Source organism: Schistocerca americana, chromosome 3 (genome assembly GCF_021461395.2).
Source record: "Schistocerca americana isolate TAMUIC-IGC-003095 chromosome 3, iqSchAmer2.1, whole genome shotgun sequence".
In the NCBI taxonomy this organism is placed as follows: Eukaryota; Metazoa; Arthropoda; class Insecta; order Orthoptera; family Acrididae; genus Schistocerca; species Schistocerca americana.
Genome location: NC_060121.1, coordinates 243,515,986 through 243,660,164, shown reverse-complemented (window position 1 = coordinate 243,660,164; position 144,179 = coordinate 243,515,986). Strand labels below are relative to the sequence as shown.

Below are 144,179 nucleotides of genomic sequence, written 5' to 3'. Positions count from 1 at the left end.
CAACCCCTCATCATGGGGCACAGGCAAATGCACTGAAGATACATTTGGATACTTTATTTTATGTCTAGTTTTGCTTGAATGTTCCGAAGTATTTGTAAGAATGAAGTAACAGTCTGAATACTGGCCTCTAGGCTCACACCACACCATCGGAACAACGAATGGCATGGCTCGGCGTTTTCCTTCAAGTTGGTTAAGATTGCAGTACAGGTTATTTAGGCAGTTGAGGTGCAAAAATTTCATCTTTATCATCAAATACAATTTGTATGCCTTCTTAACTAAATCAGTGATTGGTTTTCTTTGGTCTTTTGGAGTGAATTTCCCACATACATAACAAAAGCTGTAGGGGGGAGTTAGACATCAACGAGATTTACTAGTTGTCATTTTTCTTAGTGTATGTTTTAAACACAAAAAGTTTGCACTATCTTTCACAGGAAACACTCACTGAGGATCTTTCACACCGCTGTATTACCACACCAACCATTTACTGGCGATCTGTGGATCTTCTAGATCTCCTCTGCAAATCAAAAACAAAAAAAATATCATGTCAGAAGAACAGCAAAATGCGAAATACTGATACGAAAAATAAAAGACCTCTAAAAACTCAAAAATTGTACGTGCTAAAACATTTTGAAAGGTATATTCGGATTCTACACACCAAAATACATACTAGTTGATGTACCACATCCCAGATGCAAAATGGCTGTTGACTAGTATTATAAGTAATCTACTATCCTCCAAGTGGCATATGCCATCATCGCATCAAAATCGATGTCGTTTTTCCCGGTGAACGAATTTCTTTTTCTAGCAGTGTACAATAAGATTTTCATTATAACGTCTACAGATAAACAAAATATGTTCTACGGGAGCATACACAACACTGTTGTTTTTATTTACTAACGTGTTTCACCAGCTTGTGCAAGGTACCATAAGTAATTTTCATTCTTCTATCCTTTTCGTGTATCCTTGTGTTCTTCTATTGGTAACAGATGCACAGGGCACACAGTATAGGTCTCCAACTGATAGGTAACATTTACACATTTCGCTACACGTAACCTTTCCTGGAAACCTGTACTGAGTGCATCTACTACCTGCAGAAGAACACAGGGATACATGAAAAAGGACAGAAAAACAAAAGTAAGTGATAAATGTCTACTATATATTTGTAAATAGTCTGATTACTTAAATGAGCTGCTAAGAATCACTACAGATCTCCTAACAAACATGTAAACTAGCTGTTTCTGGCCACACGTTGCGGTGCTTCAGTCTGGGTAAATGGAAAATAAAGAAAACAGGAAGCACACGTTTCTAATGTGTATGGGCACTGGATATACGTCATAATCTCCTCCCCCTCTGTGGTTGTCCATCTTCTCTTCCCCCTGTCTTTGTCCACCAAATCGTCCTTTCTCTTCTCTGTCCACCCTCCACTCACTTCTCTCTCCATCTCCTCATGCCCCTTCTCTCCCCCTCTCTCTGTCGATCATCCCTCCCCCTTACTACGTCCATCTTCTCCTCACCTCCTCTATCCACCTCCTCATCTCCTCCTGCCCCCTCTCTCTGTCCATCTTCTCCTTTGCACTTCCTACGTCCATTTCCACTCACCCCTGTCCCCATCTCGTTTTCCCCCTCCCCTCCTTTAACCTTGAGTTTTGCTTATTGTTACTGCAAAATCAAATTCTGTAGTAGTATTCTAATCATAAGCCAATAAGCCATAAATACAACTTTCTTGTTTGCTAACAACGTTTCACTATTGTATATTTTATGTGTTTATTTATACAGGGTGAACAAAAAGTCAGTATAAATTTGAAAACTGAATAAATCACGGAATGATGTAGATAGAGAGGTACAAATTGACACACATGCTTGAAATGACATGGGGTTTTATTAGAACCAAAAACATACAAAAGTTCAAAAAATGTCCGACAGATGGCGCTTCATTTGATCAGAATAGCAATAATGAGCATAACAAAGTAAGACAAAGCAAAGATGATGTTCTTTACAGGAAATGCTCAATATGTCCACCATCATTCCTCAACAATAGCTGTAGTCGAGGAATAATGTTGTGAACAGCACTGTAAAGCATGTCCGGAGTTATGGCGAGGCATTGACGTCGGATGTTGTCTTTCAGCAACCCTAGAGATGTTGGTGGATCACGATACACTTGCAACTTCAGGTAGCCCCAAAGCCAATAATCGCACGGACTGAGATCTGGGGACCTGGGAGGCCAAATGACGAAAGTGGCGGCTGAGCACACGATCATCACCACACGACGCGCGCAAGAGATCTTTCACGCGTCTAGCAGTATGGGGTGAAGCGCAATCCTGTATAAACATCGTACGTTCCAGCAGGTGATTATCAGCCAGGCTGGGGATGATGCGATTCTGTAACATATCGGCGTACCTCTCACCCGTCACGGTAGCAGTTTTGCTGTCCAGCGCCTTCTGTCGGACATTTTGTGAACTTTGTTTTTTTTTTTTTTTGTTCTGATAAAACCCCATGTCATTCATGTGTGTCCATTTTTACCTCTCTATCTACATTATTCCGTGGCATATTAAGTTTTCAAATTTATACTGACTTTTAGATCACACGGTATATAATATATATTAAAAATGTATCTTCTCTGTCCGTCCGAATGTTCATTAGAGTATTGCGTAAAAGCTGAAAGTAAACCGCTCAAGAAATTTTCGAGATTGTTGTTAATTACGGTTTCCTTTATATATTACGTATTTACTTCTATATATAAAAAAATAAATATATAGAAAAACGCGAATATTCCAATGCTACGTTGTGTAAAAATTTCGAAGCAATCGGTGAATAACTTTCTCATACTTACAGTACGCTGCCACATAGAAGGAACACACGGCCCGTGGTCAGAGAAACCGCCATTGGTTAGCTCCATTTAATGTGGCAACTATACACTTCCGGACACATGTTCGTAGGACCTTTCTTCCTCCATTTCCGGTTAGGAGTTCGTCCCTGCAGTTTATCGGTTTTACTAATGTTCACCCTGTATATAATACACAAAGGAGATACGTTGTTAACAAAAATTTCGTGTTTGATTTGTTCAAAACCTTAAACATCCGAAAGTTCTACACCGATTCCTTTGAAATTTTGTCACAACGTTTCATTCCAATACGTGCATGTTATGTACCTATTATAGCGCCAAATGGTTTATAAAATTTATTATGTATGCAATACATATTTATATAGCATATAGTGTTCCTGTAGGTATATAGAAACATGCGTGTACTAAGCGATTGCTTTGAAATTTTGTCACAACGTTGCATTCGGATACGTGTGTCTTATGTACCTAATAGAGCGGCAAACTATATATATATATATGGTGTCCCAGCTATCTTGTCCACCCAAAATATCTCTGGAACGATAACAGCTATTGGAAAACGACTTTCACCAGTATCAATGTAGGGCTGCGGCCCATGAATGTACATATTTGGAAACATTCTAGAACGATAGCATATGTGTTTTTTAACACAAACTTATGTTGTGTAATCACACCTCCATACTTATCAAGAGGTCCGAAACGAATAACACGGCCTGCTGCCATCAACTCTCATAAGCACATAATGATTTCCCTCTTGCACGTTTTACGTATCTACGTACACAATATGAACCAGTACCGATCGGTGTACACCCGTCAGGTTGTCTTATTTATCCTGCACACCCAAAATAAGGTTTATCTAATGCGTTATATGACCCATTGTGCCTGTCGCGCAGGGCCTGGCTGTACCTAGTCAAGTGTCCAACGTAGTTCCCACTACTGCCACAGTTACCACTTCGCCTTGTTTATGATTTGCGACCCATGCAAACTCCTGTACTCCACCACCCTCCGAGCATCCCATTTGTTGTTGCTTTGGTGTGCAGTACACCGCTTGCCAGTGTCGTCGTGCATCAGAGTAATCTAGTGACGGCACGGAGGTAGTACACATTCTGAATAAACGTTGCGTTGTGGAACTTATACTGTACAGTATAATGTACACACATGAAGATATGGTAGAAATGCTGCTGATCTATGGAGAATGTACGTTGACGGGAAATACGTTATGAGATTGCTTGTTTGTTGATAGTACTGTTAGCGAACATTATGATTATTAAGTTAATATGTCTGTTTTCTACCCTACTCTACATACCTGTACTGTACCCTGTTGTAGGTGGACGAAATGCTGTTCAGGCAGAACGACTGTACAGAAGACGATTCCCTGACAAGCCATCGCCTTCGCGCCGGATGTTTGGATGTTTGGTCGTCTCACATCTCGTCTACGTGAAACGGGGAGCTTAAATCCAAGACCTCGACATCGGGCTAGAACACGCACAGATGAACGTGCTGAAGTTGCTGTGCTCGCTACCATAGCTGTGAATCCTCAAATCAGCACACGTCAAATTGAACGTGAAGTTCAAAATGGTTCAAATGGCTCTGAGCACTATGGGACTCAACATCTTAGGTCATAAGTCCCCTAGAACTTAGAACTACTTAAACTTAACTAACCTAAGGACATCACACACACCCATGCCCGAGGCAGGATTCGAACCTGCGACCGTAGCAGTCCCGCGGTTCCGGACTGCAGCGCCAGAACCGCTAGACCACCGCGGCCGGCGAACGTGAAGTCGGTGTGTCGAAATCAAGTGCACAGCGTATTCTTAAACCTCATAAATTTCATCCTTACCATGTTTGGCTTAAATGGCTCTGAGCACTATGGGACTCAACTGCTGTGGTCATAAGTCCCCTAGAACTTAGAACTACTTAAACCTAACTAACCTAAGGACAGCACACAACACCCAGCCATCACGAGGCAGAGAAAATCCCTGACCCCGCCGGGAATCGAACCCGGGAAGCCGGGCGTGGGAAGCGAGAACGCTACCGCACGACCACGAGATGCGGGCCCTTACCATGTTCATTTACACCAGGATCTTCATGGAAATGACTTCCGCAATAGGGTAACATTTTGTCGGTGGGCTCAGCAGAAACTTCTGACTAATCCAGATTTTTTTGCAGATGTTCTCTTTACCGACGAGGCATCATTCTGCAACAAAGGAATTGTCAATATGAGGAATATGCATTATTGGTCCGCAGACAATCCAAAATGGCTCCGTCAGGTAGAGCACCATGTCCGTGGAAAGTTAATGTTTGGTGTGGGATTATTGGAGATACCATTATCGGACCTTTCTTTATAAATGGCATCCAAAATGGCAGACAATACTCCAGATTTATACGACACAATCTTCCTGTTCTCTTGGACACCGTACCTCTGAACCGGAGAATGGTCATGTGGTATCAGCATGACGGATGCCCTGCACATAACGCCTTACGAGCACAATGACTTCTGAACAGTAAGTTCCCTGGTAGGTGGATTGGACGAGGTGGCCCAGCTAGGTGGCCTGCCCGATCTCCGGACCTTACACCGCTGGATTATTTTCTTTGGGGAGCAGTGAAGAATGCTGTTTACCAACATGAACCAACAACACCAGAGGACATGAAGCAACGCATTATTGATGCTTGTACAGCCATCAAAGAGGAAACAGTACCTCGAAGTAGGGCATCCTTCATCCGCAGAGTGACCCTATGTATGCAAGCCAATGGGCATCACTTTGAGCATGAGATGTGAACGCTATGTTTAGTATGTAGTGCTGGTATCACAGTGGAAGTTTCTACAAAGGGCCATTTTACCCAGTGATGTTAAGAAACATTTGGCTGCAACAATTTGTCATTTAACGCATTAGATAAACATAACATTGATAATTATGTGATAATAAAACTAATTGGTTAAACATGTTTACATTCATCTTCTATGTCCTACCTGAACGTCCCAAATCAAAACATTTTTACCTAAACCACGGTAAAACTTTTAGTCCACTTGCTCGTTTCACTAAAACCATCAACATGAATTTTACTATTACGAGTGAATGATTAACTGTCACTTGCGCTAGATCGACAGTAAAGAAAAGTTTTAACGTTGAACGGCATTACCTTTTTAGAAACGGATTTACGATAAGCGAAGTTAACTTTGTGACTAACGTTGCGGTACACAGATATGTTACAGAACCGCATCACCCCTAGCCTATGGGATAAATACCTGCTGGAATGTACGACGTTAATGCAGGATGGCAGCAGACCGTATTATTCGTTTCGGACCTCTTGATAAGTATGGAAGTGTGATTACACATGTCAATCACATCGCGATTACGGGCAGCATGGGGTTCACGCCTGAGCCTCAGGACGTGCGCTAGCAGCGCATGTCAGGTGTTTCAAGCGTCAACTTCGCGTCTTAATATCTCGGGATGTAATGGGAATATTGCGATGCAATCAACGCCATTGTGTATGTGCTTTGTCGTGCTATGGATTGCTGAAGAAAAAATATAGGAGGTCCATTTAAAAAAAAACATAAGTTTGTGTTAAAAAAACACATATGCTTTCGTTTTAGAATGTTTCCAAATATGTACATTCATGGGCCGCAGCCCTACATTGATACCGGTGGAAGTCGTTTTCCAATAGCTGTTATTGTTCCAGAGATATTTTGGGTGGACAAGATAGCTGGGACACCCTATATATATATATATATATATATATATATAGGGTGATTAACTGATAGGGTGATATATATATATATATATATATATATATATATATATATATATATATATATATATATATATACTGTATGGCATTCTAGTAGATATATAGAAACACGCGCGTATTCGAATGAAATGCTGCGACAAAATTTCAAAGCAATCGCTGAACAATTTTCGGAGATTTATGATTTTATAGATATGGACATTTATATTTTTATTTACGTAGCTTAAATAAATTTCTTTATGTTATAGACAACTGAAGATGCCTTGCATGAATAAGAGAAACATGTTTGGTTAGAAACGCCTCCTACCTAAAAGATAAAAATGATTGAAATACAAATGAGGAAGAATGGCTTCAAATATTGTTGTTGTTGTGGTCTTCAGTCCAGAGACTGGTTTGACGCAGCTCTCCATGCTACTCTATCCTGTACAAGCTTCCTCATCTCCCAGTACCTACTGCAACCTACATCCTTCTGAATCTGTTTAGTGTATTCATCTCTTGGTCTCTCTCTACGATTTTTACCCTCCACGCTGCCCTCCAGTACTAAATTGGAGATCCCTTGATGCCTCAGAATTGTGCCCTACCAACCGATCCCTTCTTCTAGTCAAGTTATGCCACAAATTTCTCTTCTCTCCAATTCTTGTCAATACCTTCTCATTAGTTATGTGATCTACCCATCTAATCGTCAGCATTCTTCTGTAGCACCACATTTCGAAAACTTCTATTCTCTTCTTGTCTAAACTATTTATCGTCCACGTTTCACTTCCATACATGGCTACACTCCATACAAATACTTTCAGAAACGGCTTCCTGACACTTAAATCTATACTCGATGTTAACAAATTTCTCTTCTTCAGAAACGCTTTCCTTGCCATTGCCAGTCTACATTTTATATCCTCTCTACTTCGACCATCATTAGTTATTTTGCTTCCCAAAGAGCAAAACTCGTTTACTACTTTAAGCGTCTCATTTCCTAATCTAATTCCCGCAGCATCACCCGATTTAATTCGACTACATTTTATTATCCTCGTTTTACTTTTGTTGATGTTTATCTTATATCCTCCTTTCAAGACACTGTCCATTCCGTTCAGCTGCTGTCTCTGACAGAATTACAATGTCATCAGCGAACCTCAAAGTTTTTATTTCTTCTCCGTGGATTTTAATTGCTACTCCGAATTTTTCTTTTGTTTCCCTTACTGCTTGTTCGTCAAATATTAATAATATTAATTTTTGCTTGTGTTAAGGTACAATTTCTCCTGTCTCATTTTTTGCTATTCATTATGAAACACCCTGTATAAATTATGTGACACACCCACCTTGGAATCTAATTCTACAGCTTTCTTCCTCTTTTTTATGGTCATGGTATTGATCCGTGTTTAACGAAAACTGCCCTTCATGTTTCTGAATGTAAATTCCGTAGACATATCCCGATGACGAAATGTTGCATCAGTTGTGTAAGTCCATACTCCGGAGACGCTTTTGTGTTGTTTTTTTCAGATGTGGACCGTATCGGTATCGGCGAGCTGACGAGGGATTCCGAGTACGAGCAACTTCGCCAGGGCCTTGATTGGTCTTCTCACCAGTCACGCTGACTCGTCTCCGCGCCAGTCATGCTGAGTCGTCTCCTCCGTATCGAATGTTTGCTTACGGCACGTAAGCACCTAGCGACAAAGTCGCGCGACTTTGTATTCGGACGGTCGCAAGACATATATCGCGACAGTCGCTACTCTACACACTACCCCAAAATCGAGAGGTGTCAGATCTGGCGACTGTGCTGGCCATGGAACTGGTCCACCTCTACCAATCTATCGACTGGGATATGCGACGTTGTGTGCCGGAGCCCCGTCGTGTTGGAGCCAAATGTCCATCCGAACATTTAGTGGCACACCATTCAACAGGGTAGGCAAAACATCTCTAACAAATGCGACGTAGATCGATCCCGTTCGTCTGCTTGGCAGTTTCGCACTTCCACACATTCGGAATCAGTTGCACTACAGATATCTGAACGCAATATCTCTAGAAACTGTACTCTGCGCGTTTAATTTGTGCCTTACTAATTTAATATTATTAAAAAGAAAAGAAGAAATGTAGACGTTACTGGAGGAGAAATGTATTTTAGGGAAATATTACTGTTGTTATGAATCTTCTCGAAAAATTACAACTATATAGAAGATAGTGTGGGTTTCAGAACAGTTTTGAGAAAGAGCCCTGCCGATTACTAAAATCTACAGATTGTTGGGGAGAAGATTCCGAAAGATTCCGCTGTATTTAGGTAAACCGTTCCACACTTGGTCAGACTTGTCTAGCGCCAGCCTGATATGTGTACATTTAGAATTTCAAAACGAGCGGTCTCATGTATCATCCCAGAAAAAGAAACTGCACTGTTTTTATTCACAACATATACAAAAAAGAAAATCTTTAAAGAAAATGTGACTTTATAAGTGTGGAAGCGCTGTAACAAATATCTCTGAAAAGACCGGGCGCAAATGCCCGATTGGGGGAGGGGGGGGGGGGGTGTCTAAGTCCTCCGTTCGTATTTCAACTAGGAACATAGGGTACAAAGTTTTTGGTTTAGCTTGAACCGGTGGCCATTTGTAATGCCATCCAAATACCTGTCCTACTGTAGCTATGTTACAGTACATTAAGCAGAGTTTGAACGACGAACCGGAGCTGGCACCCAGGCAAATTGTGCGAAACCGCTACGGTCGCAGGTTCGAATCCTGCCTCGGGCATGGATGTGTGTGATGTGCTTAGGTTAGTTAGGTTTAAGTAGCTCTAAGTTCTAGGGACTGATGACCTCAGATGTTGAGTCCCATAGTGCTCAGAGCCATTTGAACCATTTGCAATGAGACTGAGGGTTCAAATTTGCTCCACTAGTGTATCGCACCTTGGATGAAGTCAAAACAATTTTTTTTATCCTATAATCTTGATCCACTGTCGAGATACCAAGGTTTTGCGTTTCTCTGGGAGGTTTTTGAAGTGCACCACATCTATACTTCAAACTTGCACGAATAGGTTCGAACTTTGAACGTGGGTAGGGAAACGAATGAAGTCAACGCGAAATTTTTTTATCCCGTAATCTTTATCCGTTGTCGAGATACGATGGTTTCAGATGGAGATGAATATAGCACGAAAAATCGTTCTACATTTATTGAACGCAAGGAAACGGTTTACAGTAAAACAGATAAAAAAATGCGTTCTTTCGATAAAATTCAACCCTCGCTTTCGCAACTCTAGCTTCATTCGGATATTACGAGCAAAAAACACTTTTTTGTGTTTCTTTTACGCATGCCATTTCTATGTTTCCAACTTGTGTGTATCGATTCAACTTTTGTAGAAAGGTAACAAATACATGTAATTAATGGCTATCATGCCGTTTTGTGAAATCTTTATCCGTTGCCATGATGTGAGCAACGTGAGTCAAAAGACAATAAACGTATACCCGATCAGTCGTAATTCGAGTGAACGAAAATTTACATCGGTTGCCGAGCTATGACAGTTTAATGTCAAAATTATTGCAGAGTAAAAGTTGGGAATCAGAATAATAAATACTCTTATCGTAGCACAAAAAGGCTAATATTTCCTGGGCAGAGACAGGGATATAAAAGAAGGGAACCAGCTTTCCGACTTATCTGGCAGCTTCAAACACATTTAAGCAAAACCACCTTTTGTATTCGCTCTTTTTGCGTGTTAATCCGACTTCCCCAGTGCAGTGAGCTCTTTAGACCCACCCCCTGTAAGATGTACGATGAGAGGTGTAAGAACAAACAGACACAAATTTACGTTGATAAGCCGAAACATTATGACCCTGCCCACATCGACGTTTGATGCCTCCTCGCGACGTTACTGGCCCGTGACACGGGAACAAAAATATGTAAGCAGATCAAAGATATGGGCTGTAAATGCAGAAATACAATGAGAAAAACGACTTTGATAAGGAACAGATTATTATTACGCAGAGCCTGTGAACGAATATCTCGAAAACGGCGAAGATGATCGAACGTTCACGTGCTACTGTTGTGAGTAGGTACGGAAAGAGGTCGGGTAAATCCGGGATTGCGCACATTTTCAAAGTCGCTTATATGAAGTCCCTCAGTGCACTTAAAATAAATTTTTTTTGTATCACTAAACACACGAGTTTTCCCTGACATATTGTTTTTCGATTTTTTCGATGTAACTCTTAAACATAATATTTGACCATGGAAACATCGTTACATTGCGGTGTTCATCCCTTACACTATGGGCTATGTATCACATCTTACAAAACCGTAAAACTAACCTCTTTTTTAAGTCGAAATCTATATATACAGGGTGGTCCACTGATCATGACCGGGCCAAATATCTCACGAAATAAGCGTCAAACGAAAAAACTACAAAGAACGTAACTTGTCTAGCTTGAAGCGGGAAACCAGATGGCGCTATGGTTGGCCCGCTAGATGGCGCTGCCATAGGTCAAACAGATATCAACTGCGTTTTTTAAAATAGGAACCCCCATTATTTATTACATATTCATGTACTACGTAAAGAAATATGAATGTTTTAGTTAGACCACTTTTTTCGCTTTGTGATAGATGGCGCTGTAATAGTCACAAACACATGGCTCACAATTTTGGACGAACAGTTGGTAACAGGTAGGTTTTTTAAATTAAAACACAGAACGCAGGAACGTTTAAACATTTTATTTCGGTTGTTCCAATGTGATACATGTACCTTTGTGAACTTATCATTTCTGAGAACGCATGCTGTTACAGCGTGATTACCTGTACATACCACATTAATGCAATAAATGCTCAAAATGATGTCCGTCAACCTCAATGCATTTGGCAATACGTGTAACAACATTCCTCTCAACAGCGAGTAGTTCGCCTTCCATAATGTTCGCACATGGCCGGGCTCTTGTGGCCGTGCGGTTCTAGGCGCTACAGTCTGGAACCGCGTGCCCGCTACGGTCGCAGGTTCGAATCCTGCCTCGGGCATGGATGTGTGTGCTGTCCTTAGGTTGGTTAGGTTTAAATAGTTCTAAGTTCTAGGGGACTGATGACCACAATGTTAAGTCCCATAGTGCTCAGAGCCATTTGAACCATTTTGTTCGTACATGCATTGATAATGCGCTGACGCATGTTGTCAGGCGTTGTCGGTGGATCCCGATGGCAAATATCCTTCAACTTTCCCCACTGAAAGAAATCCGTGGACGTCAGATCCGGTGAAAGTGCAGGCCATGGTATCGTGCTTCGACGACCAATCCACCTGTCATGAAATATGCTATTCAATACCGCTTCAACCGCAAGCGAGCTCTCCATCATGTTGGAAGTAAAACTTTGAACATAGCTGCTAAGGTTCAGTGACCGTGTCAGAATTATATTGTAACAAATAAGCCCTCGGTCACAAATGTTAAATCAAAAATTGACCTGGTTTCGACGCTACTATGAGCGTCGTCTTCAGAATTAGACTAACTGTACTAAAACATTAGGTATGTAGTACATTAATAAAATTAAAGTTTGTACTGACTCGAAAAGATGCAGTACTTACAAGTCACATATTAAAAAAAATCTCAGCCGGAAAGGCGACGTCATGAACACTTGTCAGATGGCGAGCCGCTAAGGGCTGCTCATACTGTGGACAAGGGTTGCAACAAGACATGTTGGAAGTACATCGCCATTCTGTCATGCAGTGAAACATCTTGTAGTAACATCGGTAGAACATTACATAGAAAATCAGCATACATTGCACCACTTAGATTGCCATCGATAAAATGGGGCCAATTATCCTCAGTCCCATAATGCCGCACCTTACATTAACCCGCCAAGGTCGCTGATATTCCACTTGTCGCAGCCATCGTGGATTTTCCGTTGCCCAATAGTTGTTGGTGAATGACGCTTCGTCGCTAAATAGAACGCGTGCAAACAATCTGCATCGGCCCGTAATTTCTCTTGAGCCCAGTGGCAGAGCTGTACACGACGTTCAAAGTCTTCGCCATGCAATTCCTGGTGCATAGAAATATGATACGGGTGCAAACGATGTTGATGTAGCATTCTCAACACCGACGTTTTTGAGATTCCAGATTCTCGTGCAATTTGTCTGCTACTGATGTGCGGATTAGCCGCGACAGCAGCTAAAACACCTACTATGGCATCATCGTTTGTTGCAGGTCGTGGGTGACGTTTTACATGTGGCTGAACACCTCCTGTTTCCTTAAATAACGTAACTATGCGGCGAACGGTCCGGACACTTGGATGATGACATCCAGGATACCCAGCATCATACATAGCACACGCCCGTTGGGCATTTTGATCACAATAACCATACATCAACACGATATCGACCTTTTCCGCAATTGGTAAACGGTACATTGTAACACGGGTAATGTATCACGAAGCAAATACTGTCCGCACTGGCGGAATGTTACGTGATACCACGTAGTTATACGTTTGTGACTATTACAGCGCCATCTATCACAAAGTGAAAAAAGTGGTCCAACTAAAACATTCACATTTCTTTACGTACTACACGAATATGTAATAAAATATGTGGGTTCCTATTTTAAAAAAAAGAACGCAGTTGATACCCGTATGACCTATGGCAGCGCCATCTAGCGGGACAACCATAGCGCCATCTGGTTTTCCCCTTCAAGCTTGACGAGTTTCGTTCTTTGTAGTTATTTCGTTTCATGCTTATTTCGTGAGATATTTGGCCCGGTCACGGTCAATGGACCACCCTGTATATATACTTATAAAAACATTTCTGATTATAAATATGTTGTGGAGTGAAGAGAAAACAATGAAGTGTTGATAATAGTTTTTTTAATGATATCGTATTTCTATATTTATGTAGTTCACTGATGTAGACAATAAGTTTAGTTACTGATAGTTGAAAACGTTAAAACTAAGACATATAATCCGCTTATTTTTAGTCAACACACTCAAAAATTCCTAGTGAAATATTAAATCAAAAACGGAAGTAATATTTACAAACTTTATTTACGTGTTTTACTCCAAAAACGTGATTTTAATTATAAATTGCGTATTCTTATTTTGTCAGTATCCAGCGAACAAATTTTAAGTAATTGGATAATATGCAATACCTATTCGGTAATACTGAATAATATTGCCCATTAATCTTTATGAAACTGTGTGAACATCTTAAAAACGCATGCTAAGTCATTTGAATGAAAATGCAAACACAACTGAAATGTTATCACTTATTTAAAACTGTTATTTGATATGTGCAGCAAGTATCCCGATAAATCGCACAAATCTAAGGGCTGTCAACTCGACTAAATGCCTAGGAATTACAATTACGAACAACTTAAATTGGAAAGAGCACATAGATAATATTGTGGGGAAGGCGAAACAAAGACTGCGCTTTGTTGGCAGGACACTTAGAAGGTGCGACAAGCCCACTAAAGAGACAGCCTACATTACAGTTGTCCGTCCTCTGCTGGAATATTGCTGGGCGGTGTGGGATCCTTACCAGGTAGGATTGGCGGAAGACATCTAAAAAGTGCATAGAAGGGCAGCTCGTTTCGTGTTATCGCACAGTAGGTGTGAGAGTGTCACTGATATGATACGCGAGTCACTGAAACAAAGGCGGTTTTCTTTGTGTCGAGATCTATTTACGAAATTTCAATCACCAACTTTCTCTTCCGAATGCGAAAATATTTTGTTGAGACCCACCCACGTAGGGAGAAATAATCATCATAATAAAATAAGAGAAATCAGAGCTCGAACGGAAAGATTTAGGTGTTCCTTTTTCGCACGCGCCATTCGAGAGTGGAATGGTAGAGAAATAGTATGAAAATGGTTCGATGAACCCTCTGCCAGGCACTTAAGTGTGAATTGCAGAGTAACCATGTAGATGTAGCTGTAGATGTATCCCTAACGAAAAGATGTACGGCGTATGTACCGTATTTTATTGTGACATGTTTCCCGCACCTTATAAATTCATGGTCTTGATAGCTAAGATGGCTGTACTACAATCAAAAGACTCCCAACGGAACTTACTGTTCATACAACTACTCTAACATTTGGATATATTTGAGTATTTAGCACAGACTAAGAACTAATCGAGACGCCGAAAAGGTCCTGACGGGATATTTATAGACGTATCTCAGTTACTCCTTCAGGGTATATATAAAACGTACTCGATCTTATAGTATACATTTTCATTATGGCCTGGCCTCCACTGAGCAATCGCAGTGCCAAAACGCACACACTGTATCGCAATAGCTGAAACCACGAGGCGTGCGCAGTCTACACCATATGCGGCGCCCCTCCCAGATTTACCCTAGAAGGACCACTTGGACGTCCACAACTCTTCACAGAACGTGAGGTTCTGAGGCTTGTCTGCTCGGTAAAGTAGGACAGATGGCGAACTGTGGCATCTCTGCCGAAAGAACAAAATGCTGGTGCACCCAAGAGCGTTTCGGAGCACACTGTTCATCACACATTGTAGAACATGGATCTCCGCAGCAGACCACCCAAACGTGTTCACATGCTGACCCAACGACATCGTCAACTACTATTGCAGTGAGCACGGAACCGTCGGGAATCGACCGTCGATCAATAGAAGCATGTCGCTCTTTGGATGACTCTCATTTTTGGTAGACTAGGTTGATGGTCGTCTTCACAAAAGCCTTCATCGAAGTGAACGGCGGCTCGAAACGTGCAGCGCGCCACGGACGCAGACTGGTGGGAGCAGTATTATGCTACGGGAGACTTTGTCCTACGCTCGTATGGGGACCTGTGATAGAAATCGAAGACACGCTGACAGCCGCGAACCACCTACATCCCTTTACGGTTAATGTCTTCCGCGATTGCGATGTCATCTTTCAGCAGTATAATTGGCCTTGGTTTCGAGCCAAAACCGTGCTACAGTGGTTTGAGCAGCATTATAGTGAACTCACCTTGATGTCTCGGCGACAAAATTCGACTGATATAAATCCTAGGGAAGCCGACTGGAGTGGTCGAGCGGTTCTAGGCGCTACAGTCTGGAACCGCGCGACCGCTACTGTCGCAGGTTCGTATCCTGCCTCGGGCATGGATGTGTGTGATGTCCTTAGGTTAGTAAGGTTTAAGTAGTTCTAAGTTCTAGGGGACTGATGACCTCAGAAGTTAAGTCCCATGGTGCTCAGAGCCATTTGAACCATTTTTTGAAGCCATCTGGGTCGCTATCGGGCGCCATCACCGTGTACGCAAATCGGCGGCCCGAAATTTACGCGAATTACATGACCTGTGCGTAGACATCCAATGCCACATACCTCCACAAATCTATCAACAAACTGTCGGATCTCTGATACACAGAATCAGTGGTGCAGTTCGTTCCATAGACGGACAAACAAGCTATTAAGCATGTGATCACAAAGTTTTGGCACATCACTGTATATGTTTCTAGAGAGTGGGATGCATCTACAATAGGAAGTACCAGTGAGTGGGAGTGCATCTGCAACAGTAAAATAACAAGCGAATATGTCAAGATGTGTTTGAAGCCGCCAGATAGGTCTAAAAGATAGTTCCTACATCCGTAACACTACCCAGGATATATTCACTTTTTCGTGCTACGACTTTCATTCTGGTTACGTTTACTACTTAAATTTGTCCAACAATACCTGTACAGTTTGGTTATGGGTGCTCGCTGAATTTTGTTGCAACTGAGAGGAGTACTTTTCGTCGGGAGTATGGCGCCCCCACATCTCGAAGCATTCTGCAGCGTGCTGCAAAATATGTCAATTCAAGCTTTTGATATTGGTCACAATAAAGTGACTGAACCGTGTACGAGGGCGGTTCAGAAAGTAACCTCAGATTGGTCACAGTGCGGGTTGTGGGGGAAGTAGCGACGCCATCTGTGCGTTCACGCACTCAACAGGTCAGTCGGCATCAAGCCGTGGTCGAGTGAATGTCGTACCTGCGCTAGTTTAGTTTTTGTGGCAGTTTGAAATGTGTGCTGCAATAGAAAACCCCGCCAAATGTGAAGTGCGTACTGTCATAAGGTTTTTCACAGCCAAAGGATATTCTGCAGCAGCTATTCATCGTGAGCTTTGTGCCGTGTACGGACCAAGAGTTATGAGTGAAGGAGTTGTCCGTGAATGGTTACGTTTATTTAAAAGTGAACGAGAAAACGTTCATGATGAAGAGAGGAGTGGTAGACCATCATTGGTGACTGACGAACTCGTTCAGACAGTTGATGCAAAAGTTCGTGAAAATCGACGTTTCTCAATGTCGGAGTTGTCTACTGGTTTTCCACAGATTTCTAAGACTCTCTTGTACGAGATAGTGACAGCAAGATTGGGTTACCGTAAGTTCTGTGCACGATGGGTGCCCAAAATTCTTACCGACCACCACAAAACTCAAAGAATGGCCTCTGCATTAGACTTTCTGTCACGTTATGAGGACGAAGGAGAACCATTGTTAAACAGAATCGTGACCGTGACGAAACCTGGATTAAGTACGTGAACCCTGAGACAAAAGAACAATCAAAGATGTGGGCACATTCAAATTCGCCTACCAAACCAAGAAAAGCCTCGCAAGATTTTTCTGCCAGAAAACTGATGGCAACGGTGTTTTGGGATGCCAAAGGGGTGTTGTTGGTTGAATTCATGGAACGTGGTACGACCATTAATCAAGACGTGTACTGTGAAACAATAAAAAAGTTACGACGGGCTATACAGAACAAACGCCGTGGTATGCTGACTTCCGGTATCGTTTTTTTGCACGATAACGCCCATCCTCACTCTGCTCGCAGAACAACGGCCCTTCTTGAGTCCTTCAAGTGGGACGTTATCAACCATCCACCTTACAGCCCAGACCTGGCGCCAAGTGAATATCACCTATTCATGCATTTGAAGAAATGGCTCGGGTCACAGCGGTTTGATGACGACGAAGAGCTCAAAGATGCGGTCACAGGCTGGCTCCAGGCACAAGCAGGTGATTTTTATGCAGAAGGAATTTCAAAGATTGTGAAGAGATACGATAAGTGCCTCAATCGCTATGGAGACTATGTAGAAAAATAGTGCAAAGATGTAGTTGTAAGATGTATATATTAAAATATTTTTATTTAACTTGGTGCAATTTTTTAAATCAACCGGAGGTTACTTTCTGAATGGCCCTCGTATATTCTGGTACATGATTCCTGTTCAAAAATGGTTCAAATGGCTCTGAGCACTATGGGACTTAACATCTGCGGTCATCAGTCCCCTAGAACTTAGAACTACTTAAACCTAACTAACCTAAGGACATCACACACATCCATGCCCAAGGCAGGATTCGAACCAGTGACCGTAGCGGTCACGCGGTTCCAGACTGAAGCGCCTAGAACCGCACGGCCACACCGGCCGGCCATGGTTCCTGTAACCCTATTTTCCGCAAAAATAAAAAAGGGGACTTGACGCACAATAAACAAGTAGCTTGGGAGAGCATCTCTCGTATATGGCTGTTGTGTCCCCCCGCATTCCTACAATGTGGCTGTTCACTTGTCTACTTAAATGGAACATAGCCGTATCACTGATCCCTAAGTGTGAAAGAAGTTGTGGTCTTCTGTCCCTACGCCCAGAGTAAATTCGCGAAAGTCTAGAAGACACTATTTATTACCATCATTAAGGAATTAGAGCAACTGAATTCTGTATGGTTTTAAACAGAAACTTCACCGTAAAACCTATGTCGGCGATTGCTGCGCAAACAAGTTCTCCAGGTACGCGTAGCCATCATTAGCACGCAAACGCAGGGGTTACACTCGTCTGGTGTGAGAAATTCCCTGGGGGGAGGGGTGGGGGGGGGGGGGGGTGTCCAGGGCCCATCGTGGGCCGAACCGCACAATAACCCTGGGTTCGGTGTGGGGCGGCGGATGGGTGAAGTGGACTGCGGTAGTCGTCGTGGGGTTGTGGACCACTGCGGCTGGGGCGGGGACGGAGCCTCTCCGTCGTTTATGGATCCCGGGTTAACATACAATACAATGGGACGTAAAGTACATATGAATGTTTTGTTGGTGAAAGGCAAATGAAATATTTTATTCTGAACGTAATTGTAAGATGTATCCCAAGGTTGAATCTGCATGCAACTAAAAGATGTGCGATACTGCAGTGCCTATGTTGTTGAGAAGTACGGTGTAATATTCCTTCAGACATGCATGCATGTTCGACAGAATAGGCAGTGCGGCGACTACAGCCGTAATGAAATACATGAAATGTATTCGTGGATGCGAATATGGACGACCATCTGCTGACACGCATGCATGTCCCAAGGAATATTGCATCGAAATTCTGAACAACACGGGCACCGCAGTATCGTATTTATCCACCGACACGAGACAAGTGACTCTCAATAAAAATGTCTCCCCTGTATGGGAATGTACGTAATGGATGTACGAGTGCAAATTGTAGACACATGATTGACGAAATGTGGGAGTCTGGATGTGGCAGCAAGCGTGCTTGGTTAGCATAGTGGTAAAAAAGAAAAAGGTAAGGCGACGGCTCAATATAAGCGGGAATCAGGGTTCGAGCCCCGGTCCAGCACAAATTTTCATTGTCTTCATTCCATTATACAGCTGATGGTTGTCCATATTCACAACTGCGAATACACTTTATGTAAAATCGATTTAAGACAACACAAACACCCAGTCCTCAAGTGAAAAAAATCTCCGACCCGGTCGGGAATCGAACCCCGTGATCTAGAGGCAGCGATACTAAACAGTTGACACAAGCTGCGAGCTGTGAAATCGGATGTTTCTCTTGAAAAACAACTAAATAAACAAGATTTCGTACTCCTATGAACAAGTTAAAACGTGTCCACTGTTTTTATCTTCATTCGTGTAGAAGATAGCATCTTTTAAATCTGATGAGTCTTTCTGAAACTCTTTGTGTTTCTGCAAAGATTTTTGTAAAGAACTTTAGGAGATTGACAGAATATTTCCTTCACTAGCGTCGCGGTCAGTCGTAGAGAGTGGAATTATTTTCTCCTATTGTGCTTTGGCATTGGAAACTAGTTTCTGTGATGCACTATGAAGACTATGGCGGACTCTAGTCCTAGAAGTTAGGTAATGGCACATCCACAACAGTGGTCGATTTTATTCGCCCCTCCGGATTGTCAAAACACAGCTTAATTTGAGTGTTGTTTCTTAATTAACTGCCATCATAAGCAATGCTTTTGTTTGATAAATTAAAGATAATATTGATTGCGGTTTTTCATTGTTTGATGGAGAAACGAGAAGACTGATTTATATAACATTTGAATAATTATTTAAATTAATTCCATTAGATATTCCTTTTCTCTGTTATATCCATGGGGTCATGATACTGTGAGTGGTCATGACGTCACAAACGTGAAAACGACGTCCGCCATATTCGTAGCCCCAAACATTAGCTTCCGGTGGAAGTGTTTTGATAAAAAGTGCCAGCTTGCATCATTTACAGGTTGTAAGTAGGCTGGTTAGGTTTTTATGTGGGTAACGCCACGTAGCGCTCTGTATGAAAATCACTGACTGTGCTGTGTGCAGTCTGTGGCTGGTTGGCATTGTTGGAATATTTGCTATTGTAGTGTTGGGCAGTTGGATGTGAACAGCGCATAGCGTTGCGCAGTTGGAGGTGAACCGCCAGCACTGGTGGATGTGGGGAGAGAGATGGCAGAGTTTTGAGAGCGGACGATCTGGACGCGTGTCCGTCAGAAAAAGTAAATTTGTAAGCCTTGATGTCATGAACCGATATATATATTATGACTTTTGAAATCTATTAAGGTAAATACATTGTTTGTTCTCCATCAAAATCTTTCATTTGCTTAACTATGTCTATCAGTAGTTAGTGCCTTCAGTAGTTAGAATCTTTTATTTAGCTGGCAGTATTAGCGCTCGCTGTATTGAAGTAGTTTATGTAACGAAGATTTTTGTGAGGTAAGTGATTCATGAAAGGTATAGGTTATTGTTAGTCAGGGCCATTCTTTTGTAGGGATTATTGAAATTCAGATTGCGTTCCGCTAAAAAAAAAAATATTGTGTGTCAGTTTACTGTTGATCAGAATAAGTAAAGAGAGAAATGTCTGAGTACTTTCAGTTTTGCTCAGCTATTTGAAAATCAAATTACGTAAGACGTTTACCAGCATTGTCATTTATAATTTTTCGAGGGGGACGTTTCAATGTGTCCTAGTCGTCCTGATTATAGTCTGAACTGTTAAGAAACATTTCATTCGTAAATGGACTCGTTCATGCGACATTTCCTTTTACGTACATGTATTTTATTTGTGATACTGGCAGTGCCTGTGTTAAGAAGAACTATACAACGTTCCAACTGAGAATAAATTTCATGAATTTTAGTTGAGAATGCTGTGCTACGAAAGCAGCCTTTTCACATCACATACTTCGCTTCTTGCTTATTCGAAACGTGTAACAATAAGAAAGTTACATTAACGAGGGCAAATTCTTCATATTACTAGATCAAATATACCTTTAAGACCAGAAAAACGTCTGAAATGTTAGAACAAGAAGCAATTGTAAACAGTAGTCTGCTAAAGTTCAGCGGCTTCGAATACACCGGCGCCGCTTCAAAGCAATGTACAGCTTACGTCTGTAGCGCCACCTCCCCTTATTACACCTCCTTGGTTAAATCCTTCGTTACGACAGCTCAGAGATACTTTTAAAGGTCTTTTTTTATTTTATTTTAACTTACTTTATTTGGTCTTCCGTGATGCTGCATCTGTAACATAGCACAACAAAAGTTATAATTATAAAAGATATTTATAACATTCTTATGCAAACACACTCACGTAAATTTCAGAATTAATTTGCGAGGATTACAAATACCTTAAAACATACATTGCAAACATACATCGATAATATTCAGGTTACAAGTATTTAACGAAAATATTCGTTTAATACAGAGAGAAAACAGAAAAAGAAGTATTCTCACAGGTCAACAGTATTAATTCCGAGTCTGAATCTGTAAATCATTTTTTGAAATAAAAGTAATGGAGAATGTGCAAAAAATTGGTATGCTTGTTGTCAGAAGACTCTGATTGTTAACAAGTAAGAGAGACATAACTTTATATCGGATAAATTCGTTGTTATGTCAACTCTGAGATATTATTATAGCTCTCAACAGTTTCCAACGCCACACAGATACCCTTTCTCATTCCTTCAATAATTTGTTAGTTATAAATCCTCGTTAACAATCCAAATAGTATTAATTGCCTATACATGTTTTTCTTTTATAGTAAATAAGATTGTAAACATTACCAAAAGAATATTTTCTTACTTCATATGGTCACAGTTATCTTTACACTACACCTGGATATGGAACTCTGATCTGTGAAAAAAGAACATCCACATGGCTGCTGTTCCCTGTGCATCGCATCAACTGCTATGTTGTAGTTGGGCAAAACGTTTAGACTGATCTGTAGGTGATTAAGGATTGTTTACTCTTTTCACATCATAGGTCTTATTCCATGATCCATACATCTAAATTCCCTGATCATTCTGCAATTCACTCCTAACTGGCGGGCAGAGGGTTCATCGAACGACCTTCAAGCTATCTCTCTGTTGTTCCGCTCTCGAACAGCGAACGGGAAAAACGAACACTTAAATCTTTTCGTACAAGCTCTGATTTCTCTTGTTTAATAATGATGATCATTCCCCCCTACCTTGATAGTCACCAGTAAAATATTTTCGCATTCATAGGAGATCGTTGGTGATTCAAATTTCGTGAAAAGATCCTGTTGCAACGAAAAATGTCTTTTTTTAATGATTGACAAGCCAGCTCGAGACTCATATCCGTGACACTCTCTCCCCTATTTCGTTATAATATAAAACGAGCTGCGCTTCTTTGAACTTCTTCGATGTCCTCCGTCAATCTTATCTAATAAAAATACCACACCGCGCAGCAATACCCCAGAAGAGGGTGGACAAGAGTAGTGTTAGCAGTCTCTTTAGTAGACCTGTTGCATCTTCTAAGTGTTCTGCCAATAAAACGCTGCCTTTGCTTGGCTTTCCCCACAACATTATCCACTGATCGTTCCGATTTAACTTATTCCTAGGTTTAATCACGAAGTATTTAACTGAATTGACAACCTTTACATTTGATTGATTTATCATACAGCCGAAATTTAATGGATTCGTTTTAGTACTCATGTGGATGATAGCACACTATTCATTATTTAGATTCAATTGCCACTTTTCGCACCATACAGATATCATTTTGAATTGGTTTTGATCTTCTCATGACTTTACTAGATGGTAAATGACAGCATCATCTGAGGCATTCTAAGAAGGCTGGTCGGATAGTCTCCAAACTCGTTTCTATGGATTAGGAGAGGGGGGCATATAAGTTGAATAACTGTTTCGAATGCTATGAAGTTTACAATATCTCTTGTGGTTTTGTTCCAGCAAATGGTAACAGAAAATTTAGTGCTCCAGAAATATTTCATGTGCTTGGTACCTTTACTATGTACATCAGGACCTTCCATGGCGTGAAAAACCACACACGTACTGGATGTGCAGGCCGCGTGCAGGCAGAGCTCAGCCTGTCTCGGCTTTGCTTGGTCCTTCTAGGAACAAATGGTTCAAATGGCTCTGAGCACTATGGGACTTAACTACTGAGGTCATCAGTCCCCTAGAACTTAGAACTACTTAAACCTAACTAACCTAAGGACATCACACACATCCATGCCCGAGGCAGGATTCGAACCTGCGACCGTAGCGGTCACGCGGTTCCAAACTGACGCGCTTAGAACCGCACGGCCACACCGGCCGGCCTTCTAGGAACAACCCGGTGCAATGGTACATTTCATTTAGTATTGTGATGTGACACTTTTCTGTCTGTTTTTGGGCATATGTGTCGCCACACACTACATCATCATCATACATAACAGGATGACAGACAATTCCTAGAAATTAGTGAGAAACCTGCAGTAAAAATGAATTCTGTGTTCAAGATTCCAGGAAGGTATACCTACGAGATGCAGATGCAGATGCAGAAATGTGAAACATCCTATGGCAGCGTTTGAGAGTAACAGGTAATATGGGAGCTGTTCCAACTTTTTGACTCACCCGTTATTTACATTCATCCCCCTATACACAGCTGTTGGGATACAGTGGAGGACCAAGAATCGTAAGTAATAAAAAAGTAATTATAAACATGAGAACTACTTATGATCCCATTAAACAAAGTCGAAGAAAAGCCAAATTTGTTGTTGTGATGACCGATATTGCTATGAATAAAGCGAAACGAGTTTGGTTCAAATATGAGGACAGTTTAATATGTAACACACCACTTTTTTGCTGCCATTAATACATAAAGTTCGAGTGTAATGGACCATCATTTACATTTGTAGTTATATCTCCAGACTGAACTAATACTTAGCTATCAAATATACTTTATCATAAACTTCAACTATTTACCAAGAAGTATTTGTATTTCTCTCGACAAAATTTAAAAAACCTTATCATCGAAAAATAATTTTAAAACTGTTCCACTTGAAGTCAGGAAATATGGAATAGAGGTATAAACATAGAGATAGCCGTCCAAATTTGATAAAATTATTATTTTATGTACACAAAATACAACTCTGATATTGTTCTTAATTTAAAAACTTAAAAGAATTACTTATAAGTAATAGAAAAAACAGTTTGATTCGATAACAATTCTGTTAAGTTTATTAACTTCAACACAGAATTCTGAAACAATTATCGGTATACGTAGTAGAGGTGACTCGTTTTGCGTTCATGTATTTGCATAAATCGCAAATTTAATCTTCGTTCTCAGGAGCTGCACAGTCAAGATGGTTTTTATGGAAAACCCCATATTCGGTATTGCCAAACAGGCCATCTTGAACTTGCCACCACAGTACAAAAGAACCAACTACATCTATAGATAAAAATCGAGCAATACATGACGATCTACAACTCTTTTACTTAATAAACTCCACAGTTTTAATCTTTAGTGTACACTTTCAATAACTACTGCATACTTTTTAAAACTTACCTCCAGAAATTTTATCAAACTATGAAAACAGTTTCTTCTGTGGTGTAACTTATGCGATGTTTGGAGAGGAACTGGATTCACCACAGAACATCACGGGAACATTTTAAAATAGATCACGCGTCTCTTGCTTGGGAACACCACTCGACGGATGAGAAATCGTGGTATTCCGATTGCTCGATTGTTCCATAATATCTGAAGATCATCTACAGGAAAACGTCCTTTTAGGTGCTTCAAATTTGATGTTTCTTTTGCATGTGCGTGGAGTTTCAAACAATTCCGGTAGATGGCAGAGCCGTTGTGAACCGTCAAAATGGCGTCTAAGCAAGACACTCGTTATAAGTAATGGCACAGGTCCGTTCACCAGCTTTGGAAGAAGGTGTGGCGTGTGTGACGCATTCAGGACGTTGCTGACAATGTGGGCTGAAGTCTGTTAAGTTACCTTTAACACAGTGAGAGGGAGAAAGTATCCAAGTATGCTTAGCAAAAATGATTTTGGAATGGTGAGAAGAAATAGTACACTTGGTACGAAGTGAATAAGTGTGTAAATACTTACAGAATCAATTTACGAACAATTTAGCTCCCAGTAGTTCACCCTTATTTGAAGAGGTGTCTTACAGTGGCTTTATGTCTTTGCAAATCAATAACTAAACCCTGCCACTCTACATGGCAGTCATTTCCAGCAACTCCCAGTTTCTTATTTCTACTGTTTGCTATCACAGAAGTGTGCTCCGAAAATACACACTTAAATACTTTAACCACAGTGCGAGGCAAGTTTGAACCAGGGATTGTTTCCCTGCACATTCTGATACTCGTCATTACAGTTAAAGACAAACTCGAGAAAGCTTATTCTTCTCTAACAGGCAGAAAAATCAAGGTAGTAACTGTTGCTGGATACTTATCGGAAACTCAGTTGGTCTTCCTCAAATGTGTTGAGACTGCTCAGTTTCTATTCCATCAGCATCAAATTGTTACTCAACAGTGACTGCTCCCAACGACTCAGTTATTGTACTTCTTATAGCTGCTTCCTGTTGATTACTGCTTTCTCTCCACCATTCACTGCTTCGTTCGCGGTATCGACTCCTCCTAATCCATGGTACCGACTGACTTGGCCCTGTATGCTAGTTGCTTACATGCTATTCTTAAGGGACTTTTCTGATGAGTTTTTCTCGCAGCCTTGCTTCCCTCTAACTCTTCCGAAGGTTTTCTCAGTGATTGAAATATACACAGCACATTCCAGAAGGTTGTCGAACATTCTGGCTGCTGTCCTCGTCCAATTATTACAACACAGCTGCTTCCCGTCAACAAGTCTGACTTCATACAGAGCGCTGGCCCACTTTTTGATTTCCTGTCTTAAATATTACTCTTGATAAAGTTTCTCTCCTTTCCTTGAAGCCATGCTACTTCGATTCGATTGCTGTGACAACGTGTTGTAAATGAATTGTTGGTTGCGGAAAAAAAAATCAGTGGTGAACACCCATAAACGTACGTGTTCAGTACATGGTAATGTTGCAACTGCTAGCAGCACTGTTGGATGATGCTTAAAGAGAGTTAAAGCATCAGGTAATGCAGAAACTGAGCTCCACGATCGGCCACTTTCGGGATGTCCTGTCGCAGACACTTCTCTAGAAATGTCGATTCGCACGGGTGATGACTCAGGAATACACTACAATCCGTACGTATCGCTTACATAGGGATCGCGAGGATGAGATTAGAATAATTATAGAAAGTACAGAGGCATTCGAACAATCGTTCGGGCCGGCCGCTGTGACCGAGCGGTTCTAGGCGCTTCAGTCCGGAACCGCGCTGCTGCTACCATCGCAGGTTCGAATCCTGCCTCGTGCATTGGTGTGTGTGATGTCCTTAGGTTAGTTAGGTTTAAGTAGTTCTAAGTCTAGGGGACTGATGACCTCATATGTTAAGTCCCATAGTGCTTAGAGCCATTTGAACCATTTTTGAACAATCGTTCTTCCCGCGCTCCATACGTGAATGGATCGGGAAGAAACCCTAATAACTTGCACAATAGGACGTACTCTCTGCCAACTCACGGTGGTTATCAGAGAATAGACTTTGATGTAGATGTAGATGCCATTATTCGTGTAGACCCGGACACCACTACTCGTCAGTTGGCTCCACAGCTATAGGTGAGCATTTGAATTGCACGCTATGACTGAGATTCTGGGGCGTTCGAAGATGTGCTCAAGAGGATTCCACGAATGCTCATAAGAGACTACAAAAGTTAAAGAATACCCATTTCACAAGAACTGTTGGAGTACCTTGAGGCCAAAAGTGGCCTTTGTTTCACGTATTGTTATAGACAGGGCCGTACGAGGATAAGGCGAGAAAGGCCCCCACCAAAGGCTCAAGAAAAGACGGGCTGTAAGAACTGACCGGAAACAACAAACAAAGAAAGACGGTTTAAGAACTAACCGGGAGAAGTACGTGAGTTCTCCTTCGCCTCGTGTGACTATTTTATACTTCAGAGAAAAAGCTTTTCTCTGCGACTGTAAACCCATGTTTTTTTTTGTCTGTGAAACTTCGTCACAGTAGCGTCATAAATAAACGAGTATTATCGAACGGCTGTCTGTCACTAATATCGTTACGGTAATGTGGAAACAGTACACCCGGTTCGCACAGATGCTGCCTACACAACTCCATCCTGTTCAACAATCGAGTTTGTGCTGCTACTTTACTAGGGGATTGTTAGTTCACAGAGTTATGCGAGCTGGGAATGGAACCAATATGCGTTTGGCCAGTTTTGCCAAAACAGCTTTTTTAGAACTAACTCTGGCTTATTTTTAATACAGTTTAGCTGGCAAATAAGTGATTTATCTGGCGTCCGAAAGTATAGCCTTTTCTCTAGTTATTTTCTTGACTATAGAAAAGAATTAAAATCCATGTTTATTAGGCCGGCCGGTGTGGTCGTGAGGTTCTAGGAGCTTCAGTCTGGAACCGCGTGACCGCTACGGTCGCAGATTCGAATCCTGCCTCGGGCATGGATGTATGTGATGTCCTTAGGTTAGATAGGTTTAAGTAGTTCTAAGTTCGAGGGGACTGATGACCACAGATGTTAAGTCCCATTGTGCTCAGAGCCATTTGAACCACGTTTATTAAAGAAAAATTATTTGCCTTGAACTGAGAAACAGACTTTAATATCCCATGAAAATGTATTACTAGACTGAATTAAAAAGCACAACAAAACAAAGTAAAGCTCTGTCGGTGTGCCTTCCGGGCTTGTCAGCATACATATACGCAGCTGAGAGTTTTACTGGAGACGCTGTTGCAGCGTAGGTGACACCAGCAAAGAATCACAACTTCACAATAATGAAGAAAGCTGTTCTAAGTATAGCAGCCTTTGATTTAAGCAGCATCAATCCAATACCATACGGTTCACCGGCGCGATAAACAATGAGCCGACTACTGAACTGAGGAGAGGGAAGGCGAACTTCTATTCAGTGCAGTAGTTTGCTAAGTGTAAAAAATAATGTAAAATAGCAGTGCAGATATTGTGAAGTTCGTCCAGTATGTACTTATCACAAACATAATTTCTATTTCTATTGTGAGGAAAAGAAAGTTATCCGAAAGAAAGTGACATGAAGACGCTCATTGAAATACATTTTTGTCTCAAAACAGCGAAGTTTTAAAAATGGACTGATCATTTATATGCGTCTCATAGAAATATCTGCTGCTCGGTACGCCTTACAATACAGCATCTTATTTCGGAACCATTGTTTGACCATGATGTAATCTAACTGAAACCTTCCAGTATCTCCCGGCCTTTCCCAGATTAACTCCTCCTGTTGTGATTCTTGAACACAGTATTCGCTATTACTAGCTGAAATTTATTACAGAACTCAGTTAGCCTTTCTCCTCTCTCATTATTAGCACCAAGCCCACATTCTGCCGTACCCCCTTCTTCTACTACTTCCCTTACAACAGCATTCCAGTCCTCCATGCCATGACTATTAAATTTTCACCTCTCTTTACGTACTGCATTACATATGCATATATCCACATATACTTTCACTCTCTCTTCATCTTCAGCTCACGACGTCGGCATGTGCACCTGAACTATCGTTGTGGTTGTTTATTAGCTGTCGATTCTCATGACAACAACCCAATCACTGAACTGTTCACAGTAACACACCCTCTGACCTACCTACCTACCTACCTATTAATAACGAATCTTACTCCCGTTATACCATTTTCTGCTGTTATTGACGTTACCGCATACTCATCTGACCAGAAATCCTTCTTTCTTTCCACTTCATTGACCCCCACTGTATGTAGACGGAGCCTTTGCATTTCCATTTTACGATTTCCTAGCTTCCGTACCACGTTCAAGCTTCTGGCATTCCACGCTCCGGAACGTAGAGCGTTATCCTTTCGTTGGTTATTCAGTCTTTTTCTCATGTTCACCTCCGCCTTGGCAGCCCCTCCCGGAGGTCCCGAATGGGGTTTATTCCGGAATCTTTTGCCGATGGAGAGTATCATCATGACACTTCTCCAGTTTCAGACCACATGTCCTGCAGACACACATTATGTATCTTTAATGCAGTGATTTCCATTGCCTTCTGCACCCTCATGCCGCTGATCATTGCTGATTCTTCCCACACCAATGTCAAGAGAGTGCCCTGAACCTCTGTCCGCTTCTCCGCTTCCTCTGACAAAGCCATAGGCAGGGATAGGACGACTTCTTATGCCGGAAGTCTTCGGCTGCCAATGCTGATTATCTCGAACCCGGGACCAAGGACGTTTTAATATTAATAAAAGACGCTACCCCTAGACAACGGGCGCATTAAACTGATCAGAAGACTGATGGCTCGAAAACATCACAGAAATGAAAGTTGTTACATCTGTATTCGAAGTACACATGAAACCAGAAATCATTTCTCTAGCGAGATACACAAGGCACGCCTCCAAATTTTTATTCTTTTGTACCTTCCAGACGCTTTATATTTTTAAATATCTGTACATCTCTCCGGCTATTAAAGTCATTAAAATGAAACATCGTAAGCGCATTTAAAATATGATGCAAAATCCTGTGGAACAGTTGTTTCCTGAAGTTTTTTTAAACTGAATTACATACCTGATGTGAGTAACTGTAAGAAATTTTTGAAGAACTCGATTCCAAAGAAAAATAAAGTTCATCAGCGTTGATTATATTTTGGCTTGTGTGTGTACAAGTATTTGAGCCAACTGTTCTTCAAAAACTTGTACCTCACTGCATTTTCATATACATCCCGCCCCAACTTAAATGTCTTAAACAGTATAATTATCGCAAAAATAAAACTGCACAACTAGATATCTTGTTTTATTTCAGCTTTTTTGTGGCCTTTTTATGTGGCCACATTTAGCATATTTCGTTTTGGAGAGTTGACAACAATGCATTTGGCCGAAGGTTCCCCATTTCCTCTCATTGAGGACTGTAACGAGGTTGTTAGAACTAGAATGCTGCGGTAGTTTGTAGGGGGAGGGGGCATCTAGAGTTGGGGTTATGGAGTAGTTTTAATATTTTGGAAGACGAATGGAGACTTGTAAGTAGCCATAAAAAATTTCCAGCTCCGACCCTGTTAAAAACCTGCATAAAACCGACTTTTAAATCATATTATTGACAGAAAAACCTGTGACTATATTTTTTCCTTTCCCTGAGAGCTAGATGAGAAGGGGCGGGGAGGTGCCCCCCCCCCTCCGTTGCCCCCCTCCCCCTCCGTTGCGCCCCACCCCACCCCCAGGTGCTTCAGAATAACTGATAACTGAATAAGTGACACAGAAAACAGATCTCATATATATCACACCATTTAATTTGATTTTTTGGCTTTAATTTCCTGTCAGAGTACGCATTGAGTGACAACTCTGTATCTTATTTTGAAAAATACGCAGTTGATTTTAGTGCTAATTATAGCAAGGGTATTGACACATTGGAGCTATTCAACGAAATAGTTTTTGTCAAGTTCCAGATGAAAGAGCCGATGAAGAACATTGACATAACCTCCCATTTCGATATTTTGGATGATTTTTTTTCAAAACGTGATTTAAGAGATGTTTATCCAAACAGTGAAAAAAGTTTGAATATATTTATGGCAATGTCAGTGAATGCAGGTACCTTGTGAATGCAGTTTCAGCAAATTACTGTATGCGCGTAAGTGGACTACCAGATTTAGCTCTCTTGTTCAAAGAATACGACACAGCTGGTAAACTGGACATCAGTGACATAATCAATGTGTTTTCTTCGCCCAAATCAAGAAAATTCAAAGTAAGATAATACTAATAAAAATTCCTGGAAATTGATATTTTGTCAATTTTTAATTACGACGTTTTCTTTTATTTCTAATGTGTTATAATTTATGAGGAACAAATGAAATCCATTTTTTGTTAAACATTACACCGAAATCAATGCTCAGTATCTGCCGTAATCAATATAAGCAGACTATGTTTTACGTTTAATGTTTTTAGAAAATTTACGCATTTAATTTATGTACTGTACGACAGATTAAATTTGTTGTGGACAATACTTACACAAATATTTAAACTTCCACGAAAGTTATTAGCATTCTTTCCGATGGCAACAATGTATAATGTGCTTAAGTATGTGCAAGGTGGTACAATTTTATTTTATAGCATCTTCTTTCATTAAAAGAAATGAAAGTGTCTCACTATATCTTTAATTTTTCTGTTGGGGACAGTGAGACAGTGTGTCAAACCCTAACGAACATCATAAGAATAGAAATTTATCTCAAATGAAAGAGCAGAATGTCGTTGTTTTGCCCCTTGCTATGTTGGTAGTAACAGTTTCATATATTTTTTGTGAATGTAGGTAATATCAGGAACTAGAGGCATCACAGATTTATTGTCTAGTTTCAAACTTTCCTGGAGCTGTGACATGGAATCGTCAAAATCTTTACCCGTTATCCTTGCACAGATCTATTGCATCTGTTGAGAGGTGACTCTCGTGATTACGCATGAGTAATAAAGAAGGATTTGCTTTTGAACAGGCAGAAAATTTGATGACGTGGTGAGTGATGTACACAAAATAATCTGAGTACTTCCATCCTCCTTTGGTGCAAGATCTAATGTGCCAGCAAGTGTACCTCATATCATATGCTCTTTGAAATCCAAATGAGGAAATATCATTGAGGTGGGGGGACGGGGTGAGGGGAAGTACGTCGTTACCACGAACATTTATGCTGTAACATGTCATAATGTTCCGCACACTGCACTGGTAACTTTGTTAACTTGTTTCACAGTCTCTAAGGCCATAACTACCTGCTGTGCCGCAGAAAGATACCATGGCTAAATGCAAAATTTCCTCAAAGTTTTCAGCCAGAGCCAAATCAGGCCAGACCAGCACGCCATGTAGCAGCCAGAAAACAAATGGGCAGAGAGCCGATTGCAAATAATATGCCACACCTCGGAAGTTATTGCTTCACTTCGTCATTCTCACAGCACAATTTGATGCCGCAAGAATGAGTAGACTCTTGAACACTTCCTTTGTGATAATCGTATACGTTTTCTGATGTATGAAGCAGTTTTTGCCCCTCCCATCCAAACTTTCTGGAGTGATTTACACCACACCAGCTGTCATCAACGTAAAGACTTAGTCCATCCAGTGTTTTCGCAAGTCTTATTTCCCACAAGAAATCGTCCCTTTTTCCACCTAGTTGGTTATTTTCCATCAGTCCAAGTTTCTAGTTGATCTGTTTGTATCTGAAGCCCAATTTTCAAATAGCACGTCAAAAGGTTGTTTCATTCATATCAGGAAAGTCTTCCACTTCAATCTTCAACTTTTCCAATATGGCTGCTGGTGCTGAAACTGCTTTTCCACATAGAAGTCGTGGATTTTCCTACACTGTAACTGAATGTAATATCGGCTTTGCAAGCCTGGATCAGTCCATCTGAGTCAATAACGTGTTGTCTTGCTGAGGATTACCACATGTGTCCTCGTTTTCCAGGCTCACCAGCATTCTTCGCCACACCTCAGTGTCCCAACAGTGGCTTTCAGTGGTTCAGCTTGGTACTTTTCTGTCATGTCACCTGTCTGATAGGTGTTCCACAGGAACACCAGACGGCCCAGGCCATTCCAGGTAAATACAGCCCACACCATTATGGAACCACCATCAGCTTGCACAGTGCGCTGTTGACAACTTGGGTCCATGGCTTCATGGGGTCTGTGCCATACTCGAACCCTACCACCAGCCCTCACCAACTGAAATCGGGACTCATCTGACCAGGCCACGGTTTTCCAGTGGTCTAGGATTCAGCCAATATGGAGAGGCGCTGCAGGCGATGTCGCGCTGCTAGTAAAGGCACACGCGTCTGTCATCTGCTGCCACAGGCTGCTGCCATACGGCCCGCATTGATGTCTGCAGTTATTCCATGCAGTGTTGCTTGTCTGTTAGCACTGACAGTCTACGCAAACGCCGTTGCTCTCGGTCGTTAAGTGAAGGCCGCCGGCCACTGCCGAAATGTGGTATTCGCGGCACACTCTTGACATCGTGGATCTCGGAATATTGAGTTCGCTAACGATTTCCGACATAAAATGTCCGATGCTGTTAGCTCCAACTGCCGTTCTGCGTTCATAGTCTGTTTATCCCTGTCGTGCGGCCATAATCATGTCGGAAGCCTTTTCACATGAATCACCTCATACAAATGACAGCTTCACCGCCGGCCGGTGTGGCCGAGTGGTTCTAGGCGCGACAGTCTAGAACCGCGGGATCGCTACGGTTGCAGGTTCGAATCCTGCCTCGGGCATGGATGTGTGTGATGTCCTTAGGTTAGTTAGGTTTAAGTAGTTCTAAGTTCTAGGGGACTGATGACTTCAGATGTTAAGTCCCATAGTCCTCAGAGCCATTTGAACCATTTGAACAGCTTCACCAATGCATTGCCCTTTTACAGATTGTGTACGCAACATTGTCGCCATCTGTATACTTCCATATCGCCATCCCATGGATTTTGTCACCTTAGTGAACAATTTGTAATCCATTTATAACCCGTCAGTTCCTTTTTAATTCATTAATCTTGTGGTTTAACGGTACCTATTTACGCAATGGTTTTTGATTCTTGATGTGTCTATGGATGTATTATCAAAAGCAGCACTGCTGATTTCCATAACCCTTGATGTAAATAATTTCTAATGATGTGTGCAGTTGTCACCTCAATGTATGATGGGGACTACGTAGAAAAACCGAGCGGGGTGGCGCAGTGGTTAGACACTGGACTCGCATTCGGGAGGACGACGGTTCAATCCCGCGTCCGGCCATCCTGATTTAGGTTTTCCGTGATTTCCCTAAATCACTCTAGGCAAATGCCGGGATGGTTCCTCTGAAAGGGCACGGCCGACTTCCTTCCCAATCCTTCCCTAATCCGATGAGACCGATGACCACGCTGTCTGGTCTCCTTCCCCAAACCAACCAACCAACCAACCTACGTAGAAAAATAGTACTTGTAAGAGAAATGTTGACTCGTATGATCTCAAATTCTAACTCTTAAAAATACACATGATCTTAGAAAAAAAAAATTGTGGAGCATTATGTAATGAACGATCCTCGTAAGAGTTACACAGTCGCAAAAGTCGGCATGACTCCCATATTGCTTATAAACTGTTGAAGAAAGGCCTCAGAAAGCAAGAAGACAGTATTAATAAGTAGTAAGAAGCGTCGCAGATCGTGGGTCCCGCATACGAGGTCCTGCGGCTATCGGAAGCGGCGGGCTTTATCGTAACGGGCGCGAGCAGGGACAGGTGTCGTCTGGGAGCGGAGCCTCCTATCTGTGCTGAGATGACGGCGCATTTCTCCACAATAAATACGCTGCATGACGCTGCACTTGGCCCAGACACGGCTGGACTCCAACGCACGACGCAGCTCTTGCAGTCAGGTAAGAATTTTGTTCGTCTTGGTATATCTAAAATTTTTCATAAAATTTGGCTGACACAACGTCCGCAACTGAGCATCGTGGATTCAGGCAATAAACCGCTCCAGTTGGAACTAGTTTTTTTTGGTTCAATCACGACCGGTTTCGGGCAGTTATAAACCCATCTTCAGGTGAACAAGAACCACGAGGCGCATCGCCGAACACTAGACGCGAGACTGCGGGCGGTGACAGCTGCACGTGAAGCCGAGATACGGTTATCTCGGTTTCAAATGGTTCAAATGGCTCTGAGCACTATGGGACTCAACATCTGAGGTCATCAGTCCCCTAGAACTTAGAACTACTTAAACCTAACCATCCTAAGGACATCACACACATCCATGCCCGAGGCAGGATTCGAACCTGCGACCGTAACGCGGTTCCAGATTGAAGCACCTAGAACCGCTCGGTCACCGCGGCCGACTATCTCGGTTTCACGTGCAGCTGTCACCTTCCCGCAGTTTGGTGTCTAGTGTGCGGTGGCCACGCGAGTCACGTTCTTGTTCACCTGAAGATGGGTTTATAACTACCCGAAACAACTGAAGCGGTTTATTATCTCAATATAAAATTTTTCTTTTGTGATCGGAGGGGAGGTCACGGTTCTTACGTAGTTATTGGAATATTTTGGATCAACAATGTATACTGAAGAGACAAAGAAACTGTTGCACTTGCCTAATATGGTGTAGAGCCCCCGCGAGCACGCGGAAGTGCCGCAACGCGACGTGGCGTGGACTCGACTAATATTTGAAGTAGTGCTGGAGTGAACTGACACCATGAATCCTGCAGGATTGTCCATATATCTGTAAGAGTACGAGGGGGTGGAGATCTCTTCCGTAGAGAGGCATCCCAAATATGCTCAATAATATTCATGTCTGGGGAGTTTGGTGGCCAACGGAAGTGTTTAAACTCACAGGAGTGTTCCTAGAGCCACTCTATAGTAATTCTGGACGTGTGGGGTTTATACTGTCCTGCTGGAATTGCCCAAGTCCGTCGGAATGCACAATAGACATGAAAGGAAGCAGGTGATCAGACAGGATGCTTACGTACGTGTCACCTGTCAGAATCGTATCTAGACGTATCATGGGTCTCATATCACTCAAACTGCACGCGCCCCAAACGATTACAGGGCCTCCAACAGCTTGAACAGTCCGCTGCTGACATGCAGGGTCCTTGTATACATGAGGTTGTCTCCATACCCGTACACGTCCATCCGCTCGATACAATTTTGAAACGAGACTCGTCAGAGCAAACAACATGTGTCCAGTCATCGTCCAACGTCGGTGTTGACGGGCCCAGCGGAGACGTAAGGCTTTGTGTCGTGTAGTCATCAAGGGTATACGAGTAGGCCTTCGGGTATGAAGTTTAAACTGACTTAAATATTGATAACCCTCTATTGAAGCAGCAGCAACCGATCTAACAACTGCTACAGTCTCCTGTCTTATATAGGCGTTGCCGATCGCAGCGCCGTATTCTGCCGGTTTAGACATCCCTGTATTTGAATACGCATGCCTATAGCAGTTTCTTTGGCGCTTCAGTGTATAATTACCAAGGCACTGAAGCCTTCGGTAGCACGAAAACTGACTCTACAGAAGGCTCCTGCTCTACCACAGTCTTTATTGACATCACGTTGGTGTTGTCTTGAGCGTTAAATGTAAATGTTGTGTGACTAGGGCCTCCCGTCGGGTAGACCGTTCGCTGGGTGCAAGTCTTTCGATTTGACGCCACTTCAGGGACTTGCGCGTCGATGGGGACGAAATGATGATGATTAGGACAACACAACACCCAGTCCCTGAGCGGAGAAATTCTCCGACCCAGCCGGGAATCAAACTCGGGCCCTTAGGACTGACATTCTGTCGCGCTGACCACTCAGCTACCTGGGGCGGACGTCTTGAGCATTGAACGTACGGCACGTCTTGTGCGTTACTCATTGTGATTCTGCGATTTCGTCAGATTTATTGAGAAAATTATTCAAACGGTTGTATGGTCCGTGTACACTGGTGTGCAAAAATTAAGACGGAAAGCAGCTTTCGTGTGACGTGTCACTGCCAAGTAACACAGCTAGGTGAAACTAGGATCTTATATAAAGAACTGCTACAGTAATAAGCAGGAGGTAATTGAAAGAAATACGCAATGAGACGAATAAAACTGGCACTCTTATTCAAAGACGGTAATGCACTAAAGCCCCCACAATTCAAGATGGTCCCCTGGACAAAGCGCGGGACGTGGTTCTTAATTATGTTTGTGATCAGCACGGATGGCAGTTCATACTCTGCAACGTGCCCCATGCTTGCAGCAAAGTTGGTAAGGACTTCTTGCGATAGGGCGTTCCATTCCTTCATCAACACGGTTGACAACTATTCGATGGTCGTTGCTGCAAGTCGAGGTGCTGCAGAACGTCTCCCCAACCCAATGTATCTTCATCTACATCCATAGTCAGCAACCCACCTGATGGTGTGTGCCGGAGGGTATTTTGAGTACCTCTATCGGTTCTCCCTTCTATTCCAGTCTCGTATTGTTCGTGGAAAGAAAGATTGTCGGTATGCCTCTGTGTGGGCTCTAATCTCTCTGATTTTATCCTCATGGTCTCTTCACGAGACATACGTAGGAGGGAGCAATATACTGCTTGACTCCTCGGTGAAGGTATGTTCTCGAAACTTCAATAAAAGCCCGTACCGAGCTACTGAGCGTCTCTCCTGCAGAGTTTTCCACTGGAGTTTGTCTATCATCTCCGTAACGCTTTCGCGATTACTAAATGATCCTGTAACGATGCGCGCTGCCCTCCATTGGATCTTCTCTATCTCCTCTATCAACCCTATCTGGTACGGATCCAACACTGCTGAGCAATATTCAAGCAGTGGGCGAACAAGTGTACTGTAGCCTACTTCCTTTGTTTTCGGATTGCATGTCCTTAGGATTCTTCCAATGAATCTCAGTCTGGCATCTGCTTTACCGACGGTCATCTTTATATGATCATACCATTTCAAATCACTCTTAATGCATCCTCCCAGATAATTTATGGAATTAACTGCTTCCAGTTGCTGACCTGCTATGTTGTAGGTAAATGATAAAGGATCTTTCTTTCTATGTATTCGCAGCACATTACACTTGTCTACATTGAGATTCAATTGCCATTCCCTGCACCATGCGTCAATTCGTTGCAAATCCTCCTGCATTTCAGTACAATTTTCCATTGTTGCAACCTCTCGATATACTACAGCATCATCCACAAAAATCCTCAGTGAACTTCCGATGTTATCCACAAGGTAATTTATGTATATTGTGAATAGCAACGGTCCTACGACACTCCCCTGCGGCACACCTGAAATCACTCTTACTTCGGAAGACTTCTCTCCATTGAGAGTGGCATGCTGCGTTCTGTTATCTAGGAACTCTTCAATCACACAATTGGCCTGATAGTCCATATGCTCTTACTTTGTTCATTAAACGACTGTGGGGAACTGTATCGAACACCTTGCGGAAGTCAAGAAACATGGCATCCACCTGGGAACCCGTGTCTATGGCCCTCTGAGTCCCGTAGACGAATAGCGCGAGCTGGGTTTCACACGATCTTTTTTGAAACCCATGCTGATTCCTACAGAGTAGATTTATAGTCTCCAGAAAAGTCATTATACTCGAACATTATACGTGTTCCAAAATTCTACAACTGATCAACGTTAGAGATATAGGTCAAATTGATGATAGGATTTAAGTTGGAAGAACGGGCAGGCCACTCCATTCGCCAAATACTCCCTTTCTCTAAGACCTTCTCTACCTTCACAGTTCCAGCAGTCGCACTTTGTCATCTATAAAAAAGAAGTCAGTGCCGAATGCACCCCTGAAAGGACGCACATGGGGAAGGCGTACAGTGACACAATAACCTTGGTCAGTGAGTGTGCCCTGTTCAAAGGTTTGGGAATCAGTATGTCCATGCAACATCGTGCATCCGCACACTGTAATACCTGGACCACCAAAAACATTATGTTCGAAAACGTTCCTGGCTGCATTACGTGTTTCCACATCTCGCCATATGAGAGTACGTCCAACATTGTCGAGCATGATCGTTTTGGTGGACCAGGTGTTAGGGCTTGGACAGACATTATGTTCCATGGGCGTACTGCCCTCCAAACATATGAACACGGTACATTCACCGTTAACGTTATTGTAACTTTGTACTTCATTCCCATGTACGTCTTTTGAGAGGTGCATTCTACCCTGACTCCATTGTAGGGTTCCGTACCACAGTCGCTAAAAACGGAACCTATCTACATCTACATGGATACTCTGCAAATCTCGCCGGCCGGAGTGGCCGAGCGGTTCTAGGCGCTACAGTCTGGAGCCGCGCGACCGCTACGGTCGCAGGTTCGAATCCTGCCTCGGGCATGGACGTGTGTGATGCCCTTAGGTTACTTAGGTTTAAGTAGTTCTAAGTTCTAGGGGACTGATGACCTCAGAAGTTAAGTCCCATAGTGCTTCTAAACATTCTGCGTGGTGTCTGTTTGTTCTATATCGTGTCTCCCTACCACTTTCACGCAACGACGCTCTGAGCGTGTTTTTTTAGGGAATTGACTAGTTTGAACCTGGGACCTGTTGCTGGTAACGAGACGCCAGACCACACATGACATGTAGAATTCAGAAGAGTTCAGTGAGACTAGCGATGATATAACCAAATACTTAATGATTTCAGCGTCAGCTCCGCTGCACTCCCTGTAAAGGAATCTTAATACTAACTAAATTTAGTGGAAGGGGTTCAAGGCTTTCCTATTTTTAGTTAGCTGGTAAAATAACGACGAAAAAGCAGTTAAGTTTACCACTGGAAATTTTATTCTTCTCACAAAACATCGTTTATAAATTGCACCATTGATAAAAGGAAATGTTTTAATACAGGATGGTAAAAACCAACTGCGTTCAACAAAAATGTGAACGAATATTCCCTGAATGGGTTTCCAAGTTCTACAATGGATCAAAGGATGACCTATGCCATATCACATCTATAATCTAGGCTTAAATTAAGTTTCACAAGAGAGAAAACTATCAAAATGGTCTACAGTGACCCTCAATTATCTTTAATTACTTATCTAACTTGTCGTAAATTACAGTGGCTGATGTGGCTTCTCAATAACTAAATAACAGAAAAATCATCGAGTTTCAGATTTTTACTTCAAGTGGCAAATGTGAACTCCATGAGCTTTAATTGACAATCGACACTAGTATTACGCAAAAAGGGGATGTAACAGATGAGACTTCTGCAGTTCTGAGTGAAGCCTTATTCGCTCAAAAATGCGGCATCGCATGCGTTCATTATCTTGTCGGTGTTCGTCAGGGGGCGGCGGACAGCACAGCTCCGCTCACCTCGCCGTCTCCGATGCAACTCTTTCCTAACTTCTCCTTCCTACAATTTAGCGAAGTTGGTTTAAAAAAAAACTATCTGGCTGTGTTTTCATCTGACCAATCAGGGTCTCAATGTTAACCTTAAGCTCCGCCTACAAAAATTCTGTCTATCCAATGAGAAACGTTATGCTTTTCGTGGTGGGGCAATGTTTTTAAAGTTTGCAACGTAACAGAGACGCGAAAAAGTCTCACGCTAAAACTTGCAGCTGGTGTGGTCCTTTTAGCGTTACCGTAAGATCTATACTGTTCTTCTGGAGGGCTCTAGCTTTTAACATGGGCTGGGGGGTGGTCCTAACGTAACAGAGGCGCGAAAAAGGTCTCACGCTAAAACTTGCGGGTGGTGTAACCCTTTTTGTGTTATCGTAAGATCTATACTGTTCTTCTGGAGGGCTCTAGCTTTTAACATGGGCTGGGGGGTGGTCTTGACGTAACAGAGAGGCGAAAAAGTCTCACGCTAAGAAACTTGCGGGTGGTGTGGTCCTAGCAGTTAGCTGGCGACGTGGGTGTCCGTCCGTCCCTTATCGTAGGGCCTTCTCGCTTAACACGGTTCTGCTTTCGCCTTCTGTTCTCGTTTCTCCCCTCGGAACTGCGTCTGTCTCACGGTGGGAAGGTATGACATGCATTTAGGCATTCTTGTGTTAGTCTGTGGTATTCCATTTGCTCACTCGTTACTCGTATTACTTTGGTTAACTTAATGCCACGATTTATTCGGAGCTATGTGACATACTACTGGATTTGCTTGTCATGTCAGGATTTTCATGGAAGGTGTTGGATTTGCCTGACACCTTACATGCTCAGAGCCATTTTTTTTGCAAATCTCATTTAAGTGCCTGGCAGAGAGTTCATCGAACCACCTTCACAACAATTGTCTATTACCCCAATGTCGTACAGGGCACGGAAAAAACGAACACCTATATTAAACGATAATTAATTGAAACCCTCAGCTGCCGACAGGTGGGGACAGAAGACGCTCTATCCATGTATTAGGGACATTACGTATGTAGATTGTGGACAGTTAGAAATGTGGGTCTCGCGGGAAGCATGCAAGGGATAAGTCCCTGCAGTCGCGCTATTCATCTGTGTCTTCGGTGGCTCAGATGGAGCCGGCACGGTAGCTCAGCGTGTTCTGTCAGAGGGTTTAGCTACCCTCTGTAATAAAAAAACTGAGTGAACGGATCAACGAACAACCTGAATGACGGTCGTTGGACGTCCGTCACGAACAAAGCCAACGAACAATATAGAACAGATTGAGATTTTTAAAAAAATGGATAGAGTGTTCGCCATGTAAGCAGGAGGCCCCGGTTTCGAGTCCTGGTCGGAGCACACATCACACAACTTCAGCTGTCCCCATCGAGGTGTATCAACAACACCTGTCGGCAGCTGAGGGTTTCAGTTAATTATCATTTATTCTAGAGAAGCTGCACGGTCATCAGTGGTAGCTGTTCTTTCGAGAACAGTTACTATCTTCATATATAGTTGAACACCTATATCTGATTTCCCTTATGTTATTATGATGATCCTTTCTCTCTATGAAGGTCGGCGTCAACAAAATATTTTCACTTTCGGAGGAGAAAGTTCGTGATTGAAATTTCGTGAGATGATTCTACGGCAACGAAAAACGCCTTTGTTTTAATGATGTTCACGGGAAATCCTATATAATTTCAGTGACACAATCTACCCTATTTCGCGATAATACAAAATGTGCTGCCATTCTTTGATCTTTCTCGATGTACTCCCTCAGTTCTATCTGGTAAAGATCCCTCATCGCGGAGCAGTATTCTAAAAGAGGATGGACAAGCGTAGTGTAGGCAGTCTCTTTAGTAGAACTGTTATATTTTCTAAGTGTCCTGCCAATAAAACGCGTCTTTGGTTAGCCGTCCCCAAAACATTTTTATGTTTCCTTCCAATTTAAGTTGTTTATACTGGTAATTCCAAGGTATTTAGTTGAATTTACGGCATTAAGATATGACTGATTTATCGCGTAACCGAAGTTTAATGGCTTCTCTTTAGCACTCATGTGGATGACCTCACACTTTTCGTTGTTTAGGGTCAATTTCCAATATTTTCACCATTCAGATGTCTTTGTTAAATCCGTTTGCAATTTGTGTTGATCTTCTGATGACTTTACTAATCGACTAACGACAGCATCACCTGCAAACAACGTAAACTGGCTGCACAGATTGTCTCCTAAATGGCTAATATAGATAAGGAGAAGCAAAGGACCTATAACACTCCCTTGGGGAACGCCAGAAATCACTTCTATTCTACTGGATGACTGTCCGCCAATTACTACGGACTGTGACCTCTCTCATAGGAAATCACGAATCCAGTCACATAACTGAGACGAAATTCCATAACCATACAATTTCACAACAAGCGGCTTGTGTGGTACAGTGTCAAAAGCCTTCCGGAAATCCAGAAATACGGAATCAATCTGGAATCCACAACACTTCATGCGACTAATGAGCTAGTTGTGTTTCACAAGAAAGATGTTTTCTAAATCCGGGTTGACTGCGTGTTAACAGACCGTTTTCTTCGAGGTAATTCATAATGTTCGAAACAATTTATGTTTCAAAATCCTGCTGCATATCGACATTAATGATACGGGCCTGTAACATAGTGGATTACTCCTCCTACCTTTCTTGAATATTTGGTGTGACCTGTTCAACTTTCCAGTCTTCGGGTATGGCTCTTTCGTCGAACGAACGGTTGTATATGATTGTTAAGTATGGAGCTACTGTATCAGCATACTCTAAAAGAAACCTGCCTGGTATACGGTCTGGACCGGAAGACTTGCTTTTGTTGTGATTTAAGTTGATTCACTACTCTGAGGATATCTGTTTCTACGTAACTTATGATGGTAGCTGTTTTCGATTAGAATTCTGGAATATTTACTTGGTTTTCTTTGGTGAAGAAATTTCGGAAGGCTGCGTTTAGTACCTCGCCTACAGTATTTCCATTGCTGTCGCGCAGAGAAGGCATAGTGTGTGTCTTGCCGCTAGCATACTTAACATACGACAATAATCTCTTTGGATTTTCTGTCAGGTTTCGTTGTCGTAACTATTAGAAGCATCTCGCGTTGAAGTCCGCGCTAAAGTTCGAGCTTCTGTAATAGATCGACAATTTGGAGACTTTGTGTCCGTTTAAATTTAAAATATACAGGGTGATTCAAAAAGAATACCAGAACTTTAAAAATGTGTATTTAATGAAAGAAACATAATATAACCTTCTGTTATAGATCATTACAAAGAGTATTTAAAAAGGTTTTTTTTCACTCAAAAACAAGTTCAGAGATGTTCAATATGGCCCCCTCCAGACACTCGAGCAATATCAACCCGATACTCCAACTCGTTCCACACTCTCTGTAGCATATCAGGCGTAACAGTTTGGATAGCTGCTGTTATTTCTCGTTTCAAATCATCAATGGTGGCTGGGAGAGGTGGTCGAAACACCATATCCTTAACATACCCCCATAAGAAAAAATCGCAGGGGGTAAGATCAGGGCTTCTTGGAGGCCAGTGATGAAGTGCTCTGTCACGGGCTGCCTGGCGGCCGATCCATCGCCTCGGGTTTCAGACGATAAGGTTTCATAACTAACCTTTTTCGTAGAACTCTCCATACAGTTGATTGTGGAATTTGCAGCTCTCTGCTAGCTCTGCGAGTCGATTTTCCTGGGCTGCGAACAAATGCTTGCTGGATGCGTGCTACATTTTCATCACTCGTTCTCGGCCGTCCAGAACTTTTCCCTTTGCACAAACACCCATTCTCTGTAAACTGTTTATACCAACGTTTAATACACCACCTATCAGGAGGTTTAACACCATACTTCGTTCGAAATGCACGCTGAACAACTGTCGTCGATTCACTTCTGCGGTCGCCATCTTAGCATCAACTGACGCTGACGCCTAGTCAACAGCGCCTCAAGCGAACAAATGTACAACTAAATGAAACTTTATAGCTCCCTTAATTCGCCGACAGATAGTACTTAGCTCTGCCTTTTGTCGTTGCAGAGTTTTAAATTCCTAAAGTTGTGGTATTCTTTTTGAATCACCCTGTATATACTCGCAAACTCACTCATTAAAACCTATAGGGTACTACCAGTTGTCCTAGAATTATGGAAGTTGGAAAAAGAAAGGTTTCAAAGTACAAATAGAGTAAAAAATAAGGAAACTGTTAATTTGTAGTTATATTACACACAACTATTTCTTTTGTTGTTTCTTTTTCGACTTCAGTCTTAAAATTAAAACATCCTCGAAATTTTTGGAACGGCTGGGACCGATAGCTCGCAAGTACCAGTGTGGATAACAGGCAAAAATAGTCGAGATTCTCGACTCCTGGGACTGATGAACTGTCAGTATACGTAATTAAGTTTGTACGGAGCCCTCAGAGGCGGACATGCCGCCGTCTTCACCCCCCCCCCCCCCCCCCCCCATACACCTTCTCTAGTACGCCGATTACGCCGCCTTCCTTGCCCTCGCCCCCACCCTGCAACGCTCCCAGCGCCTTCTCCAATCCCATCTTGACCGGTTCACGACCTGGTGCAACCAGTGGCTGCTCAAGGTCAATCCTCAGGCAATCATTGTAGGCAAAAGCACCCCTTCCTTCCGTCTCCTTGATTTTTATATCACTATCTACGGCCGTCCTATGAACCTCACCCCCACCCTCAAATACCTTGGCGTCACCCTTGACTGTCGCCTTTCCTGGACCACCCATCTCCGGACAATCCAAGCCAAGGCACACTCCCGACTCCGCCTCCCGAAACACCTCTCTGGCTGCTCAGGGGTTTTGACCCCTCCACTGTCCTCCACACTTATAAACCCCTCATCCGCCGCATCCTCTGTTATGCCCATACCGCGTGGATGTCCGCCCCTTCTACCTACTACAAGTCCCTTCAAATCCTGGAACGCCATGTACTCCACCTCGCCTATCGCATTTGTCTCCCATCCCCCACACGGCTCCTCTACGACTTAATTCCTATCCTACACCTCCTCCTCTTCCTTGAACGGATATGGATCCTTTACACCTCCCGTATACTTGAACCCACTCACCCGCTTGTCTCTCCCGTCCTTTCCCACCCCAATCCGTTGCCGCACCTGTACTCCTGCATCCCACCCGCTCTCCATCTTACCACCCCCCATACCCTTGCCCAAGGTGGCTTCCGCCAACTCCCCCTCGTCCCCTCCATCTACCCCTCCTACCAGATTTGATCCTCTCCTTCCTCCTCATGAGTTTTTGCTCCAGTACTCCTTCTTTACCTTCTCTCCCTCCTAACTTATTCTCTCCGTCTCCTCCCCCCCCCCCCCCTGGGCTTCCACAGTCAGCCCTACCCTCTCCCCTCTGCCTCACTTCCTCTCTCCCACTGGCGTCCTCCCCACCTCCCTCCTACCCTCCCCTATTCCCTGTGGCAGCCCCCTCTCCCTTTTCTTCGTGCAATAGCGTGTGCAGTTCGTTGAAGATCATCGTCAATGTTTTCTGTGCAGTGTTTCTCCATTCCAGTGCAATTGTGTCTCTTCAGTGTCCTCCACCGTTCGACAGTGTACTCATTCTGCCTTCATGTACAGTTGCACTTGCTTATGCAATTCAGTGTCTTCTGTTCGAACGTCTTCGTAATTATCATTATGTGTTGTCACTTGTTTTTTCATATTCATATTTTCTGTATATCTGCCTACATGTTATCTGTTCTATGGGTTTCTGTGGACGAAGTGCGGCGTAGATAGGCCGCTCCCGGGCTACCTTTTGTACAAGGTTTTAAAATAACAATAAAGAACAGAAGAGTCCTCAGAGTGAGCCCTACTCGCACCTGGCCAACATTTATGGTGACAATGTGCGACTGGATCTAGCTGTGTTGGTGGAGGATGTAGTGTTGGCAGAAGAGCCAATACTGTGTTGCTAGAGGAGGCCGAAATGCATGCGTTTAATTACACGCTGACTGGCGTGAGGTCTGGAACAGTTAAGGGAATTAATAGTAGCAAATAAAGTACGTAGTTGATATAATACTTAACTTTAATCCACAATTGGTGTACATCGCTCTTGACGGTACATGTTATAATGTCAATATCAAATGCTATGGCGCCTTGCTAGGTCGTAGCAAATGACGTAGCTGAAGGCTATGCTAACTATCGTCTCGGCAAATGAGAACGTAGTTGTCAGTGATCCATCTCTGGCTAAGTCGGCTGTACAACTGGGGCGACTGCTAGTAAGTCTCTCTAGACCTGCCGTGTGGTGGCGCTCGGTCTGCAATCACTGACAGTGGCGACAAGCGGGTCCGACGTATACTAACGGACCGCGGCCGATTTAAAGGCTACCACCTAGCAAGTGTGGTGTCTGGCGGTGACACCACAGAGGATGTTTGGAAGGAGAGAGGTTTCGGTGAATGGACTGGCGTGTTCGTTCCCCCGACTTAAATTCCATCCAGCGCTTGTGGATATGTTGGGGAGACATTATATGAGAATGTAGGCTTTCGTGGCCAATCTCGATCTTCTTGGGATGACAGCCGAGTCAGTACGTCATTCTACGGTAACGTTTCAGCAAGTTTCTTCAACGTGAAGATGGCAAATAACAAACTCGCTGAAACGTTGCCGGAGAACGACGCACCGACTCGGCTGTCACCCCAAGAAGATTTTATAATTGGGAAGACGTATTGCAGCAAGTCTACATGCACCAGCGACCATCGAACAATTGTCAGCCGCTCCCGTAGTGGAATGCAACGCCCTGCCAAACAAATACCTCACCAAGCTTGTGGCGAGCATGGGAGCAAATTGCAAAACATACACTGCCGTCCGTGGCGATCACACACCCCGTTAAGAACAATGTCGAGCCTTTTGTTGCGGCGACCATTTTGAATTGCAGTGTCTTCAGTGTAATTATTGTCTCTGAGTGGAAGTGTCATTTCTGTTTGTCTCACTGCGTGTTTCTTTCAGTCACCTTCTGTACTGCACTGTACTGTAATAGTTGCTTCTAGGTATGCTTCAACTTTCATTCAGCTAAAGTGACATCAGTGAGTCAAGCTCCATCTTTCACCTTTAATAGCAGGTTACGTACACTACTGGACATTAAAATTGCTACACCACGAAGATGACGTGCTACAAAGGCAAAATTTAACCGATTGGAAGAAGATGCTGTGATAAGCAAATGATTGGCTTTTCAGAGCATTCAGACAAGGTTGGCACCGGTGGCGACACCTACAACGTGCTGACATGAGGAAAGTTTCAACCGATTTCTCATACACAAACAGCAGTTGACCGGCGTTGCCTGGTGAAACGTTGTTGTGATGCCTCGTGTAACGAGGAGAAATGCGTACCATCATGTATCCGACTTTGATAAAGGTCGGATTGTAGCCTATCGCGATTGTGGTTTATCGTATCGCGACATTGCTGCACGCATTGGTCGAGATCCAATAACTGTTAGCAGAATGTGGAATCGGTGGGTTCAGGAGGGTAATGCGGAACGCCGTGCTGGATCCCAACGGACTCGTATCACTAGCAGTCGAGATGACAGGCATTTTATCCACATGGCTGTAACGGATCGTGCAGCCACGTCTCGATCCCTGAGTCAACAGATGGGACGTTTGCAAGACAACAACCAACTGCACGAACAGTTCGACGACGTTTGCAGCAGCATGGACTCGTGTATTCGTCATCATCATACTGGTGTCTCACCCGGCGTGATGATATGGCGTGCAATTGGTTACACGTCTCGGTCACCTTTTGTTCGCATTGACGGCACTTTGAACAGTGGACGTTACATTTCAGATGTGTTATGACCCGTGGCTCTACCTTTCATTTGATCCCTGCGAAACCCTACATTTCAGCAGGATAATGCACGACCGCATGTTGCAGGTCCTGTACGGGCCTTTCTGGATACAGAAAATGTTCGACAGCTGCCCTGGTCAGCACATTCTCCAGATCTCTCACCAATTGAAAACGTCTGGTCAATGGTGGCCGAGCAAGTGGCTCGTCACAATATGCCAGTCACTGCTCTTGATGCACTGTGTTATCGTGTTGAAGCTGCATGGGCAGCTGTACACGTACACGCCATCCAAGCTCTGTTTGACACAATGCCCAGGCGTATCAAGGCCGTTATTACGGCCAGAGGTGGTTGTTCTGGGTTCTGATTTCTCAGGATCTATGCACACAAATTGCGTGAAAATGTAATCCAATGAATACCTGTTTAGCATCTGCATTTCTTCTTGGTGTAGGAATTTTAATGATCAGTAGTGTATTTAGCATTTCCTGTATTTCCTTAGAAGGATATATTGCTTACATTTCGTGCGTATTTTTGTATTTAAGACGTTTAATCTTGCGTTTTGTAACTACATATTCAGGCAGTCTGTAGCTCAATTGTCATTTCTTCTGAATAGCCAGTTACACAGTTCATTAAATTATCGGTGTCAATTGCTGACATGTCAGGAAGGTAAAATGTTGCATATATACGATGGTCGCCCACAAAGTAAGTTCCGTTTCTATTTCTATCCGTGTCAGTGCTACGATCATAGTTCCGAGCATGCGCGGCAGTTACTCTGACTCAAGGAGAAGACATGTACGCCATTTTCAGTTCGCTGCTGCCGACGTGTGCTTTGTAGTGATTCTTTATAATGTCAGCCGTAATTGAAAATGTCGCCGCGTGTGAAATCAGATCTGTGATTCGATTTGTAAATGCAAAGAAAGTTAAACCAAAGGAAATTCATCTTCAAATCTGCGAGGTTTACGTACAAAATGCTATGAGTGATTCAATGGTTAGATGATGGGTCAGACTGTTCAATGAAGGACGTGATCAAGTGCACGATAAGAACGAAGTGGACACTCGTCTGTGGTTACTGATGAACCGGTTCACACAATTGAAGAGAAGATTAAGCACAACCGTAAGTTTGCACTTAGTGCCCTTGCTATGGAAGTTTCGCAAATCTCATGATCACTAATTCATGAAATTGTTACTGAAAAACTGAAATTTCGAGAACTTTGCTCACGTTGGGTACCCAAAATTCTTACTGAACAACACAAAAAAACAACAGATGGCAGTGCACTTCAGTTTTTGACACGCTACAATGAAGAAGGCGATGGTTTTCTTTCTTGGACAGTCACGGGGGATGAAAGTAGGGTATCGTACGACATCCCTGAAACAGAACGGCAATCAATGGCACATTTCATCCCCCAACGAAGGTTAAGCCAAAGCAAATCTTGATACCGCGAAAAGTCATGTGCACCGTTTTTTGGAGCAGAAAAGGCATTTTGCTGATTGATTTCTTTCCACGAGGGCAAACAATCGATGCACATAGTTACTGCGAGACCATTAAGAAATTGCGCCGCGCGGCGGCATTTTCAATTACGGCTGACATTATAAAGAAGCACTACAAAGCACACGTCGGCAGCAGCGATCTGAAAATGGCGTACATGTCTTCTCCTTGAATCAGAGTAACTGCTGCGCATACGCGGAACTGCGATCGTAGCGCTGTCGCTGATAGAAACGGAACTTACTTTGTGGACGACCCTCGTAGGTACCTGTCAGTTTTTGTAGGTTACTTCTTCACAGTCTTGCTAACATTGGTAGGATGTGAGCATGTTGCATGCGGACGCTGGGGGAGCTGGCCGTAATTCGCGAACAGTTGAATGTAATTTTGCCTACGGTAAGCCGCCTTCAGGCTACTGTCTCGGGATGTAGCGGTGGCCGAGAATCCAGTGCGTCGCATGGGACACCTCAAGTGTCACTTGTTTCTTCCACCGGCTCTGCTGCTGAGGCGTCTTATAGTGTACCCGACTCGGTGGATCCACCCTCACAGCAAGGTGAGGCAGGTGGTAACTAGAGATGGGCGAACTCGTTCATTCTTGGGAACTAATTCACTGGTGATCGCTCTTTTTTTGGAACCATTCATTTTTACTCGTTCACCGTTCATTTGTGCTTGGTATATCGTTCTTATGAAAAACTGAAAATTAGTAGCATAGGGACTGAAGATGGAAGGCACCAAGAAGAGGCACTTGCCTCCCCTCTGGAGTATAGAGCTTTTATTCGTAACCGTATTCTCACACACTTGTAATTTTCGGGATTCTGCAAAACCTTTCGTTTAGCCAACTGTAGCGTTATGTGGCTGATCCGCTGTGAAATAAATATGGTGGCGCACGAGAAACCGGCCCCGAGTACAGACTGCTCGCCATTTACGCACGATTTGTTGACCGCTACGAGCAGAATATATACACATGTAATAATTAGCAGCGAAGAAATAACAAATAAGCTAATGCAAACGACAACTTCGAAACAATAGATGACGACTGGTGGGCAACAATGAGCAGTCTAGTACTTGGGGCCGATTTTTCGTGCGCCACCCTGTACCACTGAAATAATATTGTAGAAGATTATGGAGCGCGGGCTTCATTCGGTTGTAAGTCTGTCTGCCTTCCATACAATGAACATGCTGTTGTACCTTGGATAAAAAAAAAGACGGAAAATGGCCACTCGTGGGTGTCATGCCGACTTCCTTCGCATGTGTAATAACAAAAAAAGAAACTTGCCTTTTTATAAGTATTTCTTCTGCTGTTTATCGAAATAGTGAAGTAAGCTGATATGATGTTTTGTTACCTGAAAAGATGTATGTATTACACACCACGTAATTTTTATGTAATGTACGTAATTGTAAAATACATTTTAATTACCGGTCATGGACGCTGAATGGAATACGAAAAGAACCAGAAGTTCAGAGTTCAAAAAAGGTCTGAAACAGATCTAGAATGAGCGCGTACAGCAAACGAGACGAACAACTCCATACTGAACTAGGAGCAGTCGGCAGTGGAACTGCGACGAGTGGCCACGCGAAGAAGAACGAGTCCGGCCGAGCTAGACCGAGACCGAGACGACGGGAACGGGACCGAGGCTGGAACGAGGCCGGCCGACGTGTCGTTGCGGGAACGAGACCAACTGTTTCCCGTTCCCGGGAACTACAAGTAGAAAGCCACGACCGAAGTGAACTATGAAAGACCATTCATTAAAATTCGTTCCTCGCTCTTTCCGTTCATCTTGATGAACCGTTCCTCGCTCGTTCCGTTCATCTTGATGAACCGTTGTTATTTATAATCCGTCTTGATTGCAAAAAAATGTTTATTCACATGACCTGTTTCGGTTCATCTAGAACCATCTTCAGATCTGTAACGATAATGATACTAATTTACTAATTCACAAATGCAAACCTTTTTCATCCTATCCAATCAACATCAAATGTACCAGAACGTACCTGCAATTTAGGTTACAGGAGTAACCCGTCCATACACAGCAACCTTCACATGCTGCGTCACATAAAATTGGTTGGCAGAATGCAAGTCATTTATAGTAATTATAAAACTTACCGACAGGTGGTGTCTGGTACATTTGTTACATTACATATGCACATGCTGTATTAAGCAGATTTTTGGTAATTTACTTATATTTTAAGAAACAGTCCCTTATGAGCTCTATGCAGGATGTCTAAATTTTGTTCAATGTTCGTGACTGAGTGCTTTAAGGCAACCATATGCGCCCCAAACGCTGTTTTGTTTTGAGAGTAGGTGTGCTCCCTGAATCTGGTCTCAAAGTTCCTACCAGTCTGCCCTATATATTGTTTACAGCAGTCATAACATTTGATCTTATATACACCTCAAACTTGAAATTTATTTCTACTATTACATATTTTGTGCCGGAGCTTCAGTTTTGGCGTGTTGTTTGGAAGAAATTGAAATATACACCCACAAAAAGAAAGATCCGGATTTAATCCTCAAGGAGCAAAGCGAGTTCAATCATAGTGCCTGTGGAGGTCCGCCGGCCGCGGTGGTCTAGCGGTTCTAGGCGCTCAGTCCGGAACCGCGCGACTGCTACGGTCGCAGGTTCGAATCCTGCCTCGGGCATAGATGTGTGTGATGTCCTTAGGTTAGTCAGGTTTAAGTAGTTCTAAGTTTTAGGGGACTGATGACCACAGATGTTTAGTCCCATAGTGCTCAGAGCCATTTGAACCATTTTTTGTGGAGGTCCAGGCCGAGGTATGAGAGATGGGGCATGGTGGGGAAGCTGGAAGATGCGTGCAGCGCCTGGCGTCGTTGACGGGGCCCTCCTGCGCGGCCCTTTTGCCCACGGCGATGGAAGTCAGACGACTGGGCGGATCGCGGCACAACACCGAAATGGCGGAAACCACGGAAGCAGACCGTAGAGGAAAACAAGTCTACACCAGCACCATGGATATAGAAATCGCCCTTTGTTTTTAGATCATATAAAAATGATAATTTTACTGTGTATTTTAATATTGACAAACAGAGATTTTAACCTTAACATCTACAGATTTTAATTAAGTATTTTTGGAGATAAAAGTAAATTTCCAAAAATCTACTTAATACAGTATGTGCATATGCAATGTAACAAATGTACCAGACGCCACCTGCCAGTAATAAATTTATAATTAATATAAATGACGTGCATTCTGCAACCAATTTTATGTGACGCAGCATGTGAAGGTTGCTGTGTATGGACGGGTTACTCTTGTAACCGAAATTGCAGGTACGTTCTTGTACATTTGATGTTGACTGGATAGGATGAAAAAGGTTTGCATTTGTGTAATAGTAAATTAGTATCGTTACCGCTACAGATCTGAAGACGGTTCTAGACGAACCGAAACCGGTCATGAGAATAAACATTTTTTGCAATCAAGATGGGTTATAAATAACATTGGAAAAACCAGTGATTGCGGTTATCCCATTAGACATTATGTCCGTTTTTGCGTTGATGAACCGTTCCTTTGGACCCGTTAGTTCGCGAACGACCCATCTCTAGTGGTAACTCTTTCGCCCCGTTCGAGGCTGGGCGTGTGGCCTCGCCTAATCGCCATGTGAGTGAACAAATGGTTCAAATGGCTCTGAGCACTATGGGACTTAACATCTGAGGTCATCAGTCCCCTAAACTTAGAACTACTTAAACCTAACTAACCTAAGGACATTACATACATCCATGCCCGAGGCGGGATTCGAACCTGCGACCGTAGCGGTCGCGCGTTTCCAGACTGAAGCGCCTAGAACCGCTCGTCCACACCGGCCGGTTGAGTGAACAAGTGGTCCGTTCCTTCAGCTGGTCCGAGCAGGCACACATGGGCAGAAGCTTGCTAGTTAACGGGAGCTCCAACGTGAGGCACGTTATGGAGCTCCTTTGCAAGACAGCATATAGCATTCAAGGCTGGAAAGAAGGCCAATTTGCACCCGCTGTGTCTGCTTGGGGAGGGGAGGGGGGGGGGGGGGAGGAGGCTCGTCCGTGATGTGGAGGCGGCCTTGTCTGCGGCTATCGATCGGGCGGGGTGCAGTTGCCTGCAACTTGTGGCTCGCGTAGGCACCACGACGTCTGTCGCATGGATTCTGATAGCATTCTCATTCAGGCGGTTAGTGGAGGTGGTGAACATTGCCGTTGCTGGCCTTTAGCGTGGAGTGCAATAAGAGCTCGCAATTTGCTGCAACGTTCTCGGAGTTGATCGGGGTCCTTTGGCTTGGAGACGAGTGGAGGGTCTCAGCCAAAGGCTTCGTTTACCCTGTGGCTCAAGGTTCCTAGACCTGCATTACTCGGTGGGGAATTGTAGGACTCCCCTTGATAGGTCGGTGGTGCACTACGCAGCGGAAGCAGCTACTCGGGTAGCAGAGCACTATTGAGTGCGCACATGCGTAGTTTTTAGGCCAGTTGGTAATTCGAGGTACTCTGGTGAACACTCGCCAGACGATACGCAGATGGGAAAATCAGACCTCGTTCAGACACTTCGACGGTCTAAATTTTATCAGTAAACTGTCGAAGTATTCGTAATAAAGTACTCACGCTCAGATTGTTCTTGGGACTGAGAACTGGCTAAAACACGAATAGAAGGCTCTGAGATATTTAGCGAGTCATGTAATATTTATCGGCAGGACAGTTTAGATGACATTGGAAGGAGAGTGTTCCTTGCATTCACAAAATATTGTCTATTGAGGTTGAAATTGAGTGTAACAGTGAAGTTATCTGGTCTCGTATAACACGTCGAGGTGAAACCAAGTTAATTGTAGAATGTTTTCATCGGCCACCTGATTCCGTTTGACAGTTCTGGAGTCATTGAATGGAAGGCTACGGTCAGTAGTGCGTAAGTACCCAGATTATGTAATACTAGTCGGAGGCAACTTTAACCTGCCGCATAGACTGGGATATTCAAATAGTTCTAAACACTATGGGACTTAACATCTGAGGTCATCAGTCCCCTAGACTTGGAACTACACTACTGGCCATTCAAATTGCTACACCATGAAGATGACGTGCTGCAGACGCGAAATTTAACCGACGGGAAGAAGATGCTGTGAAATGCAAATGATTAGCTTTTCAGAGCATTCACACAAGGTTGGCGCCGGTGGCGACACCTACAAAGTGCTGACTTGAGGATAGTTTCCAACCGATTTCTCATACACAAACAGCAGTTGACCGGCGTTGCCTGGTGAAACGTTGTTGTGATGCCTCGAGTAAGGAGGAGAAATGCGTACCATCACGTTTCCGACTTTGACAAAGGTCGGATTGTAGCCTATCGCGATTGCGGTTTATCGTATCGCGACATTGCTGCTCGCGTTGGTCGAGATCCAATGACTGTTAGTAGAATATGGAGTCGGTGGATTCAGGAGGGTAATACGAAATGCCGTGCTGGATCCCAACGGCCTTGTATCAGTAGCAGTCGAGATGACAGGCATCTTATCCGCATGGCTGTAACGGATCGTGCAGCCACGTCTCGATCCCTGAGTCAACAGATGGGGACGTTTCCAAGACAACAACCATCTGCACGAACAGTTCGACGACGTTTGCAGCAGCATGGACTATCAGCTCGGAGACCATGGCTGCGGTTACCGTTGACGCTGCATCACAGACAGGAGCGCCTGCGAAGGTGTACTCAACGACGAACCTGGGTGCACGAATGGCAAAACGTCATTATTTCGGATGAATCCAGGGTCGTTCTGTTTACAGCATCATGATGGTCGCATCCGTGTTTGGCGACATCGCGGTGAACGCAAATTGGAAGCGTGTATTCGTCATCACCACACTTGCGTATCATCCGGCGTGATGGTATGGGGTGCCATAGGTTACACGTCTTGGTCACCTCTTGTTCGCATTGACGGCACTTTGAACAGTGGACGTTACATTTCAGATGTGTCACGACCCTTTTCTCTACCTTTCATTCGATCCCTGCGAAACCCTACATTTCAGCAGCATAATGCACGACCGCATGTTGCAGGTCCTGTACGGGCCACTCTGGATACAAAAAATGTTCGACTGCTGCCCTGGCCAGCACATTATCCAGATCTCTCACCAATTCACAACGTCTGGTCAATGGTGGCCGAGCAACTGGCTCGTCACAATACGCCAGTCACTACTCCTGATGAATTGCGGTATCGTGCTGAAGCTGGATAGGCAGCTGTACCTGTACACGCCATCCAAGCTCTGTTTCACTCATTGCCCAGGCGTATCAAGGGCGTTATTACGGCCAGAGGTGGTTGTTCTGGGTACACATTTCTCAGGATCTATGCATCCAAATTGCGTGAACAAGTAATGACATGCCAGTTCTAGTACAATATATTTGTCCAATGAATTGCCGTTTATCATCTGCATTTCTTGTTGGTGTAGCAATTATAATGGCCAGTAGTGTACTTAAACCTTACTAACCTAAGGACATCACACACATCCATTCCCGAGGCAGGATTCGAGCCGACCGTAGTAGCAGCGCGGTTCCAGACGGAAGCGCCTAGAACCGCTCGGCCTGTCGTTTTTCCCTCGCTATACCTGCGAGTCGAATAGGAAAGGAAACGGCTATTAGTGGTACAGGATACCCACCGCCACGCACCGTACGGTAGCTTGCGGAGTATATATGCAGATGTAGATGCAGATGCGAACACCGCTTTGCCTGCCAGTGTATTTACCTCTCCTAAAGACGAAAACTTTCGTTATAAATAGAGTGCCACTATTTACGCAGATTCCTTTTCATGAAACAAATATTCCATAAATGGAGAATTCCACTTCCCATCTGGATGTTATAAAATCACTGTCACTATTTACACCACTGTCGTGCGACTTCGGCTGTTGTCCATTTTCAAGTGCACATTCTTAAAACCACGGGCGAGAACAATGTCCTATAGCCGTCAACACTTTAAATAACTACTGCGTAGTGGTGTACGTACATAAACATAAAACGAACCTCACTGCCGAACATTGTCCTGCCCGGGCTGATTCGATACTGACCAGTTTATAGTAAACAGCTGTTCAAAGATATACCGACAAAGAGTCATCATTGCCCGGCACATCCCATCTATCGATAAGTGTCGGGGACAAGGTATCTCACTATTGTATATCTTTTGTCGGTGTGGTTAAACTAATTATCATTACGTATATATATACCACCTCGAACACAAAAATACGTTCATGCTTACGTCATGCCATAGAGCAAGTAATTATGTAAAATGAAGTCAAAACTTTAAAACATTATCAAACACCGAAATTTAAAACTTTCACTGGCTTCCCGATGTTGTAATTTGTCATATGGTTCAAGTGGTTCTGAGCACTATGGGCCTTCACTTCTGAGGTCATCAGTCCTCTAGAACTTAGAACTACCTAAACCTAACTAACCTAAGGACATCACACACATCCATGTCCGAGGCAGGATTCGAACCTGCGACCGTAGCGGTCGTGCGGTTCCAGACTATAGCGGCTAGAACCGCTCGACCACTACGGCCGGCTAATTTGTCATATAATAACATAGATATGAAGGGCTTATTTCAATAGTGGTAAAAGTCGATTTTTGTTCATTTTGAGGTACAGAGTCCTAAAGTTAAATGAGCGTTGAAAAATCTGCAGTTGAGATACCACAAATATTCAAGCATACGGCTTCTTGCTAGAGATGAACCTTTCTTTCTGTTTGTATGCATCATTAATTTCAGGAGCATTATAGGCAGAAAAGTGGAGGTAATGGACTTGTCCCACTATTGAAATAAGCCCTTTATATGACTATAGACTGCTGGCGCGCTTATTTGTAGTAACATTTGTACCGTTCCACGGAAATATCAGGTGTTGATTTTCCATGTGCTATTTGAGTAAGGACTGGTCAAGACATAGTCTGAAAGTGGCTCTGTGAACTCTCTGCGAAATCCTTTGGAGTGAAATGTGGAGAGTAGCCATCTAGACGCAGATACAGATGTCGATGTACAACCACATACGGTGTCCACTGGCTGGAGACTGCATCAGAAGCTGGCACGGAACCTTGTTCCGAGTACCGGCCACCCACCAGCGGACGTTGCGATACCTTATCTGGAAGCTGGCTGCTGATGGCTCTCACCTTACAGCTCGGCTGATCTCCCACGGCTGCGAGTTGTGCCTGTTGTGACTTGCGAAGCTGATCCAACATGGTCACAGGAGGGGGGAAAACGTTAGCACGCTCACTGTGGAGAATGTACCCGTTATCTACATATTCGACATCAGTTTCTGAGAATACTGAAACGACTCTTCCGTCACAAACTATTTTATATTCTGGGGACCCGAAGCCGTTGAAAGGAAGGATGTTAAGGACACTATTGACCATTAAAATTGCTACACCACGAAGATGACGTGCTACAGACGCGAAATTTAACCGACAGGAAGAAGATGCTGTGATATGCAAATGATTAGCTTTTCAGACCATTCACACAAGGTTGCCGCCGATGGCGACACCTACAACGTGCAGACATGAGGAAAGTTTCCACCCGATTTCTCATACACAAACAGCAGTTGACCGGCGTTGCCTGGTGAAACGTTGTTGTGATGCCTCGCGTAAGGAGGAGAAATGCGTACCATCACGTTTCCAACTTTAGTAAAGGTCGGATTGTAGCCTATCGGGATTGCGGCTTATCATATCGCAACACTGCTGCTCACGTTGGTCGAGATCCAATGACTACTAGCAGAATATGGAATCGGTGGGTTCAGGAGGGTAATACGGTATGGCGTGATGGATCCCAACGGACTCGTATCACTAACAGTCGAAATGACAGGCATCTTATCCGCGTCGATGTAACGGATCGTGCAGACATGTCTCGATCCCCGAGTCAACAGATGGGGACGTTTCCAAGACAACAACCATCTGCACGAACAGTTCGACGACGTTTGCAGCAGCATGGACTATCAGCTCGGAGACCATGGCTGCGGTTACCCTTGACGCTGCATCACAGACAGGAGCGCCCGCGATGGTGTACTCAACGACGAACCTGGGTGCACGAATGGCAAAACGTCATTTTTTCGGACGAATCCAGGTTCTGTTTACAGCATCATGATGGTCGCATCCGTGTTTGGCGACATCGCGGTGAACGCACATTGGAAGCGTGTATTCGTCATCGCCATACTGGCGTATCACCCGGCGTGATGGTATGGGGTGCCATTGGTTACACGTCTCGGTCACCTCTTGTTCGCATTGACGGCGCTTTGAACAGTGGACGTTACATTTCAGATGTGTTACGAGCCGTGGCTCTACCCTTCATTCGATCCCTTCGAAACCCTACATTTCAGCAGAATAATGCACGACCGCATGTTGCAGGTCCTGCACGGACCTTTCTGGATACAGAAAATGTTCGACTGCTGCCCTGGCCAGCACATTCTCCAGATCTCTCACCAATTGAAAACGTCTGGTCAATGGTGGCCGAGCAACTGGCTCGTCACAATACGCCAGTCACTACTCTTTATGAACTGTGATATCGTGTTGAAGCTGCATGGGCAGCTGTACCTGTACACGCCATCCAAGCTCTGTTTGACTCAATGCGCAGGCGTATCAAGGCCGTTATTACGGCCAGAGGTGGTTGTTCTGGGTACTGATTTCTCAGGATCTATGCACCCAAATTGCGTGAAAATGTAATGGCATGTCAGTTCTAGTATAATATATTTGTCCAATGAATACCCGTTTATCATTTGCATATCTTCTTTGTGTAGCAATTTTAATGGTCATTAGTGTACATATTCGACGTCAGTTTCTGGGAGTACTGAAACGACTCTTCCGTCACAAAGTATTTTATATTCTGGGGACCCGAAGCTGTTGAAATGCAGGATGTTAGGTAGTATTCCGCTGACAGCTGGAAAAATCCTTGTTTTATTGATACACCACCGGTTTCGCGGCCTAAAGCCGCATCATTAGGTGCAGCCTACGTGGCAGAGTGTAATGTACAGTGCTTCGACTTTGTAGATATTAAAATTAATAAAGATAATATCTATAATGCACTCACAGTGTTAAAAGCTCATAGGTGTGCCCATCACTCCTAGTCAATATATATTATTCAGTGAATACTTTCTACTTTACATTGGCGAATGAAGGGCGACAAGTATGCGATCCATATATATCATAAAAAATTACTGGTTGGTGGATCATGTAGTTATAGACCCTTGTTTTAAAATTCACCCTCATCTAAAAGAAGAAAAATATTTTTAAACAATGGAAAATCCAGGGTGAAATGTAAAAATATTATGAAAAGCATAGTTGCTCTTCACCATACTGCGGAGATTCTGAGTCGCAGATAGGCACAACAAAAAGAGTGTCGGAAACCTCACTTGCCGACAGTTTTTTTGTTGTACCTTTTTAAAAAAAAAGCAGGATTGGCAATAAAAATAGTCACTACTAACGTGATTAGTTGGGACAATATGAATATCACTGTGCAGGTGGTATAAGGTGGCAGTTTCTTACCAGTGTGACTGCAGTGCAGCACGGTGTTGGGGAGATTACCGTAGAAGCGGCCCCACAAACGACTAAGACGCACTAAGAGACTAGCGAAACGGAGATTATCTTGTGGACGAATCTGCTTGTAATACAGTGCACACCCGCTTCATTATATTTGATTACCGCAGACTTTTCCTTATGCCTGAGTTTGCTACCTAGATCCGAAGAAGAAGGTAGTAAACTCGGGCATAAGGAAAAGTCTGTGGTAATCAAATATAATGAAGCGGCTATGTACTGCGTTACGTGCAACGATTGCCCTAAGAAGTACAGGGTAGCGCAGATAAATGTAGCTCACGTAAATACAGGTGACACATGGGAGACGGACGGTTTTTGATGAACTAATACTCAGCCAACTTTAAAATTAAAGCATGTTTATTTACACAAAATCAAAGCTCATTGTTTGCCATTTTAGTTAACAAAGTTATTTGTGAAAGATAATGTCGTCAAGGTGATGTCCATCATTTCGGACTAAAATCTCTGCAGGGATGGCAGCAGTTTCTTGAATGATTGCACTCTTCAACTCGTCCAAATTTCGTAGTTTGTGGTTATAGACACAGAAAAAAGTCACATACTGACAAGTCGGGAGACCTGAGAGGCCAAGGAACATTGCCAAAACGTGAGATAATCCGGTCAGGAAACATGCGTCTAAGAACTGTCATTGAAGTGTTTGCGGTGTGCGATGTTGAGCCAACCTGCTGGAACCAAACGCGTTTTAAAGGGGTTCGTCGTCTTCTAAAATTTCATTTTCATTCGATCCCAAAATCACTTGCATTCTGTAAGCGAAGTCTTCTCGTACAGCAAAATCAGTTTCCTTAAGTTGTTGGACAATGAGCATTTTGTAGGGATGGAATTTTAATTCTTTATGCAAAATTCGTCTAACCGATTCACGATTGATTCGTAACTCACTAGCATGACGTCTAGATGACAATCCTGGGCTTCTGACTGTCGCTTGCCTTACCCTTTCAACATTTTCTGGTGTCGTTACTCTGCGTCTCCGGCCAGGATGCTTCTTATCCAGTATGTTTCCAGTTGATCTGAAGTTTTTCACCCATCTGAGGATTGTGTTACGGCTCGGAACAGCTCCGTGTCGACCGACATTAAACCGCGCACGAAACAATCGCTGCGTAGCAATAATAGTCTCCCCACTTTTCACGAAGCTGTCATAGACAAACACTCGACGTCGCAAGTCCCAGTGCTTCATAGTGACTGAGTAAATGAAATGGCGTCTTGTGTGGATCAGAACTATCCCCACCACGACCACTTCCCACCATCGCGCCCTCAGTACTACGCAGTTCAAAACCGTCCGTCCCTCGTGTGTCACCCTGTATAAAGGAAATGCAGTGAAATTACAGAAACGAACAAAATGTTGGCCAGGCGGTTCTAGGGGCTTCAGTCTGGAACCGCGCGACCGCTACAGTCGCAGGTTCGAATCCTGCCTCGGGCATGGATGTTTGTGATGTCCTTAGGTTAGTTAGGTTTAAGTAGTTCTAAGTTCTAGCGGACTGATGACCTCAGAAGTTAAGTCCCGTAGTGCTCAGAGCCATTTGAACCATTTTTGAACAAAATGTTCAATTGTGTGTGAATTCTTAAGGGACCAAATTGCTTAGATCATCGGTCCCTAGACTTACACACTACTTAGACTAACTTATGCTAAGAACAACAGACACGTCCATTCCCGACGGAGGACTCGAACCTCCGGAGGGAGGGGCCGCGCAGTCCGTGACATGACGCCTCAAACCGCGCGGAACAGCTGAAGTGGACTTACCATTAATTTGCAATGAATAATACAGTCAAAAATACATTATAGAAAATGTTGAAACTGATTCCTGCAACCTCAGCACAGTTGTGCACAGCTAAGCATATTCAGATACAACCGGCTTATATGTCCGGATGTCAACTGCGGCAGCTGCACGGCTGATGTCTTCCATTTCCTGCGTTGTGTGTGGATTTTTTTCATAGACCTTGCTCTTCAAGTGTCTCCACAGGAAGGAAATCACATGTTGCTAGACCCGGCGGACGTTGTGGCCATAAATGTTTGTTGACAATTCATTCCTCAGTGAATGGATACCTTAGACATGCGGCATGTTGCCCCACCTTGCTGTGAAAAGCAGTACTGTCTTTCATACTCAGTGAGTTGAGCACAAAAATATCAAAAATCTCCACATAAGCAACCGTTTTGGGGGTAGCATAAAAATATATCAGTACAGTGATGCGTGTTCCTGTTACACCGCATCAAACGCCGATTTTTTTTCATCATGATTTGATTGCTGGCACACAATGTTAGTGTTCGCCGTTGCCCAGTACCTGGTGTTCTGTGAATGCACATGACCGGAAAGATAAAACAACGTTTCATCACTCGTGATGTAATGGAAAGGGTCTAACAAACCATCGTTGATGTTATTCAAAAGCCACGTGCAGTAATCTACACGTTTCCGACTGTCACCCTCCCGTAACTGCTGCACAACTGCAACACGATATCGCTTCAAACTAAGACTTTTCAGAATCCGCTGGCAATTCCTTGGAACTTATGTGGGCCTGTTGGGTGGATTTATGTGTGGACTTTTTCAGGCTCTGATAATTTCCGACATGCGAACTGAAGGAATTCATTATCGTTTCACTTTTTGCGCAGATCTGTAGATGCGTCAATTTTTATACAGACTCTGTATTGCTCTCTTCGCTGGTAGTCCTGTAACTGGATGCTCGACCCGAAAAATTTCGCGAGTTTCCTTAATCGGACCTGTTTTCACGTATGCTTCCACAATTCGATAAAGTCATTTTGCAGACTGCGAAGAGAAACGTCTAACATCACTGATGAAATTAACTGAAATGTTGGAAGAAGAGTGCTAACAATTGATTATTGCGTAAACTATACGTTATTGTGGCTGTTTATTTCAGAAGTCGAAATATTGCATTCGTCTTCGTGGTAGGGGTGGGCATTTCTTAACTGCACTACCCAGATCATTTCAAAAAAGATTTCACTAACACTTTAATAACCTCTCGGTTCTAGGCGCTTCAGTCTGGAACCGCGCTGCTGCCACGGTCGCAGGTTCGAATCCTGCCTCGGGCATGGATGTGTGTGATGTCCTTAGGTTAGTTAGGTTTAAGTAGTTCTAAGTTCTAGGGGACTGATGACCTCAGAAGTCAAGTCCCACAGTGCTCAGAGCCATTTGAACCATTTTTGAAATAACCTCTGATGTGCATTAAAACGCACAGCATCACAACCCCTTTGAAAAATTTAAAAATACTTAATAGAAAAGTAAAAAGCCGTATTTTGAATCTGTTAGAGGAAGTAGAAAATTTTAGATACAAAAAAGAAAATGCACAGTTCACGTTGAATGACCAGTTAGAATTAAAGCACGATAGTGTTCCGGCTAATTTTGATTGTTTTCACGATTAAGTATTAGTATGTAATAAAATTCCCTGTTATTCTGGCTTGTAACGGTAACGACGCAGTGCCTCTAGTCATGAGTACATGACGTCACACCGTTTCCGTTCCGCCAGCCTGTTTTTTAGTCCGTCTCACTCGCTTGTGTAGGGGCCGACACTACACTGGGTTGCCCTGTCGCCGCAGCAGTAAAAAAGTGCCAACTTATTTCATTCCACAGAGTAATTTGCATTGTGTCCCGTCTAATGACGTGACTGTTTTGTTGCCAATTCGGCTATTTAAAAAAAATAGCTTCCTCTCACTATAAAATAGTTTTTCTTCTTTTAGATGCAGGCAAATTTTAAAACAAGCGTCTACATAATGCACCACCAGTAATTTTGCCATCCTTCGGTCACCTGTGTTAAAGTAGACGACAGTCACTGAATAATATATCTTGACTAGGCGCTATGGGTACACCTATGACCCTCTTAACATTGTGAGTATATTTTAGATATTACATTTACTAATTTTAATATCCACTAAGTTGATACCCTGTATATTACTCTACACCATGTAGGCTGTACCTGACGATGCTGCTTTAGACCGCGGAACCGGTAGTGCATCAATAGAATTTTACCAGCTGTCTGCAGCATTCTTCTCGACTTCACATCTTTTCCGTCGCGTCCTCGGATATTCCATTGCGTCGTTCCACTGGTAGAAAGCACACGTGGCGAGGCATCAAGGAATCGTCAATTTGGTAACAGAGCAAAGTGACGGGAGCTGATAACTGTGAAGCGCGTCAAAGACTTGACTACAGTAAGCAGACTAAAATGGTTTGGGTTGCAGTAGTTATGCAGAGATTCAGTGGCACCCACAGCATAAAATAGCGGGGAGAGCTGCATCAAACCAGTGTTTGAAATCGCAAGCGGTGTGCTCTGCTACGCAAATGGTTTAACTTCTCGCAAGTAAACCTGTCTTATCTTGGAATATGCCTCAACAGCTCAGTAAGAACTCAAACAACATATCTATTAACGCAATCTGATATCGATAAGAGAAAAGAATGTTACATGAGCAGCACATTAAATCTCCAGCGGGACGATATCAGGTATATTACAAGAATGCGTATGATAACGAACATGAATAGTCACGAGATCCTAATAACATTTAAAGTGAGGTAATATCTAGGTTACACTTATTCACTGTGCAACGGAATATGAACGCGGTATGCTAGGTAAAATCGTCAAATATGAAACACGGAACAATTACTAGTAATACGACTTAAAATCGGTTAAATTATGACACATTTCGAAAGATTTGAGTAAGCACGGTTTACCCACTAGTACTAAACACATGTTGATAATACTCTGCTTGAAATAGCTTATGAGACACAAATAAATATAGTTTTGTAGAATCATGACAGTATTCATCGTCACAACCTACCTTGAAACATGAAATTACAAGCGTTAGCACGGGATATTTACTACTAAAAGAGTGGAATACTACTTGAGAAGTGAAATATTTACCCATACTCATCAACAGCAGCAGTAATCTGAGGGAAAAGTTGCGTTTGATAACATGCGATCACGAAATAATGGAGCACGAATTGTTGTGGCAATTCTTATTTAAAGACTCAGTAAACAACACGGGAAGGTAGAAATAAGATACTGTAGTTCAATTTAAATTGTATAGTTGATCCAAAATCAGAAGAACACTAAGGAACATTGGCCCTTGACCATACAAAGACACCTGATCCGAAAAGTCAAGTACAATACAATTGCATAAAATCACTTTCGTACACAACTAGCAACAAATCATTGATCGTTAAACGACTAGCAACAAATCATTAACTAAACTAAACTGGGAGAATGAATGATAGAAATTATTATACTATGTTCAACATTGGGTAACAAAAGTTCGATTCTCCCACCAGATTAGCATCTACTGACCTACAAAGAATGAAACGTTAGCAACATAACACATATGAATACATAATTCGCTTAAGCAGTACCAGGCTAATGAAAATCTAGCCGTAGCATGTGAACATCTTACGAAAGTTTTAATAGCACGCTGTTACACACCAACGGTCTCTTCGAATATCGCACTAATCGCAGCAATCTCACAAAGAAAACTGTAAAGTCGTGGCGATCTTATCTAACACAACTAAGTTGTCTCCCCGCGGCTCCTCGAACGAGCGTGTGTTTTGAAAGCAGCTCAGCAGTGTGTCTCCCAACTGATTGAGCGCTGATTGGTCTGTTCCCCGGAAACGCGTGAAGAAGGCTTCCCAAAGCATCACAAAGACAGTCATCCCAAACATTACAGTTATCTGTAGTCGACGCTCCTTACAGAAACATTATTGCAGATACTACTCCGCGAGATAAAGAACGTGAGTAAAATTTGAAAGTGGCCACTTGACAGACGCCTATCAGATTGAACCATACCAGTGGTTGTGCTCTATCTTCGAGATCTCCGTGACGCTTTCTTTTAACAATGCAACGCAAGCCGTACGTTTCCGATGCTGTCCTGACCTACCTCGATTGTTTCCCTGGGGCCCTATTCTGTTTCATTCATACCGATCGGTGTAATAGGTTAGTTTCGGAAATGACGTCATTTTCGGTTCTTTATCGAAATATCCTGTTCAGTAAGCTTCTCAGACCTGTTACCGAACGGTCCCTTCACCGATTTTACGACAATTGTACCGAGAGGTTTTGGATTTTGGTGTAGTCCTGTCGATCGGTGAGCTGTGGTTTATGTACACCTATAATTTGTTATTTTAAACATATTTATCGGTTTTAGCTTTGGATTTAGTGATTGTGTTACTAAAGAATCACCAGAGGACGCATATGGTTGGAAATTGAGTTCATAATAGACCATTTTCCTTTGTTAGAACTATGGTTAGGTTAGGTTGTTACTATGAATGATTACATAAAAAAAAGTTTTCGGTCAATATCCTCTCGAAATACGTGTTATTTTTTATGCAAATTAGAGTTTAAAGATCATTAAATATCAAGACATCGGCTCTACTTACGTATATTACATGAGTGAAAACTGACGTTATTAGTGACTTCGTGTACTTTTGCCAACAAATGGTTTAGTTAGTAATTATCGAAACGTGTTTACAACTTTCAGTTAACAATGGAAAGCAATTATGTGAAGCCTAATATTGGGAACGTTCCAAACTATCACTCATTTATGACTTACGCAGCACCGTTTGGCAACGAAGTCAGCCTACGTTCCTCTGCACAATTGTACGAGAATAGAGCGCAATGTCTCTGTTGTTTGGCGTGGCCAAGTGGTTTGCCCGCGGGAATAACATACTCAAGGGAATATTCGTTATTACTTACATGTAAGAGCGCACTTCAAAATGGTTCAAATGGCTCTGAGCACTATGGGACTTAACTGCTGTGGTCATCAGTCCCCCAGAGCTTAGAACTACTTAAACCTAACTAACCCAAGGACATCACAAACACCCATGCCCGAGGCAGGATTCGAACCTGCGACCGCAAAGAGCGCACTTCCTCAGTAATGATTTCGTGATTTCTGTGTGTTTAAAAAACGTAAAATGAAATTGCTGGAGATGAAATTGCAGTGACTGAAACAACCAACAGTGACCTTTATATTTTTTCTTGTCAGAAATAATTCACCATTTTTTTTCCCAATATGTAGCGATTTCGGAGTTGCAGTTATACAGGAATCTAAGAGCACAATTTAAATTACTGGGAATGTTACTAGCAGCAGTCATCTTCATAATCTTGCTTGTCACAACTGTTTATCAACGATCGAATCCTCAACAACAGCAGACACGAAAGATCTCCGCCGTAATATTTTTAGACTGTAGCATCATATACGAAACATTTTCATTCATGAGATGCATGTTATAAACTTCGACGAACTGCAGGGGCTCTCGAAAATGTGTATTTTCAATTTTGTTTTCAAGACCCAAATCGTTGATGTATCATATAGGGAAGTGGGCTACTTAATCATTTGGATCTCTAGGAGCGAGTTATAACCACATTCTTTGAAACTCTCAGAATCAATTTTTTGGGTGCTTTTATAGATGTGTCAGTACAATGTGGTACTACACACTATTCCTAACTCATTTTCCGAAACCTAAAATCCAAAATACGATATCAGTGTGAATTAGAATAAGATGACATAATGCGACATTTACGACAATCTGCAGAATACAGTCAAATACGCTATGAAACGTCCCCTTTGAAAAATTATACAAGACTGTGCTTAAACTGACACACAATATTTTTTAGCGCAACGCAATCTGACTTTCAATCATCCCTACAAGAGAATGGCCCTGACTAAATTAACCTACACGTTTCACAAATCACTTACCTCACAAAAATCTTCGTTACTCGAACTACTGCAATACAGCGAGCGCCACTACTGCCAGCTAAATAAAAGATGCAAACTGCTGAAGGCACTAACTACTGATAGGCATAGTTAGCAAATGAAAGATTTTGATAGAGAACAAACAATGTATTTACCTTAATAATGTTCAAAAGTCAGAATATATATATCAGTCCATGACATCCACTCTTACAAATGTACTGTTTCTGATGGACACACGTCCAGATCATCCGCTCTCAAAATTCCGCCACCTCTCTCCCCACATCTACCACTGCTAGCGGCTCACCTCCAACTGCACAACGCTAAGCGCTGTTAACATCCAGCTGCCCAACACTACAATGGCGAGTATTACAACAATGCCAACCAGCCACTGACTGCACACAGCACAGCCAATGATTTTCATTCAGAGCGCTATGTGGCGTTACCAATATAAAAAACCTAAACAGCCTACTTACATAGCCCCCATGCTCCCTACAAAAAATTTTGCAAATTGTTTTGGGCAGTGGCCAATGCAGATTTGAAATTTTTTTTCATAATTACAATAACAAAGAAATCAAATGCACACACTTATTGAGACAATGTTGGTCAAAAGCTAAAATTTTCTCACAGTCCATAAAGACAGTCCTGATCATTCATCACAGTAAAATTGCAGTGTTTTTTTTCCTCAAAGTCTGAGCAGTAAAAGAGAATGCACACGGAAGTAGTGGATTTCCATGCAGTCTTGAAGAAGTAGTGTTGTCCTTCCAACGGAAAGACAGTGCTGACTCATGACATGCAGACAGGTAATGGGCCACAACAGAGCAAACCCACAGCAGAGTCAGCCGAAGTTTAGAAGAATGTTGGTAGGTAGGTCATCACAGAGCAGACCCACTATAGTCTTGGTAGAGAGTATGGTATTGGTGGGTCACCAGAGATGCAGACCCACTGCAGTCCTTGTAGAAATTATGGTATTGGTGGGCCATCAAAGGTGCAGACCCACTTCAGTCCTTGTAGAGACGGCCAGCAGCCATCTGTTGCGACTGTGCAGGTGCACAATCACCATCGAAGAGACTTGCGGAGAATATAACAAGTCCATAAACCACCACTTGTGCACTCACAAAGTTTTTGGAATTGTCCTTAGGCAGTCCCTTGCTGAATTATTAACACATGTGCAAAGACTAACAATCCCAACTTCTCACATATTGTACATTACTGTGAGCAACAGAAACGTGTGCAGTGAAATGAATGCTTACAAGTTACTTAATTTGATGAACAGGTGTCAATTACAATTTTATAACATAAGAATACAATTACAAAGGTACAAAATACATAATTAAAGAACATAACAGTACAGATAACATTTGTAGTAACACAGGCTTTACAAAAGAATAGAAATAAACATATATATATCAGTGTTACAGGAATTATGATATAAGTAAATATATAAAATAATGAGAATAGTTTTCGAAACATTAATTTCACACATGAGAATTGAAACAAAACAAAATTAATAATGTGTAAACATCTGTACAAAGAAAATGACATATTATTAATGCAAATTATATTTGAGGATAATTAGTATTCCTCATCATAGTGAATGTAGCTTAGTACTAGAAAAATTCTACAACATAAATCTATTAGCTAAACACACAAAGACAGGAAAAACACAAATACACAAGAGTACACAAACACATAGCACAATAACACAGGACGAAAGGACAGGGTTTGTTTTCAGTGTAACATTTGGTACTGCAGTCCAACCCAAAACTTCATTCCATAGATCTTTCGTATTATTTCAACATTTGTTTCCACCAAAAAAATCCTATCCAAACATGCTTTCTGTATTTATATGTTCACATATTTCTTACCTCATTATTTATTTTCCATTATTTTACCTCATCATTTATTTCCAAGAAAATCCTACCTAAACCTGTTGTCTATAAACCCTACTTTTTTGTTCATATCCTCTTTCAAAATACTTTTATGAGCAAACCATTTTCTTATAGCTTCTCAATGCATTTCTTCCAATTCATCACAACTCGTTCTCTTATATAGCCTACCCCATCTTAAGCTAACTTAAATCTACTGAGCTCAGATGCATAAACTAAGGGACGAGGCAATGCAGCAGCACAAAACAATTAACACAAACAGCAATGACAAAAAATGCAAATTGGCAAGGCAAGCAGCAGCATAAATTAACAGAGCAAATGCAACATTACAACTAATATGAGCCAATGTGCAGCAACAAGAAAAATAAATCAGTAGTAAAAAAGACTTAACAGAGTAATACTAAGTGACATTCAGTAGCACTAAGCCCGGAAAACAGCAGCTGCAAATGCTATGACTTATTCCTAAACATGACAAAGCTCAAGCAGAAAAAATATTACAGTAAAAATGGCCATGTTTAATACCTACGTCACATCTTAATACTAGAGTGATGCATCACCTTAACTTACACTGCTAAAAAGTTACCAGTCATTGACAAAAATTATGTATGCAATTCCTGTGAGAGGAAATGTCTTTTTGTGCTCCCTCGTTTTTTTTGTTTTTAAGTAGATCATAAAGTTATTATTTACTGGATCTGTAGGCATAAAATATCTATATTAATACATCTATTAAATTTTATTCTAACCAATCTGCAGTGCAGCTAGAAACTAGATATTAAACAAAATGAGCAAATAAATACATAAGGGAAGGCATGAAACGTCATTCACTAGGCAAATGGCGTCTCCAAAGGCAGTAAAAAATCACACAACTAGAAAAACAATAGATGTAAAATGTTTCTCATCATTTCATTAGGCATTTTAGTAAATATCATAGATTAAGAGCTCCACAGTGTAATCATATGTTTTCACGCCATATGTTTCCAAGTAATGAGCGTGTCGTATTTGCGATGCTTTCTGTAAAGGAATGTCAATAGCGAGGTTAATGGTCTCCTTTTTTCTCCACCTAATGGCTTTCTTTTGTCAGACAACTATCTCTCAGCTGGGCGCCCAAAACGCATTACGTCAAGGTCACTTACCTTTCTTACTGAAATATTGATGACAGCAGTTTCCGCTACAGTGACAGTCTCATATAAACATTTTCACAGGTCGAAAATTTGCATTACAAATGTGTAGAAACAAAATCCTATAAATATAACAGTGTGCAAAAATTTTCGCCAGCATTGTGATACATTCACGCATATTCACCCATTTCGTTACTCTTAAAGTACGATTCTTGGTTTCCAACATCCTTTTTCACAAGCCAGAGTCCCTAACCACTACTCATTATTCCTAACTTTATTACACATATTCATATTCGTAGACACTTCTTCAATATTTCATCATTATAAATACATAGCATAATCAAATTCCCCATACAGCATCAGCTTATTAATCATAAACATACCTCAACAGCATAATACACATTGTCATCGTAATAACAACATCATAGCACCTCAGTCAAATCTCAAAAACGTCGTAGTTTTCTGCAATAATTTCAAAACCTAAAAACAATTCTCTGCTCATTTCGATAGTGTCATCTACCTCAAATGTACTTTAAAAATCATGATCCCATACCAAATACATCATTCAAAGCTCTCATAGTATCACAATGGTTCCGAAAAAATATGAACAGTTCACAAAGTACAGACAAAATATACAATTTCATAAGTGTGAAGTTATAAAACTGTGTAATTACGTAAACATGTGTCACTGACATAGTAAAAAAAAGTTTGTTTCTCTGTTAAATAATCATATAGCTGTGCAATTCTGTGTTAGAGAAATATGGTACCGATGTGTAAAGTTGTATAAGCAAATACCATATTAGCTAGGGCTCCTTGTGCTTGCGAAACACATGGTACACAAAGTAAGCGTGTACCCCCCTGAGGATTAATGTAATTATACCCTCAGGTGTTACAGATTACAACAATGGAATGAAATGTATCACAGAAAACCTCTGTATCATTGTAATTCAAAAATCTTTAAAAATAAATGTTTTAAGTACAAAATTAATCACTCAAATGCGTGTCCTGTAGCGCTAAATTGTGCGTCTTGTTGTAACATAATCTCTGTCATTACTTAAGGGTAAAAAGGTCCCCTTAGAAAAATTATACATGACTGTGCTTAAATTGACACACAATATTTTTTAGCGCAACTCAATCTGACTTTCAATCATCCCTACAAGAGAATGGCCCTGACTAAATTAACCTATACGTTTCACAAATCACTTACCTCACAAAAATCTTCGTTACTCGAACTACTGCAATACAGCGAGCGCCACTACTGCCAGCTAAATAAAAGATTCAAACTACTGAAGGCACTAACTACTGATAGGCATAGTTAGCAAATGAAATATTTTGATAGAGAACAAACACTGTATTTACCTTAATAGTGTTCAAAAGTCATAATATATATATATCAGTTCATGACATCCATTCTTACAAATGTACTGTTTCTGATGGTCACACGTCCAGATCATCCGCTCTCAAAATTCCGCCATCTCCCTCCCCACATCCACCACTGCTGGCGGCTCACCAACTGCGCAACGCTAAGCGCTGTTAACATCCAGCTGCCTAACACTACAATGGCGAGTATTACAACAATGCCAACCAGCCACTGACTGCACACAGCACAGCCAGTGATTTTCATACAGAGCGCTATGTGGCGTTACCAATATAAAAAACGCTATCGTTATTATGCATGCATGGAAACATGCGGTCAGGGAAACTGTAAAAATTTCTATGCATTTCAGCTGAGAATCATGGAAATGGATATATTGCGCCTGATACTGTTAAGGAGGAGGCAAGAGTGATGAAGGCGGGCGCATCAGCTCGATGGTATGCGGCGTCATGCGTTATGGCAACGTAAACGCAATTTTTGGTACTTGGAAGAATAGCGCGCCTGTGTCGTCTGCTAGCCACTTTGTGTTCGTGGCGCTGTGCGCGCTGCAGTGCTCATGCGCGGATCTGCAGCCGCTTGCTTTTGATTGACTTGCGCGACGCGAACCGACAACAGCGCTTCGGTTGTCTAGACCCGAACGGTATCGCTACCGAAATGCATACTGAATAATGCAGGGGCTCTAATTCGAGTATCAGACCGTTCGGTGCTCTTGAGTACCGAAACGATCGGCACAATGGCGCAAAGATACAGAATAGGCATCCTGGACACCACATTCTACAGATGTCTCACTCATCGAAAACTCTGTCATACAATCTGAGTTGTATTCGTGCCCAGCAGAATTAGAGCCGCTCATGCTGACAGAGGCTGTATACTTAACTTCGAACCTGTACACCCCCAATCATCTACATAGTTTTCATGCAGTCTTCCTTCTACGACAGGCATTCAATAAATAATGCAACACATTTTTTTTCCTAGAAATATGTTGGTTTTATTCAGGATTCCACTACTTCATATTATACCCCACTCTCGTGGCTACAAAACCCTATTTTTCTACATAATCTCCATTCAATGCGACGAATGTACTCCATCTTACTGGGAGAGCCCGTATGCCTGCATGGTACCACTCTACTGGTCGACGTCGGAGCCAACGCCTTGCTGCATCAATAACCTCATCATCATCCATGTACTTCTTCTCACAGAGTGCATCCTTCATTGAGACAATCAGCTGGAGTATTTCTTCCCGCAGAGTGCATCCTTCACTCAGATAATCAGTCGGAAGTCTGAAGTTGCGAGATCCGGGCTGCAGGGTGGATGAGGAAGAACAGTCCAATGAAGTTTTGTCAGCTCCTCTCGGGTGCGCAGACTTGGGTGAGGTCCTGTGTCATCATAGAGAAGGAGAAGTTCGTTTGCGTTTTTCTGGTGAAGAAGAAGCTGGAGTCGTTTCTTCAATTTCCTGAGGGTAGCACGATACACTTCAGAGGTGATCGTTGCACCATGATGGAGCACATCAAACACAATGATCCCTTCGGAGTCCCAGAAGACCCTCCGCCATAAGAGTGAGGCTTTGAACTTTTCCTTCGGAGGAGAGGTTGCGTGGCGCCAATCCACGATTTGCCGTTTTGTTTGAGGTTCGAAGTGATGAACCCATATTTCATCGCCTGTGACGTTGATCGACAAAAAATTGTCACGATCAGCCTTGTAACGAGCAAGCAGTTCCTCACAAATGGTCCTTCGTTGGCCTTTAAGATCTTCCGTTACGCGGCGAGAAACCCACGGGCACATACCTTTGAGTACAACTGGGCGACGAATGTATCAGCACAGCCAGCAGGGACCTCCAGTTGTTCACCGAAGTGTTTGATTGTGATCTGTCTATCAACTCGAACGAGAGTGCCCCCGCACGTTTCAATATTGCAAGAGTCATAGCTGTGTGTGGCCGCCTGGCAAGCGCGAGTATGAACAGGTTTGAACGACCTTGTTGCGATGAACCAACACGCCTCTCCCAACGACTCATCGTGATTTTATTCAATCCCAGGTCTCCGTAGACATTCTGATTGCTCTCTGCATGGAGCGCACCTCTTTTACACACGCCATTTTGAAGGCTACATACAGCGCCGCCACCTATCGGAACTTCTTGAAACTATAGGGAATGAAGCGAGAATATTCCACGATGTCCCCCATGACAAATTCCGCATTTTTCAACATAAATCGACCGAAAAAAATGAGTTGCAGGACGTATTAAACGCCCCTCGTATATTGTAGCCGCACAGTAAGAAAAAATTTCATTACCTCCTGACCCGATAGTCAAGGGAAGGCAGGATTCGGTTACGATTGTGGACAGGACCGTAATCAGTTACTATTGGTTGCCTTTTACATTTACACGCATTTATTTTTAAAACAGTAATGCGAGACTCAACAATAAATTAAAAAACTAACACACGTTATTAATGAAGTTATAAACAACTGTGTAAATAATAGTGTTTTCATTGCATTACAATTTAGCAAATCGCCATAAAATACAGATAATGTAAAAAAAAGCCACTGAGATCATGGCAATAAATTAAGAATGTTTAAGAACTCGCTGCAATTACAACTTACAGGTATTAAAATACTAAAAAGTAAGTGGCCACAAACTCAGCAGAAGGTATCAGGCGCCAGGAATGGCAGTAAATGAGATTTTAAGGCTTACTGCTAAAATACAAATATCGTTTTTTTTTCTAAGCAAATAACCACAATCACGGCTGAAGGCCTTATTACACTACTGACCATTAAAATTGTTACACCAAGAAGAAATGCAGATGATAAACGGGTATTCATTGGACAAATATATTATACTAGAACTGATATGTGATTACATTTTCACGCAATTTGGTGCATAGATCCTCAGAAATCAGTACCCAGAACAACCACCTCTGGCCATAATAACGGCCTTGATACGCCTGGGCATTGAGTCAAACAGAGCTTGGATGGCGTGTACGTGTACAGCTGCCCATGCAGCTTCAACACGATACCACAATTCATCAAGAGTAGTGACGCATATTGTGACGAGCCACTTGCTCGGCCACCATTGACCAGACGTTTTCAATTGGTGAGAGATCTGGAGAATGTGCTGGCCAGGGCAGCAGTCGAACATTTTCTGTATCCAGAAAGGCACGTACAGGACCTGCAACATGAGGTCATGCATTATCCTGCTGAAATGTAGGGTTTCGCAGGGATCGAGTGAAGGGTAAAGCCACGGGTCGTAACACATCTGAAATGTGACGTCCACTGTTCAAAGTGCCGTCGATGCGAACAAGAGGTGACCGAGACGCGTAACCAATGGCACCCCATACCATCACGCCGGGTGACACGCCAGTATGGCGATGAAGAATACACGCTTCCAATGTGCGTTCACCGCGATGTCGGCAAACACGGATGCGACCATCATGATGCTGTAAACAGAACCTGAATTCATCCGAAAAAATGAGGTTTTGTCATTCGTGAACCCAGGTTCGTCATTGAGTACGCCATCGCAGGCACTCCTGTCTGTGATGCAACGTCAAGGGTAACCGCAGCCATGGTCTCCGAGCTGATAGTCTATGCTGCTGTAAACGTCGTCGAACTGTTCGTGCAGATGGTTGTTGTCTCGCAAACGTCCCCATCTGTTGACTCAGGGATCGAGACGTGGCTGCACGATCGGTTCAGCCATGCGGATAAGACGCCTGTCATCTCGACTGCTAGTGATACGAGACTGTTGGGATCCAGCACTGCGTTCCGTATTACCCTCCTGAACCCACCGAGTCCATATTCTGCTAACAGTCATTTGATCTCGACCAACGCGAGCAACCGTGTCGCGATACGATAAACCGCAATCGCGATAGGCTACAATCCGACCTTTATCAAAGTCGGAAACGTGATGGTACGCATTTCTCCTTCTTATACGAGGCATCACAACAACGTTTCACCGGGCAACGCCGGTCAACTCCTGTTTGTGTATGAGAAATCGGTTGGAAACTTTCCTCATATCAGCACGTTGTAGGTGTCACCACCGGCGCCTACCTTGTGTGATTGCTCTGAGAAGCTAATCATTTGCATATCACAGCATCTTCTTCCTGTCGGTTAAATTTCGCGTCTGTAGCACGTCATCTTCGTGGTGTAGCAATTTTAATGGCCAGTAGTGTATACAAGCAAAGGTTAATTAAAAGCAACAAGCAACTGACCACCAAACGGATAAAATAAGATGATGGTAACCTTGTAACACAACCCTTACACTGCTAGATTTATTCCAAAAGGCGGCCGGAACTATTAACTAGACATCCATAACCTTTAATGTAGGCATTACAAGGTATGGTAATAAATAACACAATAATAAAACACATAGATCAGTGACACACGCTGCTCCAGTAATCGACCTCTGAGAAGGTCCGGCAACAAACACTTACGCAAGTGATGAGATAGGTAGCCAAAAGTTGCATTCACTTCACAATATGGTAACTCAGACTTGTGGCAGTCTAACGAATGTCTAATGACAATCTTGCTGAAGCTGCCTGACGTCCAATAAACCAAATGCAAGAATGGAACAACACGTCAAAGCCGGAACCGTCGGACTGCACTACACCTCGAGAATGCTGTGCTTAGAGCGCCCGAAACGACAAAGGAATCACTACTACCAGACTAAACAATCACAAACGGCCTACAATCAAGAAAGCTGTCAAAACTACACGCATTACCGGACAGCAGCGGCAAGGCGAGGAAACGTACACTGCTATTACATACACTAACTCCCAGGGCAGGTAACTGGGGCGTCAGCGGCCACCAGGCAGGAGAAAATACCAGTGGTTGAACTTAACAAATTGTAACAAGTTGAACGCAGTAAATAGTAATAAGAAGTCGAGGAAAGCTAATAAGATCCGCCTTCCCCAAGCACTCCACTCGTTGCTCTTCGCCTCGGCGACACTGCGAGCGGCTGCACGAATCCAAGTCACTGGAGAATCGCGAGACGTCAGAATGGTGGAGGTTTCTCTACTTGGATTGAAATGCACTCGTCTTAAAGCCTGCAGGATCCGGTTTACAACGAGGTCGTGCACCCTCATGACCACAGCCCTTTCTATCTGGCAGTCCATGCGCGCTGCCAGTGGTCCCGGCGTGTTCCCCGCACTGCGTGGACCTGGCTTCTCCGGAACCCCCAACCGAAATGCCACACTGACATGACATGGAAAAACAACGTTGTCGCCCCAAAGATAGGGCAACAGTTACTACATATCGATAACCACCGCTGCTGCCACTAGCGGACAGGCAACGCTTGCGAAACGAGTGGCGCCAGTCAAGACGAGAAGTAGACAAACGACGGCAACTATGCTACTAAAGGATACGGTCTGGCCTCCAACAGAGGGTGGAAACCTACAAACAGCACCAACGCGAGCCGCAGCACTGCTCTCTCCCTATATTTTTTTGTGTTGCAATTTTATTGGCCCAGAGTGTACACCGTGAAGTATTAACATAGACGATCATAGATACATAGTCGTGCCAGCCACCGTGATCGCAGGCTTAAGCAGAATGTGGTATTATTCTCTATTAGAAAACTGCAACCGAACAAAGAATCAGACAAATGTGAGTCACAGCTGTCATGTCATGCGGAGAAATCGTTGTGAGGATATGTTTCTTGGCTGATGTTGTGAAAGAAACTCTATTATTTCTAAGGTAACTGCTCCCAGTCAAAACTTTTATTTGCTTTGTTCTGCAGGGATGATTACTATGTTTAGAGAACTCAACCAGATTTCGACGTTGCAAAATTTGCTTATTGACGAAATTGTTTCACTGGGGAAGAACGCACTATGGTCTCTCCTTTCAGTCGATGCATCAACGTTAAAATGACAGATATCGAAATGAGTGACCATGAGCTACTAAATCAACTCAAACACTCACCAGAGGCAAGGCGACTGAACCTTACAGGATACGAGTACCTTCCTACACATAATATATGAAAGAACTTGCTCGTTCCTAGTGATCGGAAAAATGCGTTTTCATGGTGAGTTGTACCAACGCACGAAACTACAGGCCAGTATTGTTGACGTCGGTCACTTGTAGAATTTTAGAAAACGTTTTATGCTCGCTTATGAAGTCGTTTGTGGAGACCAAAAATACAGAGCAGTCGCAACGCTAGAAAATTGTCGCGAAATGCAGGAAGACACGCACAGGACCTATCCTGTGCATGTACAAGGACTGGCAATTTATCCTCAGAATAAAGAAATGTAACGTATTATTTATAGACAGGCGGAGATACCCGTTATTGCAGCCGGCCGCGGTGGTCGTGCGCTTCTAGGCGCTCAGTCCGGAACCGCGCGACTGCTACGGTCGCAGTTTCGAATCCTGCCTCGGGCATGGATGTGTGTGATGTCCTTAGGTTAGTTAGGTTTAAGTAGTTCTAAGTTCTAGGGGACTGATGACCACAGATGTTAAGTCCCATAGTGCTCAGAGCCATTTGAACCATTTTTGAACCCGTTATTGCATTATTACACGATCGCGGAACGTTGGAAACAGTGACACCGATCACAAATATACGAATATGTCTATGGAGTAAACTGAAGTGGAACGACTAGATAAAACTCTTCACAGGAAAGGCAAACACGAGACAGATTCAGTGGAAAAAATCTCAGGTCATGAAGCCCACTCGTAAAGGAGTTTGTTTACAGATCCCTTGATTTACCAAGACTTGCGTATCGGGTACCCGTTCCAGACAGGACTGACAGAGGAAAATGAGGAGATCCAAATAAGAGCTGCGCGTTTTGTCTCAGCTACGTATAGCAAGAACGAGAGCGTCATGGAGATGCTGTAACAGGTCAAACCACTACGGACAAATCTAACTACAGATGTACAGTATGTGAATTTGCGGAATTTTAAAAGCGTATCCGCTCGCATTAAATAGTTTTCGTATCTGCTACTCAGGTGGTTTTATACGTTGGCTTCCTTGTCTTCGGAGTGTGATTGTTGACTCCGAATTTTCTTGTACGAAGAAATCCGAGACTTTTAAGGATTGTAAAAATTCGATAGATCATCAACTACGAAATCTACACTACTACATAAATAATAGTCGTTGTTTAACGTTATTAACAGAAACCTCTAAAAGTTCTAGTCTGATATGCTTCAGATTCCTACCCGATACTCTAATAATCGTTCGGGCGGACATAGGCTACGTTTTTTAAATAAGTAACATATAAATATATCCTTCTGGTACACTACCGTATAAAGACAATCGTTGTTAACGTTGTTACCATATACATATCAGGAAAAGTTCTTAACCAATTTACTTGAAACTTTTAGGTGATAATAAACGTTCAGACGAACAGAGCCTACATATTGTTAATATACCCATACGCGTCATAAAGGTGTGTGTGTGTGCGCGCACACATCTCCTCCTGATCTACTGGACCGATTTCAACCTAACTTGGTACACGTATACCTTACTGTCAGGTGACAATTACTGTGGGGGTGAGAAGCGCAGGCAACGACGCGTGAATTTCCAGGCTTTATTCATCCAGTATTTAAGAATGAGCACTTCATTCAAATGGCTCTGAGCACTATGGGACTTAACATCTGAGGTCATCAGTCCCCTAGACAAGCTAACTAACCTAAGGAAATCACACACATCCATCCCCGAGGCGGGATTCGAACCCGCGACCGTAGCAGCAGCGCGGTTCCGCACTGAAGCGCCTAGAACCGCTCGCCCACAGCGGCCGGCGAGAACTTCGTGACTTGTAACAAACTTTATACTGAATTTCAAAAAATTACGAAATTTTTTCTCGGTGACAACCCCAAGAGAATGGTGAAGGCAAATGTGTTGATCGCTTACTGCTTTTCCGCTGTTCATGCAGTAAAATTACCGCATGAGGTATAACGTTATAATTCATCACTTCTTTACTACTTACTGTATTCGCGACACATTTTACAGATAATATGCACGTATACCAATGAATCTTCTAAGTGCAAAGTTATATCAATGCACGACACGTAGCTCAGGAGATATGACGTCATAAAGAATGAGATGCGTGAAAAACTGATGCATCACACATGACGTTTAATTTGGTTACTTCTTTGATACTAACTCTATTTGCAATAAATTTTAAGACAGTATCCACATATACCGCAAAATGTACCTACAAAATTATATCATTGTACGACGCATACTTCAGGAGATATGACGTGATAAACATTTAGCACAAGGCCAGGCGCTGCTTGGTACTGGCGTGGATGCACAGCTACACTCCTGGAAATTGAAATAAGAACACCGTGAATTCATTGTCCCAGGAAGGGGAAACTTTATTGACACATTCCTGGGGTCAGATACATCACATGATCACACTGACAGAACCACAGGCACATAGACACAGGCAACAGAGCATGCACAATGTCGGCTCTAGTACAGTGTATATCCACCTTTCGCAGCAATGCAGGCTGCTATTCTCCCATGGAGACGATCGTAGAGATGCTGGATGTAGTCCTGTGGAACGGCTTGCCATGCCATTTCCACCTGGCGCCTCAGTTGGACCAGCGTTCGTGCTGGACGTGCAGACCGCGTGAGACGACGCTTCATCCAGTCCCAAACATGCTCAATGGGGGACAGATCCGGAGATCTTGCTGGCCAGGGTAGTTGACTTACACCTTCTAGAGCACGTTGGGTGGCACGGGATATGCGGACGTGCATTGTCCTGTTGGAACAGCAAGTTCCCTTGCCGGTCTAGGAATGGTAGAACGATGGGTTCGATGACGGTTTGGATGTACCGTGCACTATTCAGTGTCCCCTCGACGATCACCAGTGGTGTACGGCCAGTGTAGGAGATCGCTCCCCACACCATGATGCCGGGTGTTGGCCCTGTGTGCCTCGGTCGTATGCAGTCCTGATTGTGGCGCTCACCTGCACGGCGCCAAACACGCATACGACCATCATTGGCACCAAGGCAGAAGCGACTCTCATCGCTGAAGACGACACGTCTCCATTCGTCCCTCCATTCACGCCTGTCGCGACACCACTGGAGGCGGGCTGCACGATGTTGGGGCGTGAGCGGAAGACTGCCTAACGGTGTGCGGGACCGTAGCCCAGCTTCATGGAGACGGTTGCGAATGGTCCTCGCCGATACCCCAGGAGCAACAGTGTCCCTAATTTGCTGGGAAGTGGCGGTGCGGTCCCCTACGGCACTGCGTAGGATCCTACGGTCTTGGCGTGCATCCGTGCGTCGCTGCGGTCCGGTCCCAGGTCGACGGGCACGTGCACCTTCCGCCGACCACTGGCGACAACATCGAAGTACTGTGGAGACCTCACGCCCCACGTGTTGAGCAATTCGGCGGTACGTCCACCCGGCCTCCCGCATGCCCACTATACGCCCTCGCTCAAAGTCCGTCAGCTGCACATACGGTTCACGTCCACGCTGTCGCGGCATGCTACAAGTGTTAAAGACTGCGATGGAGCTCCGTATGCCACGGCAAACTGGCTGACACTGACGGTGGCGGTGCACAAATGCTGCGCAGCTAGCGCCATTCGACGGCCAACACCGCGGTTCCTGGTGTGTCCGCTGTGCCGTGCGTGTGATCATTGCTTGTACAGCCCTCTCGCAGTGTCCGGAGCAAGTATGGTGGGTCTGACACACCGGTGTCAATGTGTTCTTTTTTCCATTTCCAGGAGTGTATAAATAAATGAATGAGCAACGCCGGGTTTGTGGGTTGCCGGCTTATGTTTAGAATACTACTACAGAATCTGTATCGTCAGAAATTTTGTAATCCTACGAGCTGACAGATTAAAACTACCGAAATACTCGAACAATCCACGGGTGTACTGCCGATCCATAGTGTTCAACGGGCACAATATTTCGGCGAGCAGACATGTCACCGTCGTCAGGTGCGCTGACGAACTGAGCTCCTGTGGGCGGGCGGCCGTCTTAAATCCCCTCCCCTCGCGAGGCGTTCTCTCCGCGGTCCGCGCCCGCGCGTCAGCGGTCCGTGAGACGCTGGCGTCGGCGTCTGTGGTGGCGTCGGTGTAATTGCCTCGTCCGCCCTGGTCGTCCATTCGCTCCTTTGCTGAGCATCTTTTTAATTAGACTCAATGCTGGTTCGCATGCCATGCTGAGGTTGTAGCCGCAATCTCGGTTTATGAGTCCGTCCCTGGTACGAATTTCGATAGCCTCTCTAACCTGTCCCAGTATTCAGATGTCTGGGCCAAGACCCTGGTATGAGGGTAGTCCATTTCGTGATTTTCGGACAAACAGTGCTCTGCGACCGCCGACTTGTTGCGGTACCCAAGTGCAGTGTGCCTCTGATGTTCTCGGCAACTATCTTCGAAAGTGCGCGCTGTCTGTCCAATATAAGTCTTCGCACATGGACACGGAATCTGGTATATGCCGATCTTCCGCAAACCGAGATCGTCTTTGACACTTACCAATAATGCTCGCGTTTTATTTGGTGGACAAAAGACAGTTCCTACTCAGTGTTTCCTCAATATTCGTCCTATTTTCCCCTATAGTGCTCCAGTATACGGTGCATAGGCAGTGGCTATCTCTTCTCTGTGACTCCTTCCGTCTCCACATGCTGTACTGTAGAGGTGGCGCGGAGAGCACGTCTGATCGGCCATTCCGAGTACCAGTTTCTCCGGAATACAGTTTTGAGGTGTTGCAGCTCTTGGGGCAGACACTCTGTGTCAGAGATGGTGCACGCTCTGTGCACCAGTTTTTAGCACCCCGTTCCTCTGTGCAGGGTGGTGGCAGCTATCCGCTTGCGAATACTGGAGCTCAGTTCGTCAGCGGACTTGACGATGGCGACATCTCTGATCGCCGAAATATTGTGCCCGTTGGACACTATGGATCGGCAGTACTCCCGTGGATTATTCGAGCAAGAAATACGCCGGGAGAAACTGAAGAATCATACCGAAACACTGTCACTGAAGCTACTATCCTTACAGACCCAACTGCTAGTGAGGTTTACCTCATACGCTCTATACCAATGAGACAGCCGATTTACCTACTCATTTTAAGCAACTTCAGTCCCCAATCAAGGTGTTGTTCTGTAACAAAAATTAAGTCTGAAGGGGAGAGGTAGGGAAGAGGAGATGGAGAATGTAGGGGACAGGAGGAGATGGGCAGAAAAAGGGTGGGAGGAAGTGATGGACAGAGAAGTGGGAGGAGGAGGAGATGCACAGAGATAGAGGGAAGAAGGAGGTGAACAGAGAGAGAAGAGAGAGAGAGGAAGGGAGGGAGGGGGGAGGGGGGAGGGAGAGAAGGAGAGTAGGACGTATATGCAATTCCAGTTCTTATTTAGCAATTGTGAAACATTGCCGGTAATAAATATTTACACTTTTAACTTGAGCATACTTAAACATTTCAAATAACTGATTGACTAAAATAATTTGCAACTGCTCCCATGACTTACAGACGGCAACTAAATACAGGGCTATTACAAATGATTGAAGCGATTTCATAAATTCACTGCAGCTCCATTCATTGACATATGGTTACGACACACTACAGATACATAGAAAAACTCATAAAGTTTTGTTCGGCTGAAGCCGCACTTCAGGTTTCTGCCGCCAGAGCGCTCGAGAGCGCAGTGAGACAAAATGGCGGCAGGAGCCGAGAAAGCGTATGTCGTGCTTGAAATGCACTCACATCAGTCAGTCATAACAGTGCAACGACACTTCAGGAAGAAGTTCAATAAAGATCCACCAACTGCTAACTCCATTCGGCGATGGTATGCGCAGTCTAAAGCTTCTGGATGCCTCTGTAAGGGGAAATCAACGGGTCGGCCTGCAGTGAGCGAAGAAACGGTTGAACGCGTGCGGGCAAGTTTCACGTGTAGCCCGCGGAAGTCGACGAATAAAGCAAGCACGGAGCTAAACGTACCATAGCCGACGGTTTGGAAAATCTTACGGAAAAGGCTAAAGCAGAAGCCTTACCATTTACAATTGCTACAAGCCCTGACACCCGATGACAAACGCTTTGAATTTTCGGCGCGGTTGCAACAGCTCATGGAAGAGGATGCGTTCAGTGCGAAATTTGTTTTCAGTGATGAAGCAACATTTGTTCTTAATGGTGAAGTGAACAGACACAACGTGCGAATCTGGGCGGTAGAGAATCCTCACGCATTCATGCAACAAATTCGCAATTCACCAAAAGTTAACGCGTTTTGTGCAATCTCACGGTTTAAAGTTTACGGCCCCTTTTTCTTCTGCAAAAAAAACGTTACAGGACACGTGTATCTGGACATGCTGGAAAATTGGCTCATGCCACAACTGGAGACCGACAGCGCCGACTTCATCTTTCAACAGGATGGTGCTCCACCGCACTTCCATCATGATGTTCGGCATTTCTTAAACAGGAGATTGGAAAACCGATGGATCGGTTGTGGTGGAGATCAGAATCAGCAATTCATGTCATGGCCTCCACGCTCTCCCAACTTAACCCCATGCGATTTCTTTCTGTGGGGTTATGTGAAAGATTCAGTGTTTAAACCTCCTCTACCAAAAAACGTGCCAGAACTGCGAGCTCGCATAAACGATGCTTTCGAACTCATTGATGGGGATATGCTGTGCCGAGTGTGGGAGGAACTTGATTATCGGCTTGATGTCTGCCGAATCACTAAAGGGGCACATATCGAACATTTGTGAATGGCTAAATAAACTTTTTGAGTTTTTGTATGTGTGTGCAAAGCATTGTGAAAATATCTCAAATAATAAAGTTATTGTAGAGCTGCGAAATCGCTTCAATCACTTGTAATAACCCTGTACATGTCTGCTCTTTAGGAACGACTTCACATGACTCTCTCCCACAACTACTCATCCCGCCAAGGGAAAAAGAACAGCGTTTCATTTATAGACAAAGAATTTAACTATTCACATCGCTGACAAAACCAGCATCCAAATTCACTTACGTTTATCCTGTATGTAAACATTAACAAAATTTATTGGAAATGTTGTAACTAATGATGATGCTGTGGTATATCAAGAGGTTGTAAGAATGGAAAATTGTACTGAAATGCAGGAGGATCTGCAAAAAATTGACGCATGGTGCATGGAATGGCAATTGAATCTCAATCTAGACAAGTGTAATGTGCCGCGAATACATAGAAAGATAGATCCCTTATCATTTAGCTACAAAATAGCAGGTCAGCAACTGGAAGCAGTTAATTCCATAAATTATCTGGGAGTAGGCATTAGGAGTGATTTACAATGGAATGACCATATAAAATTAATCGTTGGTAAAGCAGATGCCAGACTGAGATGCATTGAAAGAATCCTAAGGAAAATCAGTCTGAAAACAAAGGAAATTGGTTACAGTACACTTGTTTGCCCACTGCTTGAATACTGCTCACCGGTGTGGGATCCATACCAGATAGATTTGATAGAAGAGATAGAGAAGATCCAACGGAGAGCAGCGCGCTTCATTACAGGATCATTTAGTTGGTTTGTGAGATTGAAGGGACCAGAGTGCGATGGTCATCGGTCCCTTGATCATTTAGTAATCGCGAAAGCGTTACGGAGATGATAGATAAACTCCAGTGGAAGACTCTGCAAGAGAGACGTTCAGTAGCTCGGTACGGGCTTTTGTTGAAGTTTCGAGAACTTTCCTTCACCGAGGAGTCAAGCAGTATATTGCTCCCTCCTAAGTATATCTCGCGAGGAGACCATGAGGAAAAATCAGAGAGATTGGAGCCCACACGGAGGCATACCGACAATCTTTCTTTCCACGAACAATACGAGACTGGAATAGAAGGGAGAATCGATAGAGGTACTCAAGGTACCCTTCGCCACATGCCGTCATGTGGCTTGCGGAGTATGGATGTAGACATAGATGTAGAACTTTATCAAATTTATCGTTACGTTTCTATTCACATCGAATGTAAGCAGTAGTCCACAAAATATTACATTTAAGTACAAATGGTTTTGTACGAGGTTATTGTCTTATAAATAAAATTGTCGATACCCATCGGTATCAGACAGATCGTAAGGCGGATTAAGCTTCATTGCATCACAATAATCAGCCAACTCCAATGGCAGACGCTAAAACAGAACCATTGTGCATCACGGCGTGGTTAACTGTTAAAATTCCGAGAGTGTAAGTTCCGAGAAGAGTCAACCAATACGCGGTTTCCTGTACCATCTACAGAGGAGACACGACTGCGTGAAGTCAAGGTAGCTGTTGGGAAACTGCTAAGCATCAACGACGCCAGTAAAACATTATTAGACTTCAGTTATTTATTCGCATTGTTTACAAGCCGTCATTCTTCTGCAGCAGTATCGGTTGTTGCTAATTCAGCTGCAGGTTGGATTCCGTCGAGTCTGCTCAGCGTTTGCACGCCCGGGATGCGATGTCAGCGACCCAGGCGACGCGACAGCTGCCTCGCGCCCGTTGCGAAGTGCACTCGGTCCCACTCCAAATTCTAGGATGACCCTTGATGACACATCCGCGATGTACCGCTAATCGTATGGTCGGTTGATATCCTCCCCGTCCTGGTAAGTTTCAGCACCCGAAGGCGCCTAAGTGCTGAAAAGGAACGTGGGCCCCAAGAGGCTCTGTTACTGTCTTCCACGTTGAAGTGTACGCAGCTCGTGGTCTAGTGGCTAGTGTTGCTACCTCTTGATCACGGGGACTCGGGTTCGATTCCCGTCCGGGTCAGGGATTTTCTCCGCCTGGGATTGGATGTTTCTGTCGTCCGCATCTCTTCATCATTCGGGACGTGGCAAGACTGGAACTGGAAAGATTAGGAACTTGTACGGGCGCTGATCACCACGATGTTGAGCGCCCCACAAACCAACATCATCATCATCATCATCATCCACGTTGAATTTCGGTATTGGCAGCGCTCTGCGATGTGATGTTGTCGGAAGACAGTTTCTCCATCAGCAGATATTAGGCGGCGAGCAGCATGAAATTCATCTGGTGAAGGCCATAATCTTGAGTACATATTCGGCTAGTTCACAGACTGTGCTGGGGCATCTAGTACATAGATTCACCAAAGTATCGAAATCATGAAATCGAGTGCTGTTACTGTGAATATTTTTGCTTTCGATCCCAATGATCAACACATGACAAGAGCTGCAGGAATGGAGTATTTAGAGGGAGATATCATGAGGTTATCATGCAAAGTTCGGTTCGTAATGACCAAATGTGTCCTTTTTCTGCTATATTCACTTAACAGGCTGTTAAAAGCTGGGTCGGTCCCTCGCTATGTGCTCTTATGAAATAGATAAAGTTTCTTGCAACATGCCTTACAAGGTAAAGAATATGCATGTCTCTCTTTCTTTGGTTTTCCGTCCTGTTTTCTGCTGAATGTTTATTCTTTACTCGGCGGACAGTGTCCTTGACCTAACCCAACTGCGACATAATCGCTCACTTCTTGCTTGAAACCTCCGTCGCTGGCATGATTCGAATTTTTGCTGGGGCAGTGTGAGTGAGTTTTAATAAATTTTTTTCTAAATTCTACCTCTTGCTATTCTGTGCCGAAACACTTCTCTTTCGCAAAAGAAAGAAAGAAAGAGGTAAAATTGGAGAGAAACGAGCTCACACAGAGGTTTACCGACACTCGTTCTTCCCGCTGAACATTCTCGGCTGGAACAGGAAAAGGAGGAAATGACATTGGTATGCAAAGTACCGTCCGCCACACACCGTAAGGCGGCCTGCAGAGTATGGCTGTAGCTGTAGTTGTAGATATAACACTTGACTCTTACCTCTGGATGCCCTTCTTACTCTTTGCAGCTGGGCACTAGACGTATACACAGCAGCTGCCGCTCTCGTGGTCTTCGGAGATGTTCCTGTTGTTGGTGTTGGCCGCTGTCCTGGCCGTGTTGGTCTGGAAGAAGTTGACGGCTGCAGAGGAGGAGCCGTTCAACCCGCGCCGGCTGGAGGAAGCGTGGTGGGGGCCCGGAGAACCCAAGGAGGTGGACGAGTCCGTCCGGCCATTCACCATCGCCGTCCCAGACAGCGTAAGTACAGGGGGACAATTATTGAAGAACATTAAATAAAATGGTCATAACTTGTGAACGGTTTGCGTTAGGACGTTCAAAATGGACGGTTGACCGTGTGGCTTGATGGGAATTAGTTTGGTTTGGTTTAGCGACAAGCCCACTTCCATTTGGATGCGCTCGTCAATAACCAAAATGGCGCATTTGAGGAACTGGGTATTAGCATTTCGCGAAGTCTCTTCACCCTCAACAGGTGACTCTGTGGTGTGTAACGTCCAATCACTGAATGATCGGCGCGATATTCTTTGATGGCATGGTGACTACCGTATGACACGTGAAGGTTTTGGAAGATGATTTCATCCCCATTATCCAAAGTGATCGTGGATTCGACAAGATGTGGTTCATGCAAGACGGAGCTCGACCCCCATCGAAGCAGGACAGTGTTGAGGAGCACTTTGGGAACCACATTGTGGCTCTTTAGTACCCAGAGGCCACTGGCATGGGCCTCGATTGGCCGCCATATTCTCATGTTCAGACACATGCTACTCCTTTTTGTGACGCTATATTAAACACAAGGTGTACAGCAATAACCCCAAAACCATTGTTGAGCTCAAAACAGCCCTTCACGAGTTCATCGCCACCATCAATGTTCCAACACTTTAGCTGGTCAGGCAGAATTTCGCTATTCGTCTGCACCAAATGATTGCCAATGATGGCAGGCATATCGAACATGTCATAATCTAAATCCGAATATTTTTAGTGAGTTTTACATGTTGAATACATTGTGCCCACGCCGTAGTTTGTAACTACTCTACCTTTCTTTTCATGTAGTTCATTAACCATCACCCTACAGCTGCAGCAGTGCCTCTCGCTATAACAGAGTGTGTAGCAAGGCATAGCCATGTTTTATTGATGTTGTGCAGCCACTGCAAACTGCAAAAGGGCATGCTGGAAAAGGAATAGCAATTAACACACTTTCCCAGTCAGCCACCCAGTTAAAAGAGGTAGTCACGAAGTTTTAACTATCACTTCGAAAGGTAAAAGTTATGAAATTAATATGAGGTGAAATTTTTCCCAAACAGCGAAAATGCGGACTTCTACACCCAATGTCTACGCAAAGCGGTTTGTTGATTTGGAAAAGTAAAGTATCACATTGAAGGCTGAACACGTGGAGAAGAACGAACACAAAGTTTGAAAGGGGTGTTCACTACCAGCTTCCCTTATATCTTGGATACACAGGCGGCAGTGGCCCTTACTTTGTTTATCAGACAGCGCGCAATGTCATCTGCGACATTGCTGGTCTGCAGTATCATCTCTGCGTCGGCCGCTCCTAGTGGATGCTGTTCGCAGAGTGTCAATCGGCATCGTGTTATCGTGACGTGAGCCATAGCCGGGAGAGTGGCATGCCAAGAATCATGAGAATTTATGTTTATTGATGAAGTTTGTAATATAGTTTCTGATATTGTTACTGCGAAAGAGAAAGATTTTTGATTGATTTGTTGAGGACTTCATAATAAGTTAATAATTAATTTCCTTTGCATTAATTGCGAGCGAGCTGCTGCCTGCACACCATTATAACAATTCAGTATACAAAGCTGAACTCTCCCCCTATTTTTAATTAGGTAACGTTTGCGACAATTCAGGAAAGATTAACTCATTTAACGCAACCTTGTGTAATCTACGATGAACATATATTACTTGTAATAGTTCAATGAACGTGAAACTGTTGAACAAACAACTTCAAAGTATTTTCAGAGTCTATTATTTCTTTGCAATTCTTGATTAGAATGAAGAATTCTTTTGTAAAGTGACTTTTCTAAATTTGCCAATACACCGTTTAAAGAAATCAACATTAACGTAAGTTACCACATTATCATCACTTTCGCAATCTTTGTCATTCACTACATAAAAGTTTCACAATTGAAGTTTACAATGGAGACGCGTTAGGTCCAATGATTGGACACGCTTGTCCTACCAGTAAAACACGAGAATGTTGGCTGCACTGTTCACAGCCAGCTTCATCACAACAGATGTAAGTTATAGTTAGTACTTCAGCCACTTGTCTGTTTGGAGCACAATGAAACCTATTATCATGCTGTTTAGTTGCTATGTTCGAGTACTAGCACTAAAAATCACCGTTCAGGTAGTTTGCTCTGCTTGCAATAGTTAGCGAATTTCTCACAATTAACGTAGTTCATCCTAACGAAGCTACCGATGATTTTCATGAGTGCAAGTGTAACCATTCTACGTTACGACTGGTTGTTGTCCTTGTGACACAATATGCGAATGAAGTTCCTCCACTTGTGAGTTTTAGTTACATAGCTTACGACTCTCCCTCAACTCGAATAATCCCAGAATTGAGATCAAGTCCACGTTTGTTACGTCTGTAGCCATCGTGACGTTGTTCATTGTTACTTTGATGACGCAAAACATGGATGCAGAATTTTCGCTTTTCATAATAACTCACTGATATTGGAACTGATGTAAAACACACACCTTCTGCGATGAAAGCTTTAACGGTTATTATGAATTACAGCAATTGCATTTCTGTAGGCCACGTCTCCAGCACAACACGTGAAACTCACCGCCAAGGTTGACATACAGCTCACTAAAACAATTAGTCTCCACGCTCTCGAGAGAAGCGACTATCGATACTGCGGTTGGTCAGGAAGCAATAGTATAATCTGCTTATAAACATCTAAATTGTAATCAGATCTTTGTTTAGGCTGTGAAATATTTCTTTGTACGCTCCCCCGAACTAAATACATTATCTAGTTGTATTCCCAAGAATTTAAGTCAGTTAACCTCTTCAATGTACTTGTCATCATCCTTTAGACATATGCCAGGAAGAAACCACTTACAATTTCTGAAATGTGTAGAGTGTGCCTTTTCAAATTCTAATGACAAAGAGTAGATTAGCAACCATCTACTAGTGCCCAAGAAACTTTCGCTAACTGGTCTTTGTGAAACTACACTTGCTTTTCTGTTTGTTACCATGTGTGTATCATCTGTAAGCAAAATTAAATTGGGATCCGGTAATGTCATTGATGGAAAGTTATTAATCCACACAGGGAAAAGCAAGTCCTTAAGAGGGAAACTGATAGGACACTGTATGCAATTAATTCCCAGTCGGATGACGACAGATAACTTAATGCAGAACTGTTTAAATATTGACAGTGTTTGTTCCTTGTTGGGTTGGGTTGTTTGGGGAAGGATACCAGACAGCGAGGTCATCGGTTTCATCGGATTAGGGAAGGACGGGGAAGGAAGTCGGCCGTGCCCTTTCGAAGGAACCATACCGGCATTTGCCTGGAGCGATATAGGGATATCACGGAAAACCTAAATCAGGGTGGTCGGACGCGGGACTGAACCGTCGTCCTCCCGATCGCGAGTCCAGTGTGCTAGCCACTGCGTCGGTTTTGTTCTTTGCAGCCATTTTGAGGAATTTGCTGTTATTTCGTAATATTCCAATGAAATTAATGGATATTTTGATTAATCTATTTTTGATTTGCTGTTTTCTGCAATATTTGTATCAGCTGCAAAAAAGTAACCTTGAATTCTTCACATACTCACTGTAATAGTACTGTGAGGAAGCAGCCTTTGAATTTCTGCATTATTTTAATGACATTGCTCGTTGTTTTCTGCAATATTTGTATCAGCTGCAAAAAAGTAACCTTGAATCCTTCACAAACTCACTGTAATAGTACTGTGAGGAAGCAGCCTTTGAATTTCTGCATTATTTTAATCACATTGCTCTTTTCATGTAGGTGATTGAAGACTTGCACGAAAAACTAAAAACCACACCAAAGCTGACGCCGCCATTGGAGGGTGTCGGATTCGAGTATGGCTTCAACTCCAACTACATGCAGGAGGTGGTGGAGTTCTGGCGGACCAAGTACGACTGGAGGGAGCGCGAGAAGTTCCTGAACCAGTTCCCGCAGTTCAAGACGACGGTGAACGGCCTGGAGCTGCACTTCATCCACGTCAAGCCGGCCGAGGTCCCGCAGGGCACAATGGTGGTCCCGCTGCTGCTGATGCACGGATGGCCTGGCTCCGTGAGGGAGTTCTATTCGTTCATCCCCCTGCTGACCACCCCCAGGAAGGGGGAGGGCTTCGTCTTCGAGGTGGTGGCCCCCTCTCTGCCTGGGTTCGGCTTCTCGCAGGGCGCGGCAAAGCCAGGTCTTGGTATCGTACAGATGGCCGCCATCATGAAGAGGCTGATGGAGAGACTCGGCCATAACAAGTTCTACATCCAGGCTGGAAACTGGGGAGCCATCATAGGAACCGCTTTGGCGCAGTACTTTCCGACCTCGTAAGTACTATCACAGATACACAAGAGTGCAGCTCTGTTCTATCGTTTGTAGAGAATATAAGCAAACTGTATATTCAAACTGTTATGACACATCGGTCACACACAGAAGATGAAATTAACACCACACAAGAAATCAGAGACTCCTATGAGGCATCACGCTAGTACTATATAACACCATCTCTAATTTTGGTGAAGACTTCAATTTGGCATGGAAGAGGGTCCACAAGTTTCTTCAGGTATGCCATGTTGTTGTTGTTGTTGTTGTTGTCATGGTCTTCAGTCCTGAGACTAGTTTGATGCAGCTCTCCATGCTACTCTATCCTGTGCAAGCTTCTTCATCGCCAGTACCTACTGCAGCCTACATCCTTCTGAATCTGCTTAGTGTATTCATCTCTTGGTCTCCCTCTACGATTTTTACCCTCCACGCTGCCCTCCAGTGCTAAATTGGTAATCCCTTGATGCCTCAGAACATGTCCTACCAACCGATCCCTTCTTCTAGTCAAGTTGTGCCACAAACCCCTCTTCTCCCCAATTCTATTCAATACCTCATCATTAGTTTGTGATCTACCCATCTAATCTTCAGCATTCTTCTATAGCACCACATTTCGAAAGCTTCTATTCTCTTCTTGTCTAAACTATTTATCGTCTATGTTTCACTTCCATACATGGCTACACTCCATACAAATACTTTCAGAAACAACTTCCTGACACTTAAATCAATACTCGATGTTAACAAATTTATCATCTTCAGAGACGCTTTCCTTGCCATTTCCAGTCTACAATTTATATCCTCTCTACTTAGACCATCATCAGTTATTTTGCTCCCCAAATAGCAAAACTCCTTTACTACTTTAAGTGTCTCACTTTCTGATCTAATTCCCTCAGCATCACCTGACTTAATTCGACTACATTCCATTATCCTCGTTTTGCTCTTGTTGATGATCATCTTATACCCTCCCTTTCAAGACATTGTCCATTCCGTTCAACTGCTCTTCCAACTCCTTTGCTGTCTCTGACAAAATTACAATGTCATCGGCGAACCTCAAAGTTTTTATTTCATCTCCATGGATTTTAATTCCTACTCCGAATTTTCCTTTACTGCTTGCTCAATATACAAATTGAATAACATTGGGGAGAGGCTACAACCCTGTCTCACTCCCTTCCCAACTTCTGCTTCCCTTTCATACCCCTCGACTCCTATAACTGCCATCTGATTTCTGTACAAATTGTAAATAGTCTTTCGCTACCTGAATTTTAGCCCTGCCACCTTCAGAATTTGAAAGCTTTCTCTAAGTCTACAAATGATAGAAACGTAGGTATGCCATACCCAAATGAAATCAGTCAATGATGATTACCATAGAGCCATCAAAATGTGGTGACGAATGCTACTATGGTGTTGTATATGCAATGCCTAACAAAAAAAAAATCACTCGGAAGGGGAGGAGGAAATGGAGTGAAACTTCATGGGTTGAGACAGAATGCGATGTAATTTCAGTGACTACAATATTAAGTCAAATTTACAAAGAACTTGGCAGTACGAGCCCACTAATTAGTATGGCGTTGCACGCACTCTGTCGTGTATGCACGCACTTATTCATTTGGGGAAGGTGTTATAAAGCCATTGCACCCTCCCCTGAGGCAAGGTGGCCCACAACTGTTGGAAACTGGTCCTTGATAACCTGGATACTGATGCTGGGGCAGAGCTAACGTCCGAGCTGTTCCCACGTGTGTTTTATAGGGGACATATGTGGGGATCTTGCTGAACACAATGAAACGTCCCCTTAGAACAATTATACATGACTGTGCTTAAACTGACACACAATATTTTTAGCGCAACGCAATCTGACTTTCAAAAATCCCTACAAAAGAATGGCCCTGACTAACATTAACCTATACCTTTCACAAATCACTTACCTCACAAAAATCTTCGTTACTCGAACTCTGCAATACAGCGAGCGCCACTACTGCCAGCTAAATAAAAGATTCAAACTACGGAAGCGACTAACTACTGATAGGCACAGTTAGCAAATGAAAGATTTTAATAGAGAACAAACAATGTATTTACCTTAATAGTGTTGAAAAATCATAATATACATAGCAGTTCATTACATCCAGTCTTACAAATTTCAAAACTCCGCCATTTCTCTCCCCACATCCACCACTGCTGGCGGCTCACCTCCAACTGCGCAATGCTACGCGCTGTTTGCATCCAACTGCCCAACACTACAATGGCAGACAACAATGCAAACTAGCCACAGACTGCACACAGCACAGCCAGTGATTTTCATACAGAGCGCTACGTAACGTTGCCAATAAGAAAACATAAACAGCCTACTTATATAGCTCCCTTGCTCCCCACAAAAAAATTTACAAATTGTTTTGGGCAGTGGCCAATAATGATTTGATAAAATTTTTCATAATTACAATAACAAAGATATCAAATGCACACACTTATTGATACAATGTTGGTCAAAAGCTAAAATTTTCTCACAGTCCATAAAGACAGTCCTGATCGTTCATCACAGTAAAATAGCAGTGTTTTTCTCAAAGTCTGAGCAGTAAATGAAAATGCACACGGAAGTAGTGGATTTCCATGCAGTCTTGAAGAAGTAGTATTGTCCTTCCAACGGAAAGACAGTGCTGACTCTTGACATGCAGACAGGTATTGGTCCACAACAGAGCAAACCCACAGCAGAGTCAGTCGAAATTTTGAAGAATATTGGTAGGTAGGTCATCACAGAGCAGACCCACTGTAGTCCTGGGAGAGATTATGGTATTGGTGGGCCACCAGAGGTGCAGACCCACTGTAGTCCTGGTAGAAATAATGGTACTGGTGAGTCAGCAAAGGTGTAGACCCACTGTAGTCCTTGTAGAAATGGCCAGCAGCCATCTGCTGCGACTGTGCAGGTGCACAATCACCAAGAATACTGGAGTTTTTCTCAAGGTTAGCGCCTATGTTATTTTTCTCTGAGCCAGCCGGCGTACGCGGCTGCCTGCGGTGCAAGTCATTGTCTGTTCCTTTGTTGGCGCGCGTCGTTATTGGGATTAGGAGACCTAACTTCCACAAATTCACCTTGTCGAGAGGGCCTTGCTCTGTTTGAATCCCGCCAGTTCTGATGCAATTCAGCTCTGTCGTTACGATCATATCATCTGTCGTCATGTTGGTAGATTCCATAGTTTCTTTCTTGTCGGTCACGTGGTGGAGAATTTCTCCCTGAATCGTTACTGCGCGCTGGACCGTTGCGTCTAAAGTTATTGTGTCGCCCTTGATAATAATTATTTTGGTTCCCAAATTGTCTGTTTCCCTGATTGTCTCTGTGATAGTCACTACTGCGGAGAGGTGGTCTTTCCCTGTAGTTATTACTACTCTGCCAACAGTTGTCATACGGGTGGTGTCTGCTTTGGTCACGATTTGTGTTGTGAGAATAGCCTTGTCGTGTCCAGTTATTATTTCTTTCATCGCGGAATTGCGACGGATGTGACCTGTAATTGTTGTGTTCCTGTTTTCGCGTTCCGCGATTGTCAGTGTCAATTTCCAATTCTTGTAAGAGTCCCTGAAAAGCTTCAATGTCGTCTTTGCAACGTCCTGCCAAAATAATATGTCGTAAATGTTCAGGTAATTTGATTAAGCAAATGCGGATGAGTTCTGAGGGGCTGTATGGGTTTGACAGGTACTGATTCTTGTGCAACATGTCTTCAAAATATTTCACAAGACTGGAAAATTCAGATTGTTCGAAATGTTTCATCATTATGATGCTATGTTTTACCCAGTCTTGTGTAGCTTGAGACCAATATGCTGAGAGGAAGGCATGGTAAAATTCTCCTTCACTGTGACAATCGTGAATGACCGATCGCATTCTTACAGCTGGTTCATTCTCTAAATAGCCACACATAAATTCTAATCTGTGCTCTAATGACCAGTTGGGAGGAAAACAATGAGAGAATTGATGGAGCCATGCTTGTGGATGAATGTCGTTGCCAGAATTCTTAAATGTTTTAAATTTACGTGAAGTAATGAACAGCTTATAGTCAAAATCATCATGTCGGCGAGTCGCATATCGGTCATTGTTACGTCGTTTCGGCGGTTCCATTTCAAAATTCGGTGCACCTTGCCAATTTTTTTCATAATTCCCGAAATGCGCTGTGTTATTATTTTGTGGCTGTTCCGTATTTCTATGTCCGTCTTCCCGTATTTGGGCGCGAGTGTCCTCTGAAATACGTAATTCTTGTATGACCTGTGTCAGCTGATCTTGTACTTCCCGGGTTTCTCTTTGGTGTTGCGTATTAATTTGATTCTGATTTTGTTTGAATTTCCTAATTTGTTCGCACTCTTCTGTGTCATTAAAGACTACCAGTTTTGTGTCATCCAGATTATCATCTACCTTCGTAGATAAATTATTTAGCTGATCGGAAAGTTCAACTACTTTGTCTGATAATGAACTAATTTCCTCCATGTGTCTTTCTGAACCAATTTTCAGAGTATCTACTGTGTCCTTTAAGTTTTTCTGAGTTTTTGCAAGTTGCGTAACCGAATCGGTAGATGCAACTGAGTCAATTTTAGCTTGCAAGGTCTCATGATTTTCATGAACAATAGTTTGCAGTTCTTTTGTGGCTGCTTCGTGATTCTGTAATGCATTTTCATGACGCGAAAAAATAGGTTGGAAATGCTCACAAATTTATGTTTTTACGTCATTACAGACTTTTTGACGATTTTATGTAACTCAGTAGTTAAATCTTCACGTGTTTGTTCAAGCGTGGTGTGAAGATTTTATTCCATTGCGTCTAACTGTTGCTGTGTTTGTCTCTGGTGTTGTTCCCTTGTGTCTAACTTTTGAAGATTTTGTCCCATTTGTTTCTGATTTTGTTCAAGCGTTGTGTCTAACTTTTGTAGCCTTTGTCCCATTTGTTGCATTAACTGTAATAACAATGCACTGGTGTCTGAAACATGTTCCTCAGTGCTTTTCGGCAGTGAAGTTGCACCGGCAACATTCACATTTTGACAAGCAGAAAATGTGTCTTGACTTATTTGAGAAAACGGTGACGACCCAAAACCTGAATTTACAGTATTTGCAAGATTGTGTCCTGTCATTTCGGATTCCTGAGGCGAATTGTTGCTGACCGATCGATCGATAACGCTTCCCTGTTCACTAATTGTTTCACTGTCTATACCATTATTTGCCGCCCGCTCCATTTCCCTATGCACAATTACCAAATTACTACTTTGAACATTAGTTAATTCATTACTCGGTGGCGCTAACACACTGCTTTCGTCTTCACTGTCATTTCTCAGTTTACTTTGGAGCCTAGTATTATGTTTTTCACACGCCATTATTGTCACAATAACACAGAAAAACACAATTGGAAGAGTAAAATAAGAAAACACATTAACATAGCACTGAAAATAATATCTAGTTAATTGCAAGCGCAGCTGCGAAATACTTGGTGCAAATCTACATGCATGCCACAACAACAATGAAAGACTGCAACTACAAAGGAGATTCTCTCTACAATTACGCGCTAGCAATAAACAAAAGCTACCCTAATTACACAAACTACAAGAAAAAAAACAGAAGATTCCAGTGAGGTATCCTCGGCTAAGGGTCGACATATGAAACGTCCCCTTAGAACAATTATACATGACTGTGCTTAAACTGACACACAATATTTTTAGCGCAACGCAATCTGACTTTCAAAAATCACTACAAAAGAATGGCCCTGACTAACATTAACCTATACCTTTCACAAATCACTTACCTCACAAAAATCTTCGTTACTCGAACTCTGCAATACAGCGAGCGCCACTACTGCCAGCTGGGACCGATGACCATGGCAGTCTGGTCCCTTTCATCCCCCAAACCAACCAACCAACTACTGCCAGCTAAATAAAAGATTCAAACTACGGAAGCGACTAACTACTGATAGACACAGTTAGCAAATGAAAGATTTTAATAGAGAACAAACAATGTATTTACCTTAATAGTGTTGAAAAATCATAATATACATAGCAGTTCATTACATCCAGTCTTACAAATTTCAAAACTCCGCCATTTCTCTCCCCACATCCACGACTGCTGGCGGCTCACCTCCAACTGCGCAACGCTACGCGCTGTTCGCATCCAACTGCCCAACACTACAATGGCAGACAACAATGCAAACTAGCCACAGACTGCACACAGCACAGCCAGTGATTTTCATACAGAGCGCTACGTAACGTTGCCAATAAGAAAACATAAACAGCCTACTTACAACAAGAGTACCTCAACATCATGTAGACAGTTCGTAAAGAGAAGCGCCATTTGTGTACCAGCATAATATTCTCGCAGGAGATGTAACACATGAGAACACAACATGTCAAAAAAATTGCTCTGAGCACTCTGGGACTTAACTTCTGAGGTCATAAGTCCCTTAGAACTTAGAACTACTTAAACCTAACTAACCTAAGGACATCACACACATCCATGCCCGAGGCATGATTCGAACCTGCGACCGCAGCGGTCGCGCGGTTCCAGACTGTAGCGCCTAGAACCGCTCGGCCACCCCAGCCGGCTACAACATGTCAGTCACATACCACTGTACAGTTTGATTTCCCTCAGTCACTACCTGACCTGAAATCATACCCAAAGGGGCTCCAGACCATGGGGCTAAGAGTAAAACCCTTTGACTCTCCAAAACATCGGAAGATTGGGACCTCTCACTGGGTCGCCGCCATGCTCGCCGACAGTGGTCATCCGAGGTACAGTAGGAACGTGATCCGTTACTAAATACACTGCAGGGCCAATCGTCAGCAGTTCAAGCTTCCCGGTCACGGCAGCCGTTTGTGTTGTTGACAGTAATTTCCCAGTCCATCTGCTGCTAATCTCCGACCGATGGTGCAAGTTGACACAGGACGAGGAGTTCAGGTCATCAGAGTAGGAGCACATGCTCGGATTAGGGAAGGATAGAAAGGGAAAGCGGTCCTGTGCTTTCGAAGAAAGCATTCCGCCTATTGTTTTAAGTGACTTAGGGAAATCATGGAAAACCTAAATCTGGTTGACTGGACGAGGGTTCGAACTGTTGTCCTCCTGAATGCGAGTCCAGTGTGCTAACCTCTGCGCTACCCCGCTCTGTAGGTCGACACAGAATGTTGCAGGGAGTCCAAACCCCATTCTCAGATGGCAGGCGCAGATGTGGATGGCTTATCGTTGGTGCATCATACAGTGATCCCCCCCCCCCCTCCCCCTCCACGCCATGGTCGGGAACCTTGACAACGAGTATGCCATGCATCACGATCCTACGCAGTCCAACACTGGGCTAGTGTCACATCCAAACGCCACAAAAATCCGGACATTGGGGGATTCGACCAACTGGCCAAATGGATACCCACTGTGACGCCTCGCTCAAACAATGTTAAGTGCTGATAACGCTGTCTCACACAAGTATGTGTCCTCCACAGTGGTCAACCAACATCCGACGCTGTTCATGCCTCTTATATACCATATTAGGCGTGGTAACATTAATGACGACGAACACAATTTATACACTCTGGTGGCCGTTCTGTCACAGAAATGCAATTCTTGTTATTCACACAGCCGCCGGTGGTGTGTATGTGTACCGTGCGCTGTTTTTGTCAGGCAGTGAATATAAATTCAGATTTTAGATTGACTGTGTACTTCCATAACCCACAAATTCTTCTCAGTTGGCTCAAAACTCAGTTGAGTTATACGATGTCTGTTCAAAAAAACCCAGGGACTTTGTCCACAAAATTTTTCTGCGCTTACCTTTCACTTGTTGTGCATGGACTCCTTCTAAATACTCTCCTCCACAAGTGCTGCACCGGTCCCAACGCCCTTTCCACTTCCGGAAGCACTCTTGATACGTCTCCTCCTGGATGTGCGAGGCGCCATCTGCGAATTTTCTTTTATCTCGTCTATCGTTGCAAATCTTCGTCCTTTCAAATAAAAAAAGTCCGCAGGGTCCAGGTCTGGAGAGTACGGAGGATGAGGCAAAACAGTGGTTTCGTTTTTTTTGTTTTTTTGTTTTGTTATGTGCAATAGATTGCAAGGCAAAGGTCTTTCTGGTCGTGGCTCATGAGCCGTGGAAGAAACTTGGCTTCAACACGACGCATTCCAAGATGCTGTGTTAGGATTTCATGACATGATCCAACTGAAATGGTACACTACTGGCCATTAAAATTGCTACACCAAGAAGAAATGCAGATCATAAACGGGTATTCATTGGACAAATATATTATACTAGAACTGACATGTGATTATATTTTCACGCAGTTTGGGTGCATGTATCCTGAGAAATCAGTACCCAGAACAAGCACCTCTGGCCATAATAACGACCTTGATACGCCTGGGCATTGAGTCAGACAGAGTTTGGATGGCGTCTACAGGTACAGCTGCCCATGCAGCTTCAACATGATACCACAGTTCATCAGGAGGAGTGACTGGCGTATTGTGACGAGCCAGTTGCTCGGCCACCATTGGCCAGACGTTTTCAATCGGTGAGAGATCTGGAGAATGTGCTGGCCGGGGCAGCAGTCGAACATTTTCTGTATCCAGAAAGGCCCGTACAGGACCTGCAACATGCGGTCGTGCATTATCCAACTGAAATGTAGTGTTTCGCAGGGATCGAATGAAGGGTAGAGCCACGGGTCGTAACACATCTGAAATGTAACGTCCACTGTTCAAAGTGCCGTCAATGCGAACAAGAGGTGACCGAGACATGTAACCAATGGCACCCAATACCATCACGCCGGGTGATACGCCAGTATGGCGATGACGAATACACGCTTCCAATGTGTGTCCACCGCGATGTCGCCAAACACGGATGCGACCATCATGATGCTGTAAACCAGGGCCGGCTAAACGCTGCACAGTGTGCAGACGTGCGGAAATGCTGCACATGCGCACACGTGTGCGACAGCGACATCTGTTATTAGACATGTGTCCTAAATGAACAGCGGCGGCTCCACTTCCTTGTTTATGTAGTACAAGCAAGAGCGCAACGTACCCAGTCTCGTTTACCCCTGGTGACCGTAACCTTAACAGAGAGGGATTGAGAAATGGCAGGTAGGCCTTCTGTGAAAAAGCAAAGGACGGGAGATCTATGTTCTCAGTAGTTTAAAAACGACTGAGAACTACAATTCTTTTTTATAGACGTTGCTGAAAACTCACAGTGTTTGCTGTTCCGCCGAATAATAGGCGGCCAGCGTAAGTTTTCAATTGAAAGACACTACAATGCATATCACAAAGACGAGTGTAGTGTACTCAACAGTGAAGAACGGCAAGCAAAATTAAATGTCCTTAAGAAAATGGATGAGACATATCAACTCGATTTTACTGTACGTCAAAGTAACTGATACTTCTTGAACTCTTAGTTTCTTGTGTTACATTTATGTCTATTTTACTGTACGCTGTACAATGTACGGTTTTCAATTTTCCAGAATGACAACCACACTAAATCTTCACTGCGAGCAAGTTTTAAAATCGCATTAAGAATTGCACAATCTGGGAAACCCTTTCCGAAGGGGAGTTTGTGAAAGGATGTCTGACTGATGCTGCAGAACTTGTGTGTCCCACGAACGTTAGCAGATGTCAAGAAATCAGTCTATCCAAACGAACAGTGACAAGACGTATCAGTGCTATGGTCGGCTATGTGCACAGGCAGCTAATAAATAAGGCTAAAGACTTTGTTGCTTTCTGTGTTGCGCTCGATAAAGCAACAGATCTTACAGATACAACCCAGGTTGTGATATACATACTAGGTGTCGATAACGCACTTTGTGTAACAGAGGACGTTTTGGACTTAAAGGGACTACTACAGGTGCGGACTTACTCCAAGCTGTCGAGCAAGCGATTGATGATGTCGGTATGGACTGGAATCGGTTAGTTTCAGTGACCACAGATGGAACACCATCAATGCAAGGCCATCAGAGAGGACTCGTAGCGCGGATGCGCAAAAAGCTAGGGCGCACAGACGAGACGTTGTACGGAATTCACTGCATTCTGCATCGAGAGGCGTTTTGTGCAAAATCAGTAACGTTAGCAAATGTCATGCAAGTTGTTGTGCGTACTGTAAACTATCTGAAGGCACATGAGCTTACGCATCGCCAGTTTCGGCGGTTCTTGGAGGAATTAGGAGCGGAGTACGGCGACATACCTTATTATACCGAAGTACGCTGGCTCAGTCGACGTAAAACGCTGAAAATATTTTTTTTATTTACGTTTGATCATAGTAACATTCTTACACGAGAAGGGAAAAAGTGAACCTATGTTGGAAGACCCTTGTTGGATATCAGACCTTGCATTTCTCGTGGACATTACGTCTCACATGAACAGCCTGAACGTCAGTTTGGAAGGCGAAAATAATTTAATTTCTGACATGTTGGAAGAAGTTAATGCCTTTGAAAGGAAGCTTGCGCTTCGGGAGAGCCAGAAAACACTGCACATTTCCCGACTCTTGGACTGGTCCATGAAAGTGCTAGATTTGAAGAATACGTGTCAATAATTGTAAAAATTAAGGAACAATTTCGAGCACGATTCGCAGATGTTACGAGTTTGTCTCCTGTCATTCGCCTCTTTGCTCGACCGTTCTCGTCGTCAGTTGAAGATGCTCCGAATGATCTACAGATGGAACTGATCGACCTACAGTGCAATACAAGACTGAAGGACAAGTTCTTTTCAGTGCGAAGTACAAAAGAATTCTACGAAAATTTTTCACAACAAGAATTTCCACGTCTGCGCCGAGAAGCCGCGAGAGTTATGTCCCTGTTCGGGTCGACATACGTTTTTGAAAGATTTTTCTCGGTGATGAAAATGAATAAATCAAGGTTTCGATCAAGCATAAGTGATGATGAAAGTCTTCGTAACTGCTTGTGTTCGTCAATGAGCCGTGCTTTTGTGCCAGATATTAACTATATCATTTCTCATGACCAATGATAAACATGGTTGGATTTATTCCTTTCATAATTAAAAATTATTGTTTACTAACTGTGCATTACTGCCTCATTCTGCTCAATGTTACATTATTATCAGGAAAACTGGTCATTAAACCGATTGTTCCAATGTATACTTACATTTAGGTTGCTTTTGTTTTTTTAATGTGTGAAGGGCTACGCTCAGCTGAAGTCGATAAAACATAACATTCATCTAATTGTCGGTTATTATGCAGATTTCTGACGGAAGTGATGAAAGATATAGCACTAATGGTATTGAAATAACAGGTGATCATCGAGAGGTCTGCGGTTATCATTCTGTTCGGAGGTCAGTGAGACAGAAATTATGTGGGTGTAACTGAGGGCACCGAGAATTAGTTATAGGAAACCTTGCATTAAATTAACGTTATTTGAAATCATGAATAAGGTTTGTTGGAAGTCGCTAAGTGCTCTCTTTCTTAAATACTACATCAAAAACATTCTGCGTAGTTACGAGCCGTCAGTCAAGCTGCCTTAATAAAAACCCACGGTTGTTAACTGTATTACTTGTCTTACTGGGTTAAACTGTTAACATAAAAGTAGATGTCTGAATAAGTAGAGTGTGACAGTATTTTAAATGTTTAATACGCGAAATACCTTCCCATGGTTGGCTTGCAAGCTGTGGGAAGAGCACTAGAATGCGCCGGTACGGAGTATCGTAGCAAGTGGATAAAGCGACATCTGCACTACATGAACGATGACGGCTGCGGCGTGTACGCTATGACCCGCAAGTTGCACATGTGCAGGACTTCCGGAGCACCGCACGCGTGCAGAATTTCTGGCCGACCCTGCTGTAAACAGAACCTGGATTCATCCACGAATGACGTTCTGCCATTCGTGCACCCAGGTTCGTCGTTCAGTACACCATCGCAGGCGCTCCTGTCTGTGATGCAGCGTCAAGGATAACCGCAGCCATGATCTCCGAGCTGATAGTCCATGCTGCTGCAAACGTCGTCGAACTGTTCGTGCAGATGGTTGTTGTCTTGCAAACGTCCCCATCTGTTGACTCAGGGATCGAGACGTGGCTGCACGATCGGTTACAGCCATGCAGATAAGATGCCTGTCATCTCGACTGCTAGTGATATGAGACCGTTGGGATCCAGCACGGCGTTCCGCATTACCCTCCCGAACCCACCGGTTCCATATTCTGCTAACAGTCATTGGGTCTCGACCAACGCGAGCAGCAATGTCGCGATACGATAAACCGGAATCGCGATAGGCTACAATCCGACCTTTATCAATGTCGGAAACGTGATGGTACGCATTTCTCCTCCTTACACGAGGCATCACAACAACATTTCACCAGGCAACGCCGGTCAACTGCTGTTTGTGTAAGAGAAATCGGTTGGAAACTTTCCTCATGTCAGCACGTTGTAGGTGTCGCCACCGGCGCCAGCCTTGTGTGAATGCTCTGAAAAGCTAATCATTTGCATATCATAGCGTCTTCTTTCTGTCGGTTAAATTTGGCGTCTGTAGCACGTCATCTTCGTGGTGTAGCAATTTTAATGGCCAGTAGTGTATATTCTTCTGCAATCTCTCGGTCAGTCAGTCTTCGTTTTCCACGCACAATTTCGTTGACGTTCTTGACAAGAGCGTCGTCTGTAGACGTCGAAAGGCGTCCTGAACGAGGGTCATGTTCAACTTACATCCGGCCATTTTTAAACCGTGTGAACCGTTCGTAACACCGAGTACGGCTTAAGCACTCATCTCCGTAGGTTCCCTGCATCATTTGGTCTGTCTCTTGAGTTACACGCAAAATTTAATACAGGCTCATTCCTTCTCTAAATCTGCGAACGCGAAATTCGCAAACTGTGTGATATAACATTCTACTTAATACAGCACAGAACAACAACAAACAAACATACAACAATAAAACTTTCGGTAGTTACATATTAAACACAGGCGTGCGCAGGGATGCCAACCGCATTTCGCTCCAACACACCATTGGCGTGAAATTGTGAATGTTCCGGATTTTTTTCAGCAGCCCTCGTATGTAATTTCTGCTTTCAAACTTGCTTCTTCTCAGTACGCTAACCATTGATTGAAAGGACTGATTTCGCTTTAATTTTGCCTTTCGCGGGCAAGTGCTCTACCAACTGAGCTACCCAAGCACTACTGACGGCCCAGGGCATGAGTGTGCTGGGGTAGCTCAGTTGGTAGAGCACTTGCCCGCGAATGGCAAAGGTCCCGAGTTCGAGTCTCGGTCCGGCACACAGTTTTAATCTGCCAGGAAGTTTCATTGCCGTTGTTCTGGTGCTACGACGATGATCGGAGGTCACAGGTGACAAGGCTAATACACGAGCTCTTCTCTGAGGAGCGACGGCCATTGACGCACTGCATATGGTGATCAGCCAATCGACAGCATAGTTCGGTCTTCAGAGGCATCACGCATTCTCCCAAATGTCAGTCGTTATTTGAAATAAAAAACAGAATTTCTCTAAATGCACAGCAAATATACATTTAACACTTAGTAGAACATAAAAATAACTTAATATAATTTGTATAATGCGTAGTAGATACATTTAGTCGCCTGTTGCAAGTAGTGAGTATCACAAACACATTCCACCCACTGCTCTAAGCAGACTGTAACACTTCCTATGGCGACAAGATCGTACGATTTAGCAGGCCCGAGTGTTTGTCAAATCTGGAAAGTATGCACCCAGCTTTGCGAACACGGCTTTTGTGTTCTTGGAAGACGGGACTGTCCATAGGGTGCCCATTATGAAGGTACAGAAGAGAGGGCGATGCTTGGACGACGAAATTGTGGAAATTAAGATGGTGGTTTATTTTGAATAAAGTCCTTTTATGTATTGGGCCGCGTCATTTGAAAGCTAAACAATTAGAAAAACAGACTTTTGGACAATCGGTTGTATACAAGGCGCCCTAACTGCTACCTCCCCCCCCCCCCCCCCGCCCATTTAAAATATCTTAGGGGGAGCCCCTCTAGGCTTGCATTTGCATGGTTGCATGTGACCATCATAGAAAGCTCTCTCTGACTCCCCTGCGAATCGGGGGATCGCAGAATACACGTTTGCAATGTTGCCCATACGTCTGATGTGGTGATCCATTAATCTGGTCCTGTAAGTGATACAGCATGCAGAAACGTTTGAAGGTAGTAGTTTAGGACAGATGGTAAAAAGTGCCACGGCGAGCCGTGGACTAAACCTCTGCGACGTTCTGGACGGATGGTAGGACTGTCGGTGGACATGTACTGCTAACATTGACAGTCCATTCAGTGTGCAAGGGTTGTTGCTCTGCGCAGACGACGTCTCCTTGATCAACTGTAGGGGTCTCGATCCTGTAAAATTCCAAGGCCTTCATCAGAGTGGTCAGTTTGATTACAAAATCAGCCTCTCAATGTAATTTATTGTGCGAAATTTGTTTGTGATTTTTGTGTTGCCAGTTTCCCTGTGTGATCCGTTGTTTGATTGTTTCGACTGTATAGCTGTCAGAACCAGTCAGCCTTGTTGAGGTACAGTCGCTCGCCGTTATGATGTCTATCTCAGTTTTTGAATTGTCCACAGGTGTTCAGTTGCCACTGCTAATGTGTCTTGATCTGTTATCCTTCCCCCTATGGTGGCGAGAGAAATTTCCAGATTTTGGTGAAGGGGTTTTTCGAATGTCTCGAGTTCGAGTAGAGTCGTGTAGCGAGTTTCTTGAATATCTCCAGTATAGCACATGGTCTCCTTAATACACCGTTCCATTTCGGTTGTCACGTGACAGCCTGTATCACTTCCCTCAACTTCCCTGGACAGTTCGAAGGGAAGGTACGTGTGGATGGGTGGCTGTGCGGTAGCCTGTTGCCTGTGGCACTCTATGACAGGTGGTTGGCACGTTACAGCGAATCGGCAGCTTGAGACCAGGGGCAGAGTTTCCCTGAAGCGAGTAGTCGGTATTTCTGTTGTGACCTCCTGTTCATGTTGGAGAATCCAGAACTTGCGGAGCTGCTGGCTGGCAAACACACGCGGCCTTCTCGACTCAACTGCGAACGTCCAATGTTGCAGTTCCCTTCGCAATGTTCACTGGGTGAGACGGACACGCATTCATTGAAGCAGCATTTCCTGTCTGGTTTGGAGTCAACTCTCACAAGGCGTGAAGCCCGTCTCCAGTCCTTGACGCTTGTGGCCTTTTTTGGACCACTATTCTCACGCTGCGAGCGATGCAACATTCCCCATAAAGACGGTGGACAGCCAGTGTTGATCCGCCAAGAAATGAGGAACTTAGTTCGCGCTGTTGTCTTGTACACAACCAAAGACGATATCTCCTTTCTGTCATACGTTCAAGTCGACCCATCATCTTGCACTGATTCCTCGCTAGTGACTGGTGCATAGACACCTCTTCACTGCCACGGCTTACGACAGCAGTGGCGAGTGACATGATCGCCTGGTACGATATTTTGTCCCGTGAGGTTATTACCACTGCTATCATTAGCGTTAGTCCTAAAAGTGTCAAGTGTAATTATTACCTTTAACGTTTGTGAAGACTGTCGAAGCAGGTATGCACTATGTGATCGAAACAGAATGTCAAATCAAACGCCTTTCAGCTGTCTAATTTCCAAACTGTTATTTTACTGGGCTACCAGTTTTGGCAATCTCCAGGCCACCTTCAGGCCCCCTGACCGACGTGTAGAAAGATTCCAACCTCAGTTCCGGCCAAAATAGGGGCCAACATTCAAAGACTGGTATCTGTAGATTTTCGTTACAGAAATCACTTCACACATCATCAGAGTCGGCAGACGCTGTTTGAAGTGATCGCTGTAACGAAAATCTACAGATACCTGTCTTTGAATGCTGGCCCCTATTTTAACTGGAACCGAGGTTGGAATCTTCCTACACGTCGGTCAGGGGGTCTGAAAGTGGCGTAATAATTCGCTGAAACTGGTACCCCAATAAAATAACGGTTTGGAAATAGACTGCTGAAAGGTGTTTGATTTGACATTCTGTACTAAACAGCCAAGGTCCTGAACCATCTCTGAAAAGGTGGACATACAAAGAGACATGATCAAAAGTATTCATGCGCCTATTAGTGGGCATTAATATGACGTGTGTTGACCCTTCAACTTTTTGAAGTCTTGAACTCTGGTGGGAACTATTTGAATGAGGTGTCTGAATGTCTATGAAAGAGTGCCAGCCCATTCTTCCTCAACAGTCAAAACCAGAGAAGGTAGTGATGTTGGACACTGGAATCCGGAGAAAAATCGACATTCTAACTCATCCCAAAGGTATTCCATTGGGCACAGGTCTGGACTCTGAACAGGCAACTCCATTTCACCAATGTTATTCTCCGCACACCACTGCTTTATAAACGCTGCTTTATGACAGGGAGCAATGACATGCTGATACAAACATTCATCACATCCGAACAGTTTCTCTACTGTACGCAGTACAAAATGCTGTGAAATGTGTTAATATACTTAAGCGTTCAGCGTTTTCTTAAGCGCAATAAGGGGACCATATCCAACCCATGAAAAACACACTCATCATCCATATCATTACACCATCTCCTTTGTACTTCATTGCTGGCACTACACATGATAGCAGGTAACATTTTGTAGGCATTTGTCAAACCCAAGCCCTTCTAAGGGATTGCCACAGGGTATATCATGATTCATGACTCCAAATCACTCGTTCCAGTCATCCAATGTCCAGTGGCGCCGCTCTTTACACCATCTTGAGCGTCGCTTAGCGTTGACTACAGAAATGTGACACTCCTGAGGAGGACCGAGCGATGTGGCGTAGTGGTTAGCACAATGGACTCGCATTCAGGAGGACGGCGGTTCAATCCTGTGTCCGGCCATCCTGATTTAGGTTTTCTGTGATTTTCCTAAATCGCTTCAGGTAAATGCCGAGATGGTTTCTTTGACTGGGCACGTCCGACTTCCTTCCCCACCCTTCCATAATCCGATGAGACCAATGACCTCGCTGTTTTGTCTCTTCACCCAAATCAACCCAACCCTCATGAGGAGCGTACGACCATTGTACCCAATTATTTTTAACTCCCTACCCACATCAATGTGGTAGATGGATTGCTGACTGCTAGACTACTCCCTGGAATTCTCGGTGGTCCCTGTCCGTCAGGAGATGAGGTCAGTCTGGTCTTGGTCTAGTACTTGCTGGTTCCTTCGCGTTTCTACTTCACATTCATAATAACAGCAGTCAGCTTGGGAAGCCTTAAAAGGGTTGAAATGTCCCTGATGGATTTGTTACTCATGTTACATCCAATGTCTAGTCCACATTTGAAGTGTCTGAGTTCTCCTGACCGAACCATTCTGACGTTACTGCTTCTATATTGGCAACACAATACTCCCCGTCTTCTTTCATACTGACATGACTGGCCCTCTCGACATCTAGTCATAGGGATGTCCGGACAATTTTGACCAGACAGTGTAAAAGGACACTTCAGACCCAATTTTTTCAGCTAATGTAATTGACTGATTGGAACAATAACATATTTGCTTATGTGTATGTTACAGCGTACTGGCATTACATGTAAACACGTGCCCCGCTGAAGGCCTGATGCCCATGATCAAAGGCACGATCGGCAGTTTCTGGCCGACTCTGTTCGTGGAACGCCGCTACGCACACAAAGCGTTTCCCTACTGGACGAACATCCTCAACATGGTTCTGCAGGAGATGGGCTACTTGCACCTTCAAGCTTCCAAACCAGACACCATAGGTAAGCAAAACGTTTCTGTTCCAGAGCATACCGGCTATCAGCTAGCAGGTAGCTCCATCATTTCCATCTACATCTACAACTACACACATACTCAGCAAACCACTGTGAAATACACTGAACAGAGTACTGGGCGTGGTACTTCTCACATATTAAGATCCCTTTCTGTACCAATCTCACATGGAGCGAATGAATGCGTAAGTGCCTCTGAGAATGTTGAAATTAATCTATTTTTGTCTTTATGGTCGCTGCGAGAGTGATACTTACTGAGTTGAAGGATACCTCTAGATTCTTCACTTAATACTCGTTCCTAAAAATTGTAAATTGGCTTTCGAGGGATAATTGCCGTGTGTCTTCAAGACTCAGCCGATTCAAGTTTTTCAACATTTGCGTGCCGCGATCCCGTGAGGGAAACAAACCTGTGACCATTCGTGGCCCCTTCTTTCTATATGTTCAATATCCCATATCCTATAGCACATCGGTTCCACCCACTTGACCAAAAATGTAAGATGGACGCACAAGTGAGTGACTTGTAAACATTTTCGTTTGCAGACTGACTGTATTTTCCTAGTGTCCTACCAATGAACCGAAGTCTGCCACCTGCCTCACCTACGATTGAGCGTGCGTGACCATTCCATTCTACGTCCCGCACAAATTGACTGATTCTAAATGAGAATCATTGATAATGTAGTTACAAGTGTTAAGAGGTCCATGACTAAGGAAATTATTGCTAGCGCACTCGAGCAAATGTAATTTCGATAGATTGCTCACGCGCTGCCTGCGGTATGTAAGCTATAAGAGAATCAGACCAGAGAGCAGTGTTGGCTGCAGTAAGAGCAGTGTCAGTAGCAGTAAGTAGTAGCTAGCAGTCGTGTGCATGGAGTTGGCTGGGCCGGTCGTGGGGAGGGATGGCGGTGCCTGAGCGATGTAATATGAGGTAAAATCACCCGCGCGCATATGTCGTTTGTTAAGCTAAATTTGTACTATTGTTATATCAAGTCCCATGTAAATGTTTCAAAAAATCTTTTAATAATAGTCTTTTTTATATAATTAACTTTTTGACAATAATTCATCTGAATTTAAAGAATTTGTTAATTTCTGCAATCCATGGTCATCCCGATTATCGTAAGGAAAAATCAGTTGTTTCTCTTTATACATGACAAAGCTAACGGCCAGGATTGCACTGGGCTGTGCCAGAAAAATTGCTTATAGAAGCAGATATATACGCGTTATCCGACGACTTCATTGAGGTAAGAATTTTCAATTTATTCATGATCTTTCAGGACCATGACGCAGTACTGCTGACGTCCAAATTTACCAGTTTAGATTCACAGTCAGTTAATTATTGAAGGGTTATATGTGAGCCACAATTTTATTGAGAGATTAGTCAAACATTATTATAGCGAGGTTACGGAATAATAAACTGTTGGGGGAATAATAAACTGTTGGGAGGTTACACAAGATACTAAGTTTTTTTTCTTTTTCTGAAGTGCACAATTTTGCATTTCTCTACATATAAAACGAGCTGCAAATTGTTGCACCAAATAGAAATCTTATCAAGATCATATCGAATATTTGTGCAGCTTTTTTCAAATAGGCCACCATCATAGACGACTGGATCATCAGTAAAATATCTGAGGCTACTATTAATGCTCTGTGCCTGTACATGAATAAGTCGATGACTGTCCATCTGAGATAACATGCTGCGTACTCCCTACCAAGAAATCCTCAATCCAGTCACAGATTTTGTTTGATACCCTGTAGTATTGTACTTTTGTTATTAAAGATTGACGACTTTCGAATTCAAGAAATAATGCATTCGCCTGATTTATTTGATCCATTGCTTTCAGGACCCCATGTGAGAAAAACGCAAGCACTGTCTTGCATGACCAATGTTTTTGGATTCGACAAGAGATGGATGTTATTGACACTGGACAGTAGTTTTGTGAATCACTTCTGTCTTCTTGAAGACAGGTGTGATCTCTGCCTCTTTCCAACTAATGGGCACGGTTTTTTGTTTAGGGGATCTACGACACGTTATTATTAAAATAGGCGGCAACTCAGGCGTAGGTTCTTCATAGAATCTGATAGAGATGCCATCGGGACTTGGAGTCTCGCTAAATTGTAGCAAATTTAGTCGTTTCTCAATTCTAGGTACTCCTTGGCCATTACTGTAATTGTAACGCTACTGCACACAATTTACAAACGTCACACAACTAACTCCATAGACAGTCCTCATGGTGTCGTCATAGTGTTGCATTTGTGTATTGGCAGCAGCGGGTTCGAACTCTGTCTCACGCACTCGCACGAGTTTTAAATGTGGTGCTGCTATGTGTCTGCGTATGTTCGTGCAGAGGTTCAATTACAAATGACAGGAATGAGAGTGTATTTGGAGGTACGAACTAGATAAGTCGTCTGAACTAATATTCGTAGCGGGTGGTCCACTTTTGTACTGATACTCTTTCTCTCACACTTTTATTAACAGTTCTGCGCAATGTTGTTCCATCATGATGAAATGAGTTCGAACAACCGTTAGTATACTGCCCAGTCCACTTAATTATGTCACAATAAGTACTCCATGCGGAGGACGTACTTGTCGATGGTACAGTTTCACCGGATATTTTTGTTGTTCACTTTCGAATCGACAAGTGGTCCTTACATTCACTCATACAGTGAGTAGTAGTCGACAGCGCCTCTGTGATGTACACGCCGTTTGCCACCGCAGTTGACTTTGGCGATTCGTTTTCCCTTTCTCAAAGTTCTCACACTGAGGTCTACATATATTTGCACTGCCCAACAAAAAAAGTCAAACTCCCAAAAGGAGAGGACGTGACCAAAAGAAACTTCACGGGTTGAAAAGGTATGTGACGTTATTAAAGTGATTACAATATCGAAACAAATTACGAAGAATTTGGCAGTATGAGCCCACTTATCAGTGCAACGTCGAACCCTCTCTGACCTGGATGTATGCACTGACTCGGTTGGGAAAGGTGTCATAAAGTCGTTGTACTCTCTCCTGAGACACGCTGATCCACAACTCCTCTAACTGATCCTCGATATCCTCGATGAAGCACTGGGACGGAGGTGGCGCCCGATTGGTTGATTGGTTGATCTGGGGGAGGGGACCAAACAGCGAGGTCATCGGTCTAATCGGATTAGAGAAGCATGGGGAAGGAAGTCGGTCGTGCCTTTTCAAAGGAAGCATCCCGACATTTGCCTGAAATGTTTTAGCGAAATCACGTAAAACCTAAATTAGGATGGCCGGATGTGGGTTTGAAGCGTCGTCCTCCCGAATACGAGTCCAGTGTCCTAACCACTTCGCCACCTCGCTCGGTTAGGTGACCGAGCAAGCCTCACACCCTTGCTGGCCGCCGGAGTACCTCAATATCACGCAGACTGTTCAAAGAAAAATGTGTCGTGTATGTACGAGCACTGTCCAGTTGACAAGTGGCACCACGATATTGGCACATGGGAGGTATCGGTAACACCTGAGATCGCAGGATGCCCATGACGTACTGTTGTGCCATCACTGTTACCAATCGCTACCAACCATGACCTGAAATGAAATCGGACGGCTCTCCACATGATTACGCCACGAGTAACACCGCTGTCCCTCCCCAAAACATTGGGAGAATGGGTCCTCAGCCTAGTTTGCCACTGTACTCGCTGGCGACAAACAACCAGGGCGGTGCAAAACCTCGATTCATCGCTGAACCTCGATTCATCGCTGTTCACAATCGCTTGCAGTGTGGTGTTAATGGCAGCCTACGTGTGGGACGGTTATTTCCTATTCTTTCGGCTGCTGGACTCCGATCTATGGTCCGGGGTGACACACAGTGTTGCAGACAGTCCACTTGTTGTCCTGGAAAAGCAGAAGTAGATGTGATGGGGTTACGTTGTGTTTGGTGCACATATGGCGATCCTTCCTTGTGGTGGTCAGGTGTGATCGACCAGAACCTTGACGACCAGTATGTCAGCCCTTATCCCCTTGCAATCCAACTCTGAGCGCCACACAAATCTTGATACTGCACGATTCATCCAGCTGGGCAAACAGAGAACCACAGTGAGGTCCCTTTCTAACTCCGTTAGGTGCTCATGACGCTGTGTCACTCAAGTATGTGCCTTATCTGTATCCTTCATAGTGATCAGTCTACATCTGACACTGTTCATGAGCCGTATATACCCTATTATGCCTCGTAAAAAGGCTAAACACAAGCACCGCTAATGCACTCTGTGTGTGTTCTACCTGTCATGCTCACTGATGGGGAGTACATGTAGGAAATTTGTCAGACAGTGTATTTTCTGGCATTTAATCGAGACGCCATTAGCTGTGTGTAGCTATTTTTGTTCCACTCTTCCCCCCACCCCCGTCCCCCGCGTGAATTGTGCACCTTGCTGTCGGTCGGGTGGCTTGCGTGCCTCAGCGATATCTTAGGTGCTACCACAACGGAGGGGTGTCTGTTGAGAGGCCAGACGTGTGGTTCCTGAAGAGGGGAAGCAGCCTTTTCAATAGCTGCAGGGCCAACAGTCTGCTTGATTGACTGTTCAGGCGTTGTAACATCAACCAAAACGGTCATGCAGTACTGGTACTGTGAACGACTGAAAGCGAGGGGAAACTACAACCGTAATTTTTTCCGAGGACCTGATGGTTAAATGATGATGACGTCCTCTTGAGTATAATGTTCCGGATGAAAAATAGTCCCCCATTCGGATCCCTAGGCGGGGACTACTCAGAAGGACGTCGTCGTCAGGAAAAACACTCGGAGCGTGGAATGTTAGATCCGTTAATCTGGCAGGTAGGTTAGAAAATTTGACAAGGGAAATGAATAGGATGAAGATAGATATAGTGGCAATTAGTGAAGTTGGTGGCAGAAGGAACAGGATTTCTGGCCAGGAGAATACAGGCTTATAAACACAAAAGAAGGGTAATGCACGTGTAGGTTCAATGATGAACAAGATGTGTGTGTGAATTCCTAAGGGACCAAACTGCTGACGTCATCGTCCCTAGACTTACACACTACTTAAACTAACTTATGCTAAGAACAACACACACACACACACTAGGGAGGACTCGAACCTCCGGCGGGAGGGGCCGCGCAATCCTTGACATGGCGCCTCTAATCGCGCGGCCACTCCGCGCAGCAATGAACAAGAAAATATGAACGCGGGTAAGCTACTACGAACGCATTATCGTAGCCAAGATAGACACAAAGTCCACATCTATCCCAGTAGTATAAGTTTATATGCCAACTAGTTCCGCAGATGAAAAGAATGAAGAACTTTCTGATCAGATAAAAGAAACTATTCAATTAGTAAAGAGAGAGGAAAATTTAATTGTGATGTGGGGCTGGACTTCGATAGTAGGAAAAGGAAGAGAAGACAAAATAATAGATGAATGTGGACTGGGTGAAAGAAATTAAAGAGGAAGATTTTTGCACAGAGCATGATTTAATCATCGCTAACACTTGATTTCAGAATCACGAAAGAAGGTTGTATACATGGAAGAGGCCTGGAGACAACAGAAAGCTTCAGATTGATTATATAACAGTAAGGTAGATATTTCGGAACCAGCTATTACCGTCTGGATATACACTGCCCGAAAAAAAGATAAAAAATTAAAGTGATTAAAGTTTCAAAAACTCTTTGTGGCATGTAGAACAGTCATCAGAATGCACTAGTGAAAGTTCCTGGCAAATTAAAACTGTGTGCCGGACCGAGACTCGGACTTAGGACCTTTGCTATTCACGGGCAAGTGCTCAACTGCAAATCCTTTCTTCCAAGAGTGCTTGTTCTACAAGGTTCACAGGAGAGGTACTGTGAAGCTTGGAAAGTAGGACACTAGGTACTAGCAGAATCAAAATTGTGAGGACGGGTCGTGAGTCGTGCTTGGGTAGCTCAGTCGGTAGGGCACTTTCCTGCGAAAGGCAGAGTCTCGATCCGCCACGAAATTTCATACCAGCGCACACTCCGTTGCAGAGTGAGAATTTCATTCTGCACTAGTGTTGGCCGCGTTCGGTGTTGTTAACACGCCTGGTAGGATGCAGAAGGGCCGTGAACAGCGTCAAGTGTTAAGTGATCCCTGTGAAGGATACGGAGATACCATGTTTTCCTGTGGGACTGCGTCATCTACAGCTGGCAGAGAATCGCCGTATTTGTGCACCAAGCACGTCGTAATTCCATCACGTCTGTGCAAGTAATGAACTCCTTCCAACATTCTTTGTCATCTCGCACCATCGTTTGAAGACTAGCAGAAGTCGGATTGTGGCTGTACCATCACATGCATACACTGGTGTTAACACCACAACACAAACCTCTTTGTGTGGCGTGGTTACGTGACTGGTAAGTAGAGTCCGTTGAGAAGCAGTGTCTTATTGTATTCAGTGATGAATCGCAGTTCTGTACTGTTCTGGATTAAATATGATGATCTCCATAGAGCAAATCATCATTTCATCATTTGATTTGGGCCTTTGTCCCACTTCAACGCGGGGTCGGCCTTGTTACTATGGATTTGACGATGTTAGTGTCGGAGGGTGGCCGGATGATCTTCCTGTCGCCACCCTGTACCCCCTGGGATGGAGTTAGTGTACCCCAGCTGTCTGCATCTAGTGTAAGCCAGGAAATAGTTCGAACGTTGCCAAATGTCTGCAAGTCGTGTAAGTGAGGCTGAACATGGGGGACCAGCCCGGTATTCACCTAGTGGGATGTGGAAAACCGCCTAAAAACCACATCCAGGCTGGCCCACACACCGGCCCTCGTCGTTAATCCGCCGGGCGGGTGCTATTCAGGGCCGGCGAGCCTACCCGAGTCCAGGAAGCAGCGCAATAGTGCTCTTGGCTAACCTGGGGGGGTGTTCTCCACAGAGCAAGTGAAATCAGAAAATTAACATTACCTGAAATTCTAGCTATCAACAAACATCAATCCCAGAATCCTGACTGACTCTTTAATCATCAAATACTGTGTCGGCTATAATTATCGTGTGCCACAGAAACTTGATAATATGCTTAATGCGTTAATGGGGTACCAATTTAGGCTTGTGGTCGTCAGGTGCAGAGCTGGCGCTGAACGTTGTTTGTATGACGGTATGACACCCACGCTGCCATTTGCCAAGCCATAACATGAGTGAGCAGTATGGTTATCGAGAAGAGAGCCCGTGTGAAACTGTTTTATGTGAACGGATGCAATTACAGTGCTGTACTGAGAGAATACCGCCGACTGAAAAGTCTGAGAAGAGGGCCGACGACATTAAATTGTTTAAAGAAGATTATAATGAAATTCGAAAACACTGGTGAGCTTGGTGTGCGCCTGGAAGAGGTAGGCATCCCGCTGACTGCTACAACTGACCGCGCAACGCATGCCTCGGATAGTGCTGGCGCTCATGCAGCTTTATGAGAATTGTACATCCCATGATCAACAGTACGGAAAGGTTTGCAGTCTATTTTACACTGGAACACATACAAGATCCAGGAGAGAGCGAGATGGTGCAGTATCTAGCACACTGCAGTCGCATTCGGGAGGACGACGGTTCGAACCCGTGTCCGGCCATCCTAATTTGGTTTTCCGTGATTTCCCTAAATCGCTTCAGGCAAATGCCGGAATGGTTGCTTTTAAAGGGCACAGTCGACTTCCTTCCCCATCCTTTCCTAATCCAATGGGACCAATGACCTTACTGTTTAGTCCCATTCCCTCCTCCCCACCACCCAAATCAATCAACCACCAACAAGATCCAGACGGTTGAAACACGTATGTAACGCAGCAGCGATGGCGAGGCATTGTAGCATCTGTGACCAGAGAGTATGCGCTTGACCGCGCGAGTGTTGCGAGCGGTTCTCAGTCAGTAGCAGTCAGTCAGTCGTTCCGAGTCTGTAGCACTGTCTAGTTGCGTGCAGTACTCAGTCAGTCGTTGCGAGTCTGTCAGTGTAGTCGTTGCGAGTCTGTAGCTCTGTCTAGTTGAGAGCAGTACTCAGTCTGTAGTCGTCATGCAGAGCGGTCGGTCAGTAGTAGCAGCCCAGTGCGGTTGTGTGATGTAGGCGGTCGGCAACACTGGTCAAGATGAGGAATAAGGTATACTGTTAATTAATATAATCATTAGATAATGAAAAATTTTATTTATTGTAATTATTCTCCAACAAGTCTCCCAATAATAATTTTTTATTTCAAAAGCATTTTCTCAAAAATTTAATTTTTTATTGAACTCAAGATTTCGTTGCACTTCCCATTTCATTCCACTTCTTTTGAAGAAAAATTCCACTAAAATCACAAAAAAAGAGAATATTATTATTTGCAATGCAGTTCCTCCATGCGGTGCGCAACAACAAGAGCAGATATGTGACATCCATTTATTCTGAGGTAAGACTTTAATTCAATCTCCCTACAAAAATTTTAAAAGAAAAGGACGATACTAATTAGAAATGCTGATGGACATGGCTCTATGCGTAACCTGCCCACAATGAAATGTACTGACAATGGCAACAAAAATGTGAAATTCGCAATCTGACTCAAATATAAATCCTTCAAAAAATTAAAGTCCATTCAGTGACAAGAAAATTCAATTAAACCGAAATATCGGTCTTTGGCCCTGTGTAAAACAATCAGAATTAAAGTCTTACCTCAGAATAAATGGATGTCACATATCTGCTCTTGTTGTTGCGCATCGCTTGGAGGAACTGCATTGCAAATAATAATATTCTCTTTTTTTTGTGATTTTAGTGGAATTTTTCTTCAAAAGAAGTGGAATGAAATGGGAAGTGCAACGAAATCTTGAGTTCAATAAAAAATTAAATTTTTGAGAAAATGCTTTTGAAATAAAAAATTATTATTGGGAGACTTGTTGGAGAATAATTACAATAAATAAAATTTTTCATTATCTAATGATTATATTAATTAACAGTATACCTTATTCCTCATCTTGACCAGTGTTGACGACCGCCTACATCACACAACCGCACTGGGCTGCTACTACTGACCGACCGCTCTGCATGACGACTACAGACTGAGTACTGCTCTCAACTAGACAGAGCTACAGACTCGCAACGACTACACTGACAGACTCGCAACGACTGACTGAGTACTGCACGCAACTAGACAGTGCTACAGACTCGGAACGACTGACTGACTGCTACTGACTGAGAACCGCTCGCAACACTCGCGCGGTCAAGCGCATACTCTCTGGTCACAGATGCTACAATGCCTCGCCATCGCTGCTGCGTTACATACGTGTTTCATAACCCTCCACTGGGGGGGCAAAAATTTGGCAGCGATGGTGAGTCATTTGGACTTGCCAAGCGCGGCAAAATTTTTCTTTAACTAACAAAATTCTACAACTTACAGAATATTTAAATGTTGTGCACACGCACTAAGTACAAAATATATCAGACAAAGACAAAATGTGAATACTAAACATAGTAGCAAATCAGAAAAAAGTATATACAAATTTTTGACAGATAAAGTGCACAGGCACTGAAAAAATTCTTTAGCATATTCAGAACAAATAAACAGACTGGCAAAAAATATTATGTTGACAAGTGTACATGCACTGAAAAATGTCTTTAGCATTTTCACAACAAATAAACATAATGGCAAACATCATGTCGACCAGTGACATAAGTGTACTCACACTGGAGTTTAGCGAATCGAAAAATGTATAACCTATGAACATAAATGATGTTACCAAAAAATTTTTTCTTTATGTGACAAGAATCAGGATAGGAAAGGGAAGGATTGCATCATGGTTGTAGCACTTTAGATTGCACACAGCTGCTCTGAAAGTCCATATCTTTCCACAGAAGTACAACACCAAGTGACACAACTTGAAGATCTTTTCCCATCAGAATTTATCAGTGTAGCCAAGACACTGAACTGTCGTAGTAATGTTCCATGTTTTCATTTTGGCAGTACATTACGTACACCAAACAGTGGGACCATAATAATGTCTTCATCGCTCATGGTGGTGGACAGCATGTCGTGTCAACACCACACTCTTACAAGGCACACCAACGTAGAATTAGTGCAAAACCAAATATAGTGATCCATGATCACTGGGATAAACAGGACAAATGGACATTGCAGTAATTCAGGGTAGTTAGCTTATGAGGATAAGCACATTATGTCACATAATATTGACAATTACAGACTTAATTAGTAGTTTGTGGCATTCATAGCCCAGTTATTGAACATTTCTGTACCAAGTATGTAGTATTACAGAAAAATGTTCATTAATTGTTGTACATAGAATCAGTAGCCTTCTTTTCCTGGTTACAAAGCATTATGAAATAATCGCATTCTTTTCAGTTACAGAGTATAATTAAGAATCATTAACCTTCTCCTAATTACAGTTAATTAATCATTTGTCGTTAATTAATCATTTGTCTAATTACAGTTAATTAATCATTTGTCTAATTACAGTTAATTAATCATTTGTCTAATTACAGTTAATTAATCATTTGTATAATTACAATTAATTAATCATTTGTCGTTAATTAATCATTTGTCATTCTAATATAGTAAGAATCATTAGTATTCTCCTAATTACAAAGCATTAGTAAACAGTACCATAGCTAATTAATTGTGTCATTCCAATGTAGTAAGAATTATTACCCTTCTCCTAATTACAAAGCATTATTAAACAGTAATTAAGATTCATTAGCCTTCTAATTACAAAACATCCTAATTACAGATAATTAATCATTTGTCATTCCAATCTATTAAGAATCATTAGCCTTCTTCTAATTACAAAGCATTATTAAACAGTCACATTCTTTTCTGGTTACAAAGTATCAACATTGGAAACAAGAGCTAATCAATGGCATAATTAATCACAATTCGTGGAGTGACATTAATTATTGGCACTCAGTGGCCAGCAAGTATTGAATAGAATCATCATTCAGTATTATTCAGATTATTACGAAGTCATTATTAAAAATCAGTTAATTACAGTCAAATCATTAATAATCACAGGCATTATAAGTGGTATCATTACAATAAACAGTGGCAGTTATTAGCTAGTGACAAAGCATTATTTTGAATATAGTCTCATTAAGAGGTCATTACTCAAGTGACATGCTATTCATAGTTGATCAGTATTATTCAGAATTATCATAAACTAGTGACATTATGTGCGACTGGTAATACATTTTTTTTTTTTTTTTTTTTGGTAGCAATGCATTGCGTTGGGATCGATAATTAATTGCTGAAACATAACACTATTTGCTTTTGACCTATTGCAGCAAATGAGGATAGGTAACGTCATTCGTCATGAGTCAGCTGTAGCAAGATTATGTAACAAGGCAGTACATGTGATCACATTTATAAACGATAGACACAAATGGGTAAAAAATATAAAAATGCAAGTACTAGAACAGGTATAATAAGTAACAGGTTTAGTAAGTATCATGAAAAACTTCTCCTGGAAAAATTACAAAAACGGATTATTGACCTGAAAGAAGAAACGCACACTATGCTGAAAAGTAGTGAACTTCGAATTAACAGGTAGTGAAGTGTGTATAAAAATGTGTTCCATAGCTGTCCTTTCCAAAACCTTCAGTCATCCTACTATGCAATGTAACACCTGCTGTCAAAGCAAACTGCAACAAATACTTAAATAACTACGTAGCATAAATACATTACTTCAACATTATCCTCATCTGTAAAGAAAAAAAAACTTCATTATCCATATCATCATAACTTCACCATTATCATCACCTGTAAAGAAAAACTTCATTATTCATAATACCATTTCCTTCATCATTATTCATCAGTATTCACTATCATCTGCAAAAAAATCACTTCATTACTCATTACATAACTATTCCTTATCTCTAGCATATTTCATCACTAAAACTAAGATGTGTAGTTCTCTCTGACAGCCTGCATCAATCACCTTGTATTCTGAAAGAAGAAATTAGTTAAGACTGCTATTCTGTGATGAGTATAGTATATTCTTGTTAATGCTTGTTAATCCTGATCCATTTACTCTTCCTCATAAAGTTATTGCATCCTCTTTCGTTTATTCCGTAGGTGAAATTCCCATTTCTGTTGAATTTATTTCTTACATGCATCATTTCTTTCTGAAATTGATGAGCAGAGATCAATGTCTTGCATTTAAATCATATACCCACTAAATAATGACTGGTTTATGGTGACATAATTAACCCTACAGCATAACATGACAGAAAACGTAATATGTCAAAAACATTGACAGTGTTCAAAAACAAAAATATACACAGAATAATACAATGCAGCAGCAAAAAAAAAAATGTGAAACAGTCACGATGTTGAGATGTCATAAGGCAAAAAAAATGTCAAAGTCGACTGGTGTGTGTTATATCTTAACTATTTCATAGTGCATACAAACAAAACTGGAGTACAATCATACACACAAAAAAAGTGGAAAATGTGCACAGTCTGATGTGTAACGACAAGAAAAGCGACCTGCTAACCTTACCTTGCCGGGCACTTGCCAAGAAAAAATACGATAATCATCAGTAATTAGTCAGGTGAATTAATTGCATTAGTAAATGACATCATAGTGTGTTGAATCATACAGTGGTTTCACTCAATAAACGGTTTAATGTTTGATATATGGTGATTGCCTTTCGATTTTCTAGTTCTCAAAGTTTCGACATGTACAACATTGGGGTGAGGGATGCTGCGAATCCGATATGGACCTGCGTATAGAAGTTCAAATTTACTGCACTTACCTTTTAATTTACTGGATAAATAGTGTGTACGTACTAGTATCTTCTGTCCAACGTGAAAGACGCGGCGTGTACAAACCTGTTTTTGCTGTCTTCTCCGGCGCTCTGCGGCACGTTTGATGTTGTTCAGCGCAATGTCAATTATTTCGTGGTGTCGTAGGCGACGACTTTTGGGTAGTTTTACTAATTCTTTAATTTTGTTTGGTGGTTCAACGTTTTTCAGTATAACAGACGGAGATAGCATAGTGGATTCATTTGGAATGGAATTAATTACATCTTGGAATGAGAGTATGTGTGTATCCCAATCAATATGTCTTTTGTGGCAGTATATTCTACACAGTTTACCAATTTCCTTCATTAATCTTTCACAAGGATTCGAAGAAACGTGGTACTTGGATATATAGATCGGAGAAATGTTTCTAGCTCGTAACATGCGTGTCCATACGCTACTACGAAATTGTGATCCATTGTCAGAAATTACTTTCATCACATGCCCTACATGAGATAGAAAATGTTTTACAAATGCTTTCGAAACAGTTTTAGCAGTAGCTTTGCGTAATGGAGTGAAAGTAACAAATTTTGAAGTGAGCTCAACAGCGACAAATATGTAGCAAAAACCTCTGTTAGTTCTGGGAATCGGACCAAAAATATCTACAGCGGCCATGTGTCTTAATTTAACAGGTATAATGGGATATAACGGAGGAATATGTGAAGTGGTGTCTGATTTAGCTTTCTGGCAAATTTTACAAGACGCTAAAACTCGTCGTATACGTTTTTCCATGTTAGTAAAATAACAGTTCTGTCTCAGTATAAGAAAACATTTTCGTGCTCCGTAATGTGCGTAACTTAAATGAGTGTACCAAATTAGTTTGTTAACCAGTTCGTCAGGAATGCATAATAACCAATTGTTGCTGTCAGGAAGAGAGCGGTGAAACAGAATGTCATTGCGTACAGTGTAGTGGTTCCTAATCGTAACATTTTTCCTATCTTGCCAAAGGTGTTTAATTTCTTTCCACACATTGTCCTTATTTTGCTCTTGCGCTATGTCCTGTAGTGACGATGAAATAAAGTTTTCAAATGCGACTTGCTGAATGTACATGACACTAAAATTTGTTTTGCAGAAGTTGGTTGCTACGTCTTGCTGATTGTTGCCGAGAGAACGCGATAGTGCGTCTGCTATAACATTTTGTGTGCCGGGAATATGAACAATCGTAAAATTAAATTCTTGTAAATATAGTTTCCATCTACTTAATCTGTCGTGAGTAAATTTAGCTGAAAGCAAAAATTGTATAGCTCTATGGTCTGTGTAAACGGTGGTATGTCTGCCATAAAGAAAGTGCCGAAATCTCGTAGAAGCCCATACAACACATAATGTTTCAAGTTCTGTAACGGAGTAATTTCGTTCAGCAGGTGACAAAATGCGACTTGCAAATGCGATGTTTTTAATTACTGTAGAACCATCTTCTTCAATTTCCTGAAAAATATGTACACCTAAAGCGGTGTTAGAGCTGTCAGTGGCAATGGAAAAATTTCTGGCGAGATCTGGGTGCGATAAAAGTGGAGCATTCAACAGAGCATGTTTCAGGTTCATGAATTCCGAGTGTGCTTGCTTATCCCAAGACCAAATACTGTTTTTACCTGTTAATTGACATAATCTGGGTGTGTCTAAAGCAGAGTGATGAATAAATTTACGAAAAAAGTTAATTAAGCCCAAAAAACTGCGTAATTGCTTCTTCGTCGTAGGAACACTAATGTCACGTAGAGCTTGAAGTTTTTCCGGATCAGGTGCAATGCCTTTTGCTGAAATTACGTGTCCAAGAAATTTTATAGAAGTTTTGCCAAAGTGCGATTTACTAAGATTAACTGTAAGTCCTTGTGCATGAAAGGTTTGTAACAGTTGTTCAAGAATCATATTGTGTTCAGACCAGTTAGCTTCTGCGATAAGAATATCGTCTACATACGTCGTAATTCTGTCTTTAAGTTCTGTCGGAAGTATTGTGTTCAAACCGCGAATAAAAGCTGCAGAAGAAATAGTTAAGCCGAACGGTAGTTTGCAAAATTGATAACAGTCGCCGAAACAGAGAAAAGCTGTATATTTTCTACAATTCGGATGAAGTTGAATTTGCCAAAATCCCGATTTCAAATCTAATGTGGAATAAATAGCTGTACCGTGAAATTTCTGTAAAAGTTCCTCTAATGTCTGTGGTCGATCTGTTTCATTAATAATAATGTCATTAATGTGACGTGAATCAAGTACAAGGCGAAGTGAGCCATCCTTTTTCTTAACAATATGTAGCGGGTTTATGTACGGACTAACTGCTGGTTCAATAATTCCCTGATCAAGCATATCCTGCAATTCTTTTTTAACTTGTTCTCTATGAATATACGGAATAGGATAATGCTTTGCTTTAAATGTGTCGTGCGGTTTGACTTGAAATTCATACATAAACCCGCACATAGTACCAGGAATGTTGTCGAAAACTGGAGCTTGCTGTAAAAGAATTTTGTGTAATTGCGTTCGTTCGTCGTCTGTACTTGCACTGCTCTCTTTAACCTTATCAGAAATCAATTGTATTACGTCGTAGTCAGCTTCGTCTGGAGTACTATAGTTGTGTACGTACGTATCCGTTAACAATGTGGGATTACAGTCTATGTCACGTGTTGCGGAAATGACCTCTGTGCGGTTGATTGTTTGTTCTTCCGCAGATAATGAGTGCTGAAATTCTAAAGCAAGTTGTACATTTTCATCCTTTAACATTAAATAAGAATTCTGAAAATCGATAACTGCGTCGTGTTGTACCAGAAAATTCGTGCCTAAAATAACGTCTGTTGTCAATAAAGGAACAATCCAAAAATTAGAGTGAAAAGTATGACCTCCAATACAAAATGATAAATGCGTCTGTAATTTAACGTCTACACCTTTACTCGACACTGCTCCTTTCACTTTTGTTTTGCCTAAAGGTAATGTCGGATAGGTATTCTCTTTGTTGCACTCATTAAAAGTCTCCTCATTTATTACTGATATAGGTGATCCGGAATCAATTACTGCTAAAAATTTCGAAGAACCAATTTTAATTTCGATGACAGGATGTGAAATAGTTTTCTGAACAAATGGTCTTTCCTGCAAGAGAGTGTCTCTGATGTCGTCAAAAGTAATTACATTTTCGTGAACAACATTTTGCGTGTCAAAAATAATGTTTGCGTTACTGTAATATGCAATCTGTGCTGTATCTGGTTAAAATCTATCGTACGTGTTATTATTTACGGGAGGATGCTGTGGCATATCCATTATATGAACTGCTCTGTTATTTCTTACTGACGTATTACGCTATAGATGACACCTATTGTTTGGATCATTCATGATTATTCGTTGTTGCTGATGTTCTTGCTGCTGAAAAGATCGACTGTTATTAAATGTACGCTGAAAATTGTGCTCGTTATTTTTACGTCTGTCATGATAGTAATTTCTATACGGCGCATTGCGATAGGAATTGAAATGGTGTGTTGTCTGTACGTAGTTATTTCTTTGCTGCCATGCGTTACTATTTGTTGGACCAGGGGCTATACGTCCACGCGGCGAAACATTAAAGCCTGGTTGACCTTGTGTATTCCATTGTTGGTTAGGTTGACTTTCATGCTATTGTGGTGGAAAACGTCTATTGTTACCAAAAAATGCGTTTGCTGTTAATTTTACACATACTGATGATTACGATTTTCATCTGTTATTTAAGTTCTCGTGATTCTGGAGTGCCTAATGAAAATTGTCACATTCGGTAAAAATTTGTCACATCCCGTTTTCATTACATATTCTTAATCCTACAAAGAGCAATAGTTAAAGAGCAGTTTTGATAGATATAAAGGATAGTAGAAGAGAAGGCAGCAGTGCAGAAAACTAAAGATGAAACAGCACTACTACAGCTCGGGGCCCTATGCTCGCTACGGCACATATTCATTAAAGCGTAATGAATCCCCTGAGGTCCATTACGCACTGCAAATAAATTTTAGCTTTAGCGTTGCAGGCAATGGCGGTAAAATTCCAAAACCAAATTGTTGTAACCATGTTAATTCAAATTTCTGCATAATAGATAATGCTGATGAAAATACAATAGCAAATTGTCGCCTCAGATTCAAAGCTAGTTTCTCCATTACAGATAATAGCGGTGAAAGTACGAAAACAAATCGTCGTATATAGCTCAAAGCGTGTACCTGTGTTCTGTCATTATTAAATTCTTTACATTTTCTTACAAATACAAATTGCTTATTATCAACGCTCTCGTCACTGAATTTGAGAACACGTTCAGGTTTGTGTGTGAATCTGTTCGTCTGTGTCATTTCGGATTTCAAGTTGCATAGCTTTTCAGATTTTAAGTCGCGTGGCTTTTCGGATTTTAATTCGCGTAGTCTCTGTAAATTGCTCACATTATACGTGTTGCGCGAGTCTGACGGATGTTCGCGAAGTGGCGTCTGCTGTGATATGTTATTAACTGAAATGTTTTTCATCTCTGTTACTTCTTGTTGTAAATTTGATAACTTCCTACGTAACGTGTTGTTAGATGAATCGATCTCATTAATTGTCTGCTGTAAATTTTGAAATTCAGGTGTTTGGATAAATGAAACCGGTGCAGTATCGTCTGATTTATTGTCATTAGTATTTTCGATAACATCAATACGACTGGCCAATTCATCACATTTTTCAGTCAGTATTTTAACCTGATCATCGGTTTTAGAATCAGACGCATTAATCTGTTTTTGCAACTTGCGCGTAGTTTCGCTCAGTTTTTTAACATCAGCTTTGATGACATCGCAATCCTGTGTTAGATCTAGTTGTTCGAATCTATCTGTCACTGTTTGAATATTTACTGTGTGTGTATCTGTTTTTGCTTTAAGATCAGAAATTTCATCCCGTAATTCCGCGTTCAATTGTTCTATGGTATTAATTTTGTCGGACACTGTAGTAATATTATTGTCTACATACGTCTTCGCTTTCGCGAATATTTTACGTTTGTCCTCTTGTCTTTGTGCAGTGATTGTTTCCATGACTTGTCGTTTTACTTTGTTTTGATCCTGAATAAATCTGCGGAAACGCGTATCACTGTTCTGTATGTGCTGATTAAAGCGCTCGTTAATCTGAGTGTTCTGCTGTTTGAATTTAGCGTCTATCTTTGCGTCCACTGAGCGCGAAAGTTCTACCGTCATTGCTTTAAACTCGTCCCGTAATTGTGTAGCTTTTTCAGAGCATTGTTTAGCGACTCCGCTAATTTCGTCTCTGAGTGTTTCTGTTGCGGCTGTTTGCATTTCCCTTAATTCTTGTGCAACAGACTTTATTTCTTCGCTATTTTTTTGTGAACAAGCCTCAATTTCCACGCGCAACTGTTCCTTAGTGTCATGCCACTGCGCGGCAACGTCTCTAATTTGTTCACTAAGTTTGTCTTGTTTTTTGTCATTATTGTCAAGTTTTTCGTTCTGTTGTTTGAAATTTTCATCGATTTTATTAAATCTTTCATTAAACTGTTTGAAATTTTCACTCTGTTGTTGTAGCAATCTTACCATAATTTGTTCAAAGCCAAAGTTAGCGTTTATACTCTCTGTGCTGTTTAGTGGTGGATCTGGAACTCTCTCGCTTACTGTAACCATTTGGTTATTCTGAGATTTACAAAAAGGTTTGTCAGTCGGATGTACATTGTCAGACGTTATTTCGGAATTAAATAAATCCGTCGTACTTTCACTACACTGACCATTTTCTTTCGAAAAATTTGTTTGTATGTTACTTGAATTTTCCAGATCGGGTGTGTTAAGCTGGGCAGCGCTCATTACAATAGAGCGTCCCGCGTCATCAATTGTCGTCAAATTAACAGACGAGACAATTGAGTTCGCTTGTTCATCATTAATATAAAAGTCATCACTAGTGGTTATAATGCACTGATTGTTAGTGGACGCAGGATTGTCATCATCACACTGCGTGTCGTAATTACTATCGGTCACGCTGTTTAAGTCGGTAATTTCATTCACAATACTTCGCGATACCCTATTCACAGTCTTTCACGGCATTTTTACAATAGTCAAAATTTTTCACAAAACAAATGAGCACAATGCAAAAGCAACACACAAATACAACAAAGCAACAAATTGCCGTTGACCTGTAGAGAGAAAGTCACAAGATTAATAAAAGCGTAGTGCCAAATCCTAATTATATCTAAGCAAATAAGAGCAGATATCTGACTGTTGCTCAAAAGACTCTCAACGAAATACGATCCTGGACTGGGTGTCGCCAAGTGTAACCTCCCCACAAAAATTTGAAAGAAAGAACATGACTCAATAGAAATGGGAGCCAAGTGTAACCTCGCCCACAAAAATGTGTTGACAATGGCAACCAAAACGTGAAATTCGCAATCTGACTCAAATATAAATCCTTCAAAAAATTAAAGTCCATTCAGTGACAAGAAAATTCAATTAAACCGAAATATCGGTCTTTGGCCCTGTGTAAAACAATCAGAATTAAAGTCTTACCTCAGAATAAATGGATGTCACATATCTGCTCTTGTTGTTGCGCATCGCTTGGAGGAACTGCATTGCAAATAATAATATTCTCTTTTTTTTTGTGATTTTAGTGGAATTTTTCTTCAAAAGAAGTGGAATGAAATGGGAAGTGCAACGAAATCTTGAGTTCAATAAAAAATTAAATTTTTGAGAAAATGCTTTTGAAATAAAAAATTATTATTGGGAGACTTGTTGGAGAATAATTACAATAAATAAAATTTTTCATTATCTAATGATTATATTAATTAACAGTATACCTTATTCCTCATCTTGACCAGTGTTGCCGACCGCCTACATCACACAACCGCACTGGGCTGCTACTACTGACCGACCGCTCTGCATGACGACTACAGACTGAGTACTGCTCTCAACTAGACAGAGCTACAGACTCGCAACGACTACACTGACAGACTCGCAACGACTGACTGAGTACTGCACGCAACTAGACAGTGCTACAGACTCGGAACGACTGACTGACTGCTACTGACTGAGAACCGCTCGCAACACTCGCGCGGTCAAGCGCATACTCTCTGGTCACAGATGCTACAATGCCTCGCCATCGCTGCTGCGTTACATACGTGTTTCACGGTGCAGCAACTGAAACCTCATGATCCGCAGCAACGTTCTGAATCTGCTCTTCGATTTCTGGCAGGGATCGAAGTTGATGAAATGTGGTCGGGCAGTATTCGGTGGTCTAACGAGACACATTTTACACTACAGGATGACGTGAATACACGGAACTACAGGGCTATTACAAATGATTGAAGCGATTTCATAAATTCACTGCAGCTCCATTCATTGACATATGGTTACGACACACTACAGATACGTAGAAAAACTCATAAAGTTTTGTTCGGCTGAAGCCGCACTTCAGGTTTCTGCCGCCAGAGTGCTCGAGAGCGCAGTGAGACACAATGGCGACAGGAGCCGAGAAAGTGTATGTCGTGTTTGAAATGCACTGACATCAGTCAGTCATAACAGTGCAACGACACTTCAGACGAAGTTCAATAAAGATCCACCAACTGCTAATTCCATTCGGCGATGGTATGCGCAGTCTAAAGCTTCTGGATGCCTCTGTAAGGGGAAATCAACGGGTCGGCCTGCAGTGAGCGAAGAAACGGTTGAACGCGTGCGGGCAAATTTCACGATAAAGCAAGCAGGGAGCTAAACGTACCACAGCCGACGGTTTGGAAAATCTTACGGAAAAGGCTAAAGCAGAAGCCTTACCGTTTACAATTGCTACAAGCCCTGACACCCGATGACAAACGCTTTGAATTTTCGGCGCGGTTGCAACAGCTCATGGAAGAGGATGCGTTCAGTGCGAAACTTGTTTTCAGTGATGAAGCAACATTTTTTCTTAATGGTGAAATGAACAGACACAATGTGCGAATCTGGGCGGTAGAGAATCCTCACGCATTCGTGCAGCAAATTCGCAATTCACCAAAAGTAACGTGTTTTGTGCAATCTCACAGTTGAAAGTTTACGGCCCCTTTTTCTTCTGCGAAAAAAACGTTACAGGACACGTGTATCTGGACATGCTGGAAAATTGGCTCATGTCACAACTGGAGACCGACAGCGCCCACTCCATCTTTCAACAGGATGGTGCTCCACCGCACTTCCATCATGATGTTCGGCATTTCTTAAACAGGAGACTGGAAATCCGATGGATCGGTCGTGGTGGAGATCATGATCAGCAATTCATGTCATGGCCTCCACGCTCTCCCGACTTAACCCCATGCGATTTCTTTCTGTGGGGTTATGTGAAAGATTCAGTGTTTAAACCTCCTCTACCAAGAAACGTGCCAGAACTGCGAGCTCGCATCAACGATGCTTCCGAACTCATTGATGGGGACATGCTGCGCCGAGTGTGGGAGGAACTTGATTATCGGCTTGATGTCTGCCGAATCACTAAAGGGGCACATATCGAACATTTGTGAATGCCTAAAAAAACTTTTTGAGTTTTTGTATGTGTGTGCAAAGCATTGTAAAAATATCTCAAATAATAAAGTTATTGTAGAGCTGTGAAATCGCTTCAATAATTTGTAATAACCCTGTATTTGGGGTACTGTTGAACCGCGTGTAGTGCACGAAGAGCCATTGCACTCGCTGTATGTGACTGTGTGGTGAGGATTCACAAGCCCTTGGACAGCAAGTGATTCCTGCTTTGGAAGAGTGCAGCTGTGTGGATACCATTCATTTCATGCAAGGTGGGGCCACACCTCAAGTCGCTCGTCCAGTGAAAGATTTGCTTAATGCAACCTTCCACGAACGTGTTTTATGCAGAGGTTGGCATGGCCTGGTAGATCACCTGGTGTGACTCGGTGTGAATTTTGGCCCCTGGGATTCGTAGAAGAACGTGTTTACATGGGTCACGTTCGGTCTTTATCTGATCCAACGCCCAGTATACAGGAACACATTGCTCCGATTCCACCAGAAGTGCTGCGAGCAGTTGTCGATCACTTCGTTTCGCAATTGCAGGTCGTCGACGCCTTCGGTGTTCGTTTTGAACAAATTTTGTAAGCGGTGGTTAATAATGAAACCAACATTATGTCTTTCTCAATTGTTTGACCTTTTCTGTCCACATCCCGTTCCTAATCTATTTCACATGGAAAATTTTTTATACGTCTTTCTTGCATTCGCAGAGCGAAATTTCCACCTGGTGTCCACAACTGGAACTAATGTTTTTTTCCAACGTAAATCGATTCCGCATTAATGCGTTAGAATGTCTACTAAGCTTCATTGCCATACGATAGCTACAGTCCACACTGTAACTCTATGAGTAGCTTCACTTTAATTATAACCGCTCGGTACAAATACATTTCATCATTTGCGCTTACTAACGTAGCAGCACCTAGTAAATATTTTTCTTACCATGTGATGCTTGTTTTAAATACTACAACTGTACCTCACCCGCATTCTTATGAGTCCTCCCTCCCCTTTGCCCTCCCCCCTTTTATCTATTTCCACATATCATAGTAGTCTAGTAGTCTGCAACAGTACTCACTTGTGTACTGTTTTGGCCTCTCCATTCTTATACTTTTAACTTCTTAGTGTAATGTAATACAAGGTTAATTTTATCATAGCTCCTTCATGTATCGGTACGCACGAGGAAGCTTGCGCTGTCTAATGAGTATATGTTCCAAAACGCCGCGCATAAAAACGGGATCCTTGCGGGACTCGTACCTCGGGTTCTGTTGGCGATGGAAAGGTAGAGTTAAATGTTTTGGATAGCCCTTGGGGTTGGGATCATTTGTATACTTAATAGAAGGATCGTCTTAGGGCCACTATCCTACAGTAAAGATTCGAAATATGAATGTTGCACTCTTCCTCCTCTTAGAAAATGTTTTTATTTTTATTTTTTGCGGTTGATGTGGTCTAAGGTAGAGACAGCATTAGTCCACGGGCCGTGCCTTAGAAAACCCCCAAAAAAAGAATTTTTACAATTTATTCGTACCCAATCCGAGCCACGTATTCCGAGGCAGCTATGCACAACAAATCGCTTAAATTCGTAAGATCCCGATGTCGAATAATCTTGACAATTTTACCGATGTCTTTATCTGTTTCCAAGCTAAAGAGGTTCAGAGTTACCTTACACGTACACATAAAATAAGCACACAAAATCCGGTGTGAGTCGAAATCTAAATAATAAATAACCGCGGAAAATTGCTCAAATTTCAACGTTATACTTATCTAGAAGTGACATCTTTCCGTTATCAAAAATATTTTTCCGCTATCGAGAAACACCCCAAAAACATAGTTTTTGGGTACCAAAACCGAGCCGCTGATTTCATAATGGCTACGCACAGCAAATGGGTGTAATTTTTACGATATATTCCTAAGACCCCGATCTCTAACAACGTTGAAAATTTTCTTGATATCTTTGTCCGTTTCCGTGATATATAGGCTCAAAGGAACCCTACTTGTACGCGTAAAATACGCACGTAAAATACGGTGTGAGGAGAAAACGCAGCTTATAAAATGACATAGCACGGAGAAAAATGCTGGAAAGTGCCTGTTATTGTCACAAGGGTTCCGGGACGCCCATGTTGCAGTACTGAAGTACAAATAAAATTTTTGTGCTTGTAGTATCCGGTCTGTGGTGTAAAATTAGTTTTGCGTTATTTCAGTTTCACGTAACCAAACAATCTGAATTTTACTGACCGATGATGTTCTCATGTAAGTGACATGCTCTGCCGTGGCATGGAAAAGAAGGGAACCAGAGGGAAAAAGCTCCTATCGGAGGATAAAAAAGGAGAATATGCTCATGTTTACTGAAAGACTGACTTAAAAGTGTGATACCAGCTGCCTCATTCTACCTTCCTCAGCAGCTTTAAAAATTTTCCGAAAAATTTTGGCATACGAACATATTCGCGCCTTTTTACGCTGATATGGAAACAGTCGCAGAGGGAAAGAGAGAGAAAAGTCATAAATACTATAAGATAGAAGACAGTAATTGCGATGTAGAAAGAGCGAAGTTGACAATGGTAGTGTGAGAGAAAGAAAGGGACACAGCGACAGTGGAATATAGCTGACAGTGACAAAACAGTACTACGAAAAGAGTAAAGAAGACAGTGTCAGTGAGACATGATAAAAGAGAAGGAGAAATTGGAAGTGAGTGAGAGCTAGTGATGATGAGATACAGCCTATGACAATGACAACGAGGAGGAAGAGATATTGACAGTGAGAAGAGACAGCAGCAGTGGGAAGGAATGAATGAGGTAGCAACAGTAAGATAATGCAAGAGGAAGACAGCGACAACGAGAGGAGACAGTGACTCTGACACGGAGACAGTGACAGTTACTTAAACACAAGGATAGAATGACATTGAGTTGAACTGAACGAGTGAGTGAGAATGGGTAAGTGGGAGTAGATGAGTACGAGAGACTTACGCAGTGTTTTAGTGACGAGTTACGATTAGTGGTGCTCGTGGGAATGAGAAGCGAGCTGGATGTCAAAAAGAGCGCGAGTTTGTTCGCATCCCAAAATTTTTGGGAAAATATTTAAGGGCGCTGACGAAGGTAGAATGAGGCAGGTGGTACCCCACTTTTCAGTCAGATTCCCTTAAACAGGAACATATTCGTCTTATTGTGTTTGTTTCAACATGCTTGTGTTTCTCTTATTAAACCACAGTCGTAAAAGGTCACACATCAATGGAAAAACGATCTTTCTACTGCTATAAACTTTCACTGGTGTTATGTGGTACATCTGTTTAGTCCTACGTTGTCTGAGGATAGCCGAAAACTATATCATATCGAACTATAAAATATATATTATTGTGGAACACCAATAATGTGTATTTCAGTTTTTAATATATCTATGTTGCTCCAAGTTCAAATGTTCAAAATGTGTGTAAATTCCTAAGGGACCAAACTGCTTACTACTTAAACTGACTTATTCTAAGAACAACACTCACATCCATGCCTGAGGGAGGATTCGAACCTCTGGCGGGAGGTGCCGCGCGCCTTGCTCCAACTACCGCTGGAATATTTAATAAATGTTATTAATTTTTCAAAGAGATTGGTCCTAATTCTAGTTGCTTAAAATTTGGATTGTCTTCATCGTATCAGTCTGCTTCCTCAAATGAACTATTTGATCCTGTTTCTGCTAACAAATGTAGAAAAAAGAAATATTAAACATACATGCAGTATGTGAATTATCAGTCATATTATAATCATTCGGCTTCATTTCTGTAGTACGAGGTGCATTCAAGTTCTAAGGCCTCCGATATTTTTTCTCCGGACTGGAAAGAGATAGAAACATGTGCATTGTTTTAAAAAGAGGCCGCGTTCATTGTCAATACGTCCCAGAGATGGCAGCACTGTACGGCAGATGGAATTTTACTGCCAGCGGCGAGAATAAGAGCTGTTTTAAATACTTAAAATGGCGACGTTTTCCTTACTTGAACAACGTGCAATCATTCGTTTTCTGAATTTGCGTGGTGTGAAACCAATTGAAATTCATCGACAGTTGAAGGAGACATGTGGTGATGGAGTTATGGATGTGTCGAAAGTGGGTTCGTGGGTGCAACAGTTTAATGAAGGCGGAACATCGTGTGACAACAAACCGAAACAACCTCGGGCTTGCAGAAGCCGGTCTGACGACATGATCGAGAAAGTGGAGAGAATTGTTTTGGGGGATCGCCGAATGACTGTTGAAGAGATCGCCTCCAGAGTTGGCATTTCTGTGGGTTCTGTGCACACAATCCTGCATGACGACCTGAAAATGCGAAAAGTGTCATCCAGGTGGGTGCCACGAATGCTGACAGACGACCACATGGCTGCCTGTGTGGTATGTTGCCAAGCAATGTTGATGTGCAACGACAGCATGAATGGGACTTTCTTTTCGTCGGTTGTGACAATGGATGAGAAGTGGACGCCATTTTTCAATCCAGAAACAAAGCGCCAGTCAGCTCAATGGAAGCACACAGATTCACCGCCACCAAAACAATTTCGGGTAACCGCCAGTGCTGAAAAAATGATGGTGTCCATGTTCTGGGACAGCGAGGGCGTAATCCTTACCCATTGCGTTCCAAAGGGCACTACGGTAACAGGTGTATCCTACGAAAATGTTTTGAAGAACAAATTCCTTCCTGCACCGCAACAAATTCCTTCCTGCACCGCAACAAAAACGTCCGGGAAGGGCTGCGCGTGTGCCGTTTCACCAAGACAACACACCCGCATATCGAGCAAACGTTACGCAACAGTTTCTTCTTGATAACAACTTTGAAGTGATTCCTCATGCTCCCTACTCACCTGACCTGGCTCCTAGTGACTTTTGGCTTTTTCCAACAATGAAAGACACTCTCCGTGGCCGCACATTCACTAGCCGTGCTGCTATTGCCTCAGCGATTTTCTAGTGGTCAAAACAGACTCCTAAAGAAGCCTTCGCCGCTGCCATGGAATCATGGCGTCAGCGTTGTGAAAAATGTGTACGTCTGCAGGGCGATTACGTCTAGAAGTAACGCCAGTTTCATCGATTTCGGGTGAGTAGTTAATTAGAAAAAAAATCGGAGGCCTTAGAACTTGAATGCACCTCGTATGTTGTGCAGTGGTTGGGTTTCCTGCCTGTCGTTTCAATCCGCTCCACATAATTTTAATTAAATTGTTGGCGTTTCTAAGATATGTCTTGATGTGCATATTCATGTACCGTGAAAATACTTTTCTGAATATATTGCATTATTTGTTGCTGATAGCCAGTAATACAGTATCTCTATTATCCTGAGAATTACAGTATGTAAATTTCCTTTGCCACTGTCAAGATATTTGCGTTCATTTGTTATTTGGCTTTTTGTCTCTGTTTTCTTTTTTCTTTAATTTCACTTTCTTTATTTATTTGCTCTACTTTGATTTTCCACCGCTGTCGTTATCCTGTTCTTTCCATATTTTACCGCCCACTCAAAATTCGTGGTGTCCCCAGGGATTGTACTGCAGACTACGCCTGTTGGCCTGGCCGCCTACATCCTGGAGAAATTCTCCACCTGGACAGACCCATCTTGGAAGACTCTACCCGATGGAGGTCTGACGAAGAAGTACGACCTGACGGACCTGCTGGATAACGTTATGATCTACTGGGTCACCAATTCAATTAACACCGCCGTAAGATTGTACTCTGAATTCTATGGGAAAGCAGCAAGAGTCGGCCGAAAGAGAGTGTGAGTATTGCTATTACCCTTTTGTGAAGCACCTTAAGGCAGAAAATCATTCGTCTACGTTGTGCTTGTACGTATCCAAACTCGAACCTACGATTTTCCAAATACAGGGTGACACGGAATAACGAGAATGTTTGAAATGAGTAGTGGCATCCATGGGTAGGCGGCAGCACTGCGGGTTCGTGACAGTTAGCGAGTAAACAGTCCGACATTTCAGTAATCATGGACCAGTGGAACGGACAACACCGTGCGTTAGCCATACGAATGTTTTATTAAAAAAATGATAGTTTGGTAGCGGCGCAGAGGTAATTTCGACGTTTTTATAATTTAGGACGTCATGATGCCGTTCCGTCCACACACGCGATAAAATGTTGGGTTAATAACTTTGAAGAGACTGGATTTGCCCTCAAGAAGAAACCAACAGGACGACCAAGAAATGTGTATTCTCCAGCGAACATTGATGTTGTACGTGAGTCTGTCTTACGGAGCCCACGGCGTTCAATTCGTAAGCAAGCGGCAGTGGTTGGAATGTCGCCGGAGAGTGTTGGCAGAATTCTTCATCTTCATTTAAAATTTCATCCATACAAACAACTGAAGGACAACGATTACCGGTTACGATTAGGATTCTGTCAACAAATGATAAAATTAAACAATGACGATGAATTTCTACACAAGTCGTAGATCTCAGATGAGGCACATTTTCATCCCACAGGTTATGTGAATAAACAGAACTATCGTTCCTGGGCAAACACAAATCCTAATGACGTTCATGAGCGCCCTTTACATGCTAGTAAAGAGACAGTATGATGTGGCGTTTCATCACATGGGATTGTCGGACCGTATTTTTTCGCAAATGGACAGAGAAACACAATAAATGTCAACGCCGATCGTTACACCTGCATTGAACGACTTTCCAAACGCTGAAGAAGCCGGGTTTCAAAAGGACGGAGCGACATTACACACTGCACGGCAACCAATGACATATGTGCGAGGATTGTTTGGCAACCGTGCGATCTCAAGATTCGGTAACATTCCCTGGCCAGCTAGATCGCCAGATTTATCCGTTTGTCATTTTTTCTTGTGGAGGTACCTCAAGAGCAAAATCTACACGACTCGACCAAGAATCCTGGATGAGTTAAAACAAAGAATTCTGGGTTAAATCCACAGCCTCCCGGCTGAGATGTTGCAGCGGTCAATGAGGAATCTCAACAGAAGATTTCACGAATGTATTCGTACAGGAGGACGGCATTTAAGGACGTAATTTCTAAAAAATGATAAATGTCATCAATGTTTCGTAAATGGCAAAGTTGTAAGGTTTCAATTACCATGAATGAAATTTCTTTCCTTCATGGCTTCTAGTTTTAATTGGAATGTGGAAATGTTCCCGTATTTCTGTGTCACCCTGTGTGATTTGTCCATAAGGACAGCTGTAAGCACACGAGTTTTGGCAGAAGGCTGATCCCTTTTCCTAAGACCGTTTGAAAGTGTAGTTTGTGACAGAGAACAAAGGTACTTTGAGAAACTAAAGTCTTAACGGAATCTACGTTTGGTTCCGAATAGACTTCTCTACAAATGTTAGTTCTTGCCAAACGTGTTTCTGAAGCTAAAAACGAGATGTATATTCTGGTTAGCCAAGGCCCTTGATTGTACAGGGGATGACATTCTTTTAGGAAAGCTGCAATTTTGTGACACAGATTATGTCTCTCATACGTGTGTCGAGTCCTGTTTACGTAACAGGAAATGTAGAGTCCAATTAACGGGAAGCACAGCAGTAATAATGTAAAACTCAAAACTGAGGAACGTCAAGTATGGCTTTCTTCAGACACCTTTACTTGGCCCATTTCTGTTCTTTGTCGATACAGAACGGCTATTTTCAAGTGCAGATTACGCGCTCTTGCTAACTACGGAGCTATTTAGATTTCACACACTTCAGACGCAATAATAGTAGAATTGGCTTATGATATGTTCAACACAAGAATGACTCTTGATCTTGCAGTCAAAGAATATGGAAGTTCAAATGATTAACAACTAGTAGTAACTCGTTAGATTAAATGAAACTCCGTCGATGAAATCTGTGAAAGTCGGATAAAAATTTAAAAGGAAATGTACATACGAGCTGATCACCAGTTTTGTTAATCTTGAGTATCTCACTGTTCTGACATGCAGACAAGTGTGCTATGTTGTTGTTGTTGTTGTTGTTGTGCCGCTCTTTATTCCGAAGACTGGTTTAGTGCAGCACTCCATGCTGCTCTACCCTGTGCAAGCCGCTTCATCTCCGAATAACTACTGCAGCCTACCTGCTTCTGAATCTGCTTACTGTATTCATCTCTTGGTCTCCCTCTACAATTTTCACCCCCCACCCTTCACACTTCCCTTCAATACTAAATTTCTTATACCTTTCTGTCTCAGAATGTGTTCTACCTACCGATCCCTTCTTTTAGTCAAGTTGTGCCACAAATTTCTCCCCAGATCTGATCAGTACCTCCTCATTAATTACGCTATCAACATTCTTCTGTAGCACCATATTTCAAACTGTTTTCCAGCTATGTTTCACTCCCACGCATGGGTACATTCCAGACAGATATCTTCAGAAGACTTCCGAACAACTTAATTCTATACTCGATGTTAGCAAATTTCTCTTCCTCAGAATCGCTTTCCGTACCATTGCCAGTTTACATTTTATATCCCGCCGCTCTCTTTTTTGGTTTTAGGAACCAAACGAAGAACACTTCTGGCAGCACCGTCACTGGCAAGTCGCTTGGTTTTTCTCGCACAAAGCCCTGATTGGCTCACTTCAGCGCTAATTAACACAGAAACTGTGGAATGTGTCGAATTCTTTTCTTAAGAATTGTTTCTCTGCAGGACAATTTGCAACACCCTTAGAAGCTTTTCAAACTGCCTCTGGCCACCCAGTATATGGGGAATCCCACTCAGCTCTGAAACCTCACATATTTCCGAAAAGGAACAAAGTGTGAAAAATGCAATTGGCCAGTAATGCACCTATGTGAAGAGCTCACACAATGGGCAGTGTTGCATAACCAATAAATATCAACGAACATCAATTTCAGCACATATTTAGGTTTTCTAAATGCATATGGCTATTTTTTCATACAGAAATGAAAACCAGAGGTACAGTTAAAGATGGCAGACTTGGTTTCACTGTTGTAATCCTCATACACTGTGAAATATTAGACTTTAAAGGTTGGCAACGGCGCCTCTGTTTCTGCGTAATGCGCAGAATGAGAAACGCGAAAAAGCCGCCATCCAAGCTTAAATACACTCCTGGAAATTGAAATAAGAACACCGTGAATTCATTGTCCCAGGAAGGGGAAACTTTATTGACACATTCCTGGGGTCAGATACATCACATGATCACACTGACAGAACCACAGCCACATAGACACAGGCAACAGAGCATGCACAATGTCGGCACTACTACAGTGTATATCCACCTTTCGCAGCAATGCAGGCTGTTATTCTCCCATGGAGACGATCGTAGAGATGCTGGATGTAGTCCTGTGGAACGGCTTGCCATGCCATTTCCACCTGGCGCCTCAGTTGGACCAGCGTTCGTGCTGGACGTGCAGACCGCGTGAGACGACGCTTCATCCAGTCCCAAACATGCTCAATGGGGGACAGATCCGGAGAACTTGCTGGCCAGGGTAGTTGACTTACACCTTCTAGAGCACGTTGGGTGGTACGGGATACATGCGGACGTGCATTGTCCTGTTGGAACAGCAAGTTCCCTTGCCGGTCTAGGAATGGTAGAACGATGGGTTCGATGACGGTTTGGATGTACCGTGCACTATTCAGTGTCCCCTCGACGATCACCAGTGGTGTACGGCCAGTGTAGGAGATCACTCCCCACACCATGATGCTGGGTGTTGGCCCTGTGTGCCTCAGTCGTATGCAGTCCTGATTGTGGCGCTCACCTGCACGGCGCCAAACACGCATACGACCATCATTGGCACCAAGGCAGAAGCGACTCTCATCGCTGAAGACGACACGTCTCCATTCGTCCCTCCATTCACGCCTGTCGCGACACCACTGGAGGCGGGCTGCACGATGTTGGGGCGTGAGCGGAAGACGGCCTAACGGTGTGCGGGACCGTAGCCCAGCTTCATGGAGACGGTTGCGAATGGTCCTCGCCGATACCCCAGGAGCAACAGTGTCCCTAATTTGCTGGGAAGTGGCGGTGCGGTCCCCTACGGCACTGTGTAGGATCCTACGGTCTTGGCGTGCATCCGTGCGTCGCTGCGGTCCGGTCCCAGGTCGACGGGCACGTGCACCTTCCGCCGACCACTGGCGACAACATCGATGTACTGTGGAGACCTCACGCCCCACGTGTTGAGCAATTCGGCGGTACGTCCACCCGGCCTCCAGCATGCCCACTATACGCCCTCGCTCAAAGTCCGTCAACTGCACATACGGTTCACGTCCACGCTGTCGCGGCATGCTACCAGTGTTAAAGACTGCGATGGAGCTCCGTATGCCACGGCAAACTGGCTGACACTGACGGCGGCGGTGCACAAATGCTGCGCAGCTAGCGCCATTCGACGGCCAACACCGCGGTTCCTGGTGTGTCCGCTGTGCCGTGCGTGTGATCATTGCTTGTACAGCCCTCTCGCAGTGTCAGGAGCAAGTATGGTGGGTCTGACACACCGGTGTCAATGTGTTCTTTTTTCCATTTCCAGGAGTGTATTTCCGAGCGTTATTAAGCATCAAAATTCTGTACTCGGTTGAGGCATTCGCCGGTATCTCAGCACCAATAACTTCTGTTAATTGGTATATTCCAATGTAAATTGTTTGAAAAAAGTAAAGCAACGTAAAAAAACAGCGTAGCTTAATCTGGTTGTAACCAATAGACCACTGGCTCGAATCTTGCCAGTCGGATTCTTCTCATTTACTTTTTTTTAAATTCTATATTTAATAACGACTGTAACTAATTTAACAGATATAAATTCAGCTTTTTAACAGAAATAGCATCTTTTTGAAATTACTGTTTGTGCTAACATAGATTAAAATTTGATACAGACTCGCGAAATGCCTTTTTGTTAAATGCATACATCAGTAATACTGTTGAGTCTCTAAAAATAGAAAGTAATTAATTTTCTATTTGATGTTTCTTATTTTTTTATACCAAATTTTAATTTACTTTCAATTTGCATGCAAGCAGTAATGAAAAAAATTATTTTTATTTAAAATTATGATTCCTCTTTATTAATTAACATTTCCATTTGTTAATAAACATTGAACTCAAGTAACAATGAATGTTGCTAATGAAATTCGAACCAAAGACCTTGATGTTACAATCTGATTAAGCTAAAGAGTTTTTCTCAGCTTCCGACGAATTCCATTACTAATTATGAAATTTTAACAGAGCTGGGAAATCTTCTAATCCTGAAAGGCGGTTTTCTCGAGTTTTTTTAGTACTGCTGTAGGAAGTTGACAGCGTACACTGACCTTGAAATTCCAAAGTATGAAGGAAATGAGAAAGGGACATTGTTTAACTCCCCTTGTTAATACTGAAGCATTTCTATTTGCGTCCTCTAATGATCGTTTGCGGTGAGCGTATTAGTGTCCAATACTGGGTTGACAGCCTGCGTGTACTCTTGTGTTCCAGCATCGAGAAGTACCCGCCGACAGCCGTGGCGCAGTTCGAGAACGACCTCTTATTCACCCCCGAGTCGATGGCTCATGATGCCCACCCCAACCTGGTACGCTACAACGTCTTCAAGGGTGGACTTTTCGCGGCATTCGAGGAACCCAAAGTGCTGGCTGATGACGTGTGGGACTTCATCAAGTCGATACACATATAGTGTGTGTGTGTGTGTGTGTGTGTGTGTGTATGGGTTATGTGTGGCTGGAGTGTGGGAATAAATATCAGCCGATGTACACTATCTGATCATAAGTGTATGGACATCTATTACGGGACGATTATATGGGGTTGTCCAACCTTCGCTCTTATGACGGCAAACTCTGTTGGGGACACTTTCAATGAGGTGTCTGAATGTCTGCTGAGGACAGGCAGTCCATTAATCCTCAAGATCCGAAACCAGAGACGGCAGTGATGTTGGATGCTGCAGTCTGGAGCGAAGTAGTTCTAACTCGCCCCAAAGGTGTTCCCTTGGGTTCAGATTGGGACTCTGGGGAGGCTAGTCCATTTCGGTTATGTCGACGTCCACAAACCATTGCCTCACAGCTGCTGTTCTATGATGGGGTCCATTGTAGTGCAGATAGAGACAATCGTCCTCTCGGAACTGCTCCTCTACTGTACACACTACGCAGTGCTTTAAAATGTGCCCATATCCTTCCGCATTTAGCGTTTTCTTAAACACAGTAAGTGGATTACATCCTAACCTCAAAAAACAAGCCCACACCTTAACATCAGATAGTCCATACTCCACTGTTAGCACTACATATGATACACAGTAATATTCTGCAGGCATTCTTCAAAGTCAAGCCCAGCAATCGAACTGCCACAGGGCGAAGTGTCATTGACCATCCCAAAATACTCGTTTCCAATCTACCACTGTCTGCTGGCGTTACTCTTTGCACCATATTGTGTTGCTTACCGCTGACTGCTGAAATGTATGACTTGTGAGGAGCTGCTCGGCCATGATATGCCAATATTTTTAACTCTCTGTGCACAGTCATTGAACTAGCTAGAGTGCTGATAGCACTTTGGAACTCTCAAGTTATTCCTTCTGCTGATTTCATGCCATTCACAATTATCCGTGTCTGTCAGTAAAAGAGATCAATTAGGTCTTAGTTTAGCTGTGGTTGTTCCATTGCATTTGCACTTCGCAGTCACAAAACCAGCAGTCGAGATCGGCAGCTTTAGAAGAGTTGACATGTGCATGATGGATTTGTTACCCAACTGACATCGAATGACTGGTCCACATCCGAAGTCACACAGCCGTGCTGACTGACCCAGTCTACTGTCATTGCTTCTCTACTTTCTTTCTGGTGGGTCCGCTTCTCGTGACGTCTAGCAGTCAATTCCGTATTACGTAGGTGGTCTGGATACTTTTGATCAGATAGTGTACACCTTGGAAGGCGCCTGCTGTAAATTATGAATTTAAATGTACTCACCGTAATAAAATATTTCCCTTTTTAAGTGGATTGTGTCTGACGCTTTTTGCTTCCCTCCTACCTTTGTTCATATTGCTGGCCATTGAAACTGCAGCACCAGGAAGGGCAACAAGCAACTAAATTTTTCTTAATGTGCCTCTTCAGCACAGTAGGAATAATGAGTGATTAAATTTATAGATGGTTTGGAGATGGAGGGTACGAAACATAGTACACAGAGACGGCCCCTCTGGCAACAATAACAGCTCCAACCCAGCTCTGCATCGAGTTGAACTGAGATTGGGTGACAGATACCGGTAAGTCTATGGATACTGTTTCATCTCTGTCCCACAGTTCGTCAATTGTCGTGACTGCTGAGTGGAGAGGTACCAGCGTCTCGGAAACTCATGAGCACGATCTTGATAATGGTCTGGGTGGAGCAATGGTCAGATACCATCTGTGTTGAGGTAGGTCAGGACAGCATGGGCTACATGTGGTCTCGCTTTACCTTGTAGAAAGATAACGTTACAGAGGCCTCTGAAATGGGGCACAACCACTAGCCTTACCACAACACATATGTGACCCCTGTGGTCCATATTACTGACTATACGAACTATAGGTGATTTGTTGTGTACCCAGCGGCATCTCATACCACTGCACCAGGAGCAGGGGCCATGTGATGACAACGAATGCAGCCTGGAAATATTCGTTTCCCTCGGGACCAAATATAGATACCGTACACTAATC

The 144,179-nt window shown here is 43.0% G+C and overlaps 1 protein-coding gene across 1 annotated transcript; it reads left to right on the top strand.

Annotated features, from left to right (window-relative positions):
- Nucleotides 1–34,364: 34,364 nt before the first annotated feature.
- Nucleotides 34,365–143,481, top strand: LOC124606645 (juvenile hormone epoxide hydrolase 1-like). The gene is made up of 6 exons (XM_047138643.1): nt 34,365–34,405; nt 87,335–87,561; nt 91,308–91,852; nt 109,285–109,487; nt 136,130–136,364; nt 141,985–143,481. Exons 2-6 carry the CDS (start codon nt 87,385–87,387, stop codon nt 142,178–142,180), a joined length of 1,356 nt encoding a protein of 451 aa, XP_046994599.1. The 5' UTR covers nt 34,365–34,405; nt 87,335–87,384; the 3' UTR covers nt 142,181–143,481.
- The last annotated feature ends 698 nt before the right edge of the window (nt 143,482–144,179 follow it).

Excerpts from the sequence above, each read along its gene's own strand:
- LOC124606645 (XM_047138643.1), top strand. The coding sequence starts at position 87,385 with ATGTTCCTGTTGTTGGTGTTGGCCGCTGTCCTGGCCGTGTTGGTCTGG. Across the intron at positions 91,853-109,284 it reads GCGCAGTACTTTCCGACCTC|CGTACTGGCATTACATGTAA; the intron begins GTAAGTACTATC and ends TGTATGTTACAG. Across the intron at positions 136,365-141,984 it reads AGAGTCGGCCGAAAGAGAGT|CATCGAGAAGTACCCGCCGA; the intron begins GTGAGTATTGCT and ends CTTGTGTTCCAG.